This window comes from Trachypithecus francoisi, unplaced genomic scaffold (assembly GCF_009764315.1).
Source record: "Trachypithecus francoisi isolate TF-2019V2 unplaced genomic scaffold, Tfra_2.0 Lachesis_group18, whole genome shotgun sequence".
Taxonomy (NCBI): Eukaryota; Metazoa; Chordata; class Mammalia; order Primates; family Cercopithecidae; genus Trachypithecus; species Trachypithecus francoisi.
Genome location: NW_022681463.1, coordinates 71,602,620 through 71,719,560, shown reverse-complemented (window position 1 = coordinate 71,719,560; position 116,941 = coordinate 71,602,620). Strand labels below are relative to the sequence as shown.

The 116,941-nt window shown below is 43.9% G+C and overlaps 1 protein-coding gene across 1 annotated transcript; it reads right to left on the bottom strand.

Moving 5' to 3' along the window:
- Window positions 1-6,642: 6,642 nt before the first annotated feature.
- Window positions 6,643-77,775, bottom strand: ERICH6B (glutamate rich 6B). Its single transcript, XM_033176966.1, has 15 exons — window positions 77,721-77,775; window positions 69,655-69,706; window positions 58,239-58,864; window positions 52,742-52,787; window positions 49,205-49,374; window positions 43,987-44,049; window positions 43,317-43,358; window positions 38,329-38,417; window positions 32,099-32,235; window positions 27,554-27,615; window positions 25,208-25,365; window positions 15,981-16,066; window positions 15,648-15,800; window positions 10,447-10,672; window positions 6,643-7,033 (listed from the first exon to the last, which is right to left on the bottom strand). The coding sequence occupies exons 3-15, from the start codon at window positions 58,804-58,806 to the stop codon at window positions 6,815-6,817; spliced, it is 2,019 nt and encodes a 672-aa protein (XP_033032857.1). The 5' UTR covers window positions 58,807-58,864; window positions 69,655-69,706; window positions 77,721-77,775; the 3' UTR covers window positions 6,643-6,814.
- Between the last annotated feature and the right edge of the window lie 39,166 nt (window positions 77,776-116,941).

Here is a 116,941-nt window from a genome sequence, read left to right as displayed (position 1 = left end):
AAAACAAAACTAAAAATCCGAGTATGACCTGCAGCAGTGGCAAGCCCTGCCCCTGCCCCTAGCCCCGGATATATGGCAGTATCTGAAGACGTTTTGGTTGTGACTGGTGTGTGTGTGTTAGGGGTGGGGTATTACTGGCTTCTAGTGCATAGAGACCAGGGATGCTGCTGAACATCTTGCAATGCACTGGATAGTCCCTACCACAAAGAATCATCTGGATCTAAATGTCAGTGAAGCAGAGGTGGCGAAATCCTGCTATGTAGAATAGCGAGTCCCAGTCCCCAGCACTTGCTGTTCCCCTCACCTGCGTTAGTTGTCTTTGTACCTGATGCATGATGTATTTTGCTTGTTTGTTTTTTGTCTTCCCTACCAACCCAGATCACAAACTCCTTGGGAAAGGAATTTTGTTCATATGCAGCTCCTAGAACAGTGTCTGCAGAAGATGCTCAATAAGTGTTGCGTGACTTTGTTGTCCAAGTCATGCAGCCTTCCCCACATCATCCCGTTACCACCAAGTCCTGTGCATTTTCTATCCCAGTCAGCTCTTTAATTTTTTCCCTCTGTTTTTCCAATACCATTGCCCTGGGTCAAGGCCCTCATTTTCAATTCCTCCTTGGAATATTGAAATATCTTTATTGCAAGAGCCCAGTCTTATTAACAGCTCCGTGCCCCCTTACTCCTGGAATATAAAGCTCTGAACTCCTGAGGGCACAGTGGGTCTCAGGGGAGCCCCTGCCTGTGCTCCAGCCTCATCTCCTTACTGCTCCTCCTCTGTATCTATTGTGGTCCTTGAAAACAAGCAATGGAAGATAATCACTGTCTAATTTGAGCAGTAAAGGACTTTACTGGGAGGATATGGGGGGACAGACTGGAGGCTGGAGAACCAGAGGAATAAGAACAGGAAGCACCATGTGGCCCCCTTTTTTTTGTCCGAAGCAGGAAGCGTTGGTTCAGACTGTCTCCACTGCTGTGGCCGAGCCTGGACTTGGAGTCACTGCAATTGCTTTCATCTTGGCCAGGCTAACTCCACATGGGGCATGTGTGTGTGTCTGTGCATGTGTATCTGGTTTTCCATGCTTTGAGTGCTGGAATAGAGGAGGAGGATTTCAATGTATTGCCTCTCAGCTACAAATCCACCCTTGTTGTCCTACCTTGAGATTCTGGAGCTGGACCCTGCAAACGTTTTTCCTTTACCAGCTGGTGCAGTGCTAGGCTTTGTAGAGTGCTGGAGGTATGCTGTGAGGCCTAAGGGAAGGGATCCCTTTCTGTTTCTCGTGTGTATGTTTTTCCTTCCTCATTGTGGCTGTTAGCAGAGTGGCATTCACTCTTCAGTGAGTTTTCTTGGCCTCCTAGCAGGAAGCTTCTTGTGAACCAGCTTCTGCGCCCTGGCAGCCACTTCCTATGCACTAGCACCTTTCTGAGAGAGGGACAGAGAGAAGGGAGAGAGCTGCACTCTGCACTTGCTAGTCTTTAATTGTTTGAATTAAATTTAAATTGAGTTTTACAATTCTTTTCTACCCTTTTTAGAATTAACTTCTTAATAGTTGACATTTCACTGTCCCTGTATGAATCGTTGATGTGGTTTCTGACAGGACCCTGACTGATGCAACTTTTTTTAGTTTCTGTGGTTGGAGGCAGGATTTCTGCCTCTTGTTACTAAAAGCTCACGAGGGCGATTCCCTCCCATAAAGGAGGACGGGGTTGGACACCCAAAAGAGGAGACCTGCCTATCACATCTGCATGTGCCATAACCTTGTGTCTGTCCTTGATGGCGGCTTCTCTGAGTCTCTGCACATGCCGTTGCCTCTCCCAGGGGCTCCCAGCAGGCACCGGACCCCCAAATCCTCTTCATTCTGCAGCCCAGCTCAAAAACAGCTTCTCGTGGCCCCTCCCCTCGCCCCTGAGCCTCCGTCCTTTGCTTCCACGGCGCTTCTGCCGTAAAACAACATCCCTGCCTTGCTGTGCTTGCTTCTCTGATCCCCGAGTGCAGACAGCCTGTTCCCCCTTGTCTCCTGAGCACATGGTGGGTGCTCAGTGTATATTTGTTTTGTTTTGCTTTTATTTATTATTTTAAATAGAGACAAGGTCGCACCATGTTGCCTAGGCTGGTTTCGAACTCCTGAGCTCAAGCAATCCCTCGGCCTCGGCCTCCCAAGGTGCTGGGATTACAAATGTGAACCACCACATCCAGCCAGTGTATGTTTGTTGTATGGCCTAATCGAGTGCACTGGAAGAGGCTTCATTTCCCTTGGAGCATTCACTGATTAATTACCCATCAGAAAATTCTTACGTGTAACCTACTGGGTTAGTATTGTTGATGAACAGCCTAACTTAGTTCATTTTCATTTTTAGGAGAAGACCCTTTTTCTACCAAGTCATTGAAGACAACATGATATTGTGTCAGAGATTTGTTCCCTCAGCAGTGTGGGGTCCTGGTCAAGGGTGTGGGGCAGAGAGGGGGTTACAGGTTGAATTGTGAGCAGACACCTTAACCCCTGGTGTCTCAGAATGTGACATTGTTTGGAAACAGGGTCGTTGCCAATGTCATTAGTTAAGATGATATACTGGAGAAGAGTGGGCCCCTAATCCATTTGACACAGACATGCATACCAGGAGAACACCATGTGAAGGCAACCACCAAGCAGAATACCAGCAGCTGGACAGGGCTGGCACAAATCTTTTCCCAGCACCCTCAGAGGGAGCGCAGCCTGCCGACACCTTGATCGTGGACTTCTAGCTTCCAGAACTTGAGACAGGAAGTTTTGTTGGTGAAGCCACTCAGTGTGTGTGGTATTTTGTTATAACAGCCTCAGCAAACTAATAGGCTGGGACCTGGATTTTCCAGTTCCTGGCCAGCTGGCTACTTTCATTACTTCCTGCACAATCTATGAGGTGCTGTTACTCACTTTTCCTTATGAAAATAGCCTGAGTGGCCGGGCGTGGTGGCTCAAGCCTGTAATCCCAGCACTTTGGGAGGCTGAGACAGGTGGATCACAAGGTCAGGAGTTGGAGACTAGCCTGGCCAAGATGGTGAAACCCCATCTCTACTGAAAATACAAAAATTAGCCGGGTGCGGTGGCGGGCACCTGTAATCCCAGCTACTCAGGAGGCTGAGGCAGGAGAATCACTTGAACCCAGGAGGTAGAGGTTGCAGTTAGCCAAGATCGCGTCACTGCACACTCTACCTGTGTGACAGAGCAAGACTCTGTCTCAAAAACGAAAAAAAAAAAAAAGAAAATAGCCTGAGTACTCAGTCTGTCCAGTCTTTGATAATAGCCCGCACAGGGCAGCAGTTACAACAGAAGATGGAAATCCTATTTCTGTGTGAAATCCCCTGGTTTTTAAATGTTGGCAACAGACTATTTTAAAACAGGTGCTGACCAAAGAAAACGTCCCTGTGAGGCCGCCTGTTTACAACCTCTGCATTCGTGGAATCATGTTGTGAGAAGTTGTGTGAAGTGAGGAGGATCAGGGAGAGGAATTGACCAATAGATAACAAGATAATAACAAGCCACTGATAATAACAGTGCTTTGACTCATAATACTAAGCACTGTTCTGAGTGCCTTATCTATGTTATCTCGTTTAATCCTTATTATAATCCTTATTATATCCTGTGAGGTGTGTTCTGTGATTGTCCTCATAATACAGAGGAGGAAACTGAGTCACAGAGGGCTCATTTCCTTGCCCAAGGCCACACAGCTAAGTGTTCGTACCAAGACCCAAACCCAGGGCTGATTCCAGGGCACATGCACCTCCTTCCAGTTCCATGTGGAGAGGGCATGGGGCTATGGGTGGGGAAGCCTCGGGGCTGGGGCTAAGAGACAGTAGCAGGCTAGGGATGACTTGTGTGTTGCTGAGATCCACTTGGGAGTTTCTATCTTTGATGTGTGGTAAGGACGGGGGTTTCTGTGCACCCTGAGCATAGGTGTGGAACTAACCAGGCACTCGAACTTTGTGCCTATATAAAGGGATGCTACCACAGTAGTCGTTTATGGCTCATTACCTTGCAACAAAGGAACTATTGTGTGTTAGCCAATGACAACATTCACCAGCAAGGTGTGATTGTCAGGCCAAGGAAGTGACATGTAGTGCCATGCCTGGGACAGCCTGACTGTCCTAGTCCCAGCTCAGCTGCACAGGTGACGGTTTGGGGGTGAGGACAAAGTATTAAGTGGAGGTTGGTGGCAGACAGTGGGAGAGCCTCAGGGAGAAGGGCCATGAAGGCAGCACTTGGGTGTCACTGTTCACAGTAGAGAATGGCTAATTACTAGAGGAAGGGTCCCCTCCCCTCTCCTCCCAATCCCTCTCCTTCCCTCTTCTCCCCTCTCCTCTCTTTTCAGACAGGGTCTCACTCTGTAGCCTGGGCCAGAGTGCAGTGGTGTGAACACAGCTCTCCCCAGCCTTGACCTCCTGGGCTCAGGTGATCCTCCCACCTCAGCCTCCCAGGTAGCTGGGACTACAGGTGTACACCACCATGCTAATTTTTTGTAGAGATGGAATTTCGCTATGTGGGCCAGTCTGGTCTCCAACTCCTGACCTCAAGTAATCTGCCTGCCTCAGCCTCCCAAAGTGCTGGGATTCTGGGTATGAGCTACTGTACCTGGCCTGGGTTTTTTTTTTTTTTTTTTTTGTGAGACAGGGTCTCACTCTGTCACCCAGGCTGGAGTGCAGTGGTACAATCTTGGCTCACTGCAACCTCCCTGCCTCTTAGGCTCAAGCCATTCTCATGCCTCAGCTTCCCAAGTAGCTGGGATTACAGGCGTACACCACTACACCAGCTAATTTTTGTATTTTCAGTAGAGGTGGGGTTTTGTCATGTTGCCCAGATTGGTCTCTAAGTCCTGGCCTCAAGTGATCTTCCCACCTTGGCCCCACAGATTGCTGGGATTATAGGCGTGAGCCACTGCGCCTGGCCAGGTCTGGGGTTTTCTATACCGTCTTGGTTGAGGCTGGAGCTCAGGTCATTCTGGGAAGTTTGCAGGTGTCCTGAGATTGTATAAAATCATCCCCTGAGGGGCTGCCCAGCTCAAGTTGCCTATTTCTAGAAACAGCTGCCCCTACTTATGCTCTGGGATCAGCTGGGAGCCATTTACAAGATGTAATCCCACCTGCTCTTACTGCACTGGATTGGACCAAGGGTGAGCTCCTGATTTAATCAAGACCAACTGCAGAGACCACGAGGGTGTTTTTGAGAGTGATTGGGAAAAGCCATGTGACCTGAGCGTAGAAAACGTCTCCAGGACAAGATGAGTGTCGAAGACTGAGAGGCAGAAAGTCGGGGTCTGCAGCCTCTCCAATCATTTCTGAGATCCATCGCATCTTCAGTTCAGGTCAGTGTTCTTATCTCCAGATGACACATTTTTCCCTTTTGTTTTAGCTATTCAAGTTGGTAACTGTTACCAGTGACCCCAAGTGTCCCACCCAGTTTCTGGGGGGAGCTGGCATGGGGGTCCTTTCGGGCTCTCCGTCACCTACTGGTTTGGGGGACTGGGTTTGGGCCGGTATGGGTTTGCCATCTGGGTTTCCCTCTGGCTTGGCAGGGGTGGATAAGGTGTGATGAATTCAGGGTTGGAGAGAGCCTCTGGGGCTGTGCAGAAAGTGTGGGGGATCCGGGCACTGGGCCACATGTAGCCTCCCCTCTCTCAGCCTCAGGAGGATGCGCTGTGTTCTAGGGTGGTGCCCAGAGGCTCCAACACCAGGAGGAGCGGCTGGACCCCCTCAAAGCTGATGCATGATTTGTGCCAAGTCAGCAGCAGCTGGGTGGCTGGGACTGGCCTCCAGAGCTCGCTGGAGTGGGGTGGGGGTGGGTAGGCGCCGTGCAACAAGGTAGGATAAGGCCAGTAGCACCTGGAGTGGCCTTGAGTCTTTGAGATGCCCTGGAGTGGTGGTGGGGGCGGTCATAAACATACTTATATTATCACCACAGTGATGTCACTTTGCAGTCGAGTAGGCTGGAATGCCAGTCTTTACCATCACGTACTGGTGCATGATCCTGGGCGAGTCCTTTAACCTCTCTGCATCCCCGTGTCCTTGAGAAAATACTGCCCGCATCCTGGAGCCACAGGAGCTAGAGCTTGCACAGTGCTTACACTGGGGCCCGCCTGGTTTGTGCGCAGGCTCAGTAACAACACGGAGCGTCATGAGGAGAAAGGCCTGAGGAAGCTGAAGCGGCTGTGCCTTTGCAGCCCAAGGAAGTGCAGACACTCAGCCTTCCTGATCGTCTCACAGACCCTTCCCAGGAGCTGCCCAGACGTGAAGGAAGGCCCAAGCTGACAGTAATTGGAGTGACACTTACTGAGTGGCTCCTAAGGTTCAGACCCTGTTCTAGGGACTATATGTGCATTAACTAATTTAATACTCCCAACTCTGTGCTGATAGTTGCTATTTTTAGGCCCATTTTACAGATGAGGAAACCGAGGTATAAAAGCTACTTGCCCAAGACCACACAGCCAACAAAAGACAGAGCTTGGCTGTGAGCATGGTTGTTGTCCTAAGTCAAGGCCAGTACTGAAAGTCACAAAAGGACAGAGTGAGTGACCGTAGAAGCAGGCAGGACAGGCATTGATATGTCACTGAAATGACAACTTGATTCCGTGCTGTCGGATCAGGGCTATCAAGCGTTTTCTGTGCTCAGCCCCAGACTCTGTCAGCCCTCCTGCCGAAAACGTGTATTTCAAACCAAGAGCTACGACAGGTCCCAAATTACAAACCAACTCTCATAGAACGTCAACAGGTCTTTGGGGTTTTTTTCCCTGGAGCTTCCAAGGTCTCCACCTTCCCAAGACATTTGGTGGATGCCAGAAAAGCCCAGCCCTAAAACCAGAGTTGAGAGAACATCTTCCTCAGGTACTTGTTGTCCATCAGTGACGTACTGACCGCCTCTGTGAAGTTTTCCAGATCAGGGATGGTCACGTAATTCAGGAGCCTGTTCATTTTCCCCAGAAGGACCCGGATCTTGCAGGCTGTTGGGCCGGGCTCTGCCTCCAGGATGGTTTTCTTCTTCATTTCCCTCAGCACCTCCGGGATCACAAACTGCGGGGATGCACAGAGGACTGGGTGAGAATGCACGCTGCCTGAGCGCCGTGCCCCAGACCCAGGCCAGGCCTCCTGTGGCCAGGACCAAGTGTTCCCTGAGCCTTCATCTGAGAAAGCAGATCTGTGTTCTCAGCCCCGCCACCTGCCACCTTCCTGCTGCTTCCAAATACACTCACTTGGCTGGTGTTGTGGTCATGTGGACCATGGTGATGTGGGCTGAGGCCACACCCATGCCTGGCCCTAGACCTGAGGGAAAGCAGCTCTGGTGCCCTGGTGCGGCCTGCTCTCCAAAGGCCATGCTCTCCTGGGGCTGCCGGGCTTCTCCCCATGGGGTCCCGACCATGGGGGCTCTGCAAGGGCTGGGATGCCTCACAGTGGCTGCCTGTGAGCCCCGCCTCCACTTTAGGCTCCTTGGGAGTGTATCTGGGTTTTGTTTAGATGAAGGCCTGGCCCAGGGAGGCCGCCTCTATGCCAAGTTCTGCCTGGGTCTGCAGCCTGCAGAAGACAGAGGACAGAGTCTCCTGGAGGGGATAAGATAGGACGATACCCGTGTGCTCCATTCCTATGCGGATGAAATGTCTTCACACAATATTGTTATTGTTTTAGCCACACAATCACCTATGTCCATCTTATAGAAGACTATGGGCTCAGACCACAGGCTAGCATCACCCAGGAGGTAGAGCGGCTGGGCATGGAGGGGTCTGTTCTTCCCCGGGCACACTACTGCCCGCCTGGGCTGACCCTGTGCTAGGCTCTGTCTCCTTTCTTTAGCTCTGATTAGTTACACTGGTGCTGATTTGCTTCATTTGGGACACGCCTTGCACAGGCACAGCTGCTCCTCCCCGGGACTCTAGCTCTCCAAGGCGTCAGGCCCCCGGTCTCTCTGCCCACAGCAGCCCTTCCTGCAACCTTGCTGGGTACTGCCTTCCTGTCCTTGCCCTCCTCCCTTCACCATTCAAAGGCCAGTGCCCCAGGCCCTCATGCTGTCCAGGCCCAGCTGGTCCTGGCCGTGGCCGGAGTGCAAATGGCCACTTGGGCTTGGTAGTGCTGGCCTGCTCTTCACTGGATTGGTTGCTCTGAGAAATCCAGGATAGGCAAGGATGCTGGGATGTCGTTATTCACCTGCAAAATAGGAGGCCTTGCCAGGTGAGGGAACCTGGGGGGGTCTAGCAGGCCAGGCCTGTTTGGAACTTTCCCAGTTTTAGCACTCAAAGTCCCATGTCCCAGGAAACTCCTCAGTCCTGAGCAAACTGGCGTGTCTCATCGCCCGAAACCTAGCACACTCCCTCCTCTCTTCTCGGATACTCTGCACACAGCTGCATCTATTATGCTGGAGTCTGCTGTTATCAGCCCACTTCTCCATCTGCCTCATTCCCAGGGGACATGTCCCTCCATCTGTCTGCCAAGGCAGTCCTGTTCCCAGGGGCCCTGGGCACCTCTCTGGGTGGGGGAGGTCTGTAAAGTGGAGCCTTCCATGTGGAATAGCCTGGGGGAGCTGAGCAGGAAGAGAACCTTGCTTAGGCCTCACCGGGAGAGCCAAGGACACCCTCATTCCTTTCCTTGACTCTGGTCCTCAGGAAGGGTCTCAGGAGCCCGCCTTCTTCCCCCATTACAGTTGGAGATCCAGGGGTCCAGCCTCACCATTTGGAGTAGGTGGAACTGTGTCCCCCAAAAGTGATGTCCAAGTACTAACCCCAGTGCTGGGGAACGTGAGCTTATTTGGAAACAGGGTCTCTGTGGATGTGATTAAGTTAAGGCTCTCAGGATGAGCTCCTTCTGGATTTAGAGTAGGCCCTAGATCCAACTACTGGTGTCCTTTTAAGAAAAAGGAGAAGGAGGTTTGACACAGACACACGGAGGAAAAGGCTGTGTGAAGGTGGAGGCAGACACTGGAGTGATGCTGCCACAAGCCAAGAACGCCAGAAGCCATCAGAAGCTGGGAGAGCAAGGAAGGGTCTCCCTTGGAGCCTCTGGAGGATGGTGGCCCCACAGACACCTTGACCTCAGACTTGGCCCAGAACTGTGAGAGAACAAACTTCTGTTGTTTCAGGCCTCCTAGTTCATGCTGATTTTTTCCAGCAGCCCTAGGAAACAAATGCAGCATTGGTCCTCTCCTGCCTGCCTGAGCGGTGTGCTTCGAACTTCCAGGAGATCATCTGTCTAGAGAAGAGTAGGTTTGGGGAGGAGGGAAGAGGACACAGCAGCAGGCCTGGGGACACAGATTCCCCCTTGTTTCTGGCCCTGACTTCTGACACGGCCGCTGCGAGTGTCAAGTGAGATAATGCAGCGTGACATTTGTGTTTTATTCTCAGGATCATATCCTGAGCTCGAGTGACCCTCCTGCCTCAGCATCCCAAGTAGCTGGGGCTACAGGTGTGAGAGCCACCATGCCCAGTTAATTGTATTCATTTATTTACTTATTTATTTTCTGAGACAGGGTCTGGCTCCGTCGCCCAGGCTGGAGTGCAGTGGTGTGATCTCGGCTCCCTGCAACTCTGCCTCCTGGGTTCAGACAATTCTCCTACCTCAGTTTCCTGAGTAGCTGGGATTAAAGGCGTTAAGTCACTGGGATCAGCTAATTTTTTTGTATTTTTAGTAGAGATGGGGTTTCACCAGGCTGGCCAGTCTGGTCTCGAACTCCTGGCCTTAAGTGATCCACCCGCCTCGGTCCTCCAAAGTGCTGGGATTACAGGCGTAAGCCACCGCACCTGGCCCATGCCCAGTTAATTTAAAAACACTTTTTTTTTTTTGAGACGGAGTCTCGCTCTGTTGCCCATGCTGGAGTGCAGTGGCCGGATATCGACTCACTGCAAGCTCCGCCTCCCGAATTCACGTCATTCTCCTGCCTCAGCCTCCCGAGTAGCTGGGACTACAGGTGCCCGCCACCTCGCCCAGCTAATTTTTTTGTATTTTTTAGTAGAGATGGGGGTCTCACCAGGTTAGCCAGGATGGTCTCAATCTCCTGACCTCGTGATCGGCCCATCTTGGCCTCCCAAAGTGCTGGGATTATAGGCTTGAACCACCGTGCCCAGCCTAATTTTAAAATTTTTTTGTGGAGAAGGGGTCTTGCTATGTTGCCCAAGCTGGTTTCAAGCTCCTAGGCTCAAGGGATCCACCTGTCTCGGCTTCCCAAAGTCCTGGGGCAACAGGTGCAAGTCATTCTTACCAGGCTAGCCTGAGCATTTTGATGTGAATTTCCTCAGAGCTTAAGCTCACAGTGCTGGGAAGTTGCATGAATGCATTTGTGTGTACTTAAACATCAGGTAAAGCAAAGTGGCCTTGTTTTTATACGGGTTGGCATATGGAGAACAAGCCTGGAGGCCTGCGGCATGGGCCAGTCTAAGCCAGCAGTGGCCTTTGTACAGGTGGGCACCCCACCTGGTGGAGGGTGTGGGGAGTCGTGACCTTACCTTGTACCTGGTGCCCAGGTTTAAACAAATCCGCTTCTGTTCATAGGTGAAGCAGAAGATGATCTTATCCTGGCTTCTTATTTGTACCTGGATGTACTCATTGATTTTCAAGGAGATGGGCTGGACAGGGGGTGCATGGACATGGATGTTCAGATTCCACCAGTTCCAGGCCTTCTGACGTTTGTCTTTGGGGAAGTAGTAGCCCAGGTTGGAGCTCAGGTTCAACCTGCACCAAGAGAAAGCATGTCAGGCAGCCAGGGCACTCAGCGCTGGGCCTCTGCTCCTCCTCCTCTCCTTCCCTTTCTTTTTCCCCACTTGGCCACAAAAGCCTGACAGGTACTTGATGGGTAGGAGAAGCTCCAACATGGACAACTAACCCAACACCAGGGGCTGTCCTCTGCGCTGGCCTCACCGTACGGCCCTGTCCCACCCTCCTTCCCTCTCCTTTAGTTCCTGGCGGGTGCAGGCTCTTCCTGCTCACAGCTTTGCCATGCTCTGCCCTCTGCCTGCAAAGGTCCCTTGCCCCACGTGGCATGGCTGGCGTCTGCTTATCCTGCAGGTCTCAGCTTAGACATCACCTCCTCAGCCTGAGCAGGCCCCCGGTTCCCTGCTGGACTCTGTTGCCATGCCTTGTTAATTTCCTTCATATAATTTACAAATAGATACAAGTTCTCATTGTTCACTGTATTATGTTCTAGAAAGCCAGTGATTTAGTGAATAACAACCCATAGCTCCTAGGGGAAATATGCACACAGACACATCTCACATAGGTTATCATCTTAAATCCTAAAAGCAGCCCATCTTGCTAGATGCTGTTTTTTTTTTTGTTTTGTTTTTAATTTTTATTTTACAAAAAAGAATAGGAGGCTCAGAAGTGTCATGTGACTTGCCCGAGGCTGTCCCAGTAACACGTGCTGGAGCTGGGATTCAAACCCTGTCCTACCAGCCCCGGAGCTGTAGCTTCTTGCACTACACTGCCCTGTGTAAGGACACCTGTGTCCTCTGGTTGCCTCTGCAGGAGAGCTGAGCAGAAAGGCAGAGCGTGGCCTTGTTCAGTCTCAGCCAGCAATGTGCACACTGGGAAATCAAATTTCCCGCTGCTCTGGGCACGTCCCTGGCTCCACGTGAGTCACATATTATATATGTGTGTATTTCCCCTAGGAGCAAGGGGTTCAGTATTGGCCAATGCAGTGTTCTCAATGACTTTATAGACTATAACTACCATGAATCATGAGAATTGACTGTATTTGTCCATCATCTGTTCTCTCTCACTAAAGCACCAACTCCTGAGGGCAGGGACTTTGCCTGTCTGCTGCGCTGCTGAATTCCTATTGCCCAGCCTTGTGCAGGGCACCCATATCGATAGGTACAAGGGAATGAAGGGTGGATGCATTTCTCTCTCATTCATTCCAGACCCTACTCTCTGGGGCTTGCCTGCCCTCTGAGCCATCCTCTCTTGACATTTCAAACCCATCGTGTCCCTCTGGCCCTGGCTTCTGCTTTTCAAATCCCAAAGGGCAGTTCCTGGAATCAGTGCCCTTGGGGCAGCAACATCTGTGGGGAATCACATGAAGGAAGGAAGCGAAGTGAGACCTGGGTTCGTCTGGAGAAGGAGGGCTTGGGGAGCTCAGGTTACTCAGCCTGCCAGGTCTCGTCTGAGCTGTCCAGGGGGTGGCGATGTACTACATTTTATCTAGAAATATCTATGCACGGTACACTTCGCCTTTTTTTGAAAACAACCCATGATGTTGTTGCATACATGACAGGCTTTGACACCCATAGCTGCCTACACATTCCTTCCAGGGCACGTGTAGTTTTTCCCCCAAGACGTAGGCCCCAGATCTGCGAGGTTTTGCTGCAGAGATCTACCTGTCCCGCATCCATCCTAGACTGCACTTCTGTCTGTAAGTTCCCCTAGTGAATCACCTCATACAGACAAACCGGATTTGTCTGCCTTGTTCTTTGGTTTCTCAGCTCCCTCTGCATTTGGGGGTCACTTTGTATATACGAACCTTTCACAGAACACAGGGACCTCATCAGAGTGAGAAGCTGGCTCGGAGGCCTGCTGTGGGAAGCCTTGCTCACCTCCATTGGGGAGGACTTCCAGCCACTGAATCCCAAATCCTCCTGTTGCTTCCCACTTTCCATTGAACAAAAACAAACTTCTAAGTTCCTTTGTCTTGGGACCCCAGCCTGTCCAACCTCATTCCTCCTTCTCTAAATAAGAGGCTGTATACATAGTAGTGAATTAAAAACCTGGGCTCTTTGGTACCAAAATTATAAAAACAACAAATGAACAAACAAAAACCTGGGCTCTGGAGTCAGATTCTCAGTTCCAAGTCCGGCTGTGCCACTTGCAAACTGTGTAACCTTGGGCTAGTCACTTAACCTCTCTGTGCCTCCATTTCCTCAACTGTAAAAAGGAGATAATACTACTACTTTGTTCAGAGGGCTGTGTAAGGATTAAATGTCTATACACAACAATAACTGAGAAAACATTAAAATTTCCTTGTTATCATTGATGGAGAGGAGAGCAAAGAGGAGGATCTTCTTACTTCACCCTGTGGGGGGCAGATCCTGCTAGCTTTTAACCTTTTAAATGGCTCCCATCAGAGTTCTCACACTGAGATGGGCAGGCTGGTTGGTTCCCAATTTTAAGGTGGTCTGGAGGAAAAGAATAAAAGCCCCTCACTTAAGCTCTAGCTTAGCTAGCCCTTAACCAATCAGTAACAAAAGACCCAAGAAGCTCCTATTTCAGGTGGCTACGGACTTCCCTGGAGCCCTATATGTGCAGTTAGACTTAAACTCCAACTTATAGTTAGCCCTTTCCTTATTTTAATGCTAAAAGCCACACCCAGAGGTGGAGATTTAAAGTGCGAATGTTACAGAAGATGTTCGAAGAGGCATGTTGAGCCACTGTGCAAGCACTAGGAAAACTGCTCCTATACATGCCCTGTCATAAACATAACCCTTCCCTACAGGAAGACCCTATAAAACCAACCCACACATTGCACTCAGGGAGTAGCCCATTCTTTTTCTTTTCTCAGTGTTGGTTCCCTTGTGCACAAGCTGAAATAAACTTTCCTTTGCTGCTATGTTTAGTGATCTCTCTTGATTTCTATCCCGGGAGATCCAGAGAACCTCGGATTCTAGGAGCAATGCTAGGCCATCCCTGACTCCCTAGGGTTAGAGATCTGCTTCTGCCTGAGGGTTCCCAGCTCTGGGCTAAGTCTCCCTTAGGAAGATGGGATCTGGAACATCTAGAAATGGTCAGAATTGGGAAGTTCCTGCTCGGGGGGTGAAAAGATCCTGAACTGTTGAATGAGTAGAACCCACGCACCAGGGACCCTGAGTTTGGGCAGGTCTTAACACTGTGTGGGACCCTGAATCCAGGTAGGAAGCCTGTCCTGAGACCCCTTGGGCTGAGAGTCGAGGCCTGTGCTGGATTTTAGCTTCCACACACCTGGCAAAGGACAGCCACGCCTTCCATCTTCCCAGAGGAAATGGAAATCAAAAATGACCTAAGACGTATTCAGCTCTTGAAATAGCTTGGCTCTAAGTCCCTCCTGGTGCCCGAGGCACCATGGAGAAGTCCTGTTGGTGCGGAGGAAATTCTAGCAGTTAGGGTCGGGCCCTGACCAAGTGGCTTTGTATTCACAAATCACTCTGGGAGGCTTTTCCATAAAGTCTTCTCCTAGCATCAATGAGACTGCAGTTTTGCTGATGAATTTCCTCAGAGACTAAGCCCTTCCTCTGTGGGTAACATTTTTCCTCTGGAGCAGCTGCCCCTGGGGGAAGGAATGAGTTTGGGGGTAGGGCAGCCCGTTCATGAGAGAGGGAGAGGGGCTGGCCCTGTGGTTTGACTTCTGCGGGGGGTGAGGGGTGCCGTGAAGGGATACCCAGGGACTGTCTGTCTCTCATCCAGATGCTCAGGTGCAGAGGGACTGGGACATGCTGATAGGACTGAGATAGGGGCTCTTCCCTCCCTGGGTTACTTGATGATCTGTCACCAGATCCTCTCTGAGGTAATTAACTGAATTTCTTGCCCCACTCCTTTGTGCTTTCTGTACCCAAAACCTTGGTCCACTTCTTGGACAGCATTTTCTATACACAAGGCCTACAGGGAGGGCAGATACCTCCAGAATAAAGAAGACAATCAGGAAATGGTGTCTAAAAAGACTCACAGCAGAGAAAATAATGTTAAAAACCAAAGTCTGCAGAATGAAAATCCTTTTTTGGAATTATGTTTGGCTTTGACCAGCAAGAAGAAAGTATAAAGTTGATCCAAGATAATATAAGTTCCCTTGGCCGGGCGTGGTGGCTCACACCTGTAATCCCAGCCCTTTGGTAGGCCGAGGTAGGTGGATCACCTGAGGTCAGGAGTTCGAGACCAACCTGGCCAACATGGTGAAACCCCATCTCTACTAAAAATACAAAAATTAACTGAGCTTGGCAGCGCATGCCTGTAATCTCAGCTACTCAAGAGGCTAAGGCAGGAGAATCGCTTGAACCTGGGAGGTGGAGGTTGCAGTAAGCCGAGATCACACCTTTGCATTCCAGCTTGGGCAGCAGAGCAGACTCTGTCTCAAAACAAAACAAAATATATATATATCTCCCTACACCACGACCACTTAGAAGAGGAAGGGAAGGAGAAAATCCTGAAAAGAGAGTCCTTTACCTCAAAGAGATGGAGAAACATTTTGAAGTGACTGAGTGGTCTTGAATTGGTAAGATGGTTTTCCACCATTACCAGAAATGGGAACTTAGAACTAAGTTCAGTAATAGTGAAATATTTAGAAATTGCCTTTTGGACCATGGACTCTGTATGAATATGTCTCCAAACCCTCACCAAACTCTTCTCTCTGAGGCACCCAGAACAGGGAGGCACTGGGTCTTCCTAAGGAAATTCTCACAAAGGTGACTCTCAAGAGGTGTTCAGGAGATGAAACCAATAGAATGTGGTGGTTGTGGAGCCTTGACGGCTATTTCACCCATGGAGGAGCAATGGTGCAGTAAGAACATTGTGCCTTCTCTGCAGTCAGGGACCTCATGGACTGGTCCATCATGGTGCTCATTCTCTCATTTCCAACATGTGTAACTCTTACACAGGGAAGGACGAAGTTCACGCAGTCTGTGAGTCACGCTTTGTCCAGCTGCTTCTCCATGGGCAGGAGTGTTAGGGACTCATGACCCAAGCTTACCAGATGTCACTATTTTCATCATAGAAGGTAGCATTGCCTGAGTTGTTGATAAGCGCCCGGATCCACCCTTCTAGACTGTCTTCCAGAATGATGTATGTGAACTTTTTCATTTTCACATATAAGATGAGCATAGCCAGGTTTCCTGATGGATAACTGGGAGAAGGTTAAGGCACAAGAAGTCAGTCCTTGGGGTCCCCTGGAAGAGGTAGGGCCCTACAGATGATGTAGGCCTCAGTCAAACCCCACACCTCACTCAAACCTCACACCCTGAATCATAGACATTTTAGGTGCCAATATATGTCAATACGAGCATCTCTGTGCTTCTGTGGATACTGTATCTGGCCTGTCCCATCAGGAAAGAGAATTTGATAGACATTCTTGTTGGGGTAGAGAATTAATTTTCCATCACCTTGATGCACCTGGGAAGAAAAGACAAGTCTATGAAAAGTGTGAAAAGTGCATGGGTACCAACTGTCCTACTGCAGAGCATGGTGTTGATCCCATCTGCTTGCTCTCTGATGTCACATGCTACCTCCCCAACTTGCTGGGGAGCTGCGGGGCTTCAGTTTACTTGTCTATACAATGAGGAGGCTGAACTGGATCTGTGTGTGCATGTGTGTGTGTGTGTAGATTTTAAACCGTCATTTCAATCACCCCAATGGTTATTGATTGTATTAGTTTCCCAGGGATGCTGGAACAAAGTCTCATAAACTGGGTAGCTTAAAATGACAGAAATTTAATCTCACTGTTGTGGCGGCTGGAAGTCTGAAATCAAAGGGTCCCCAGGGTTGGTTCCTTCTAGAGGCTTTGAGGAAGAATCTCTTCCATGCTTTTCTCTTGGCTTTTGATGCTAGACAGAGATCCTTGACGTTCCCTGGCTTGTGATGCATAACCAATCTCCACCTCTATTTTCATGTGGTGCTCTCTGTATCTTCACATGGCCGTCCTCTTAAGAGGACGCCATATTGGATTAGGGGCACACCCTACTTCAAGAAGACCTCATCTTCACTAATTACATCTGCAAAGACTATTTCCAGATAAGGTCACATTCTGAAGCACTGGGGGTTAGAACTCTGACATGGCTCTTTTGAGGGAACACAGTTCAACCCATGACATTGGTATACTCAAGTTTTTAATTTCTTCTTCAATCCATTTTTGCAAACTGCTTTTCTAGAAAATTGTTCATTTTACATAAACATTCAAATTTATTGTCATAAAAATTTTAAGTTTATACTGTTCTAAAGAAATCTCTGCTGTCTCTGTAGTTATGTCCCTGTTTTCATTCTCTCTATTATTTATACCTTCTGAATCAATCTTGTCAGAAAGTTTGCCTATTTTAATCTTTTCAAAGGACAAAGTTTTGGTTTGTTTATTCTATTATTTCTTTGTTTTCTATTTTATCGATTTCTGCTCATATCATTATCATTTATATCCTCTACTTTCTGTGGGGTTTCTATGTTATTCTATTTTATTTTTCTAATTCCTGGAATTGAATGCCAAACTCTTCTGTTTTTGTCTTTCTTCTTCTTCAAGATCTTTCTCTTACTCCTCCTGCACATCCTCCTCCTCCTCCTTTATAAGAGAAAGCATTTAAAAGAAAGCCCCTGACACCTAGTATTCCCAGGTAGTCTTCCATCCAAGTAGTAACCAGGCTCAACTCTGCTTAACTTCTGAGATTAGACAAGATTGAAACCATTCAGGGGAATATGGCTGTAGATTTTAAAAATATGTGTTTAAAGCTGTTATGGTTTGAATGTGTCCCCCCAAAAACATGTGTTGGAGATTGAACCCCCAGTGCAATAGTGGTGGGAGATGCGGTCTAATGGGAGGTATTTAGGTCATGGGGGCTCTAACCTCATCAGTAGATTAATATCAGTTATAAAAGGGCTTGAGGCTACGAGTTTGATCTCTTGCTCTCATTCTCTCTCTTGCCCTCATTTTGCCTTTCCCCCATGGGATGATGAAACAAGAACCCCCTTGCTACATGTGACCCCTCCATCTTGGACTTTCCAGCCTTCAGAACCAATAAAATTTTGTTCGTTGTAAACTACCCAGTCTGTGGTTCCCTGTTATAGCAGCACAAAACAGACTTAGAAAAAAGCTGTAACATTCCCCTCAATTTACTGTTTAGCTGTTTCTCATGAATGTAGTTATTTACCTTTCATTTTACTCTATTCTAAATATTTTCAGATTTGACACACAAGTTATTTACAAGGGTGTTCTTAAATTTGCCAATGTATAAAGGACTTTTGGTTGTGTTATTACTATTCTTGATTAAAATGCACTGGGGCAAGAGAACATAGCCTATACAGTATCCATTCTTTTGTGTTTGCTGAGATTTGTTTTGTGACCTAGCATGTGATCAATTATAAGAGATGTTTTGCTTGTGCTTGGAAAGGGTGTGTGTCCTCTAATTGTCCCCTGTCCCCATGCTGGTGGATTGTCAAGACCCATTGTTCCCCTGCTTCCTCAGCACACACCCCTGGCTCACATACTCTTCTGGTTTTGTAGTTTTCTCTGTATTTCTGGTATTGGCTATTTCCTTACTTTCTTACATTCTCTGTTCTGCATTGAAAAGGAAGCTTCTTCTGTTTTATTTCAATTCCCAGGTGTTTGCAGCAGGAAGGCTTTGCAGATCATCTAGTACCCCACATTAACCTAACTAGAAGTCAGATCAGTGATTTTTCAAGCCATTTTTAAGTTTTTTCGAAGAAACAATAGTTAATTTTTCTAATCAAGTGACACAGCTACTGAATCTTAAGGCCTCAACAAATGTTGCCTCTTATTGTCATTGAACAACAAGGCCTTCTATTTTGATATTCCAGGGAAATAGAGATTTCGTTTCTCCAGTAGTTTCCATTTGCCAAACAGTCATGAGTGATGGTTTAACATGGTGGCCACTGTTTTCAGGAGATTCCATCAGATGAGTCCTCATTTCTTGTGCAATAGCTATTGGAAATTTTTTATTAAAAGTTCATCCATCAGGACTTCTCCATTGCAGTTGGCCGCAGAGTCCTGTCTGGCTGCTGAATGATATTCCTGAAATCTCATGGGTATTCTTTGCATTATTTAAAAATATTTCTGTAAGCAATCCTCTGAGCAGGTAGTCTCTTCGGGTTTTAGTTCTCTTGTGAAGTCTTTAACTTAGTTAAAAAAGCAGTTTTCTGGAAATTTCTTGTAGTTGCAAGACATTCCTTAAACTGTTTTATCTGATCAGATTCTGGTATTTGTGCAACCATATTCTTTTAGTATGTTTATTAGTCACCGTTTTTGACACATGAGTTTCCTTTCTGTTCTGGAAAAGCAGTTGTCCAATCTTGGCTTGAATGTTTCCAGTGAGACCTGATTTGTTAGGTAAGTGCTGACTCTCCTTTCTGACATCGGTATGAAGCTGGGGACCACATTGCCAGTTAAATCTAGGGGTGGAGAATTGGGGTCATGATGGGCGCTGTGGTCACTGGATGGGCCCAAATTATTATTGTAAAAGTTGAATAATTCTTTGTCCAAAGAAAGCTTTAAGCAGAATGCAAAATTTAAGGTGATAAGAGACAGATGCAGTTCTGTTTGAGAGAAAGCTGTCTGTTAGTTTTCACCTAGACATCGGGTAGGAAGCACTCCTCAAGGTGACAATGATCATATAGCCAGCATACAGTGGCTGTTTCCTTATGCAGAGCACTGCACTAAATACCTTAATTCCACAGTATACTGACCTCACAAAATATGCACTATCATTTATTCCTGTTTAAGAGAGGCTAAATGACTTACACAAAGTTATCTAGCGAGAAGAGAGCCAGGCTCCAGCAATCTGACCCCCAAGATTCAGATTTATCCCTGATGCTGCTTCTAACCATTAAGCTCCCAGTCACCTGGGACATTTAGTCCACAAAGCACTGCTTTTTTCTTTAAACCTAAAAAAAAACCCTTAAAAATTTTTTTCTTTCTTTGATAATAAAAATTGTATATATTTATGTTGTACAATATGATGCTTTGACATATGCATTACCTCACATATGTTTTGTTATGGTGAGAAAACTTAAAATCTACTCTCTTAGCAATGTTCAGGTATGCAATATATTGATATATATTATATATAATATCAATATATCAATATATAATATCAATAATATCTATATAATATATCAATATATAATATATGATATGTAATCTATATATAATCTATATAATCTCTATATCATATAATATATATAATATATAATAATCAATATATAATATTAGCTTTAGTCCCCATGATGTACAATAGACCTCTTAAACTTATTCCTCCTGTCTAGTGGAAATTTTGTATCCTTTGATCAACACTTCCCTATTTCCCTACTCCTCAGCTCCTGGTCACTCTGTTTCTATGAGTTTGATGTTTTTAGGTTCCACACATAAGTGAGTCATAAAGTACTTGACTTTCTGTGCCTGGCTTATTTCTCTTAGCATAATCCCTTCCAGGTTCATCCATGTTTTCACAAATGACAGGATTTTCCTCTTTTTAAAGGCTGAATAGTATTCCATTGGGTATATAGACCACATTTTCCTTTTTCATCCATCCGTTGATGGAGACTTGGTTTAAAAAGTGCTTTGTATTATACCCACAGTTGGTTTGCCTGGTGACCTGTTGGAAATGTCCAGATACTTTTCATGGGTAGCGGGTATTTGTCACTTAGGTCTTATTTTCAAAAGCCACCCAAAAGCCAGAATTTCTTGAGATGCTTTCTGTTTGTCAAATTCACTTGTCATGTAATGAAATTTTTCTGATGATAAGAATCCCATGGACAAAGCAAAATCTCTTACACAGAGCTAGAGTTGGCACACGTTCTCTCACTGGGAAATATATAACAAACGGCATGTCTAAGCATCTGAAGCTCATCAGCATTTGCTTGAAGACAATAGGATGCAAAAGCTTAAAGTGCAGAGTGAGGAGACTATGTCTCTGGCCTTGCCTGCAGTCCTGCAGGCGGGACCCCGAGCTGTGCCAGAGCTGTTCAGCGAGCTCGCCATAGTTGCTGCGAGGCCCTGGGTCCTGGACTGGAGTGGTTGGATTTGGCCTGCACACCAGCACACACAGAAGGTGCTGCACTCAGTAAACAGCTTGGGATTTATTGCCTGTTTGTAAAACAAACAAACAAAACCAAATGTGCCACTCCCTGCCATGGGTGCTTGGTGCAGCCTACCATGAATGGTAGGTGAGAAAGGATCCTCTGCTTAGAGATCTTGGTGAGAATCTTCCTCTTGGCTGCAGGGAGGACATTTTAGATGTTAGTGGGGAGGGGGTGCCATGGAGGGTAGATGGTGCCAGAACTGGCAAAGATCTGAGGCAGGGTAGGGCCTGGAGTGTGGAAGAACATGGAGTTATATAGCCTAATTGGAACAATAAGCCAAGTAAGGGTTTTTTTTTTTTTTTTTTTTTTTTTTGAGACGGAGTCTCGCTCTGTCGCCCAGGCTGGAGTGCAGTGGCCGGATCTCAGCTCACTGCAAGCTCCGCCTCCCGGGTTCTCGCCATTCTCCTGCCTCAGCCTCCAGAGTAGCTGGGACTACAGGCGCCCACCACCGCACCTGGCTAGTTTTTTGTATTTTTTTTTAGTAGAGGCGGGGTTTCACCGTATTAGCCAGGATGGTCTCGATCTCCTGACCTCGTGATCCGCCCGTCTCGGCCTCCCAAAGTGCTGGGATTACAGGCTTGAGCCACCGCGCCCGGCCGGGTTCTTTTATTTATTAGAAGACGTGAGGCCAGGGATAGGAGAAAGCTGAAGCCTTTATATGAGGGCTTCCAACACCCTTACCATTGTCTGCTACAACCTAGAGAGTCCCCTTCTCCTGTCCATAGGAGTTCTGACTGGTCCCACAGACTTCCCTTCTCAGTGCAGGCCCAAGAGTTGAAGGAATACCAAACTTCTCATTCCTTGTCTGAAGGCCAGAAAGGTCCATACCTTGGTTAACCGTATTGGTTTCCTACTCTCTTCCACTTTTGCCACAGTTGGGGCCACACTCACGATGTAAAGCTGTCCTATTGCTTTTCCTCTTAGTGCAAGCTGTTCCATTTCCCAGCTCTCTTGCAGCTAGCTGGGGTCATGGGACCCATTCTGGTCAATGGAATTTAAAGATTTTTTTTCTAGTTCTGTGAAGAATGATGGTGGTATTTTGATGGGAATTGCATTGAATTTGTAGATTGCTTTTGGCAGTACGGTCATTTTCACAATATTGATTTTACCCATCTCTGAGCATGGAATGTGTTTCTAGTTGTTTGTGTTGTCTATGATTTCTTTCTGCAGCGTTTTGTAGTTTTCCTTGTAGAGATCTTTTACCTCCTTGGTCAGGTATATTCCTATGTATTTTTATTTTATTTTTTGCAGCTATTGTAAAAAGAGTTGAGATCTTGATTTGATTTTCAGCTTGGTCACTGTTGGTGTAGAGGAGAGCTACTGATTTGTGTACATTAGTTTCGTATCTGGAAACTTTGCTGAATGATTTGATCAGTTCTAGGAGCTTTCTGGAGGAGTCTTTAGGGTTTTCTAGGCATACAATCGTATCATCAGCAAACAGTGACAGTTTGACTTCCTCTTTACCAGTTTGGGTGCCCTTTCTTTCTCTTGCCTGATTGCTTTGGCTAGGCCTTCCAGTACTATGTTGAAGAGAAGTGGTGAGAGTGGGCATCCTTGTCTTGTTCCAGTTCTCAGAGGGAATGCTTTCAACTTTTCCCCATTCAGTATTATGTTGGCTGTGGGTTTGTCATAGATGGCTTTTATCATATTGAGGTATGTCCCTGGTATGCCGATTTTGCTGAGAGTTTTAATTGTAAAGGGATTCTGGATTTTGTTGAGTGCTTTTTCTGTGTCTATTGAGATGATCATGTGATTTTTGTTTTTAATTCATTTATATTGTGAATCACATTTATTGATGTGGGTATGGTAAACCATTCCTGCATGCCTGGTATGAAACCCACTTGATCATGGTGGATTATCTTTTTGATACGTTGTTGGATTTGGTTAGTTAGTATTTTGTTAAGGATTTTTACATCTATATTCACCAGGGATATTGGTCTGTGGTTTTCTTTTTTTGGTATGTCCTTTCCTGGTTTTGGTATTAGGGTGACACTGGCTTCACAGAATGATTAAGGGAGGATTCCCTCTTTTTCTCCCTGTGGAATAGTGTCAGTAGGATTGGTACCAATTCTTCTTTGAATGTCTGGTAGAATTTTTTTTTGTTGGTAATTTTTAAAATTATCATTTCAATCTCACTGCTCATTATTGGTCTCTTCAGGGTATCTAATTCTTCTTGATTTAAGCTAGGAGGATTGTGTATTTCCAGGAATTTGTCTGTCTCCTCTAGGTCTTCTAGTTTATGCATGTAAAGGTGTTCATAGTAGCCTTGAATGATCTGTATTTCTGTGGTGTCAGTTGCAATATCTCCCCTTTTGTTTCTAATTGAATTTATTTGGATTTTCTCTCTTCTTTTCTTGGTTAATCTTGCTGATGGTCTATCAATTTTATTTATCTTTTCAAAGAACCAACTTTTTGTTTCATTTTTCTTTTTTCTTTCTTTTTTTTTTGTTTGTTTCAATTTCATTTAGTTCTGCTCTGATCTTGGTTATTTCTTTTCTTCTGCTTGGTTTGAGTTTGGTTTGTTCTTGCTTCTCCAGTTCCTTGAGGTGTGACTTTAGATTGTCTGTGCTCTTTCAGACTTTTTGATGTAGGCATTTAGGGCTACTAACTTTCCTCTTAGCCGCCTTTGCTGTATCCCAGAGGTTTTGATAGGTTGTGTCACTATTGTCATTCAGTTCTAAAAATTTTTAAATTTCCATCATGATTTCATTGTTGACCCAATAATCATTCAGGAGCAGGTTATTTAATTTCCATGTATTTGCATGGTTTTGAGTATTCCTTTTGGAGTTGATTTCCAGTTTTATTCCACTGTGGTCTGAGAGAGTGCTTATATAATTTCAATTTTCTTAAATTTATTGAGACTTGTTTTGTGGCCTATCACATGGTCTATCTTGGAGAAAGTTCCATGCACTGATGAATAGAAAGTATATTCCACAGTTGTTGGGTAGAATGTTCTGTAAATATCTGTTAAGTCCATTTGTTCCAAGGTATAGTTTAAATCCATTGTTTCTTTGTTGGCTTTTTGTCTTGATGACCTGTCTAGTGCTGTCAGTGGAGTATTGAAGCCCCCACTATTATTGTGTTGGTGTCTATCTCATTTCTTAGGTCCAGTAGTAATTGTTTGATACATTTGGGAGCTCCAATGTTAGCTGCATATATATTTAGGATTGTGATATTTTCCTGTTGGACAAGGCCTTTTATCATTATATAATCTCCCTCTTTGTCTTTCTAAACAGCTATTGCTTTAAAGTTTGTTTTGTCTGATATAAGAATAGCTACTCCTGCTCGCTTTTGGTGTTCATTTGCATGGAAGGAATGACTCTAATATTTTGAGACTAGTTTTCACTCAGATCTTTGTATAATAGTATCAGTCTTTATAAATACTACCATGTAATAAATTTTTTTATAGGCTTCATTTTTTAGAGCAGGTCCTGGAAAAATTGAGTGGAAAGTACAGCTTCCCATATATGCACAGCCTCCCCAACCATCAACACCACCTCCACCAGAGAGTGGTACATTTGTTATAATTGGTGAACCTACACTGACACACCATTATCACCCACAGCCCAGAGTTTACACTAGGGTTCTCTCTTGATGTTGCACATTCTGTGGATTTGGACAAATGTACAATGACATGTATCCAACATTGTGGAATCATACAGAAGGGTTTAACTGCCCTAAAACTCCCGAGTTTCACCTTTTCATCCTTTCTTGCCCCCATCCCCTAGCAACCGCTGATCTTTTTACTGTCTCCATAGCTTTGTCTTTTCCAGCATGTCATATAGTAGGTATCATAATATGTAACCTTTTCAGATTGGTTTCTTTCACTTGGTAAAATGTGTTTAAGTTTCCTCCATGTCTTTTCATGGCTTAATAGCTCATTTCTTTTTAGTGCTGAATAATATTTAATTGTATGAATGTACCACAGCTGATTTATCCATTCACTGTGTGACTGATTTTTGATATGGATTCTAATTTGTTAGGGGGATGAATCTATATATATCTTTTTCTTTTTAGAGGCAGGGTCTTGCTATGTTGCCTAGGCTACTAGGGTACAGTGGCTATTTACAGGTGTGATCATAGCACACTGCAGCCTCAAACTCCTGGGCTCAAGGGATCCCCCTTCTCACCCTCCTAAGCAGCTGGGACTACAGATGTATGCCACAGTGTCTGGCTGGGGCCTATATAATATACATTTCCTTTATTCTACCCTCAAATCCATTCAATTGCCTAATACAGACCCTGCAGGCAGAAGACTCTCAATAAATCCTAGTAAAAATCCTAGTCAGTCTGCCAACAACCCACATACTCAGGTGTACTTCTGATATCTTGGATGCATTTTTGTGTTTACATTGTGTGTTGTTCCTTACAACTCTCTGATGGTGTGTGCACACCTCACCGGAGCCAAAAAAATCCTGTGCAAAGTGAAAAACAGCAATGTACTGCCCCTCTTACCACTGTCTTCTTCTGTATCCATTCCTTATCTCGTTCTAATTTCTTCCTACGACGAACAACACGTTGAGGCTTTTGGACTTCTTTTGTCTCATGCTTCTCAGGTGTTGGTTCGGTCATTAAATGAAATGTGAAAGTGGTCATCTCTGTTACTTTTTGAGCTGCCATTCAATTCAATGATTGCATCGAATAAGATTTTGGTGGGAAAGAGAAAGGAAACTTAGATCTGTCTTTCTCAAGGTGCCAAAGGGAGTTGGAGGGTTTGGGAGACCTGCCATTTTTCCCCAGTAAGGAAGGCTGTCGGGTAGTGGGAAGATTAAGGACTTTGAAGAGAGAAATGTTGGGGCTGACATTCCAGCTCACTCTGTTTGGTCACACATTCATTTAACATGTACTTATCAAGTGCCTAGTGCATGTCAGCCCAGTGCTGGATGCCTGATATGGCAGTGACAGTCAACCTGTACAGATGTGGGGGTATGAGTGGGTGACGCAGTCATATGCCAACTACATCGTAATTAGAGGAGCACTTACCCAGCGAATGGTGTGGCTGCTAATTGAAAAAACAGGTGAAAGTCAGGGAGTCATCAACAAAAGGTAAAACAGAAGTGTATATTAACATGTCATTTCAAAGGTAAGACAAAGTACAGGTTTGATGAATGGGCTCTGGGATCATTTTTGCTCAAATCACACCAATAATTGAGTGACTGATTGACTGAGACAGAATGTTGCTCTGTTGCCCAGGCTGGAGTGCAGTGGCAAGATCTTGGCTCACTGCAACCTCTGCCTCCTGGGTTCAAGCAATTCTTGTGCCTCAGCTGGGATTACAGGTGTGTGCCACCACACCTGGCTAATGTAGAGACAAGGTTTTGCCATGTTGGCCAGGCTGGTCTCAAACTCCTGGCCTCAAAGGATTATCCTGTCTCAGCTGCCCAAAGTGTTGGGATTACGGGCATGAGGCACCGCACCTGGCTGAGTTTTGTTTTTTAAAGCATTCAACTTAGTTTTCATTTCTTAGCAACAAGTTTCTTTTTATATTCATTTTGTCCATTTTTATGACAATTGAATTTTGGAACTAGTAAAAATAACTGAAAAACAAACCTAGTGTCTTCTGATAAGTGCTTAACACAACAGTGGGAGCTGAGTGGTTGGAGCTGTGGTGAGGGGTTTCTAGCTGTGTTATCAGCCAACATGTTCTTGGCGGGAGTGAGGAGCCCCAGCTTACTACTTAACGGGGAGGTCAGTTAGGAGAGTGCCGTGTGTCCCACCATTGAGGTCAACACAGGCTTCCATGAGAGCTCATGGGAGGGATCTTAACCGGGCTTTGAAGCTGAGAAGATTTCTACCTCCAGTGGAAGGTAAATCTATAGCCTGCAAAAGAGGAATCCCAGCATAAGCACTGTCTGGTTGGAAGCTGGAGTGGCGATGGGTTAGTGGTGACACAGGATTCAGGAGAGGCAGGCAGGGCCCGCAGCAGCTATTCCTTAAGAGTTAGGTCAGGGGCATACATTGGTACTGGGGGTAAAAGGACTCTATTGAGAGGGAATCAGGCTGAGACAAGGCTCAGCAAGAAAAAGTACCATGATTAGCTATGTCTCCTATGAATATGGCTGTCATTTTCATGTTAATTGGGTCCAGTCACCTGGAAGATATACCATGTTGTAGTTTTGAATGAAGATAGCTTAGTCTCTTCACTGAAGCCTTCCATGATTAGATCCATGAAGCTGATAACTTCCATGATTTGCAAATCTTAATAACTGGACACCAAATGCCTTTAGTCTCTTGGTAAAGGAGCTATTCGTTTTCCAATTTTTGCACTAATATTCCTTTCCTGGAGTACCCCACTCCCCCAAATATGTGTTAGATCCCTTACTGTGTGGTCCCACAGTGTCCCCTTCCCATCATAGGGCCTAACCATTCTATATGGTAATTCCCTACTTTCTTGTCTATCCTTTCAAGAATAGACCAATGAAGCCTGAGAAGCTCACTCTTTCTGGAGCATTCTCTTTCAAAGGAGCTCTGATCTGAGAACCAGAGAACACAGCTGCCCTGGAGAGCATCCTTTTTGGGAAGTAAGACAGTCCACACCACTGAAATGCCAAGGTGACTCGCTCTGTGTTCAGATGCCCCCATCTGCCCCTGCCACCAAGAGAGAAACTCACTGGGGCCCTAGACTCTGTCTGTCATGCTCAGTATTTCATCCTTGGCAGCCAGGACCACATTAGCCCTGTGGGCACTGAAGTGAGTGGATGAGCCCTATCCACCTTCTTTACAGTACAGCAGAAGGGGAGAGGTGGTGGGATGCAGACAGGAGAGCCAGCACCTGGTGGAAAATGGTGGAGTGGTGCCTACCTTCACGTCTCCTCTTAATCCATAAGATTGTTTCCTTGAACTTTTCGTAATTTTTCTTCAACCTAAAAGTAAAGTGCATCATCTTTAAAAGCCAAGACTAAATTCACACATACATGCCATCACACACAGTGCAAACAGTACTGAAGTCTGTAGAGTCTCTTGCACAGGTGGAAATGGGGCCAATGGCTTTGCTTTCTAAGCCAGTTTTCTTCGAGTCAATGCCCAGGAGCAAAGGGATGGTGCCTGATATCCATTTAGTGCTTCCCTTGTGGTCTGACCCACACCCAGAGCATGCAGCTGAACCCTGAACCCTTCGAAAAAAATTCAACGAGGGGAACCTTGGGGGCCGCTGACAGGGCAGGGAGGTCCAAATGCAAGTGTGGCCCTATGAGTTAACTCACACAGCTGGATTCGATTTTCTGCAGCTTGTCTATATTCCAGTGAAACCCAGAACCACCTGAAACCCCTTTGCATTCAGTAGGACACTTTCAAATAGCCTTACTCAAAAGGACTTATCATGAAAGCCACACAAGTCACAGCTCTTCAATGTGATCAAGCCCTTTTCTCCCTCTCATGTCAACACACAGAGTGAGTCATCCTGGCATTTCAGTGGCGTGGACTGTTTTCCTTCCAAATAAGGATGCTCTCCAGGGTAGCTGTGTTGTCTAGTTCTTAGATCAGAGTCCCTTTGAAAGGGAATGTGCCAGAAGGACTGAGCTTCCCAGGCTTAATTGGATCTGAAAAGGAGGCCTTTGCCATTGCAGATTTTAAATCCTTAGATCAGTTTCCTTGAAGAGGGCATACTAATTTAGCCCAGAGTAACTCCAGGAAGCAAACATCCTTTGCTGGAAAGGGCTGCACTGTTACTTAGCACAGAGCAATGGTTCCCTTATTCATACCCTAGAAGCAATAGGGAAATTTGAGAATGAGTCCATGGCCCATTTGTACCAAATGTTATTCATTTATCATGCAAGGACTTTTAATGGAATTGAAGCAGTTACCTAGCCTATTGGCATCTGTGAAAAAATAAGGACCAAGAAATGGGTGGAGTGGGGGTCTATCCTTTAGGCTCAGAACAAGATTCCAAACACAGATAAGAGTTAAACTCCAGTGAGGGGATCTAGCCAGAGGCACCCAAAGCCCTTTTGGGAAGACTGGCTGTTCCTCTCTTGTTTTTTTATCCACCTTTCCAAACGAGTGGAATCCCCATCAGCTGGCTCTTTAATACCAGAGACTGGGGTATACTCTACTGTATCCCTAGGGCCTAGATTAGCACATAGTAGGTGCACATGAAATATCTGTTGAATGCAATCAGGTTAGAATCAGCCTTTGATACAGGTGTAAATGGGAAGAGAGGGAGGAAATGGCACAGAGGCAGTGGGATAATGTGTAGGATATTATTTCGTGTTTGGTTTTGCTGATCCAAAAGCTTGGGAGTTCTTTGTGTTTTTGCCTTCCCATTTCCCAGAGAAGCCTTGGGGATCTCTTGCCCCATGCCTCTACTGAGTCCACAGTGGAAGCTGCTGGCAGTCAATCTCTTCCTGACTTTTGTGAACACCTGAACTTGCCCACGTGATTAGGTAGGGCACCTTGTTTCACACAGCCTGTCCCTGGTGCCACTGCTGAGCAGTCTGCAACAGACCCATGGGGGCACAAACACATACCTGGCTCTCCAGGTTTCTGACAGTGGATAAAGGAAAGAGCAGGCTTCCATGCTGAGAGCATGCCTGCACCACAGGCTGGGTGTATGTATGATATAGTTTGGCTGTGTCCCCACCCAAATCTTATCTTGAATTCCCATGTGTGGTGAAAGGAACCCAGTGGGAGGTAACTGAACCATGGGGGCATCTTTTCTATGCTGTTCTTGTGATAGTGAAAAAGTCTTATGAGATCTGACTGTTATTGAATTTCCCTGTACAAGCTCTCTTGTCTGCCACCATGTGAGATGTGCTTTTCACCTTCCACCATGATTCTGAGCCCTCCCCAGCCATGTGGAACTGTAAGTCCATGAAATCTCTTTCTTTTGTAAATTACCCAGTCTTGGGCATGTCTTTATCAGCAGTGTGAAAACAGATTAATACAGTAAATTGGTACCAGTAGAGTGGGGTGCTGCTAAAAGATACTTGAAAATGTGGATGTGACTTTGGAACTAGGTAACAGGCAGGAGTTGGAACAGTTTGGAGGCCTCAGAAGAAGACAGGAAAATGTGGGAAAGTTTGGAACTTCCTAGAGACTTGTCGAATGACTTTGCCCAAAATGCTGACAAAAAAGTCCAGGCTGAGGTGGTCTCAGATGGAAATGAGGAACTTGTTGGGAACTGGAGCAAAGGTGACCCTTTTATGTTTTAGCAAAGAGACTGGCAGCCGTTTTGCCCGTGCCCTAGAGATCTGTGAAACTTTGAACTTGAGGGGGATGATTTAGGGTAGCTGGTGGAAGAAATTTCTAAGAGGCAAAGCATTCAAGAGGTGACTTGGGTGCTGTTAAAGGCATTCAGTTTACTAAGGGAAGCAGAGCATAAATGTTCAGAAAATTTGCAGCCTGACAATGCAATAGAAAAGAAACTTCTATTTTCTGAGAAGAAATTCAAGCCAGCTGCAGAAATTTGCATAAGTAATGAGGAGCTGAATGTTAATCCCCAAGACAATGGGGAAAATGTCTCCAGGGTGTCAGAGGTCTTCACAGCAGCCCCTCCTATCACAGGCCTGAAGGTCTAGGGGGAAAAAATGGTTTCATGGGCCAGGCCCAGGGTCCCCGTGTTGTGTGCAGCCTAGGGACTTGGTGCCTTGCATAGCAGCTGCTCCAGCCATGGCTGAAAGGGGTCAACACAGAGCTTGGGCCATGGCTTCAGAGGGTGCAAACCCCAAGCCTGGGCACCTACCACATGGTGTTGAGCCTGTGAGTGCACAGAAGTCAAGAATTGGGGTTTGGGAACCTCTGCCTAGATTTTGGAGGATGTATGGAAACGTCTGGATGCCTAGGCAAAAGTTTGCTGTAGGGGTGGGGTCCTTATGGAGAACCTCTGCTAGTGCAGTATGGATGGGAAATGTGGGGTCAGATCCTCCACACAGAGTGTGGGGCACCACCTAGTGGAGCACCACTGACAGCTTGCACTGTGCATTTGGAAAAGCCTCCGACACTCAATGCCAGCCCATAAAAGCAGCTGGGAGGGAGGCTATACTCTGCAAAGTCACAGGGGCAGAGCTGCCCAAGACCATGGGAACCCACCTCTTGCATTAGTGTGACCTGGATGTAAGACACAGAGCTAAAGGAGATTATTTTGGAACTTTAACGTTTAATGACTGCCCTATTGGATTTTGGACTTGCATGGGGCCTGTAGCCCCTTCATTTTGGCCAGTTTCTCCCAGTTGGAACAGCTGTATTTATCCAATGTCTGTACCCCCATTGTATCTAGGAAGTAACTAACTTGCTTTCGATTTTATAGGCTCATAGGCAGAAGGGACTTGCCTTGTCTCAGATGAGACTTTGGACTGTAAACTTTTGAGTTAATGCTGAAAGGAGTTAAGACTTTGGGGGACAGTTGGGAATGCATGATTGGTTTTTGAAATGTGAGGATATGAGATTGAGAGGGGCTGGTGGTGGGATGATATGGTTTGGCTGTGTTCCCACCCAAATCTCATCTTGAATTCCCACGAGTTGTGAGAGGGACCCAGTGGAAGGTAATTGAATCATGGGGACGGGCCTTTCCCATTCTGTTCTCGTAATAGTGAGTAAGTCTCATGAGATCTGATGGTTATCATAAGGGGCAGTTTTCCTGAAAAAGCTGTCTTCACTTGTCTGCCACTGTGTAAGATGTGCCTTTCACCTTCTGCCATGATTGTGAGGCCTCCTCAGTCACATGAAACTGTAAGTCCATTAAATATCTTTCTTTTGTAAATTGCCCAATCTTGGGTCTTTATCAGCAGCATGAAAATGAACTAATACAGTGTACAAATGGCTGGAACATTTTGTGACCTGGGGCCTTGCCAGCTAGAAAGACCTGGTGCCAGTGACACAGGTCTACAATAACCTTACAGGGGCCCTGGTCGTAACCCCAGGTTAGTGAAGCTCAAGGCTCTCCCTCCTTCAAGATGCATGGAAAAGCATTAGCTCACCTAGTGTGAAGCCAGGGAATTTGGTGGGCAGTTGCCCCAGGTCTTGACTCCCCAATGTCTTCTCCTTAAGTGCCAGGGGTCTACACTTTGCTCCCTAGACTTTTGTACAAGTTCATGGTCCCTGCAAGCCTTTTCTTGCCCTGAATTTCCAGCCTCTGTCACCATCTGCCTTGATCTTATCCTGTACCTCCCATGCTTGCAATGTCCTTGCTCTTGAGTTTGATTTTGGTCTAGCAGCTGGATCATTCTGCACATCTGACCCCTGGATCTTACCCTTTCCCTGTGGTTGACCTGTTCCTGATCCTTGACTCAGGGAACCTGTCTGGTCCTGACTTTGCTCTTTTTGTTGATGGCTCAATTTACACTTTCCCTGCTGCCACCTCTGGCATACCCAAATCCACTGACCAATCATTTGGCCTTACCAGTTACTTACATAATTAACAGCTTCCATCTGTTTTCACTTTCCAGTAGCCTAGTTAGGGGAATGTCAAAATCCTCTTCCAGTTCATTGCGAGCAGCCATTTCTTTGATTATTGTTTTAAATACTGTCTGATAGGAGCTGTTCAAAAACTACAAAAGGATCAAAGAATGAAATATTCAGAAAATGGAAATTAATGATTTATTAGTTAATCACCTTTCTGACTCCCAAAGGTACTGTGTGACACTTCAACATATTATTCTAAAAACACAAAAATGGGAACCAGGGGAAGAGAGAGGGAGAGCAACGGAAAGGATAGCTAATGGCTGCTGAGCTTAATATCTAGGTGATGGGCTGATCTGTGCAGCAAACCACCATGGCACACGTTTACCTATGTAACAAACTTGCACATCCTGCACCCTGAATTTAAAAGTTGAAGATAACAAAAGGAAAAAGAAAACGGGACCCATAGGATGGTTAGCAAGAATTCTTTTAAAGAGTATTTCCATTATCATCATACCCTCTTCTCGTTCCTCAATTTCCTTAAAAAAGTTTTAAACATCAGTATGCCAAAAAATCTTTGGAGAACATAAAATTATCTTCTTTTTCCAAATGTGGAGATGGCTATGGAATGTAAAAATGCTTCCATGCTTTAAGAGCATAACAGGTTTTCTGCATTCTACAAATGGCCAAGCTCCCATTGGTGATTCATTTATTCAATGTGAAGGATGAGTCTTCAGAAAAGTAGCATAGCACCTTGTGCATCATTGCATTAGGCAGTTCTGCTTTTAAAGATTCTTCCAAAGTAATGACATTACAATCTGCCCCCCCCCCTTTTTTTTTTAAAAGATGGAGTTTCAGTCTGTCTCCCAGGCTGGAGTGCAGTGGCACAATCTAGGCTCACTGCAACCTCTGCCTCCTGGGTTCAAGTGATTCTCATGCCTCAGCCTCCTGAGTAGCTGGGATCACAGGCATGTGCCACCATGCCCAGCTAATTTTTGTATCTTTAGTAGAGATGGGATTTCACCATGTTGGCCAGGCTAGTCTTGAACTCCTGGCCTCAAGTGATCTGCCTGCCTCAGTCTCCCAAAGTGCTGGGACTACAGGTGTGTGCCACAGCACTTGTCCACAAGCTGCCTTTTTATTTGGCCAGTTTGATCATTCTTTCCCATGTCTGTGCTGCTGACCAGGATTGACCCATAGGTGGGTCCTCACCAGAGTTTCTGTTTTGGATCTCTTTTGATGGAAAGTGAAGCAGGCGTCTTAGAGAGGACAGCCAGGAATTGGTCATGTTGCCTATTCTTTGCTCATCAACAGGCTGAGATTGCTGTTGTTCAATGTGTGATCATGGAGAATATACCATTAACTCACTAGCTTCCTACAGCAAGTGAAAGACCAACATATCCGAAGTTGCACATGATCTGGGACAGATACAAGGATATGGCTTATGGCTGGCCAGTGTTTCTAGGCTGGGGGAAAGCTGGGGTGCTTTAGGTCCGGCTTGCCTGATTCTTAGCCTCTGAGCCCTGTCTCTATTTCTTGAGTCAGTGCTTCAGGACAGGTTGGGGTGAAGACCTTTGCTGCCCATATTTCTGCCTCTAAATTCCTCATTGTTGACAATCCCTCCTTTGGGATGAAGTGACTTTCTGTTCACCTAGGCCAGTGATCTATCCCCATTCGGTTTGCATTTTATGTTCTGTTCTTCAGAAAATAGAGTGTCTGTTGTGGTCCGCTGGATGGCCAACCACCTGGGTGGGTTGTACTCTAGACTGTGCCACGCCACTCTATGAAGCCAGCATCTGTGACATCTTATGGGGTTTACTCCATTTGCTTGCGTAGCCTACAGAGTGGAACCATCCCCATCATCGTGTATTTGGCATTAGGTGTATTTGGCACCTCAGTGATGAGGACTCCCAAGCCCAGAGACTTCTCCTGGGTTAATATCTGGTTCTTGGAGTCAAAATAATTTTCGCTGCAAGGTTTGTGATGCATAAGTATGTCACTGAAATAAAAAATGAAGGCTGGGCATGGTGGCTCACACCTGTAATCCCAGCACTTTGGGAGGCTGAGGCGAGTGGATCACTTGAGCCCAGGAATTCGAGACCAGCCTGGGCAACATAGTGAGACCCTGCCTCTATAAGAAAAAAAACAAATCAAGCATGTGATAGTAAATTAAAAATAGCAAATGAATCAAGTTGTCAGAATAACTGAACTATAGGTTGATAGACCCCCTCCAAATAGGAGGGCTTTAGCTTCCTCTCCCCAGTTTTTACCCCTCTGGTTTCTGGTAGTCTCTCAAAATGTGCCTCAGAAGTTTACTTAAACAAGTCTTGCAGCTGCAGATTTTGTGTGGCATTCGCCCCACTGCAGCCACAGGTTCCGCGTGGCATTCGCCCCATTGCAGCTGCAGGTTCCATGTGGCATTCACTCCATTCTTCTCCTCCTGCTCTGACCCACTTGTCTGTATCTATCACCTACCATGTTGCTTGCAGATGTGCTGCTTTGCCAAGCTGCATCACTGCCTATCCTGGGAATGCAGTGTCTGTGCCACACGTGCTGCCACAGCACCCTAAGCATTCAATCCTTGGGGAAGAGAGTGGCACAGAGACCGGGGGAAAGGACTCCTCAGCCCTGGGACATATTTTTTCACTGGGACTCTGGAGTAGCACTGCTGTGTCTAGAGTTTCACAATGTGTACCATGACTAGTTTTCGTAAGTGACTTTACATGTTAGTCTTTACACCCTAATCGTAGGGGTCCTCTTTCCATCTATGGCATTTGGATAAGAAGATATGGTATCATTCCCTCCAACCATTTTTTTTGGGGGGTTCCTCCTTGCTTACCAAAAACTATTCTCCACACTAACTGCAAACCAAGAAAGCTCCTAGGCTCATGTGTAAACACCAGCTAATGCTGGAATGCTTTTACGAGTTGGGGGACGGGGGTTTTGTCTACCTGCAGTAGTCAGACAAAAAAATGCCTTGTGATCCTCTCCCCATCTAAGGCTTCAGCTGTATGCTAAGGATTCTATTATGGTTGAATTGTGTTTCTCCACTTCCCTGCCACCCAAATTCGTATGTTGAAGTTCAATACCTTAGAATATGATCGTTTGGAGATAGGTTCTTCACAGAGGTACTCAAGTTGAAATGAGGTCCTTAGGGTGGGCTCTAATCCAGTATGACTGGTGTCTTTACAGCAAGGGGAAATGTGGACATACAGACATGCATGGAGGCAGAATGGGGTGAACAGATGTAGGAGAAGATGGCCATCTACAAGTCACGGACAGAGACCTGGGCCAGATCCTTCCCTCACAGCCCTCACAAGGAACGAACTCTGCTGACATCTTGATTTCAGATTTCGAGTCTCCAGAACTATGAGATAGTAAATTTTGTTGTTCAAGTCACTCAAAGGTGGCACTTTGTTAACAATAGGCCTTAGCAAATGAATACAGATTCCAAATGAAAATCTTTAGCCAAGACCTTTCTCCCAGGACCTAGATTGTGTATTTCTGGTTTTCAATTGAACTTTATCTGGATATCTTATAGGAACTTAACACTCAGTGTGTACCAAATAGAATTTTCTATCTTACCCTACAAATGTACCCTTCTTCTCCTCTTCAGCTTTCCAGCCTATAGTGTAGAAATCCGTACCATGTCATGGCAGCTGTGCTGGGCACTGCCCTGAGCTGCCAGGCTTTCCCATGTGTTCATCTGTACTGCTACATATTACTAATCTTCCTGCCCTCAGCCTCTCCCCTCCAATTCATCATCCACAAAGCTACCAGAGTGACCTTTAAAAAAGGAAATTTGACCCTGTCCGTGGAGAAAGGACTCAGTATTGTTGGGGTCTTTGGCTAGATCTCCTATGCCATATTGTTTCCCCCAAATAAATTCCACATAGTTTTAAAGAGATCCCTTAGATAGCTAGAGGAACACATAAATTAATTATAAAAATTATTTTGAGGGGTGAAAAGACCTCTCTACACATGAAACAATACTTAGTAATCAGAAAAGAAAATACTGATACATGCGACTACCTGCACATAAAAAATGACCCTGTCATGGACAATACCAAGAAGAAGGTTGGAAAACAATACAAACTGGAAACAAATTTCCATGTATGTCAGAAAAATAATTAAGTTCTTTCATATATTAAAAGCCCTCACAAATCAGAAAGAAAGAGAAATAAGCAACTTGGTAGAAGAGAAGACAACACCAACTGGCCACTCACAGAGAGACACGAATGTCCAATAATTGTGAAAATGCCCATCACCTTTCTTAACGGAGGAGATGCAAAAACCAACAATGAGATGCTATTTTCACCCTATCAGATGGGCCAGAATTCTGTCCCTTGGTGGTCGAGGATATGATGAAGGAGGCCTTCTCATGCCCTCTAGGTGGGAATAGGAAAATGGTACAACTTACCGGTGGGGAAATTCGTCAATGCTTCTTGAGTTAAAGATGCAGATAGTTCTGGTTCCAGCATCAACTGCTAGAAATTTATTCTTTACATACACTTGCATTTGTATGTAATAATATATGTACAATTCATTGCATTGAATATATATATATTTATATGTACACACAGATACACACACACACGCACACAAGACTGGAAACAAGTTAGACATCCATTGACAGGGCGCTAGTGAAATTATGGTACAAGATGTAATGGAATACCAAAGCTTTCCGAAATATGTTATTAAGGGAAAAGTAAGTTATAGAACAGAATGTACATCATGATTCCATTTGTGGATATGCATGTGTTTGAAAAGACATCTATGTGTATATACGCGTTAAAATTTCCAGGATAGGTAAATAGCAGTATACAGCAGTTATTTTATTAAAGTAAGGAAGTAGAGGCTTGAAATATTTATTTCATAGCCTTCTTTACTACTTCAATATTTTCAAATGGTGTGCACCTGGTAGCTTCTCAATGTAAAAGCTAGATAGTTTAGGGAGTTTGAATCAAAATACTTAAAGAAATTAAAAACAAGTCTGATTGTGTCACATTCTTGCCTAAAATCCTTTAGTAGCAAAGTCCTAGAATGTCACGGTGCTTGTGATGAGAGCTCCCCTGCTCAGCCCACCTGTCCCAAGGAAAACTCTGGAATGCTCCCAGATCTGCCATGTCCTTCCAGAACACACACGGAGATGTGTCTGTCACCTGAGAATGCAGTGCTACCTGATATAGCTAAACATCAATGGGCAGGAGCCTTGAAGTTTTCTGAATAACTTGTGTCTAATTAAAACAATTCCTTCAGGTTTCAACTCTAGTTGAAAAATCTTTCCAAAATGCCTGAGTTTACTTTCCTGCCTTTGTAAATCCAAAGCAGTAAATCTAAATTTATGTCATTTTTTTCTCCCTTCATTGTAGTATTTCAGTAAATCTTAGTAATATGGTGCTTTATAGAGGCAAGTATAGAATTTAGGGCTAAATATAAACTGAGACCAGAAAATTTCTCAATTAAAAACATTTTAACAATGAAATATTTAGTTTTTTGCCTTTTCTTTTATAAATTTAGGAAAACATATCTGCTTAACTTTGGGTTCCGGAGACACAGATTTCATTTTTAGGATTGTAGTCAGCACCTACAATCTGAGAGGTCTTAGCAGTCGAGGACAGGATGCATAATAATGCTTCCCTCAGAATCAGCATGGAGTGCAAGCCCTAGAGGAAGCTGATGCAGGAAATTGGAGCCACTAGGCTGCCCCCCATAGGCAAAACATTCATGTGGCATGTTTACAAAATTATAACAAAAATTTGGTCTTAAAGACAAGAAAGCATCCAGTGGATGTAAGGCTTACTGAAACCATGATGACTCCCCCATGTCCCCTCTGGTGATTGGGAACAGCTGGGGAGAGCACCCTGTTGAATTTCCAGGGCTGGTTCTGTGTCTCTCTGCAGGGTGGTCATGGTCACAGACCTGCAAAGATGGGAGAGACACACCACTGCTATTTGCTGTGGTGCCTGCCTGGAGTAGAGAGGTTAGCATCTGGAGTTTTCTGTCTTGCCAGGTTGCCCCATCTACATAGAGGGAGTAGGCTTTCCTTGGGGTTTTTCTGTCTATGCATGTTGGAGTTTCTGGGTTGCTGTCTTTAACACCCAGTCTGGGGTATATGAGACAAAAAGAAAACTCAGGTCCTCAGATCCCAAGACCTCAGCCAGCTTGCCTGGGCTGGGCTTGGGCCACCCTGTTCTAACATTTGGAGCGGGGGCTGGGTCTCAAGTTTTTATCCAACTTACATGTTCATCTAAGTCCTCCACTTCCAGCTTGTCCATGGACTCATCTGTTATACCATCCCAAAAGTTCTCTTTAGAAGCAAACTCCATGACTTTCAATTTTGGAAGGAGCATCAAAAGGAAGGGCATGTGGAAAGAAAACCAAAAACATAAAAAATTTAAAAAGAATAGAAATAGATTGATGGTATTTACCTTTGCCCTTCCAAAAAATGCATACATCATCAATGAGATATTAAATAGTTAATCACATGACCTAAAATTCAACTTGGGGGTACTAATAAAATTGGAATAAGAGGGTCAGTTTCAGTGGCCGACTTAAGAAAGCAAGTGTGTGTTCCTAGTGGCTGGTGACGGTCAGTCTGACAAAGTGGTCTTTGAATGAGTCCTGAGTGAAGTAAGGAATGCACAGGCAGAAGGCCACAATCCAGCAGAGGACTAGGAGGTGCAAAAGCCCTGAGGTGAGTGTGGGAGGGGCGTGTTTGACACATGGCCGGGGGGACCCTCTGTTATGCCCGCAGTAGAGTAGACATGAAGTTGCACATCCTGAGGGGAGGTCAGAGAGGAGTCAGGGGCGGGTGAGGGAGGGAGGAGTAGGTGGGCAGGTGGTGGGCTGGGGCCAGCTTTCAAAGGACCTTGTAGGCTATGGGAAGGACTTTAGATTTTGTTCTGAAGGAGACTTATTCCGAGTGTGATTTTCACTTGGAAATTTCAAGAAATATATCTGTCTTCCACCAGGCTTGTCAAAATTTGCCAATTTCTAGAATTGCATATGATTCATAATTACTAATCAGAGCATAAGAGATGAATCCCTGAGCCAGTGAGCTGGATGGAGAATATCTTCCAGAGACAGTGAATGCCCTTATTCCTACAAAGGTCAGCGGCAGCCTGGTGACTCTCCAGGCCGGAAGAGTAGCTTAAAGCCTCCAGGGAGCTGGGGAGCAAGCTGAATTGTGGAACTGATCAGTACAACTTGGGCCTCTCTTCCATACTCCTGGGAAGGTGATTCTGAGAGAAGAACTCAGAGGAAGTGGCTCTGGCATGATAATTGGGTCCCCAGGAAAATGATGGTGGCCGATTGTCTCAGCTTCTGATGACACCAGCCTTTTCCAGCTAGCCCCTCCGGAGAGCCTGGGAACCCTGCCAGGTTGGCCCTAGACTGATTTTGTGTCCTTCTTACGCCTTTGGGGACAGAGATGGGATGTTCTTTGTGATCTCTACACATTACTTTTGTTCTTCTTCCCAATTTTGGCTCTGTGGCAAAAACTCTGACTCCTTCGGGCTCCTCCTGGGATGGAGAATTTTACCGAGCTGGGGCTGCCTTTACCCACACAGGCCTGGGGCCTCTATACTTGCAAACCTTCTTCTGCAGCCTTGGCTTGTGCCTGACAGACTTGCCGCATATGAGGTGGGCCCCATGCTTCCAGAATTCCCTGGCAATTCGTCCATCACTTCCCACAGGTGTACACAATGCCACCCCACTGGGGTACCCACAACAGGGCAAAGGCAAGGGCATGCTCAGCTTGATTCTAAAAACACTGTGTGTTCCTGAACTGTCTGCCATGGAAACGACCAAGGAAGTTTTAAAAAAAAAAAAACCATGGAGGAAAACCCAGCAAGAATCCTTGGGAATTCAAGCAAGCACTGGGGAAGCTCCTTGTGGGTGGCAGTAGAGAGGAGAAATGAATGAACTGGTAGAAAAGGGGCCTGAGAGACCAAGGAGCAGGCTGTTTTGGAAGATGCTCCAAGCCTGCCTCAGATGTGCCTGCCCAAGATGGAGACGAGTACAGCTGTGGCCCTGGTAACTCAGTAACTTCCCGTCATTTGCAAATGCCATATCTTAGTAGTTTTTTTAAATTTTTGAATAATGCATATTGAATAACAATGTGAGGTGGTACAAAAGGAGGTGTTTATCACGGGAAGAAGGTGAACTTGGCAGCGCTGAATACTCAACAGTGGTGCTCAGGAGCATTCGATTCAAAGTAATAAGTAAGCTTATTAACATGGCTGGGCACTGTCAATATGTCAAGTGTAAATAAGCAGTATCATAGCTGTCGCTGGGGCTGAATGAGAAGAAAAAGTCTTATTTCTAATTAACTTTCCCTTTGGGGACATCTGTCAACCTCTACCTCTCTTCTAGTGATATCATTATCTCCTCCTGAAGTCACTCTACAGGAGGATGGGAAGGGCCGGGGGGAGTGTCAGGCCAAGTTCGAGTGGTGGTTCTGTCGTCCAGAACCTGGGCCACTTCCGGCATGTCACTGTTGTGTGTCCCCCTTGCACCCAGCTCCGTATCTGTGCAATGGGACAATAAGACTCATCTTGAGGGTGGCTCAGAGGACTAGTGCTAATGTAGGTCAATGCTAGCACACACTGTTCCCCAGGTGGAGCATGTCTTCCCCCGGTCTGATTAAAAACAGATCTCTTTTTTTTTTTTTGAGACGGCCTGTTGCCAGGCTGGAGTGCGGTAGCATGATCTTGGCTCGCTGCAACCTCTGCCTCCTGGGTTCAACCAATTCTCCTGCCTCAGCTTCCTGAGTAGCTGGGATTACTAGCCATCATGTCCATCTAATTTTTGTATTTTTAGTAGAGACGGGGTTCTCCCATGTTGGCCAGGATGGTCTCTACCTCTTGAGCTCGTGATCCACTGGCCTCAGCCTCCCAAAGTACTGGGATTAAGAACAAATCTTAACTCTTCCTTATTCAAGTGCCTCTCCTCTATCATTTTTCTTTTTTATGTAAGAAAATTTTTAGGGACAGGGTCTCTCTCTGTAGCTCAGGGTGAATTGCAGTGTTGTGATCATGGCTAACTGTGACAATACTCCCACCTCAGTCTCCTGAGTAGCTGGGACTACAGGCACACACCACAATGCCTGATTAATTTTTAAATTTTTTGTAGAGATGAGGTCTTGCTATGTTGCCCAGGCTAGTCTCAAACTCTTGGTCTCAAGTGATCCTTCCTTCTCGGCCTCCTAAAGTGCTCAGATTACAGGCATGAGCCACTGCACCCAACCTCTTAACATTTTTCTTGACTGAACTATCATTCTTGAATTTGGGATAAATGAGCTGTGTGTATTGCCCTGAGGGGTAAATATAATTCCCACATTATGTGACAAAGATTCTTTGCTTGACCAAACTTTAGTTGGGCTCCCCAATCTTTTCCTAGGCCCATCTGTGCACTTCCTTATAAAATCCAGTTTTAGCAAGAACCCCTACCCTCAATATCTGATCTCCCTCAATATCTAATGAGGTTCTTCATCCCCCACCATCATCTGGTTAATATCTGATCACCTGACCCATCTTCAGCCAGAATCCTATTAGGTTGGTTTATTCAGAATTCCCCATGCTTTCCTCTTAGTGATTTTCCATCCACTGACCTCTACCCTGCTCCTTGGGTATAATTTCTCACTTGCCCATGCTCTATTTGGACTTGAGCCCAAGCTCTTTCCCCTCCTGCAAAATCTCATTGCTGTGGTCTCTAAACTTACCACAGTGGTTCTGAATAAAGTCTACTTACTGGGCTTTAACAAGTATCAATGAATAATTTTTTCTTTAACAGTAGATAAGGAAAGGTTGGGGAGAAGCAGTAAGTGACTAGCTCAGGGCTATATCTGAGAAATGGGCAACCCAGTGTCACTGATTGACAAGCACACAGATGAAACTCGATTCTGTTTTCATCTTCTCCATGTTTCACAGTGAATTCCCTACTATCCTAGGCAGATGGCTAAAGGGTCAGGTTAGGCTGGTGGCTGCTGTGGGTACAAATCTATAAACTGTTCTAAAATCTAGCTACTCAAAGTGTGGTCCGTGGATAAGGAAGCTTGTTAGAAAGACCAAATCTGGCCAGGCATGGTGGCTCATGCCTAGCATCCCAGCACTTTGGGAAGCTGAGGAGGGAGGATTGCTTGAGCCCAGAAGCTGAGATGAGCCTGGGCAACATAGTGAGACCTAGTCTCTTTAATAATAAAAAATTAGCCAGGTGTGGTGGCATGTGCCGGTGGTCCCAGCTACTCAGGAGGCTGAGGTGGGAGAATCACTTGAACCTGGGAGGTGGAGGATGTTGTGAGCTGTTCTCACACCACTGGGCAACAGAGGGAGACCTTGTCTAAAGAAAAAAGAAAGGTCAGATCTCAAATCTCAGATCTGCTGAATGAGAATCTGCTTTTAAACAAGATTCCCAGGTAGTTGTCCTGCATATTAAAGTTTGAATATCGTAGCTGTAAAATGCCCATGGAAATGGGATAAGATGGAGAAAACTGTTTATCAGTTCCCTTCTGGCAATGTGATAGGTTGGGTGGGATGCATACTCTAGAGTTTACAAGAGTTTATTTGATAAGCCATGGGGTGGGGATGGGGGTATAAGCAGCTGTTGTGTGTATGTAAGACCTGATCCCTCTCCCACTACCCCTATGTTCAAGTAAAACAGATCTTAGTCCCTAAATTGTGTTCTAATGAGGATGGGTCTGGTTAATTGCAGGCTTTTGTTTTGGGGAGTAGTGCTCACAAGTTGGGATTCTGCTGCCCTAAGGATTCTCCCCTGTTCTTCCCCCTTGTAGGATTCAGCCAACCCCCTCTTAATAAGCATTTAATAAACCTTTAAGACACCATTTGGGGCTCCAATTTATTCATTACCAAGATGCCATAGGACCCTGAGTCTATCTAGGGAGGTGCAGGTATCCCAGTCAAGCCTGCTTCCCAGGCCCCAGGGAATCCAGCAACCCCCTGGATGCTCTTAAATGTGGGAGTCCCTATCCCAAGCTTTTGAGTAGGAAGATGGACTTTCAGTCCTGTCCCTTCAGAGACCCTCTCTCTGTTTCTCGTTTTAGCCTCCGTCTTGAGGAGGTTCGGGGGCCATGTGCCCAGGATGCCCCTCAGTCCCCTCTGGGCCCAGGGGCATGCTGGATCACAGAGGGAGCCACCTGCCAGGGGCACCTTCCCCACCCAGGGCACTGCAGAAAGCAGGGATCTTTGGATATATTATGTCAGACACTCACCATTTTCTTCCTCTTTTTGCTGTACTTTAGTGTTAACACACTCTAAAAAAGAATAGGAAAAATTATTAACAGGATACAGAATGGTGAACTAGTTCAGACCTTTTAATCCCTTATAGAAAAAATTTAAAAATCACTTCCTAGATAGCTGGGAAGCCTCAGGGTGGAGTGCACGTGTTTTAGGATAAGAGGCTTCCTTGATCTCCAGCAGTTGGAGGCCTGCAGCACATGTTCATTGAATATTGATTCCCCTCCCTTTATTCTTATTGTATCTTGCCCACTAGAGTTCAGGTTCTGAGAGGGTGAGATGGGTTTTGTTTACTTTATATCCTGCCTCATATACAGTAGGGATATAGTAAATGTCATTGCATGAACTAAGTATGGATAACACCATTATCTTCCCTCCTAATTGCAGTGATAAATATTGTTTCCTCTCCTTTCAAAATGCCAGAGCACTTAACTCTCTGGCTCAATGTCTTACCTGAGCCTGGAGCCTTGACATTAAATTCCAGAAATAATGCCTTGGCCATTGGCCTCCATTAAGCCTGCTCTGTTTTAAAATGGCCAACAGCATGCTCTCCTTGGTTGGGGGCAGGCTGATTTTGTGCTTCTTACCTTCTCCAGGATGGATGACTAACTTCTATAGATCATTTAAAATCACCATAAACTTTACCTTTCGGAGCAGGCTTCGTGGTGGTTTCTTGTTCTGTTTCTGATTTCGATTTTAAAGATTTTACTGTTAAAAGGCAGAAGAGGGTGGCTATTAATGATTTAAACTTTACATTTTCCAGTGGATTCATACTGGGTATTTGGGGTCTCAGGTTCTTTCTTGGCACCCAAGGCTAGTCAATAGTTTGGGGGAGCTGGCATATATAGATGCCCCACTGCACCCCAACCCCTTTGGCTTTGGTAAATCACTCTAGGATTGCAATAAATGAGTGGTCAGAAAATGTAACCCTGTTGTGGCCTTCTCCTCTGGTTACCGTGAGGCTAGTTTCGGTCATCAGGATAGCTGGAAGGGCTGAGGCAGGGTAAGAGGAAGACTTTAGAGGTATCCCTCCTGCTGTAGGAACCATAGAACCAAGTGGCTCCAAGGCCATGTAGACACACAATGCGGTGTGCCTGTCACTGTACGAAGTAGCGTGTCTGCTCTGTGACCACGGGGTATGTAATGGGGACTGGATGGGAAACATAGGGATTGCCTAGGATAGATCTGCTAAGATTTGCAATGGGAAGCTACTGTATATATACATTAGGACTTTTGTAAGTTCTTGATTATGCTTGTTTTGTCTTCTGGAACTTTATGATCCCTGTTCCTTTTTCCTCTTTCCCTCGTATTTGTCTTCCTACTCCTAAATGCTAAATACATGTGTGTGTACACACACTCACAGACAGACACACACATACACACCCTACATTCCATTCTTTTTTTTTTTGAGACAGAGTCTCACTCTGTTGCCCAGGTTGGAGTGTAGTGGTGCGATCTCTGCTCACTGTAACCTCCACCTCCCAGGTTCGAGTCATTCTCCTGCCTCAGCCTCCTGAGTAGCTGGGATTACAGGTGTGTCTCACCACACCTGGCTACTTTTTGTATTTTTAGTAGAGGCGGGGTTTTGCCATGTTGACCAGGATGGTCTCGAACTCCTGACCTCAGGTGATCCACCTGCCTCAGCCTCCCAAAGTGCTGGGATTACAGGCATGAGCCATCGCGCCCGGCCCATTCCATTCTTAATAGCGGGGACTAGTAGGGCCATGATGAAAAAGCCAAGTAAACTGCTCCACCAGCTTATGGGAGGGTCCTAAATTCAAGATGGACAGGGTATAAAACAAAAACAAAACCTTGTGTGGTGGCCTGTGGCATTAAGAGGACTTTGAACGCTTGCCGTATTAGTTCTTCAGCAAGAGGCCGGCACTTCTACAGACAAGGAGCTCTCCAATTTCAAGAAAACTCACTGTGCCATGGCACAGTTCTGTTAGGTATAATTTCTTTTCTTAAAATATTTCTGTAGGATTGCATTAGTGTCCTATTCTAGCCCTTCAGTCTGGAGTGTAAGACTCAGGTCTTGGTTTTGTGTGGCAGATTGTCAAATATTTAAAGTCAGTTTTTACATCTCAGAGTCATGTGTCTTCCAGACTTAGCATCCTCCTTTGCTTCAGCAGTTCTTTGTGTGATATAGTCTGCAGTTTACTGTCCAGGACACCAGCCTTTCTGTTGAGCCCTCATCAAGCTGCTTCTAGTTCTCAGAGAGTGTGGTATCCCCCAAACTGCACGTGCCATTCCAGGGATGGCACTCCAATGTGGGGCAGAGCAGGATGAAATCCTCTTTACATAACCTTTCAGTTGTATCTGGTTGTGTTAACTTTTCTGGCAGTGACATCAATTATACTATTGAGCTTGTGGTTGAAGAAAGCATCTAACAACAAACAGGGCTTCCTCACTCTGCACTTCTCCAGCCTGCTGTTTTTGGGGGCCTGATAGCAGGATCTAATATCCATGATCAATATCTTTTATCTAGCTAATTCTGGTCCGATGTTTCTGCCTGCCAAAATCTTTTAGAATCTGATTATGTTATCCTCAACATTCAACAGCTTCAGGGCATCTATAAGTATAAATATTCCTTCTAAATCTGCATCCGAGCCTATTATAAAAATTTTGTACTGGACAGAGCCCCACGGCTCTCTGCTGGAAACCGGGTCGACTCTGATCTATGAAACAGTATCGTGGAGTGCTGTTCAATAAGTTATTATTAGTGATGACATCATCTTACAGTAGCACCCACCTAATATATCTCTATCTTGTCCAGGAACATCAGGAAGCCTTTGGAAATGAAATGTCTCGTGGAATTTCGCCCTATGGGGTTTCCACAGTTCCCTAATCTGATAACCTTGTCAAAAAGTGACCTCAAAGCCAGTATTATGTGATTGGCTTCTATTGATCTTAGGCTGGTTTCTTGTGGTCATTTTGCTCTCAGTATTTGTCCCAGATTGGTCACAGACTCATTTCACCAACTTCCCACAATTCCTCAAAAACCAGAAGCAAGATTAAGCTATTCTCTCACTATGTACACATTCTGGAGTATATTTTATCCAGATCAGGAGACAGCAGTTACCATTCTCTTTTGATTTCTTTTCACCAATCTTTAGTTCCTGCTATTTCTCATCTAATTTTGTTGCACTCTTTTCAGTTTGAGGATAATTTTTTTTACAGCAAAGTCAAAATTAAATAGCAATTGAACAACTTGATTTTTCCCTGAATCATTCATCAACACTACACTAAACAGTATTAGCCTGTCTGTCTTGATTTTTTTTTTGGCTCAATTCTGTTTTAAATGGGCCTCTGTCTTTTGTTGCTGCCTGTATGATCACTATCATTATTATTATGTTTTGGTAAGAATGTTTATCCTGGGATTGATTCAGCTTTCCTGACACTATTCTTAAAGTTCACAGCCATTTTCCTGTATTTATTGTTGAGAGCATCCTCATCTTTTTAACCTCTGTATGTGATATTTCAAAATCTGAGTCCACTGAAGGAAACACACCAGCTTGCACTTTTGAGAGCTTTCAGTCCTCTTCCCCATCTGATATGGTTTGGCTGTGTCCCTACCCAAATCTCATCTTGAATTGTAGCTCTTGTAATTCCCATTTATTGTGGGAGGGACCTGCTGGGAGATTACTGAATTATGGAGGCAGTTTCCCCCATACTGTTCTTGTAGTGATGAACAAGTCTCATGAGACTTGATTGTTTTATAAGGGGAAACTTCTTTCCTTTGGTTCTCATTTCTCTCTCTTGGCTGCTGCCATGTAAGACGTGCCTTTCCCTTCTGCCATGATTGTGAGGCCTCCCCAGCCACGTGGAACTTTTTCTTTATAAATTACCCAGTCTCAGGTATGTCTTTATCAGCAGCGTGGAAACAGACTAATACACCATCTGACCTCTGCTTACATCTCTGCATATTCTCAGCCACATTTCTATACACATAATGTCTCTATGTGTACATATTTCTATCTACAGAGCTCCTTTCCTATGAAGACTAATTTTTTTGTAGTAGTATATACCCTTTTATCACCATGATCTGACCTTGAATCAGATGAGGGCTCAACAACAATTTCACAAGTATTTATTAAATATTCATGCTTACTGTGTGCCAAGCACTAAGTCTGGAGGATTTCTGTGAGCATGGATGTAATGCTCTGTGTTAGAATTTCTGGCTGACTTGGTTTATAATCCTGCTCTGTGCCTGGATAGATACATGAGGCCATAACTAGTGTTTCCAGTCCTCCAGAGCATCTCCTCATATGGATTACAAAGCATTTCCTGTGCCTGTTGCAGCCTTTCCGTGTCAGACGTGCCACCCTCTGGAGTCATAGGTCCTGAGGATTTACCTGGGTGTGTTTTCTTCCATATTTGGCCAAAGTCCTATTTGTCGAGAAAGACTGAGCCATGTGGAACACCATTTTTGACTCATTGTGGTTGAACAATCCCATAATAAAATCATGCTTTGGAAGAGGGAGCCTTGAAACCAATTCATCTTAAACTAGAGGTCCTCCAGTTCCTCATCGTTCATGTCCCTGAGCAGCTTCTGGGGATCTGGTTAAGAATGCAGATTCCAGGATGTTTCAGGCAGGGGTTTTGATAACCGCTAGAAAGCTACATTTTCAGTTTTGTGCTTCCTGGTTCCTCTTTGTCGCCCTCTTCAGGCATGTGGCCAGCCTGTGGTGTGGACAGGCTCGAGTCCCCTCTGTTGCATACCCCAGCCTTTTCCCATTACCTTTCTCCTCTCCCACATCCTTTCAAGCTTAGCATTGGCACTTGACTGGCAATTACTCAGTAAATGACTTTCAGAATCCTTCTTATGAATATTTAGATAAATGCTCAGATTTTCTCGGTGGTCATGCTTACTGACTTTGAGATAGTTCCAGTTCTTGAGGCTCTGTGGGAGCACACAGAACTGAAAAAGGTCCCCAGTGAACCGATGTAGCCTGTGGAACACTCCTCGGCACATGCCGGCAGTGTGTGCCTGTCCTCTGCCTCTCCATTCTCTCTTATAGGGTTTCTGCCTCCTAATTTCATTTAACCACATTGGAGCTACAAAATTTATCAGCCATGGATAGGGGCAGGGAGGGGAGGTGACGGGGGGATCTAATTTACTGCTGCCATGACTACAGATGTGAAATAAATCTGTGAATCAGTGATGGATTGATCCCACTAACGCTGGATTTAAATCATTAATAATGGCAAGAAATGCTATTTGGTCTTCCACCCCCAGGGTCCCAGAGTGAGGATTTCGGGGCTTAATTGGCTAGAGCATGAAGACTCTTAATGCAATTTTGCCAGACCCTCTCCTGTGTGTCTGAGCTGTAGCCACGAAGGTTCGCTACATGGATAGTTTTGGTGGGTTCTGAATCAGGGCTGGCTTCGACCTCATGCTGAGACTGTCAGAGGTGGGCCCATGTTCCATTTTCCGTTTTCCACATGATTATCTGGATATGGCCTGTCACCCCAGGGAGCCAGTGTATAATCTGGGAAGAAAATGGCCTGTGTCCCTGAGGGAAATTGTGCCTGTGTTCATGTAGAACAAGAATAGGAAGATGAATGAAAAACAGGGGAGGAGATGGAAAGATGGAAGAAGCTATCTGTTTCAGCACTTTGCTGATGCTCTTTCTCTGAGGGGGGTCGGGGATGGGAGGAAACGGGAAGCAAGGCTAGGAGAGGAGTTAACAACTTACCCAAAATGAGACCTCAGAGGGCAACGGAAACAGTAGGATATCATTAGCGTGAGAGGTAATACTCAAGCCACAATATTTCACACGCACAAAATGCTGCAAGACCATTACTCCCCCAGCCCACAGAGCCTGGCCGGGCCTCGCTGACAGAGCTCAGCTTTCCTCACCGGCAGTTCCGCCATAGTGCCAGTCCGTTTGACTGGCCTGGCTCCTCCTGTACAATATTGGAAGCGACTCAGAAGACTCTGTGGCAGATTCAGAGATGGGAGAAGGGGTCATGGAAGTCAACGGGACAGTCAAGAAGTTAGTCACTTGAGAGGGGCCAGCATCTGGGCTCCTGCCAGAGGGGAGAACAGGAAGGTCAACTTCCAGACAGGGGCCAGGTTAGGAACCCCTCCTAAGGCACGCTAGGGGTTGAAGGGGTGCTCTTGACATCCAGACCCAGGTGATGGACGTCTTGAGGTTTGAAGAGACGAGCTGTGAATCATGAAAAATAGGCCAGTGTATCACTCTGGGCAGCAGAGCCACGCATTGCCACTACTGCTTTGCTAAACCATGAGAGGATCTGTGGCTGCCTTCAAAGGCCACTGGGCCAGGTGGTCATAACTGACAGATGTTCCAGAACATTCTTCTTCTTTCCTGGCTCACAACCCTGCTTATTCTGGTGCCTCTCCCTGCCTCACAGTTGTTTTGGGCAGAGTGGAAAAGATACTGAATAGATGCTGCAGCAGTTTAAAATTAAGCACTGAGGTCTGTCCCTGCAATCGGCTCACCACAAACACCACTAAGAAGGCTTTCCAAAGGGCCTCAGGGCAGGGCACTGGGTGTGAGGTGCAGGCTCCACTACCTGGCAGCTTAGGATCAAGATGGATGACCCTGACACACCAACCCACACTGTGTTCTTTCTCAGGAGTCTCTGGCTTTTAACTAGGGGCAAGAAATTAATTCAAATGAATGAGAGGGGTCTTTGGGGTGTTTTGGTCCTGGAGTTATTTCATGTCAACTTACTCAGTTGGCAGAGATGGGCACAAGAAAAAAATCCCCAACATATAAATAGGTGGTGACTATGGTTGGTAGAAAAGGCATAGACTTTGGTGTCAGCTCTTGACACTTGAGCTTAAATGTTGGCTCTTGCAACATAGTGGAGGCACTTGGGGTAAGTTACTTGTTTGCTGTTACTCTTGCAGAGGAAGTAAGTTAGGCCGGTCGCCATCTGCACCAGGGAACTCAGTGTAGGGGCAGCTGGAGTCTGGGTAAGGGCTTAGGCAAAGAGGTGGAGAGAGAGAGCAGAGGCTGTTTGTTCTAGCAGGTGGGTGCCCTGGGAAGGCTCCCTTCAGGGTCTATAGGAGTTATAGGCAGATCTTGCAGGTGCCTCTGAGGGACAAGTAGGGGAGCTTGGGTCTGTGCCAGCCCTGCAGGCTGGGGCTGAGCAGCTATGTTCTTAGGACACACCATCAAGAAGGGGCCCCTGGGTAAGTGGCCAGATGTTTGGGTCCTAGGTCAGGTGACCGCAGGGATTAAGAACAGGTGGATGCAGGTGAGTTCCTTAGGTCCATGGCAACTCTTGTCCTGCTCCAGGCGCCAAGGTCAGGTGAGTAGACTCTCCAGGGCCTCAGTTTCTTTATCCTTCTAGCGAGATGATAACTGTCATACCTCACTCACCTGGTGCCCACTGGGACCACAGAGATGATGCCAGTTCTCATGAAAGGACTTAGAAAAGTCAAATCTGCCAAACAAACTTAGAGAGTTATCTCATAATATTGGCTTCTCTGGTCATTTCCACTATCGAGTACATTTCCCCCCATACACTCTCTGTTGTGCCTGCTCCAGGCTGGATCATCGCAGGGCCTTCTGGGGTTCCTGCCAGGGCTCACCTCCCAGGAAGCAGAACCGGGTTCCAGTCGCCTGGGCTGAACACTAGCCCCATGTTCCATTGTGATGGAGAGGACACAGGGTGGAGACATTGGATCCTGGATTCTGGGGAGTTGGACTGCTCGAGGCCTGCTTCTGTGGTGCTTTAGCGAGGGGAGGGCCTGGCATGTGCCTGGAGGACCTTCAGTAAATGGGGAAGTGAGAGAGGGAGCCGCTCCAGGCCTGGGGTGGCTGATAGCCTTTCTGTTTATAAGGGACACATGACATGCTTGATCTGTACCTGCTATCCTTCCCCAACCCTTGTCTCTCACACATGTGCACATGTGAATGTAACACTTACTGCCTAAAGGAGTCTGTGGAAGGTTTGGGTTCTCAGCTTTCTCATGTGAAGAATATCCTGGGCCTCTCTGAGAACATGGAAGTCCAGATCTGGCCCCTGGGGACCCAAGCCTGATGTGGACACCAGGAAGGCCCCCCAGGGCCTCTCTGATCCTCACAGCTCTCCATGGGAACCCACTGGAAATCCCCTCAGCTGAAATATGAACAAAGGGTTGGCTGGGTGTGTGTGTTTGGAATAAAGCTGACCAGGAATCCTGACTCTTGTTCAGGGCATGCTAAGTTTTCTACCTGGTGGTTCATGGGGTGCAGAATGGAGGATGACACGGATCTGTGGCACTTACTGAGAGGGTGCTGTCTGCTGGCCACTGTTCAGCCTCCTGCTCAGTAAATATACATTTCATCCTCATCAAAACCCCGTGAGGCTGGAACTCTACCTCTCCCCATTTTACAGATGAAGAAACTGAGGTACAAGGAGATTAAGTGGCTGCCTGGGTGGAGGAGCTGAGTTTCAAACCCAGGCAGTCTGGCTCCAAAACCCCAGTTCTCAATATCTTTAAGGTGGTCACATCACTGTCGGGCCCCTTCACTGTGTCTGGCCACATTGCTTCACTTGCTTTGACTGTCAGCGATTGGGTGAACAGGGGCTTTTGGAAAGCCACTCCCTCGTTTGTGCATCACCTGCAGTGGAGTTACCTGTCAGAGGCCTTGCAGTGTCCCTGGAGGTGTGCAGAGGGGAATAGAGCTGGAGTGGGGCTGCCTCGCCGGGTCAAGGGACAGCCCTGCGTGGGAGCCCTGTGCCCTCAAGTTGTAACGTATGGGTCCCCTATTTGGCAAAACTGGGCTTTCATTCCTGCTTCTCGCCGTAACTAAACTGGCCCTGTGCTTTTCTTAGATCTAGTGGAGATAAATTATCCTTTGGGGAGAAAGTGTAGGGGACAAGACAAAGAGCCAAGGACAAGGCTTGTGGACCCTGCAGCTGGGCACGTAGCAGGCCCAGCGTATTCCACAGAGGCACACTTATTCCACAGATACTTCATTGACCGAATAATGTGTGCCAAGTCCTGTCACAGGATTTTAATGAGTATTCACTGAATGAGAATTCAGGCCTTGGAAATATGCCTAAACCTATTCTCTTCCTGGACAGACTGCACCTTCCCTTGGGGGCATTCATTCATCTGCTTCCCTGACAGCACTGCTTGCGAGCCCTTTGCAATCTCTCCTGGTTGAGACCTTCTCCCCAGGCTCAGACAACCTCTGCCCCTTTCATCTCTAGTGGTTCTGAGCACCCAGGACTCTGATCTTGGGACCCGCCCCTCCCCTGTGAGTGACTGTGTGGCAGAGGCAAGCAGGGTTGTAACTTCTGGGAGCCCCAGTAAACTTCTCCTTCCTCCCTTACTCCATGCCATGCCCCGTCTTGGGTTCTCCAAGGGCTGCTGAAGCGTTGTCCCTAAGCAGGAGTTTCCACCTGATTTATCCCAAAAGAAAAGTGTTACCTTGCATCACGAAGCATAGTTTGTGATGAATAACTTGCCTTGGGTTCTATTGGAAAAAAGAATAAAAAACAATATTGGCACAAAAGCATCTTTCTATTTAAAAACGTGTTGTTAAGTACGTGGAGAGGGCCCTCGTTAGAGAAATTTTCTATTTTTGCTTTTCTTTAGTAGTGTCTCTTAATGGTTTCCTTTAAAAATTAGTAGGTTGAAATTTTATAAAATTAGTGAGAACTCAAGGAGATACTTTTCAGGCAATCATGGATTTTGGAAATTCGAGTTTGCTTTGCTTATCTCTATGGTTATCCCAGAAGCCTCCCTCTGTCTTGGGATGAAGGACGTCTGTCCAGCAGAGGTGACTGAGGTACAGGGCATATATGTATTTTAAGAATTAATTTTAATTTTAGAGGACCTGCTTGTGTCCCCGTAATCACCTGATTGTTTGCCTTGAGTGATATGGCATCAAGAATTTCTTGTGCACTTGGGATAAAGATAAAATATGCCACCAATTCTGATAATACAAAATGGCAACAGGGGAAGCAATAGAGAAACAAGAACCAGAACATTTGCATTGGAAAAGGAAATGTGAACACTTCCACTTATCCATAGCTTACCCATGCAACAAAATAGTATTGAGGAATATCCCTTGGTTATTAAAATGATGTCTCTAACAATTAAGCAACATGGGCAAATGGTGAAGTTATAATACTAAGTTACAAAAGTAAAATACTACCTTGCATAGACAGCATGTTTAAAACAGTAAAAACCAAACCACACAACAAGGACCATCACTATCACAAATGCAAACAATGGCGGCAAAGAGACAGAATTCAAATCACTTGAGTGTGAATTAGCTTTATTTATATTTGAATGTTCACAGGTTGGGGGATGTCTTTCTACTCTTTACTTTTCAAATTTTTCATTTTTTAAAGAAAGGAACAAGAAGGTTTTTTTTGATGTCCCTTTTCTAAAATTAAAATAGGTACACAACTTATTAAAAAGCAGAAACAAAGCATGAAAGGAGGAAGGAAGGGAGGAAAGGAGGAGAAGCGACTAGAAGAGGAGAGAAAGTTTGGGAGCCTGTCCTGGCTGTTCTAATGATTTTCTGGGACCTTGGGGTAGTCACATACCCTCTTTCTAGCTCCAAGTTGCTCATCTGTGAAATGGCAGGAAGAGAAAATGGTTGGGACAATTAAAGGAGATAGAGATTGTGAAATAGACAATATGCACCCTACGCCATCAGACTATGTTCCCTAACTTTCACTGGGACAACACACATACAGAAAATAATTCTGTTCTTTTGGGAGCACAATGGAGGCATCGGCAACTGGCTGTGGGCCTCAGCATCCCCCCGCCCCCCAGTGGTTGACTCAAGGTCACAGAGGTGAACGTCCTTGCATGAAAAGTTGGCTGGCTTTCTCATCTCTGCCTTGTTAGTGTCTCTTGCACCTTTCTTCTGAAATTTCCAGAATTGCTAGGTTCCCTGTTGGAAATGGTAGTTGGGACACCAGCTCTCAACTGGAAATGGCAACTGAATTACAGCATTTAGGCCAGACAGCATTTGGAGCTGCTGAGGAAGAGCTAGCAGGGTAAAGAAAATAAAATTCGATGCATTATGTATATCAAAAGATGAGGCAAAAACATGATGAATCAAAATCAATGTACTGTGACATCTCTATAGCATTATTTGCCACAAGGCAGAATTTATCATTAGGAATGTCTTGGGTACTAAAAAGACCAAAAAGGGTCTCATTGTGGGGTGGTTTCACTCTACAGTATGTTCTATGGCAGCAGGAGAGCAATGTAGCCTGGAGGCTCATCTAGCATCTCTCTTCTTGTAAGATTAGAAGAGTATTTTATACTTACAATTGCATGGTACAGGGGAGTTTCAAAGCAGTTTCAGATATGTTACTTCATTTACTTATTGCAACCCACTGTGAGAAAGGTGTTTTTGCACATGGGGAAACTGAAACCTAGAGATGATAAGTGACATGCCCAAGGTCTAGGCCCCACTGTGTGCTGGATTTTCCGATTTGGACACCACAGCACTCACACCCATGTTGTGCATCCAAAATCTGAACTCCCCCAGCAGGCCAATCAGATGCAATTAACCAATTATTCACTGGCAGTTGATGCTACATTTATATTCAAGTTGCTCACCTAATTTTACTGGATTTCCCCAAAAACTTTGGGAGGAATCAACCCTTTAAGGAAGAGAGGTGGCTGGAGGTTTAGTCTGATGTAACCTGATTTGTCCAGGGCTGTGGGAGTCTCCAAAGTTGACCGGCCTTTAGGGTGGATGAGTGGAGGGTGTCGATCCCTCCCACAGCCTGGTTCATTGTGTCTCATCTTTTGGTTATGTCCATTTCACAAAGCAGGTAATGTGGCTAGGGGTGTGTGGCCAGTCACAAGTCAATGGCAAGGGAATAATAATAATACATCATGTAATATAATAATACTTACAATGGCCAACACTTTCTTAGGCCTAAAATGCTATGTGCCTGGCATATCTCTTAATGATTTACCTAATTAAATCGCTTTAATCCTCCCACACATCCTATGAGGTAGGGGTAATGCTGTTCCTGTTTACAATGTAGACAACCAAGGCATGGAGAGGTTAAGTCACTTGCCCAAGCTCATGCAACTAGTGAGAGGGAGAGAGCTGGCTTTCAAACCTAGGCAGTCAAGCTCCTGAGAGAAAGGAAAATGTGCTCTTCATGACAGACTCCTATCTGCTATTAAGTAGATAAATAAATGGCACTCAGGCACCCCCTTCACTGTCTGCTCCTGTGGCAGACATCACTAGTTGATCACAGCACTCTTTGCTGCTGAGCCCAGACAAGGCCTCAGAATTCTTCTCAATGTCGTTTTCCACTAACCTCTAGTAGATAATGCATCAGCATGAGAGATAAACCCATTTGTCATATCTAGGGCTCATTTTATAGATGCCAATTAATTGATAAGGTTTAAAAGAATTTGTGTGCACCCATGTATATGTGCATGTGACTGGCTCTAGGAAGTGAATATGATCACTTGATTCAATTTACATGTACTGAGCATCTGCTATAGGTGAGGAAGGCACTCTTGTTAGTCACTGAGGTTTAACACAAGGGTAAACGAAGTTATATCTTAAGGGTATTAGGAGAATATTCTACATACAAATATTGATACATATTTTTTGAAAAGTTAACAAATTCCTTGTAAATTTTTTCTTAACCTGTTTTGTACAATCTGTCTTGAAACCCTAGAATTTCATAAACCAAGACATTCTTTCATGAGCCTTGAAAGGCATTTCAGCATCTCCCTAGTGTTTCTTCAGTGCCTCTCCAATTTTTGTAAGCAGGACATTTATTTTCAAAGTGTTTGCTTTATACACAGTTCCATTCGCTTGACAGCATTGTGTTTGTCCTACTCTAGTGGGTAATATATTTACTAAGATCCAGCACACAGAGGGGACATGTTAAGAATGCTTGATTCATACCGTGCAAGAGAAAAAGCCCTGAATGCTATTTTTCAGTATTAGAATTACATTTGATACTTGAACAGCAGGGATATTAGGATTCCAAGAGAGAACTTAATGGTAGAGGCACACAGAAAAGAGAGTTTCCCAGCAATAGCGGAATTACCTCTCTAATGCAACAACTAAATTTCCAGGAGGGGAGTAGGGATCAAGGATGGTACATCTGATTTGATGGAGAGGGATATAACAGTAAAATGCCTGTGTGGCTGCTGATAACACCCAGCTTTTAGGATGTAGGTTGAGTGTAATCAGATTTTTAGGAATTTAAAAATTCAGGTTGCCTAGGATGCTTGCAGTTGGTAGCAGAACCAGAAAATAGAAAAATAGTTTAGTTCTACTTATAGGCCAGAAAAATAGTTTAGTTCTACTTATAGGCCAGAAAAATAGTTTAGTTCTACTTATAGGCTGGCATGAAGATGATGTAGGTGACCTGAACCTTTACATTTCTGTACCTAGTTGAATATGGCCATGCAGTCACAACATCAAGAGAAGACACTGCAGGGACGTATGAGCAAAAGCACATTAATCACTGCCAGCAAACAGCACAAGGAGGCTGCTGCCAAATAATAAAACCCAACATGAGGAAATGCTGCCAGTTGCTGAAACAGTGTTGAAAAAACTTGAGCCCTTGGATGAGAAAAATCACTCTAAAGTCAAATACTTACCCCCAGACTAAAATGATTCCTTTAAGGGGGATGAGTGGGTATCCTGAGAAGCATACCAGTGTCTGTTGACCTAGCAACTGAGTGTAGGAATGTATTCCAGGAAATAGAGATCTCTGATAAAACAGTTCAGCAAAATGCCATTTTAAAAAAGGAACAAAACATTGGAAGCAATAAATGGTCAATAATAGAAGATTGATTAAACATATTATAGCTTATCAACACAATACAATGCGATGCAGTCATTAAAATGATTAGAAAGCTTAATATATTTATATAATATTAAATGTATTCATATATGCATAGTGTTTATAATATTTATATAAATATATAAATAAGTGTATCTTTAAAAGCAGGTTACAAACACAATATAAAGCTTGATCCTTTTACAAAAGGGGTGTGTATATGTGTATATAAATACATGTATGTGTGTGTGTACATATATAGAATACGTCTGGGGAAGATATAATCACAAGTGCGGAAAGTGATGATCAAATCTGATAGTCAAGTGGTGGTGATTTTTGCTTTCTTCTTTCTGCTTATATATAGTTTCCTTCTTTCTTCTCTCTTTTTTTTTTTTTTTTTTAAGAGATGAGCATTCTGTCACCCAGGCTGCTCAAAATCCTGAGCTCAAGTGATCCTCCCATCTCAGCCTCCTGAGTAGCTGGGATCAGCTACTGATCTCCTTCTGCAGCAGCCAACGTCACTTTATGTGTGTGCATAAAAGTGACGTGTGTGTGTGCCACCACACCTGACTAAATTTTAAAATTTTTTTGTAGAGATGAGGTGTTGCTATGTTGCCCAGGCTGGTCTCAAACTTCTGGCTTCACACAATCCTCTCGCCTTGGCCTCCCAAACTGCTGGGATTGCAGGTGTGAGCCACTGCTCCTCGCCTGCTTATATATAGTTTCTAAAGCATCTGCAATGAATATGTATTACTCGTGTAATATGAAAAAGGAAAGATACAAATAACAATTATTATTATAAACAGATGGTTTATGTTATGAAGTCTTCCTGCCTGCTTTGTTGGTGCAGTGCTTTGGGACAAGGCTATTATATTATAGTTGTGAGCAGAACTTGGTCAGTAAATGAGTCTTCCTACCTGTCAGCACCATGGATATGGTTGACAATTTGTGCTCTGGCTCTATCTCAGGTTTGTGCTTTTTTCCTGGGCATCCTGGTAAACTAGAGCTACCATCCTTTGGGAGGCCCTCCTCCAGATACTCATCCCCTTCCAGATACTCTTATTCATCCAGACCTTCTTTCCCTTTCAGATACTTTTCCTGCCATAGATGCTCTCCCTCCTCCAGATACTCACCTTCTTTCAGATACTTTTTATACACATTTTCTTTTCCATCCAGATTCTCTTCCTCCTCCAGAGCTTCTTCCTCCTCCAGAATCTCTTCCTTTTCCAGAGCCTTTTCCTCTTCTAGATACCATTCCTTCCCCAGATACTCTTCCTCCTCCAGATACCCTTTCTTCCCCAGATAATCTTCCTCCTCAATATACTCTTCCTTTTCCAGATACCCTTCCTTCCCCAGATACTCTTCCTCCTCAATATACTCTTCCCCCTCCAGATACTCTTCCTTCCCCAGATACTCTTCCTCCTCCAGATGCTCTTCCTTCCCCAGATGCTCTTCCTCCTTCAAGTATTCTTCCTTCACCAGATTCTCTTCCTCTTCCGGGTCCTCTTCCTCCTCCAGATACTCTTCGTCCTCCTGAGACTCTCCCTCTGAAGAAAATGGAGATTCATCCTGTAGGCTTTCCTCATCTAGTTCTACTTCAGTATCCTCTTTCTCTGAAGGTAAGGTCTGTGTGGAACATTGGGGAGTTGTGGGAGGGTGAGGAGGTGATGCTCCTGATAACTGATTATTTTCAGCAGACATGCTGGGGAGGTCGTAGGTGGTGAACTCCTTCTGCAGCAGCCAACGTCACTTTATCATCCTGTATCCAAGAAAGGAATAAAATCCTATTAACCAGTAATAGCAACTGCATATTGATTTAAACCCATTTTTGTTCACTTATTTCATTCGGTAGTGTTTGGAGGGTTCTTTAAGTATGCAGATCAGTACCTAGTGGCCAGTGAAAAAGGCACAAGAAGAGGGAATGGAGGCTTACCCTCAATGAGCTGGGTGGGGAGACCACACCTGAAGGCCAGGCCTTTGAAATTGCTGCACAATATGAAGTCAACGGGGAGGGCTGGAAAGCAATCATTGTTTAGTGGTGCTATTGCTAGAGAAGATTTTTATTTTTCATTAAGTATTTATTGCCACAATAATTAAGACCGAGACTGTCTTCCAGGAGCTTGAAATCTGGGGAGAAAGGAGTCACAAAAAACAGATTTCTAAACACAAGTGACCAACACTATGGAAGGGTTCCCACAGCGTGGGATGGACACAGTGGCTGGGGTTTCTGGTCAGTTAAGACCCCTGTGGTCAGAAGTCTGTGGGGTATGTCCTCATGGCTACCACATGCACTGTCAGCCCTGCCCGCAGCACCATCTGCCCTCAGCTCACCAGGCAAATGCTACATATGTTTTAACACTGAGCATCTTGACTCCTCCATGAAGACTTCCAGACTCCCTCTTCTGCTCCATCCATGCCTTCTTTTTTTTTTTTTTAATTAAAGTAACTATTTTGCTATATGAAATTGTTAGCACATTTGTCCTTCCAACAGTATAAGCTCCTTAAAGGTGGGTGGGGTCAATGTCATTCTTTTTTGAAAATAGATTTTGAATTCTTCCACTCCCCCTCCTCTCCACTGTGGCCCACTGTGATTCCCCATGGTGAAGACGCCATCTCTAGACTGAATTACTGGTTTTCCTGAGACCCCTGCCACTGCTCTGCTAGTCACTTGCTGCAAAGAGTGTTCTTGTAAAAATATAAATCAAATCAGGATTTCCTTTGCTTAAAATCTCCCAGTGGCTTTCTGTTGTGCTTAGAATATGATGCCAACTTCGTTCCATGCCTGCCTGTCTTTCTGGCCTTATCTATCCCCATCCTTCCTCCCCTGCCCCCACCCTGTTACTCTCTTTTACAGCACTTATCACTGTGTCTAATTATGTGTCCATTTCTCTGTGTTCTTGTTCAATTTTTCTCTTCCACTAGGTATAAATGTCTCAATGATAGTGACCTTCTATAACCCATTCCCCACTGTATCTCTGATGGTTAGCTTGGAGCCTGGTGCATAATAGATGTCCAATAAACATATGGCCAGTGACTGAATGAAGGGCCAAGAAGGGGTGGCTCTATAGTAGTGCACCCTGAAGGTTTAAAAATGACATTTATTCTGCGCAACAGGACAGACTGAAGAGGCAACTGGTCCAGAATCCTTCTGCTTGCTCTAGGGACTTAAGAGATACATATCTTGGCATGCCTGTTTCAGGTTGTCTGAGTGGGAAATTGTTCTAGGGAACCAGCCAGATGAGACCACCAGGATCAATTTTAGCAAATGCAGCATGATGTCCAAGATGGGGGGTGTGAGGGACAAGGCCATTTATCATGGGCAAATGGCACATTTACCTACCCACATCACTGTTGGAGCCCTTGGATTGCTGGATTCTGATAGGGTTAGCCTGGGGCAGGGAACACAGAAGTGCACTGTCCAGATCCCCTTTTCAAAGAAGGACTTGCTGCCCAGCGGTGAGAAGTGTGGTCAACAGGTGGCCCCAGCTGCCAGCTCCTTCAGGATGTGCCTCAGCTGCAGATTCCCTTTCTGGTAGTGATGCCCTTCTTGGGACAGCCTGTATCTGAGCACCAGGCAAGGTGGAGGAAGAAAGGCTACCAGGCAGAGCACCTCTGAGAGGCCACATTCACCCCAGAGCTCTCCGGCAGGCTGACCAAGGCTCACCAAGCCAGTTCCACAAGTGCCATCTCCATCTGGGCCAGGCCTACTTCCTCTCCCTTTTTCCTCCAGGGGTTGACCCCAAGAAACGTTTTGTATCTCAACAGTTTGCATTTTACAGTCTATTTCCAGAGAACCTACCTTGTGATAGCTTCACAAAATGTAACTCTGGGAAATAACTGACTGAAAGAGTTGGTGGAGAGAAAAATAAGGCCTCACTGGGAGCCTGATCGCTTAAAAGGTCAGTGGTTGAGGGTAGGGAGTAACTGGATCTGCCTGGGGCAGGGAAAGCTGGTCGTGCTGAGAGGTGACAAAGATGGTAGCAGTAAAGGGGAAGCCCGTGCATGGAGAGTTTTAAAACCCATCATGAAGCATTTTGTGTTGGGTGGCATCAAAAGAGAAAATTGCAACAAATTTAGTTATTAATTGAATTGGCTTTTATTCATGATTCATGAATAGAACCATTCTACAAACAGAATAAGAGCTCCCACCAGGCAGTAGCAAAACAGCGGACTCTGCGAGGTGGGAACACAGAAACAGAGCAATAAAAAAAAAGTGGATTGGCTAACATCGGGTTACTTCAGATTACTTTTTTTGGTAAGGGTTAAAACAGAGAGAGGACTTGCTTATTATTCTCACTCAGGTAGACTGGAATCTCCTGTTTTCAGGAAAATTGTGCTGTTTTGGGATCTATCTGTTTCCTTACAGTTTCACTTTGATTATATGTCACTTAGCATGAGTGACTCCATTCTGGTTTTTGGTCTTGTCTACTGGGACCTAGTGCAGGGGCCTAGTCCAAATTGATAGCTTCCCATAAGTTTTGCTTCACAGTGGTGATGGCGAAAGTGTTGGGATTAAAGCAACTCTGGAGCAAGAGGATTCCCGTGGCCATTTGCTAGACAGTTAAGAAGCAGCAGGGAATGGAAGCTGTGCCTGCAGTTGACTTGCCCTTTTATTCTTCATTTTATGGCTCTGTGGTATATGAATACGTTTTCAGGTAGGCTGCCTCCAATGCTTTTTGGAGGAGGCAAGGTATAAATAATACATGAGCTGATGGTGGAGGACACTGTCTTTGGCACAAAGGGTGAGCTCCGGAAAGCTTTGGGACCCACCCACAGTGATGTCTGCAGAAGCCTCTTCCATTGTAAAGGAGGCCCCTTCAGCTTTATTCACCTAAAACCTCAACACACACCTATTATTGCCGTCCACTTCTAATTCCCATTGGCTCCTGCTGCCTTGCCCTAAGACAGAGCTGGGATGGCGAGAGCAATTGAAGGGTGGTGACAAGGATTCTTTGCTTGACCAAACTCCAGTCAGGCTCCTAAACCTTCTCCCAGACCCATCTGAGCACTTCCTTGTAAAATCCAGTTTCATTTTATTTATTTCTTCTTTATTTTGTAAAAATTTAGGGGGTACCAGTGTAATTTTGTTACATTCATAGGTTGTGTGGTAAAGTCAGGGTTTTAGGGTCTCCAACACCCAAATAACGTACATTGTACTTGTTAAGTAATTTCTTGCTGTAATAATTTCTCACCATCCTCTCCTCTCCTACTCCCTCACTCTTTTGAGTCTCCATCGTCTATTTTTTTTTTTTTTCTTTTTGAGATAGAGTCTTGCTCTGTCGCCCAGGCTGGGGTGCAGTGGCGTGGTCTCAGCTCACTGCAAGCTCCGCCTCCTGGGTTCACACCATTCTCCTGCCTCAGCCTCCTGAGTAGCTGGGACTACAGGCACCCGCCACCATATCCAGCTACTTTTTTGTATTTTTAGTAGAGATGGGGTTTCACTGTGTTAGCCAGGATGGTCTCAAACTCCTGACCTTGTGATCCACCTGCCTCGGCTCCCAAAGGGCTTGGATTACAGGTGTGAGCCACTGCGCCCAGCTGAGTCTCCATTGTGTATTATTCCACACTCTATGCCTCCTCAGAAGTGAGAGCATGTGGTGTTTGTCTTTCTGTGACTGACTTATTTCACTTAAGATAATGACCTCCAGTTCCATCCATGTAGTTGTGGAAGACATGATTTCATTCTTTTATGACTGCACAGTCTTCTATTTTGTATATACGCTACATTTTCTTTGATCATCTGTTGGTGGACATTAGGTTGATTCCATATCTTTGCTATTGTGAATAGTGCTATGATAAACATACAGGTGCAGGTATCTTTTTGATGTAATGATTTCTTTTCCTCTGGGTTGATACCCAGGAGTGGAATTGCTGGATTAAATTGTAGTTCTATAAAGTCCAGTTTTAGCAAGAAACCTGCTAAGTCAGTTTAGCAAGAACCCCTTCCCATCCTCCATATCTGACCATCCTTGTTACCTGATCAAATTTCTCATCCTCCCCATGCCCCAGGCCTGCCTTCCTCAAGAATCCTGTTAGGCTGGCTTAGCCTGAATCTCCCTTATCCCGTTTCTTGTTAGTTTCCCGTCTACCTTGATGATGTCTTGATGTTTCCTCTGAGTTAATTTCCTATCCATTGATTCCCCACTCTGCTCCTTGGCTGTAAATTTCCATTTGCCCATGCTGTATTCAGAATTGAGTCCAGTTCTATACTGGGATCTCTTTTCTCCTATTGCAATAGTTCCTGAGTAAAATATATTTTTACTGTGGGGCATGGTGGTGCACACTGGTAGTACCAGCTACTTGGGAGGCTGAAGCGGGAAGGATCACTTGAACCCAGGAGTTCAAGACCAGCCTTGGTCACGTAGTGACAGCCTATCTTTAAGCAATTTTAAAATGTATATATTTTACGACTTTGATGGCTGTCCAGCTTTAGTTTTCTTTGACAGCCAGTCTGTCCAGCCCTCCCCTGGGAGAGGTGAGGAGCACACATAGGCACTGGCCACTCCATCAAAGGCTTACATTTCAGGGCTCCCTACCTCTCAGATTTTTGTAGCTGCTTAACAGATCAAAATCAGCCAGTCCCCTGGATAGCCCAGGGAGCATTTATCAATGGCATGCCATCATTCAGGGTGACGGGTCTTTTCTTCCTAGTTTCTCATCAGGCCTTGTAAAAAGGGTCCAGGCAGCTGCTTTCTCATTTCAAAGATCAGAAAGAGAAACTGCATTCTATACACTCTCCCTTTAATTCTCTTAGAAATTTGTAAGACAAGCCTACAGGTGGAATAAACAGTAACGGCAACTTGATACCCAGTGTCTGGGGCAAACATCCTGGCTCCAACTTGTGATTCAGACTCTGACCCATTGGAGAACAACAGGACCTATCTCCTGGAAGGATGCAATGAGGCAGTGTGCACAGGCATAAGGAGGGCCAGGCACTGTTGTTATTGCACACTGATTCCTAACCAGCTCTGAAGTGTGTGTGTGTAAACCTCTATGTGTGAATGGGTGCTGTGGGTCCTTCTGAGGCCTTCATCAGTTCATGCCATGGGGAGAGAAAAAAGAGATTTGCTTTCCAACCACCCTGCTCCAGGGGCTGTCTGCAGCCCAGCTGAGAGGTTTAGAGATTGGGGTCTGTCTGTCCTTCAGTCTGGGTCCTGGTGGCTGGGTCCCAGGAGAAATGATGGTTCTGGGGGAGTGCCGGAGTCGAGCTCCCTTTTCCGCAGGAGGCTGGTACCTCTCCCTGGGAAAACGACCTGACTTGAGGGATTTTCTTGGTGACGCTTTGTTTGCCGAGAGAGAACCGCCCTCACAATGGGTCAGCACATTTTCTGACTCTCCGCCATGCTTTCAGGAAGTTGTTATCTATAAAGTAAGGTAGCCTGTGCTTTATAAAGCTCATCATTCCATTTCCAGACAGCTGCAGTCCAGAAGTCCTCAGACTGAATCAGTCTTCTTGTTTTGACTTCCACTCATCACTGGCCCTTTTCAGTCCTGGGGGAGCCAGTCTGAAGACTTCTACATGACAGCCTTTTAAGGGTTTGAAGGTAGCAATTAGACTTTCCTCCAGGACTCCAGGCTCAGCTCCAACAGCTTTCTTGGCATCTCTGCTGGGATGTCTAACAGACGTCTCAAACTCACTATGCCTAAACTGGGATCCTAGTCTTCCTCCCCAGACCTCTCAGCCCTTGGACTAAAACTCTTCTCTTTCATTCTCACCCTACCTCATATCCACCAGGAGAGCAGTCTGGCTCCTTCTTCAAAGGATCTCACCTTTTCTCATCCCTCCATTTTCCCACGCTGCTCTGAGCCACGAACACATCTTGCCTGCATTATTGCAATAAACTTCTGTATCAGTCAAGGTTCTCCAGAGAAACAGAACCAGTGGGATATATATAGATATATAAGTGGGGATTTATTATGGGAATTGGCTCACACAATTATGGAGGCCGAGAAGCCCCACCATCTGCCGTCTGCAAGCTGGAGAACCAGGAAAGCTGGTGGTGTAATTCAGTCCAAGGCTGGAGGCTTGAGACATGGAGGAGGGGGGCCCCTAGTGTAAGTCCTGGAGTCTGAAGGCCTGCGAACCAGGACCTCCAAGGTCCTAAGGCAGGAGAAGATGGATGTCCCAGACCAAAAAGAATGAGAAAAAAATGGTCCCTTCCTCCAAGTTTTTCTTCTAGCTGGGCCCTCAGTGGCTTGGACAATGCCCATGCACATTGGTGAAGATGATCTTCTTTACCTGCTCCACCAGTTCCAGTGCTAGTCTGTTCCAGAAACACCCTCACAGCCATACCCAGAAATAATGAGCCTCCCTTAGCGCAGTCAAATGAGTACATACAGTTAATGATCACACCCCTCACAGGTCTATTCTTCACAGAGTTGCTGCCTTTGAAGATGCGGGGCAGACCCCTCACTTCCCTGTGATAGCTCCCCTCTCCCAGATGAAGCCAAAGCCCTTTCAGTGCCTGCGATGTTCCTCTGACTCTTCTCCCCCTGCCTCCCTCGGCTCCTGCCCTGCTGGTCCTGGACCTGCGGGTCCTTCCTAACATGCCAGGTGCTGGTCAGGGCGTTATTTCTGGTTAAGGCCCTTACTCTCCCTGTGTCTGGGGCCTGTCCCCAGATCTCTGCCACAGTCCTGCTCCCTCTGTCACCCCCTTCCCCGGTGCCTCAGTGAGGCATGCCCCACCACCCTGGGTCTTCCCCTGCTTGTTCCTAGCACTTACCATCTCCCTTAACCTGCTGTCCTTTCCCCTTTGTCCCCAGAGCACCTCTCACCATCTAAGGTACCAAGTACCTTATTCATTTGTGGTGTGCGCTGCCTTGCTCGTCTCATTACACAGTAAGTTCCCTGGGAGCAGGGATCTTGGTTTGATTTACTGGTGTAGCCCAAGGACCTAGGGCCCTGGCCAGCACACAGCGGGTACAATGTGTGTTGAGTCAATGTGTGAATATTGACCCCCTCCTTCCACCTCTCTGTGGATGGTGAGGTTTCTAGGGTCTTGTCTCCAGATGCACTGTTGTGGTCCAAGGGCTGTCTACACAAGTGGCCCAGAACAGAAGCCGAGCCCAGGTCCAGACATGTGGAGACAGGGGCACACTTGTGATGGCCCCTCACAGTGTGGTGTGGTGTTTCTGAGAAGAGGGAACTCTGCCGACTCTGTGAGCATGTTTGGAGCACCTACTCCAAAAGAGGAAGGGGGCTCCTGCCCCTCATACCAGGACGTTACATTTTCTTTGGCTCATCCAAATAATCTTGCATTGACTGCCAGCCATTTCCTGTTCCTCCCAGCTTAGTCTTATCTGTATCCTCATCCAAACCACTGACACAAATGTCCAACCAGAAAGCCCTGGGGATGCTACGGCAGAAGCCCCTCATGCTGCCCATCTCCACCCATCAGTCAGGGGAGGCTGTGGGGAGGGGAGCTAAGGTTGTGTGTGGCCAAAGCTCTGGCCCCTCCACACTCACAGCGAGCTCTGATGTAGGCATCATCACCCTTGCTTCACAGGTAAGGAAAATCAGCTTTCACGGGAAACAGAAGAGTTTACAGTCTTCATTTACAAGTGTGAAAAAAAAACAGTTGTTTGAAAGAAAAAATTGTTTTCTACCTGAGCATCAAAATAGACTAAAGGTGGGAGAAAGAAAATCTTACTACAAACATTTTTGGCTGAAAAAAAAACAAAAAACAAAAAACAAAGAAACACCAAGAAGAAGACTGGCTACCACAGTAAGACCCTATCTCTAAAAAAACCTAAAAAATTAGCTGGGAATGGTGTTGTGCACCTGTGATCCTAGCTTACGTTGGAGGCTGAGATGGGAGGACCGCTTGAACCCCAGGAGGTTGAAGCTGCAGTGAGCTGAGATCAGCCACGGTGCTCCAGCCTGGGAGACAGAGCACCCTGTCTCAAAAGGACAAAACAAAACAAACCAGACCCAAGAAGGTTTGGATGAAAGCAGCTCTTTCCACAGGCTGCTGGCTGGGCCAAGCTTTTGAGGCCCTTCAGTCTCCACTCTCTAAACCCTTCCCTGAGACCTGGCCCCTGGAATCCCTGAGGCCACTCCTACTTTGCTCCAGAGGCCCCTCCTCCTCAACTTCCTGAAGCCCTTCCTCTTTGGTTCCCTGACTCCCAGCCCACTCAAGGTGTCCTCCCATCTCTAAGGGTGGTCAGAAAGGTGCAGTGCCCCCTGCCTCGCCAGGCTCCCCTTACCCTGTCCCAAGTGAAATGTTCTAGAATTCTGCCCAGCATCAATCTCACATGGACTGGGCTGTCATTTGCCACGTCTGCCTTTTCTTCTTCTTTTATGTAAATTAGGAAAAGGGTCTTCTGTTTCCAGACTGGAGTATGGCCCTGCTTCTTCTCTATGCTTTAACTATTTCTATAGTGCCTTGAGCTGCAAAGTGCTTTCATGGGCCCTATTTAATGGGTTCATCATTGCAGCCTTATGCGGTAAACACTATCATCTCCATCTTATAGATGACAGCACTAAGGTTCAGAGAAATCAAATAACTCCACCAAGGTCAGGCAAGTCCTAAGTGGGAAGACTAAGATTTGGACCCAGGTCTGCTCTTGCGGAGGGCAATGCTCTTTCCCCAGTGCCAACTGTCATGTGTGTTTTGGAGGCGAGCCCTTCTCAGGGAACCTTCTTAGGGGTCTCCCCTGGTGCACTGGCTTTAGCTCTCTCACAGCCCCTTCCACAGGCTCTGGTTAAACAATAATTCTCCTTGGTAAAGAAAGTAAAGAGGGGGAGAAGAGGAGGAAGGAGAAGTTGGGTTTCTGTCATTTGCTGAACACTTACTATGTGCCTAGAACAGAAAAAGTTATTTTGCTTTTCTTTTTTCTTTTCCTTTAAAGATTGATCACAATCTGGCAAAGTATAGTTATCCTATTAACTAACTAAGAACCAGGGCAATGAGCCGGTCTGAGGCCACAGCTACTTAGTGCCATATTTGAGACTCAATGTCTGTCTCATTCCAATGTCTAACTACTGCAAAAGAGGAAATAAGCAACATATGTCTTCTTTCCAATCTTTATAACTCAAGTTCTTAGGGATTCCTTCAAATATTTAAAAGCTTTCATGAAAATTATTTAAAAGAACAAAGAAGTAATATTTAGAGTTCCTACTTGCTAAAATGAAATTCACTGAGATGAAAAGACATCCGTGGTTACAAGTTGACTGCACTAATTTTTGAGTCATATAAAGAACCTTTCAATTAACCTCTCTTAAATAGTCACAATTATCAGCAACGAAGCAGAATTATTGATAATTGTTACAACAGATGCCATATTTAATTTCAGATCTCAGAAGATGGGTATTTTTGGGGTGTGTGAAAAATACCTGTCTACCCACTAACTGTGCTGAGATGCCAGGGTTTCAGTAATTATGAGTACATGTTTAGGCTGCCTCGTGAGGCAGTGGGCAGCTGGTGGCAGGAGAAATCGCACTGTCTTCTTGGTTGAGATCCCAAAAGTATATATATATATATTATATATATATATGTATATATATAATAATGTATATATATATACACTGCAAAAAATATATATATATATATTTTTTGAGACGGAGTCTTACTCTGTCACCCAGGCTGGAGTGCAGTGGTGTAATCTCAGCTCACTGCAACCTCCGACTCCCAGGTTCAAGTGATTCTCCTGCCTTAGCCTCCCAAGTAGCTGGGACTACAGGCACCCACCACCACGCCTGTCTAATTTTTGTATTTTTAGTAGAGACGAGGTTTCACCATGTTGGTCAGCCTGGTCTCGAACTCCTGACCTCAGGTGATCCATCCGCCTCAGCCTCCAAAAGTGCTGGGATTACAGGCATGAGCCACTGCAACTCGCCTGAGAAGTATACGATTCTGAACATGTTTGCTGCTTCTGCCACATATCTCCAGGCAATTAATAGATTGACCTAGAAGATCTGTAGGTTCCTTTCTACCCTGTGTTTCTGAGACTAACTATCCCTTGTTCAAAATCCTTGCAGCCAGTTGTGCCTTGGAATTTAGAGATAACAATTACATTGTAGATACAAAACAACCCCAGAGGACTCTGGGGAAGCATGCTGTGGTGAGTCTTAGTATTTCTGCAGCAAACGTGTAAACTTTTACAATAAGTAGGATAAAGAAAAGCTTGTAGTCCCACTTCCGTTTAGGTTGGATCTTGCTCCCCATGGAGTTTGGAAGGTCAGGTTTTGTGGAAAAATGAGTGTCCCACAAACTTAACAGGAAGACTCAGTTCTCAGAACTTTTTGTATTTCAGAGCTTGCAGATAAGAGACTTTAACACTGCAAGAACATTTCTTTGGAAGCCCTACTGGTGGTAACATCTAGAGTTTATTGAATGCCCTGTTCATAATGAGAAATGCAATGCATTTAAAATGCTGTTTCTGTAGGAAAATAAAATCCACTTGACGGAGATCTATTTTGAGATGGCTGTTTCTAGGATCACAGAGTGGCTAACAGGGAGGACAATAAAAATTATTTGAAATCATGACTGTGTAGTCTTCAAGACATGGGACAATGGAGCCCAGTCAGGCTCCTGGCTGAGTACTTACAATGTCAGCGGGTAAACTGAGTCCAAGCCAAGAGAGTTTTCAACAATAACAGCTGAAAGAAAAACGTTTTCTGGTTAGTTACCAAGGAAGTTGGGCAGAGGAAAACATATTTCTTAACAATGCTGGAAAATAGTTTTTTTCTATACTAACATTGGATAGAATTTAGTTTTGTGGTATGTTTCTTCCTTAAAGTTCCTTGGCCAGTATCTTTCATTGAATGTCCAACAGCAAATCAAACCAAAGCAGCCCTCACTTACAGTGTGCCTCTTCTGCCACCTCCACCCCCACCCCTAAATGGCATCACCAATCTGTACACCAAGGCTCCCTGGACACTGCAGAGAACTCACAGGGATGCCACAGTATAGTTTAAATTTTTGAGGGAAACAGTGATACTTTACATCTGTTGGACATCGACTAACTTTAGATTACGCTACATTCCTTTCAATTATGGCATATTTTGCAAAGGTGGGCATTTGGTAGTTATTGAGATAAAAATCAAGCACCACCCCAAAATCAGTATGGAACAGGAAATGAGGGTGGCCACGTCCAGTTGATTCCAAGATTTGGGAAGTTGTGCAATGCCCAATGGGTACACAGGATTCATTAGCAAGTCGTTGCGGGGAAGGAAATCCAAATATTTTCCTCCAAAATGTTGAGAATTGTTAAGTTAAAGACACTGAAAATGCAGGGGAACACTTGGTCTCAGCCTCTGTTTGCTTGACGGCAGCACAAAAATCCTTCCTTATTGGAGATGGCATTTACTTATCGGCCCAGAGAAGACAACAGCAGACACCAGAGGAATCTGGGAACAGATTTTACTCTCTTCCCACACACTTTCCTGCTTTTTGATAGACTGGAATTGCTCTTTTCTTTGTCTTGTCACTACATGGTATTTATGGCTCTTTGTTAAAATACTATTTAAGCAAGGTCCCTAAGCCACTGCCTTGAGAGAGAAATACTTTGGAACGGAGGCCTCTCCTGTGTGATGGGTGTAGCAAGCATTCATGCATTTTTGCATCTGTTTTGTTAATCTGACTTTTGTTTTCAGGAGAGTGTCTCCACTAAGAACCTAGCAAGGGAAAGAAACTAAATCATGCTTTCTCCCCTGCAGCGGCTACTTAAGAAGGAAATAAAAGCATTATTTTTTCCTTCAATTTCTGTGTGTTAAATTGTGACATAAATACGTGACACAAGGATGAGACACAAATATTCATTAAGTTATTTGGATGTAACGATTCAATACATGAAACCTTTAGGGATTCCTTTTGGTCTGTGGGCATCGTGAAAAATTCACTGAGACATTGAGGGTGCCCTGAACAGAGAAAGTTTGCGAACCTCGGGTCTAATTCCCTGAGTGCTCAGATGAAGAAGCTTGGAGTCACCCTTGATTCCTCTTTTTCATCCTCCCAAACCCACGAATCAATCCTTAAGTCCTCTTGCACCACCTCCCACAAAATGTCCTGAATCTGTTCTTCCTTTTACCACCACTGCCATCACCATCGTCAAATCCAGCGTTTTCTATGGCAATCTTTCTGCTTTGGCTCTTGCTTTCCAATAATTCATTCTTCAGAGGTGGCTTTTAAAAACATAAAATAGACCACATTGCTCCACTGCTTCTGTGTTGCTCCCAGTCATCCTCCAGTGGCTTCCACTTCCCTTTGACAGCCTTCCTGGGCTGACCATGTTGGCCCCACATCCTCTCCTGCCCTTCTGGAACCTCTCCTTCCCTTGCTGCAGCCTGTTCTCACCTCAGGATGCTTCCACTTGCCCTTCCCACTCTCTGCAAAGTTCTTCATCCATTTGAAGATCTTCCGACGCTTAGCTCATTCTCAAGTTTCTGCTCCAATGTCACCTCCCCAGCAAGGCTTTCTAAAACTGCCACCCCCGACCCTCATCTCCAATGACTACGTGTATTATCATGTTGTTTTATTTTCCTCATAGTATTTGTTACTCCCAAACATACCATGTTTTTTGGTCTGTAGATTTGAGAGCAGGAACTTTGCTTTCTTGTTCACCACTGTATTCCCATCAGCTAGAATGGTGCCGGGCATTTGATAGGAGCTCAACAAATAATTGATAAAATTAGTAACTGAGTGATTATCTCATATGGTTGTGTGTTTGGATTGTTCACTGATAGCTCCTGAGAAGATCCAGAAGTGAATTGGGAGAAAGGGAGCTGGTGACTTCATGTTGACTGACATATTCATATAATCATACATCACTTGATGATGGGGACATGCTCTGAGAAAGTGCATTATCAGGCAATTTTGCCAGTGTGTTGAAACTACCTTTGCAAAAATTATAACAGTGAGAAAATCATGGGAGTGAAGGCCATCTGATCTGGCCAACCCTTATCTTGCCTTTGGCCTTCAAGATGCTCATAAAAATTCCTAGGCTTAGGCCAGCTAACTTTAGGAGACATTTAGTTTATAGTTGAAATGATAATAGCCCTTCCCCAAACTCAACCACCTTTGTAAAGCTAATGAGAGACCACCAGGCCAGGAGGAGAGAGGAGCCTGAATTCTGCTAAGGTGTAGACATAAACGATTGCCAGCCATTATTCCAGAGGTCACAAGATATGCAGCTTTAATCACTCCTGCAGATAGCATCGCTATTGTAGAACCTAAGATTGGCCTTTTGAGATGTCTTTTTCAGGTTTTTTCATGTCTGACACCTTTGGCTCCACCTGGATCCTCCAACTACTCCTGTGGCCCACTCAAAAGAAGTAACGCAGCAAGCAGGAGAACCATTTCTTATAACCCTATGATTGCACCCCCGAAAAATCAGCAGCAAAAACCCTTTGCCTAGCCACCCCCAACCCTTTTCCCCAAACAATCTTTGAAAATCCCTAACTTCCCAATGCTCAGGGAGATTGATTTGAGTAATGACTCCATCTCCTGTGTGGTGTGGCCAGCCTCACGTCAATTAAACTCTTTCTTTACTGCAGTGTCATGGTCTCTGTGAATTGATTCTGCTTGTGCAGCAGGCAGGAAGAACCTGTCATGTGGTTACAGTGTGAACATCATAGCGTGTGCTCACACAAACCTACATGGTGCAGCCTATTGCTATTATGGTGTAGCCTATTGCTTCTATGCTACAAGCTGGACAGCATGTTACTGTGCTGAATGCTGTAGGCAATTGTAACACAATGGTAAGAATTTGTGCATCTAAACATATCTAAACATAGAAAAGGAAGAGTAAAAATATGGTATTATAATCTTATGGAACTACTGTTGTATACATGGTCTGTCAAGTGAAATGTTATGTGGCAGGACTGTTTGTGTGTATATATATATGTAATATACATTTATATGCAAAAGATATTCACAGACTAGGTCCAATCAAGGACAGGGGCTTCCTATATGCTTGGGAAGAGACAACAAATAGTTACTTTATATTAACTCCATTTTTTTAGCAATACTGATGGTTTACCATAAGTAATCATATTGAGTTGGATAGTTAATGAAGCAATTTCATTATATCATTTGTTATTCTTCACAACAAGCAAGCGTCCCCTATCCCTTACTTTTCTTTCCTTTTCTTTAACTAAAAGAAATTGAGTTAATACTTATAAAGGAACTTTACTATAGCTATAGCATCCAACCAAATGCTAGAATCCCATTGTCCAGCCCGATCAAACCAATGCGTTTTCCTTAACAATAAATCCGGGAAGAGTGCACAGTAAAGCGGCAGCAGGAACAGGTGTCGAATTATTTGACATCTCTGGCAAATAGCAGTGGGGATTAAACAGAGCTTTCTTTAATAAGATTAATTCTCAAATACTAAGAGTGGTCTGGCATATCCCCAAAGATACAAGGCATTTGTATCTATATAAGATTCAAGAAGCTTTCACACAAAGCAATTTTGTTTTTCAACATCAAAGAAATGCTTCAGTGGTGTTGCATGAGGGAGGCATGCTGCAACTAATGCAAAGAGTACAAAACCTTTATAGAAAAGACAGTTTCCTCAGTCAGGAATTGCATCTAGAGATTTCACTGCCCAGGGCATACAGGGCATTGTTCTTAGAGTCATAGGATTAGGGAAAAGGGGAGGCCAGGGGTTAGGAATCAGCTTTACAAATACCCCACACAGGTGTGGTGTCCCCAGACACAGGTGGTGCCCCAGTGATGCCCTTGGCTTTCCAAGGATGGGAGCTCAGTGCCTCCTGAGACCAACTGTTGGACAGAGCTAATGAATAATAAATAATGACCATGACACTGTAATAATAAGGATAACAAAAAGCACAGCCACCATTTCCATGTGCCAGGCACTATACTTAGCATGAATCAAATGGCACACACTTCTGCTGCTAAATCTTCTTCCCTTGGGTTTCCAGCCAGCCTTCTGAGGTCTGCTCCCTGAAGCTACATAGTCCAGACTTGCTTCACAGTGAGCTGCAAATATTTGCAGGTAGCTTTATGTTCTTTATCTGTTTTTTCTTCTGTGCTAAACTTCTACTTATTTTTTGAACCTGATACTGGTATTTACATGGATTGATGTTACATTTCATCTTGCAGGTTTTGCCTCCCCCCTCTAGGCTGCCCAAATATTGGTGAGTCCTCATACTATCATTTAGTGTATTCACCAGACCTTATCCAATGTGCTTCTGAAAATGATAAGCTTCCAACTTTCTCTCCTCTCCTTTTTCTCTTTCTTCTTTACCTCTTTCCTTCCACAAACATTTATTGAGGACTTTTTAATGTCCCAGACACTGTGTCAGGCACTGGGGCCACAAGGTTTCAAAAGGCACACTTATAGATAGTTTTCAAGAAAGCTACTTGCTTAAGAAGAAAGACAGGAAAATAAACTAAAATACAACAGAGTATGATTATGTTGTCATGAACGAAAAAAGAGGAGAGTTGTAACAGGAGTTGGAAGAGAAATCATCTGTAAGGGGAGATGATGGGGAGTTAGCAGATGCCAGCACTACCTCTGGCCTCTGGGGTATGGGGCCCATGAGAGAACTGGGCAGTCCTCACTGAATTAAAAGCTAGCCAGAGGATGTTCCAGGGGAGCTTGTTTATGGAAGGGGCCTATGCCCTTAATGCCCGTGTGACAGCCTTTTCTCCTCCCTCCTACCTACCTGGCCAGTTGGGCTCTTCCTCCCACTGCTGACCTCCCTAAAGAATCAAGGGCAGCTGCCTTGGCTAGGGGGTCTATGTTTTCACATGACAGACTACAGAAACAGCAAGCATTCTGGATTTCAACGGGGTATCAGGGAGGTATAGAACCAGAGAGGAAGGGCATCTTTTATGACCTGAAATTGCCCCACTTAGTGGTTGGGAAAGATGGTAAGACCAGGAGCCAAGGGGCTTTCTGGTTTTGACTGCTCATGGATTTCTTCCATAGGTCACATCGAGGCCATTCTCAATGTGAAGACTGGACTCTTCAGGCGTCCAGGCAAAAGATCTCATTTGCACTTTCCACAGAGTCCAGGATGGTGTCGGGAGTTTGCAAGTTTCTAGGAGTTAGGAATTTTGCAGGCTAGAGAATGGTTTACCTTGGTAGACACGTTATCTATCCTATATTGGACCTAGGTCCTTGTTCAAAGAGGGGACCCTTGTAGCAGTGAGCCCTTCCTAATGAAAAAAATATTCACAGCCAAAAGGCTACAGAGTTCTGGGAATTGGTGGGTTCTGGACCAGATTCCTAATAGTACCTGGGAACTGTACCTGAATCTCTCCTTGGTGCCTCCAATAACCTCTGAGACCTTGTAGAAAGCTGGTTGTACAGACTAATTTGATTAGGGCTGCAAGCTCCAGCTTTTGTCAGGGGTTCAGAAAATTAGGCCTGGGCGAGGAGTATTGACAGTGTTTATTTTGTTAATGTGTCCATGAGCATGATCAGGTGTAGCTCCCTGGGCACTCAGCGCATGGTCACGGCTAAGTGCAGACCACACACATATAGCCATCCAAAAGCACTGCTTGAAGCTGTGAACCAACGTAAAGGTGAAGTTTATCACTACCACCAGTCAAAACTGGACTGGGGATCTTCTATGGATTATAGAGCTGAGAGGCAGGCTTGGGACTTGGGGTGTGCTGCCTAAGCACCCCTTTCTCCTAGAAAGCATCAGTCTGAGAGGGCACAGATGCCTGGTTCCACATTTGGAGTTTGGAGGGATTAAATATGAAACACAGAATAAACTCTTATTAAACTCACACTTTCTAATTTTAGTGGGATAGGAAGAACATAGGCAAATGTTTCTACGCAGAGATTTTTTGAGTTACACAACACAGAAGTGAAGAGGCCGGTAAACCACTAAGGTCTAGGAGGAGACGAGTCGATGCTGGGCTGAGGGACTCATGGGTACAGATTCTTGGCTGAGGTCTGGCAGGGCTGAGGAATTTGCTGCCAGGGTCTATCTCAGCAGGATACATCAGCCCCATCTCCAACAGGAGAAACGGGAGGACAGGGCTTCACCCTGTCTCCTGGTACAAGAGAAGCCTTGAGCTTTGGTAGACAGTTGTATGTGTCCCTTCCAACCAGAGACCTCAACATATTAATGGGTCTTCTTTTTTTTTCTGCAGCATCCAGTACATATTTCTGACAGCTCCTCCAGAGTGGGATTTTATCTGGAGTCCCACCCTTTCTTTTGACTTTCCTATCACTTTATAGCAAGTCCATTCACTCATTAAAACCCAACCCAAAGTCACCTCGTCTGGGAAGACACACGGGCTCTTCCAGAAAGAGTCTGTCTTTTCCCGACTACTCTCTCACTGCCTTTCTCCTATTGCACTTCTCCTTGGTTTGTGTGTCTGCCTCACCCATGAGACTGTAGCCTGGCACCATGTCAGGCACGTAGCAGGATTTCAACAGAAGGACATGGACCGAATGGATGATCCAAAGGAAGGAGAGGCAAACAGGAGGCTGACCACAAATGAAATTTCTGGTTCGGACTTTTCAGCCCCCGTCACTTCACTTTCCCTCTTGCTATGGGGAAAACTCAAGAGATGAGTTATGGGTGGGCTAAGACAGCAAGCTGGGAGGTGGTGAAGAAGATGGAGTGGGCGACCCTTGGTTGTCACTGGGCTTCTGTCAGCCGATGCTTGGAAACCCTAGACGGATCAAGGTGAGAAGCCTCATTTCTGTAAAGGACTCCAAGGATTCCATGGTGCTCTGCAAATGCAATGTGTTCTTGTTGCTGTTGTTATCGTCTACCGTAGCTGTTTATAACCTCGTTCATTAACTTGCAGGATTCTTGGCTGAAGTCTGCTGCTTTCCCCCATGAGGGGAACAACTGATGACCTACTTCTGTGAATTCCATGGTGCCAGGCCTGGGCTGATCTGGATCCACATTAAAACATGCCAGGGGGCAAACATGAAGTCAAAATGTTCTGGCAACCCCCTTAGACCAATCAGTGCAGTTTTTAGCAGTATAGACACCCAGTGCACTCATGACAACATAATTTCCTACAGCCTTTTTTATAAATAGAATTTCAAGTATACTCAGGTTTGAACTTTCAAGGAGGGTGACTTTGAGCCGTCACTCGGCACAGAACACTTGTAAAACACTGACCTTGGTCATTGCTCACCATCTCCCTGGAAGGCCAGTTAGGACTGCTGTTTACCCCCCACGTTAGAGAGGTAGGGGAAGGAAACGGGAAGCAGAGTGACTTGCATTTGGGCCACAGGAGTCGCTTTGTGGGCAAGGCTGGAGTTTTCCATCTGGGGAATTTGTTCCTGGTTGGGGGACTGGTCTATATGCAGGCTGTCAAGGGAGAAGTCATACTGTCCACACTCACACTTATCCCCAGAGCTAGGGGCTTTCTGGAGAGAAAGTGACCCTTTCTCCTTTATTTGTAGAAATTTCATGACCCAACAACGGACTTCACAATGGGGAGAAGCTGGGTCGAAGCAGAGGTCAGAAAGGCCAAGGGAATGGAGAGGCCGAGAAAAGGCGAGAGAAACAAAGAAGTCTATGTACTTGGCGCTTCTTTGTTGCCCAGACCCTCCACTCTGCTTTCTCCCTCGGAAGAGGAGGGGGAAGAGGAGGGGGATGGGGGGTGGTGAGGGACAGGGAGGAAAAAGAGAAGGAGGAGCGCATTGCTAATGTGCGCAGCCCTTACCCAAGCCAGGCACCTGCGCGCATCCTCTGCGATCTCAGGCCCCGGCGTCTGTGGCAGCTCTCGGTTACCATGGGAACCGCGCTCCGCAGCCTCCCCGGGCCCCATCTAATCTGCGTGTGTGCGTGGTGGGGAATTCTAAGCCTCTGCATCTGCCTTCGCCTTCCTTTTCCCAGTCTCTCTCTCGGCGGGGAACTGTTTGGACCAAGCGTCAGCAGTGGCCGGAAAGTTTTCCTGCTGTCTGCGCAAAGGTCGCCTGTGTCAGGGGGAGGTTGCAGCCGTGGGGACTGTGTTTCCCTGAATGGAGACGGTACACGTTAGACCTCCAGGCTGGGACTTTCTAGAATCCTGGGGTCCAGCGCTAAGCTGGTGGTGGCTGCGTAGATGAAGAGATGGGACACGTGGCTCTCAGACCCCTGAATGGGCTCACTGGAGCTGGTCCCCAGGACGAGGCCCTCAGCAGCCTGGATGATAGCCCCTCAGCCCAGGGGGAAATGAACTGCCCTGAAGGGGATAGGGAGTCCCACAAGGGGTTGATCTGGGGCCAAGGGTTGGAGAAAGCTATGTTCCCATGCCCTGGCCACTGTGAGTGGACTTGCAGGAGTTGCAGAGTGGTCAGGTGGAGTGGGAGGCCGGGTTGCAAACTACTTCTATGTAGGCATTCCTGGTCAGTTGTCACAGAGCTTTCAGAAGGACCTCAGTCTTTGAAGTGCTTGCAATTTGCGCTTCCTTTTCTTTTTCTTTTTATTATACTTTAAGTTCTGGGATACATGTGCGGAACGTGCAGGTTTGTTACATAGGTATACACGTGCCATGGTGGTTTGCTGCACCCCTGATCAGCCCATCATCTACATTACGTATTTCTCCTAATACTATCTCTCCCCTTGCCCCCCCACCCCCGATAGGCCCCAGTGTGTGATGTTCCCCTCCCTGTGCCCATATGATGTCATTGTTCAACTCCCACTTATAAATGAGAACATGCGGTGTTTGGTTCTCTGTTCCTGTGTTAGTCTGCTGAGAATGATGGTTTCCAGCTTCATCCATGTTCCTGCAAAGGACATGAACTCATTCTTTTTTATGGCTGCATAGTATTCTGTGGTGCATATGTGCCACATTTTCTTTATCCAGTCTGTCATTGATGGGCATTTGGGTTGGTTCCAAGTCTTTGCTATTGTGAATAGTGCTGCAATAAACATACGTGTGCATGTATCTTTATGGTAGAATGATTTATAATCCTTTGGGTATATACCCAGCAAAGGGATTGCTGGGTCAAATCGTATTTCTAGTTCTAGATCCTTGAGGAATTGCCACAGTGTCTTCCACAATGGTTGAACTAATTTACGCTCCCATCAACAGTGTAAAAGTGTTCCTATTGCTCCACATCCTCTCCGACATCTATTGATTCCTGACTTTTTAATGATTGCCATTCTAACTGGCATGAGATGGTATCTCATTGTGGTTTTGATTTGCATTTCTCTAAAGAGCAGTGATGATGAGCTTTTTTTCATGTGTTTGTTGGCTGCATAAATGTCTTCTTTTGAAAAGTGTCTGTTCATATCCTTCACCCACTTTTTGATGGGGTTGTTTGTTTATTTCTTGTAAAGTTATTTAAGTTCCTTGTAGATTCTGGATATTAGCTCTTTGTCGGCTGGAGAGATTGCAAAAATTTTCTCCCATTCTGTAGGTTGCCTGTTCACTCTGATGATAGTTTCCTTTGCGATGCAGAAGCGCTGTAGTTGAATTAGATCCCATTTGTCAATTTTCGTTTTTGTTGCCATTGCTTTTGGTGTTTTAGTCATGAAGTCTTTGCCCAAACCTATGTCCTGAATGGTACTACCTAGGTTTTCTTCTAGGGTTTTTATGGTTTTAGGTCTTACCTTTAAATCTCTAATCCATCTTGAGTTAATTTTTGTATAAGGTGTAGGGAAGGGGTCCAGTTTCAGTTTTCTGCATATGGCTAGCCAGTTTTCCCAACACCATTTATTAAACAGGGAATGCTTTCCCCGTTGCTTGTTTTTGTCAGGTTTGTCAAAGATCAGATGGTTGTAGATATGTGCTGTTATTTCTGAGGCCTCTGCTCTGTTGCATTGGTCTATGTATTTGTTTTGGTGCCAGTACCATCGTATTTTGGTTAGTGTAATCTTGTAGTATAGTTTGAAGTCAGGTGGCCTCCAGCTTTGTTCTTTTTGCTTAGGATTGTCTTGGCTATATGGACTCTTTTTTGGTTTCATATGAAAGTTAAAGTTTTTTTTTCTAATTCTATGAAGAAAATTAATGGTAGCTTGATGGGAATAGCATTGAATCTATAAATTACTTTGGTCAGTATGGCCATTTTCATGATATTGATTCTTCCTATCCATGAGCATGGAATGTTTTTCCATTTGTTTGTGTCCTCTCTTATTTCCTCTCTTATTTCCTGAGTAGTGGTTTGTAGTTCTCCTTGAAGAGGTCCTTCACGTCCCTTGTAAGTTGTATTCCTAGGTATTTTATTCTCTCTGTAGCAATTGTGAGTGAGAGTTCTCTCATGATTTGGCTCTCTGTTTGTCTATTATTGGTGTATAGGAATGCCTGTGATTTTTGCACGTTGATTTTGTATCCTGAGACTTTGCTGAAGTCGCCTATGAACTTACGGAGTTTTTGGACTGAGACAATGGGGTTTTCTAAAAATACAATCATGTCATCTGCAAACAGAGATAATTTGACTTCCTCTCTTCCTATTTGAATACGCTTTATTTCTTTCTCTTGCCTGATTGCCCTGGCCAGAACTTCCAATACTGTGTTGAATAGGAGTGGTGAGAGAGGACATACTTGTCTTATGCCGGTTTTGAAAGGGAATGCTTCCAGCTTTTGCCCATTCAGTATGATATTGGCTGTGGATTTGTCATAAATAGCTCTTATTATTTTGAGATACGTTCCATCAATACTTAGTTTATTTAGTGTTTTTAGCATGAAGGGTGTTGAATTTTATCGAAGGTCTTTTCTGCATCTATTGAGATAATCATGTGTTTTTTTCATTGGTTCTGTTTACGTGATGGATTACATTTATTGACTTGCATAGGGAAGCTGACTTGATCGTGGTGGATAAGCTTTTTAATGTACTGCTGGATTTGGTTTGCCAGTATTTTATTGAGGATTTTCACATCGATGCTCATCAGGGATATTGGGCTGAAATTGTCTTTTTTTTTTGTATCTCTGGCAGGTTTTGGTATCAGGAAGATGCTGGCCTCATAAAATGAGTTAGGGAGGAGTCTCTTTTTTTCTGTTGTTTGGAATAGTTTCAGAAGGAATGGTACCAGCTCTTCTTTATACCTTTGGTAGAATTCGGCTGTTAATTCATGTGGTCCTGTGCTTTTTTGGGTTGGTAGGCTATTAATTACTGCCTCAATTTCAGAACTTGTTGTTGGTTTATTCAGGCATTCGAATTCTTCCTGGTTTAGTCTTGGGAGGGTATATGTGTCCAGGAATTTACCTATTTCTTCTAGATTTTCTAGTTTATTTGCATAGAGGTGTTTATAGTTTTCTCTGATGGTAGTTTGTATTTCTGTGAGATCAGTGGTGATCTCCCATTTATTGTGTCTATTTGATTCTTCTCTGTTTTCTTCTTTATTAGTCTGGCTAGTGATCTATCTATTTTGTTAACCTTTTCAAAAAATCAGCTCCTGGATTCATTGATTTTTTTGAAGGGTTTTTCGTGTCTCTGTCTCCTTCAGTTCTGCTCTGATCTTAGTTATTTCTTGTCTTCTGACAGCTTTTGAATTTGTTTGCTCTTGCTTCTCTAGTTCCTTTAATTTTGATGTTACGATGTTGATTTTAGATCTTTCCTGCTTTCTCCTGTGGGCATTTTAGTGCTATAAATTTCCCTCTAAACACTGCTTTAGCTGTGTCCCAGAGATTCTGGTACATTGTGTCTTTGTTCTCATTGGTTTCAAAGAACTTATTTATTTTTGCCCTTATTTTGTCATTTATCCAGTAGTTATTCAGGAGCAGGTTGTTCACTTTCCACGTAGTTGTGCAGGTTTGAGTGAGTTTCTTAATCCTGAGTTCTAGTTTGATTGCACTGTGGTCTGACAGACTGTTTGTCATGATTTTTGTTCTTTTGCATTTGCTGAGGGGTGTTTTACTTCCAATTATGTAGTTGATTTTGGAATAAGTGCGATGTGGTGCTGAGAGGAATGTCTATTCTGTTGAGTTAGGGTGGAGAGTTCTGTAGATGTCTGTTAGGTCTGCTTGGTCCAGACTTGAGTTTAAGTCCTACATGTCCTTGTTAATTTTCTGTCTCAATCTGTCTAATGTTGACAGTGTGGTGTTAAAGTCTCCCACTATTATTGTGTGGGAGTCTAAGTCTCTTTGTAGGCCTCTAAGAACTTGCTTTATGAATCTGGGTGCTTCTGTATTGGGTGCATATATATTTAGGATAGTTAGCTCTTCTTGTTGCATTGATCCCTTTACCATTATGTAATGCCCTTCTTTGTCTTTTTAGATCTTTGTTGGTTTAAAATCGGTTTTATAACCGACTAGGATTCCAACGCTTGCTTTTTTTTTTTGCTTTCCATTTGCTTGTAAATCTTCCTCCATCCCTTTATTTTGAGCCTATGTGTGTTCTTTGAATGTGAGATGGGTCTCCTGAATACAGCACACCAATGGGTCTTGACTTTTCATCCGATTTGCCAGTCTGTGCCTTTAAATTGGAGCATTTAGCCAATTTACATTTAAGGTTAATATTGTTATGTGTGAATCTGATCCTGTCATTATGATGCTAGCTGGTTATACTGCCCATTTTTTTAATGCAGTTTCTTCATAGTGTCGATAGTCTTTACTGTTAGGCAGGAATCTAGACCCAACATGGCAGTATCACCTGGCATGGCAGGCCCTTTTTTAGGACTTCCCACCCTTCACTTCCTGCTAAGACTCTCAGCGTGAAAAAAGCCCGCGCCCGCCAAAAAACCCCTGCTCTGCGCAAGCTCCTGGACACATCATTCCTCAGAAACTGAAACCTACAAACCCCGCCTACCTCACCCTATAAAAGGCCCCCGATACCCGCCCCGAGCGTGACTTCCTCAGCCTTCCTCCTAGGGGACTGGTGAACTTCTCCCATGAGCCCAGTAAAGGCTACCTCTGTTCTTACCTGCCTCAGGTCTTCTTGCTTGGCTCCCCATTACATTACATTTACATTTTGGTATGTTTGTGCAATGACTGGTACCAGTTTTTCTTTTCCATATTTAGTGCTTCCTTCAGAAGCTCTTGTAAGGCAGGCCTGGTGGTGACACAATCCCTCAGTATTTACTTGTCTGTAAAGGATCTTATTTCTTCTTCACTTATGAAGCTTAGTTTGGCTGGATGTGAAAATCTGTGTTGAAAATTCTTTTCTTTAAGAGTGTTGAATGTTGGCCCCCACTCTCTTCTGGCTTACAGGGTTTCTGCAGAGCGATCTGCTGTTAGTCTGATGGGCCTCCCTTTGTGGGTAATCTGACCTTTTTCTCTGGCTGCTCTTAATATTTTTTCCTTCATTTCAACCTTGGTGAATCTGACAATTAGGTGTCTTGGGGTTGCTCTTTTTGAGGAGTATCTTTGTGGTGTTCTCTGCATTTCCTGAATTTGAATGTTGGCCTGTCTTTCTAGGTTGGGGAAGTTCTCCTGGATAATATCCTGAGGTGTGTTTTCCAACTTGGTTCCATTCTCCTCATCGTTTTCAGGGACACCAATCAAATGTAGGTTTTGACTTTTCACATAATCCCATATTTCTTGGAGACGTTGTTTGTTCCTTTTCATTATTTTTTCTCTAATCTTATCTTCATGCTTTATTTCATTAAGTTGATCTTCAATCTCTGATATTGTTTCTTCTGCTTGATTGATTTGGCTATTGATACTTGTATATGCTTCATGAAGTTCTCGTGCTGTGTTTTTCAGCTCCATCAGGTCATTTATGTTCTTCTCTAAACTGGTTATTCTAGTTATCCATTTCTCTAACCTTTTATCAAGGTTCTTAGCTTCCTTGTATTGGGTTAGAACATGCTTTGTTAGCTTGGAGGAGTTTATTATTACCCACCTTCTGAAGCCTACTTCTGTCCATTTGTCAAATTTATTCTCTGTACAGTTTTGTTCCCTTGCTGGCAAGGAGTTGTGATTCTTGGATTCCAACTTGGATGAGAAGATGCATTCTAATTTCTGGAATTTTCAGCATTTTTGCCCTGGTTTTTCCTCATCTTTGTGGATTTATCTACCTTTGGTCTTCTCTGTTGGTGACTTTCGGATTGAGTTTTTGCTTGGGTGTCCTTTTTGTTGATGCTCATGCTATTGCTTTCTGTTTGTTAGTTTTCCTTCTAACAGTCAGGCCCCTCTTCTGCAGGTCTGCTGGAATTTCTGGAGGTCCAGTCCAGGCCCTGTTTGCCTGGGTATTATCAGTGGAGGCTGCAGAACAGCAAAGGTTGCTGCTTGCTCCTATCTCTGGAAGCTTCATCCCAGAGAGGCACCTGCCAGATGGCAGCTGGAGCTCTCCTGTATGAGGTATCTGTCAACCTCTGCTGGGAGGTGTCTCCCTGTTGGGAGGCACGGGGGTCAGGGACCCACTTGAGGAGGGAGTCTGTCCCTTAGCAGAGCTCAAGTGCTGTGCTGCAAGATCCGCTGCTCTCTTCAGAGCCGGCAGGCAGGAACGTTTAAGTCTGCTGAAGCTGTGCCACAGCTGCCCCTTCCCCCAGGTGTTCTCTCCCAGAAAGATGAGAGTTTTACCTATAAGCCCCTGACTGGAGCTGCTGCCTTTCTTTCAGAGATGCCCTGCCCAGAGAGGAGGATTCTAGAGAGGCAGTTTGGCTACAGCAGGTTTGGGGTGCTGTGGTGGGCTCCGCCCAGTCCGAACTTCAAGGTGGCTTTGTTTACATTGTGAGGAGAAAGCCGCCTACTCAAGCCTCAGTAATGGTGGATGCCCCTCCCCCGACCAAGCTCCAGCATCCCAGGTTGACTTCAGACTGCTGTGCTGGCAGCGAGAATTTTAAGCCAGTGGATCTTAGCTTGCTGAGCTCGATGGTGGTGGGATCCTCTGAGCTAGACCACTTGGCTCCCTGGCTTCAGCCCCCTTTCCAGGGGAGTGAATGGTTCTGTCTTGCTGGTGTTTCAGGTGCCACTGGGCTATGAAAAAGACCTCCTGCAACTAGCTCAGTGTCTTCCCAAATGGCAGCCTAGTTTTGTGCTTGAAACCCAGGGCCCTGGTGGTGTAGGCATCTGAGGGAATCTTCTGGTCTACGGATTGTGAAGACCGTGGGAAAAGCATAGTATCTGGGCCAGAATGCACCGTTCCTCAGACACAGCCCCTGAGGGCTTCCCTTGGCTAGGAGAGGGAGTTCCCAGACCCCTGTGCTTCCCAGGTGAGGTGATGCCACACCCTGCTTCAGCTTGCCCTCCATGGGCTGTACCCGCTGTCTAACCAATGAGATGAACCAGGTACCTCAGTTGGAAATGCAGAATTCACCTGCCTTCTGCACTGGTCTCGCTGGGAGCTGCAGACCAGAGCTGTTCCTATTCGGCCTACTTGCTCGGGAATCCCTGCACTTTCCTTTCCCATTCTAAATAAATATTCACTTTTGCACCTAAATTCATACTTATAATTATATATTCTTTTTCTTGAAGAGGGTCCATCAAATTGTATAAGCTTCAGGTGTTCACAAAACCTGAAGAATCATGAGTACCCTGCACATAACAGGTGTATGTTAGTGGGTTTTTAAACGTTGTCTCTTGTTGACCTGTGCCAGCTTCTTGGGAGGAGGGTGGGAATGTGTCCAAAAAGGAAGTTCAATGGAAGAGATGTGGGGCACAGAGAACCCAAGGCTGTTCTGCTTGGTGATCCTGTAGGAGCTAAGCAAGTGGAAGGTGATCAGATGACTATCTCTGACTCTCCCCCTCCTCCTCCTGATGTGGAGAAAGTTGGAGAAAACAGAAGAGAGGCCAAGTCCATACCAGTATCAGAAGGTATGGGGAGTAGTGTAGGAGGAACAGGAAGACAGAGGTCCTATGAAGTGTCCAAAGAACTCTTTAGACCACACCCCAAGGATCTCTTGAGCACAATGGAAGAATTTGAGATTGGGTTATGACAACAAGCTTTGCTGGTGATGGGGATGAGAAACTTGTCAAAGACTACTTTTGAAAGCTACACCTCTCAATTATACTCAGGGGCAATGCCAAGGGCTGGCTTGGGGAAACTTCTGTAGCCCCCTATAATCTTTATCGACCTCACCTGAATCTAAGTAAAAAGTGTATTTGTTGTGCAAACACAGGTTCAGGACAAGTTTCCTAGCCCACCACTTCCAACAGTCCATTTCACCTAAATCCCTGTCACATAGACATTTCTGTGTCCACTCCTGGTGACTGCAGTCTTGGTTGTTGTCATGATAAGGCTTTCCACAAGATGGTGCTCATAAGTTTTGTTCTTTAATTTTTTTTGTTGATAGATTCATTACTTTGTTGCTGTTTTATTGAACACCTACTTTGTGGTAGCATTGTTCTAGCAGGTGTTATAGATACAAACTAAGCAAAACAGACTAAATATCTGTTTTCAAAAAATTTTAAAAAGTTGTGATTTTTATACTCTGAAGGTGAAACTGAACAGTGATGTAAGTGTCTCCATTTATGTTGCTGATATTATGCTACATTTCTGACAGTTGCACATTTTTCTTTCTCTAGACTGATGTGGCTTGGAGGAACTATAGATTATTTTATTATTTGACTGGGGAAAAAATTACCTTTTATGTGTCTGTGTAAGCCGCTTTCTGAGATCCTTCCTTTCACCAGGGAAACACCAAATCTTAATTTGGATAATTCCAAATTGTTGCTAAACACCAGCTGATCATTCTCGGGTCTCAGCTTTGGGTTTGCCTGACATCTGAGTAAATTCACGGCTCCTTTTAAAGAAAAATTCTGATAGGTCTTTCAGGTATCCCAGCGACCTGCCTTCAAGTAAGGGTGAGACGGACTTTGATCTGGGTGAGAATTTATCAGACTCTTGCTTTCATTAAAAAAAAAAGTTGGCCCTGCTATTTGACCATCTATCCCAGAGAACACATACAAAGAGCTCATCCTTGCCAAAGGCAAATTTGAAATCACAATTGCAAGAGACAGGCCTGAGGTCCATGTGAATTGCCCATTCCCCCAGGTTCAGTAAGCTTTATGCTTGTTCCAAGTTAGATTCCCAAAGGCAACATCTTTCAGGACATTTACTACACTAGCTTGGCAGCTTCCGGAAATGCCTTCACTTAGCTATGATTGAAGAGTAAGTACGCCCTTGATTTTTATTGCAGGCTAATATAAAAATGGTCATAAAACAAATGTTTCTGTACTTTTGGCAAAAAGATCTGTTAAAGGCATCCGCCTTACAATTTCCATGTTTTTAGTGTAAGGATTCACAAGATCCTCAGATTCGTACCTAACCACCTGCTCGACTTGGCATTTCTGCTTGGATGTCCTGTAAGTGTATCACATCTAATGGGGCCCAAACTGAACTCCTCTTCTTCCCCCAGTGATCTGCTCCTCCCTCAGTCTTTGTCATTCAGTAAACAGCAGCTCCACTGCTCAGACCAAGCAACCCACAACCATCTTGAGTCCTCTTTCTCTCTCTCGGTATGTGCGACCTGTTATCAAGCCCTGTTGCCTCAAGTACAGTCTAGAAGTGAATGGTTTCTTATTAGCTTCTCTGGACTGGGACACGTCACAAGTTTCCTAACTGACCCCTCTTTTTCTGCCCTTTGTTCCCCTACATCCGTCCTTAACATAGCAGCCAGAACCATCCTTTAAAATGCATCTGGTCCTAACACTTCTCCACTCAAAATCTTCCCGTGACTTTCCATCTTCTTGGGAGGAAAATCCCCCAAGGTCTCCATTTCCCCGTCCTTCCCTGCCCCACCCCTGACTTGATGTCCTCCTCATCTGTTCCTGATTCATGTTGCCAGAGCCACACTGGTCTCCTGTGCCCCCATCCCTGGGCCTGGGCACTTGCTTTTCCTTCTGTCGGGAAGACTGTTCCCTAGATATCCACACAACTGCTGCCTCTTCCCCTCTGCGACTCTCCTCAAATGTCACCTTCTCAGTGGGGGGGGTTTCCTAACCCTGCATGTATTAAAACTGTATATAGGGGGCTGTGTGAAAACTACAGCCCCTTTCTGAGCTCTCTCTTTTCTCCCATCCAGCTTCACTTTTTTTCTACAGCACTTATCACTGTCTGACCCACGGTGTATTCTATTTATTGTTTGTCTTGTCCGACTGGAACGTGAGCTCCCTGAGGGTAGGGATTTTTATCTGTTCTGTTTTGTTCGCTTCTGTATTCCAAAACTTACCTAGAACAGTGCCTGAGACATAGTAGGTTCTCAATACGTATTTATCAAATGTATAATTAAATTATCTTGGAATTTAGTGTAAGGAGAAAAAAGATATTTCATGTTAAAGCTGTGTGTCCTCAGGAAATATAATTGATGTGATACATTTTGTAATTTACTTTTTGGTTTTACTACTAGGAAGCTCAAAGTCAAATATAGGAGGAATTAGCATTATGGTTTTGTCCATGGTCTCTAGTTTAGTCATCTTCCTCCTCTATATGGTTGGGGTTGGGTGGGTTTTTTTTTTTTTTTTTTTTTTGGAGATGGAGTCTCACTGTGTCATCCATGCTGGAGTGCAGTGGCTATTCACAGGTGCGATCATAGTGCACCACAGCCCTGAATTGCTGGGCTCAAGTGATCCTCCAGTCTCAGCCTCCCAAGTAGCTGGGACTACAGGTACATGCCACTGTGCCCAGCTCTCTACGGTTTTTATTACCCTCCCTTACCCTTTAACTTTCATTTGAACAGCTTCGTGCATAGGTATATCCTCAGGTAGTATTCATGGACCTTTTAGGCTTCCTGTAAATATTTGTCAAGGAATATTTGACAAGCCAAATTGCTTGTCATTCCCAAAGCCAGGCTTTCTCTCCTCTTCAGCCGCTGGCCTCGAAATGACTCATTCAAAGCCCAATTCCTTAGGTTGCTGGTAGTAATAAGAGAACCCATTGCAAGCCATTTTAATTTCTTTCACAAATAAGTGGGATATATATATTTATATGGATACATATATATATATGTAATACATTATTAATGATCTATGGTATACCTTAAAAAAAAAAAACCAATGGGCTAGAAAGGAGTAGAAGGTTATTAGGGGAGGGGAGGTTGGTGGGAAAGAAGTTTTCCTTGTGATTTACGGCTGGGGTGAGTGTGGGATTTGTCATCCAGCCTGGGACCCTTATGGCAGTGAAAGGGAAGATGTGAATCATTTTTCTCGGACAATAGGCATGAACTGGGACCATTCCCAGTGGGAATGTGATAACTAGGCAAACATCTATCAAACTAGGACAAATGGCCAAGGTTTCCAATAGGAGTTTAATAACCTTTTAGCAAAGGTTATGATTTACCAATAATAGTACCAATGTATTCTCACTTTTTGATCATAGCCAAGAGTTTATTTAACCTTTCTCATTACCAAACCTTACTCAAGACTCATTAACAACTCAGAATGGAATTTTTAAAACCTTCATTAGTTAGGCTCAAGTTCAGAAAAGTTAGACTAAGTAAAATGGATTTCATTGTCAGGATGAAGCAAAAGCCACCATGAGGTGCCACCAGCACTGAATAGAGACATGTCCCTCTACATTAGAAAAGAGTTTCAAAAGCAGATTAACTGTTGTTGTCGTTCCTTTTCTCAGCATTGGCTTTGGCAGAGCATTTTTAAAACCTGGAAAAGAGCAAGCAGTGAAAAGTAATCGAGTCAAAGGGGATGAACAGAAGGATACCAAATAGAGGTACTCCCTGGAGCGCAGAGAAATTCTGCTGATTTTCACAAGCAGCACCCCACCCTAAATTCCTGGGTGCACTTTGAGCTAGGTCTGGTGTCTGCCTATCCCTGAATCAAGAGGGAGGCGAGCTGACCTCACTTCTCTTTCTGCCTTCTGTTGCTCCTTCATTCCCAAAGCCAGGCTTTCTCTCCTCTTCAGCCACTGGCCTCGAAATGACTCATTCAAAGCCCAATTCCTTAGGTTGCTGGTAGTAATAAGAGAACCCAGAGTCTAACTGAAGTTTCCAGAGATAGCATCTATTGCCTTCTAGCATCTGCCTGTTACACTGTGGAGCCAAATGAGGTTAGGCTGATAGCAATTTGTTTTTCACAAAACCAAGCTGATGGCTTCTCTTTACCTCATATTGTTCCAATGACTGCAAATAGACTTGGGGAAAATCCATTTTAACATCTGTCTAGGTATTACAGTTTGGCAGAAGACTCTAAAATTGCCAGGGGCAACTCTTTTCTTTACAAAGCAGGGTACTACCTTTATCTTCTTTTAGAGCCCAGGCAGGGGGATGGGGCAGGGGGCTTGCTTTAACCCTTGTCAGGGTCTTATCTTACTAGGCTCTGTGTATCACGTACTGCTTTGTGGTAAGGCTTCTCAATGCTTAGTCTCATTTGGATTTCCATCTTCTCATTTTAAGAGTGAATGGCTCTGACAATTGAAACTCAGATAACATTTTTTCTAAAGACCAACAGGGGCAAAATAGTTTTTGAAAATCCTGCCTTTTCATATATTGATAGTCAGTGTTTCCTCCCCTAGGGCAGTGCTTCCTTTGGTCCTTCTGTAATTGAAGAATGAAAGAGTCCTTCCAGGATGAATAGTTCCCTTATGTGTCTTCAAGCTCTTTGCCTCATTCAACCATAAGATATTGTACCCCAGGGTAACGGAGGCTAGGGATTACAGGCCCAGAAATATAAGAACAAACAAATCAGCACATTGCTATCTTGATTTACTACACAGAGCCCTTAACCACACTTGAGAGTGTCGTAAGAAAAAAAAATAATCCCTGAAGAGTTAAAAAGAAAAAAAAAAAAAAGAAATCAAACATCATGCGGATCTCTGTCTTTGGTCGTACAGCAGATCTAATTCTGCTGTATGTGGTGGCTCATATAGAAGTTTTTTTTTTTCCTTCTTATGTTATATCCTGCCTAAGAAATTTAAATCTCTTAATAAGCTAAAGGGTAAACAGGTGTGCTTCAAGTTCCTTTACCTTGTTTTTAGAGGGTGGTCAGCTTGCATTTGTGACACGCAGGGTGGTCAGCTTGCATTTGTGACACTCACAAGCTGTATGTGCCTTTGTAGGGAGCCAAGCACAGTATGTTCCTTGTGGATTTGGGGGACTGAGCTTCAGTCAAGCACCCTACTGTGGGGGTCACTGACTGAGTCCCTTGAACAAGGCAGATAAATGCCAACTACAAGAACACTGCTTCTCTGGAAGCAGACTCGTGGGATGTCTGGTCTGAAGCAAGCTCAGCTGTTGTGCCAGCCCAAGAGCCCTCTGCTACCACCCTGGACGGACCAAGCCCCTTCTTAGACACAGATGACTCCATAGCTGCCAAGGAAAGTCCCAAGTGGCCCCAGTGCTGGTGGCAATCGGTAGCAAGCCTTCTTTACAGTTCTTCCTGGATCCCATTGGAAAATCTCCCTGGAAACTGGTTGAAGGAATCTCCTATGGTGCACTTGTTTGCTACAGGGTTTCTTGTTCTCTACTCGTATAGTGATTTGGGGTAGAGGTAAACTTTGTATCATCAACATTTAAGGATGATCAGATTTAACTGCATCCTGGGATTGAGAGAATTTTTTCGAAGCTTTTCTGCCCTGGCCACACTGAGCAAAGAGAACATTGTCTTTTTCTTTTAAATCAAGAAACGTTTTGCATCTCAAGGCAAAGCTTTGCTGTAATAAAAAGACGATATGAGCTACTGGTTAGCTCAGGCTGCTTTTGGCTATAAGGTCTGTGAGGCATAAGCAAAGCACTGCTAAATTGAGGACAGGTTCATTGCAGGGTGTGAGCATGGATCTGAGGGCAGTGTTCTCAAGGCAGGGATAAACGAAAGGCTCTGTGAAATCTGGCTGCTTCGTTTGTCTGCACTCTCGCTTGGTTCAGCCGGGCAGATGATGAACCACAGTGTAAAATAAAGAGCCTTTGAATTATTATCTCAAAATGTGAACAATTTTTGTAACCTATTCTAGGGGATGATGAACTCATCAAGGGAAGAAAGTTGCCTGGCTCCAAGAGAGCAGAGCTATGATTGGATGCCTGTGTTCCAGTGATTATAGTTCCTTTTAATGCAGTTGGGATTGGGAGCCAAGGTCAGAGTGGGTATTTTAGTAGATGTATGAGAGTGGATTTTGGATATAAATTATGTAACACTGGCAGTTCAACACAGATGCAAATTGAGCAGCTCCTTCATGGTGTTTGGGGAATTATGACTGATTTGTGGTCTGCTTATGAATGGGAATAGGTCGCTTTTCAGTTATGAAAGTATTTTTCACATTAAGACAGTCATAATTAATTAGGGGTTCATGTGGTGGGGTCATGAATGGAAATGCTTCGTGTTTTGACCCCCTAAATCTGTGTTCCTGCCAACAAAGCCTCAGTGATAGATTTCTTTGATAGTTCACAAAGGAATTATTAGATCTTGTCTCCGAGTACCACAGGAAGCACTTTTATGGCTCCATTAAAGTCAGAGCTTGTTCAGGTTATGGTCGGGAAGCTGATATTTCCTAAGACAAATCATACAGTATATTTTGTTTTAATCCAAGATTTAACTTTGAGACTCCTGGATAATGCTTTTGTTTTCTAAACATTTGGGATATAATTGATTTAATTTTTCCAAAAGGAGTTTAACTAAACAACTCAGCCTCTACCTGGCTGAGCTAATTAAACGAAGGGAAACTAGAAGGTGCGTACCAGCCAGGAATTATTTATCACTTGGTTTATTAACCTGTGTCCCTTTCACATGACAGCCTGGTGCCTGAAGCTGTGACTTGAGTTCTTTCTGAAGCAGCAGAAGCCCCAGGAGGCAAGGTCTTTACTTTTGCATGAGGTATTTAATGCTAAACATAAATAGTGAGAAGGCTGGTTTCTTGGGCAAGTCAAGACTTTATTTTGAGCCCCAGAGGGTGGCTCCCCACATCTCATTGGAAAGATGACAACTTAAGTCAGTGAAAGACTGGTTGAAGCCACTGCAGAGGACTATCTATGAAGACTTGTTTTCTGTTCCAAGCCTGTTAGGATTCGATGTAATCTCATCTTAGAGAACTTTTATTTCTAGGACTCTGAGTGGCAATGTCCACTGGTTATGTTCATTTGTTCCTGAAACAGTGTGAGAATTTTGTACTTAAGTGTCCCAGAGTGCACACCAAGACACAACTACCCAGCAATATGGGAGACTTTTGGAGTCTGCTATTACGGTTTGCAGGTTCAGTATGCAAAATTCTATCTTCCATGCCATTATCCACATTGTTTGCCATCCTGCAGGGGTTTTGTTTTTCTCCTCTGCATCAGAGAGGGAAATTTCTCTAATTCTTCTTTGTAGCACACCCCTCACTTTGCTCATTTCATTTCTTGTCCCTTTGCTCTCATTCACTAGCTTCATGATTCTTTGAACAGCTTATCTTCCCTGTTTTACACAGTAGAAACAGGCAAAGTGGCGGATGGGTGGAAGGAGGATGCAAAGAGAATAACAGGTCCATTGACTAGGTACTTTTAGGTGTGTGGCCCTGTTCTTAGTACTTTACATGTGTTTTGTCACTCAAATTTGAAGAGCAGAAGCAGCCACCAGCCTTGGATTCAACAAGGAACTTTGAAGCATTTGAGGGCAACACACTGGACAACGAATTGGTTCAAGCCCAGCCAAGAACTGTGTTAGCATCCTCTGGTGTGTCAGCCCAGCCAGATCATGCCACAGTAGCCTCTAGGGCAAGCAAGAATATTATGAGAATTAGGAAAGGAATGCAGATTTACTGAGGGCCTCCTCTGTGCCTGGCCCTGAGTGGTTTCTCTTATGTGATCTTATTTAATCTTCACAGCACATTCAATAGGTAATATCTTTTTAGTGTGACTGATGAGAAATCAGAAGCAAAGGTTAAGTAAATTGCCTATGGCTAAGCTGTGACCATATTTGAATGGAGGGCTCTGAGGCCATCATCTAAGCCATGCCGACCAGTCCTCATTCTGGATTAATTCCCTGAAACGTTGAAATGCTCTTTTTGCTGGTCTTATGTGAATTTCTACTCTGTGTTGGAGGGGAGGGGCATGGAGTGTGTTTGTACCAAAATCGTTCCGAAGTTTGAGCTAATTCTCTTGTGTCACATCTTCTGTTCCTATCCCGCATCAGTTCCCATAGGCAGATACCCGTTCTTTTTTTTTTGAGGCGGAGTCTCGCTCTGTCTCCCAGGCTGGAGTGCAGTGGTCAGATCTCAGCTCACTGCAAGCTCCGCCTCCTGGGTTCACACCATTCTCCTGCCTCAGCCCCGGGTAGCTGGGACTACAGGTGCCGCCACCTCACCCGGCTAGTTTTTTTTGTAGTTTTTAGTAGAGACGGGGTTTCACCGTGTTAGCCAGGATGTTCTCGGTCTCCTGACCTCGTGATCCGCCTGTCTCGGCCTCCCAAAGTGCTGGGATTACAGGCTTGAGCCACCGCGCCCGGCCAGATACCCATTCTTATGGTGTGAACTGCTGAGCTGCTTCTCATGGTGTGAGATAATGGTTCCAATGATGGGAAGAAATGGAATGGTACGTGTGCCCTGACCATTTCTTTGTCTTATATTTAGATATGTTTCATCTTTTATAATCAACATACAAGAACAAAGCTGAGGCCTTTCTGGGAAGGTGGTGGCTGGAATGTATCCCACCTTCCTTCCATTTCCAACTCCGGCTCCTCTACTCCTTCTAATGGGGCAGATCTGACACTGCGTGGGAGTGAGACCTCAGCTGGGGATTGTGGAGCTTCCCAGTCCACTTCTGGCTGGGGCAGTGGCTTGAAACAAACCATTAAATGACCAGAAATGAATATGAGTCCTAGGACTGGCTGTTGTATGAATCTGTTGAAATATTCTGAACAGATTTTTGAAAAAATCTTGGCATCAAAATCTGAAGAATGGATGTTAGTAGCTTGGATGAAAATCCCGGAAAGAATAATGGAGCATTCTTTCAGGAACTCTCTTGATGGTAGAGAAGATGATATTTTGTGGGCAAACAAACTGTCACAACTGAGTTAATGAGCAGTTTAGGATTCTATAGGAAGACGCTTTAGGAGTGCCTTACCCAATTTATTGGGTCACATTCTTGTTTTTATTAATGCACGAGAGTAAAATATGATAAAAATATAATCTAAGCCTGAAAGAGCTCCTTCAATAACTATAAAATAAATCTTCAAGTTATAAGAAATCATTATGTTCTAATTGAATCAAAAGTGTTTTTTCTTTCTTAGTGGTACATAAAATAATGGTTCATCTTACAATAGATGAAATCTTGGATCCAAAGAAATATGCTCCATACTTCAGGTGGAAGAAAATATATTTGTAAGTATGTAAGTACGCAATGATTTAAGGACTATATAATCCACATCTGAAGAGAATATTTGGAAAAAAACGAAAAAGAAACATAAATAAAAGAATAGCAAGATGGAAGATGATGAAGAAAGAAAAAACTGGCTAGCAGTGAAGCTTCCGGTATGTAGTTAAGGAGCATTACCCATGGAGACAGACAGATCAGCACCGGATGCTCAAGGCTTATCACAATGGAGGCTTTCTTCTCACTCGTGTGAGGACGTTGTGGAGGTTGGGGGGAGGCCCTCCACTCCTATCAGGGCCACAGCTGTGAAGGCTTTGCTGTGTTCAATTCATCCCTCCCAAGCTTGTCCATGGTGTCTAGCCAGGAGAGAGAGAGAGACAGAGACAGAGAGAGAGAGAGAGAATGAGAATCCAGAAATTGGAGACTGCAAAGTTGCAAAGGTCTTCTTCTTCTAGACTTTTTGATAAATCTGAGAAATATTGTTAACAACTAGTGCCCATTAAGATTAAAATTTAGGTTGGGCATGGTGGCTCACGCGTGTAATCCCAGCACTTTGGGAGGCTGAGGTGGGCTGATCACCTGAGATCAGGAGTTTGAGACCAGCCTGGTCAACATGGTGAAACCCCATCTCTACTAAAAATTCAAAAGTTAGCTGGGTGTGGTGACAGGTGCCTGTAATCCCAGCTATTCAGGAGGCTGAGGTAGGAGAATCGCTTGAACCTGGGAGATGGAGATTGCAGTGAGCCGAGATCATGCCATTGCACTCCAGCCTGGGCAACAAGAGTGAAACTCAGTCTCAAAATAAAAATAAAAATAAAAATTAAATTAAATTACAATTTAGTGCCGTGGAAAATATCATATTAATGGGATGACATTTTCACCAACTATTTCAAGGAAGTTGAGAGAGACATGGAGGCCAAGGGCCACGGACAATAAGAACAAGTTGTCCATCCAGAGAATAAAATCATGACCTCAGCGAGCAACTTCCTCAACCTTTGGCTGGGCCTTCGTTGTTCCTGCCAAGCAGGCCTTCACAACCTTTGTGGACTAATAACTACTGTGACTCTTCTAATTCTTTCTGTTTCCGAAAGGGAGTTTTTACGGGGGGTTATTCTGTCTCTGCTTGGGACATTCCAGATTGGCTCTGTGTGGTGTACACATGTGGTGGGTGGTAAACTTGTCTTTGTATTTCTTAGGTCACTGCTGCTCTGGGCTACAGCTTCTCCTGGTGGAGAAGACTTTACATTACTGGAAAGTTTTTTATTTTGAGCTGGATGCGGTGACTAGTTGACTTTGGGGTGCATTTATTTTCTTTTCCTTTTTGAGTTGAGGAGGTCTTGCTTTGTTGCCCAGGCTGGAGTGCAGTGGTGCAGTCATAGCTCACTGCAGCCTTGACTTCAGGGCTCAAGGGATTCTCTCACCTTAGCCTCCTGAGTAGCTGGGACTACAGGCGTGCACCACCACACCCAGCTAAATTAATTTTTTTGGAGAGATGGGGTCTTACTGTGTTGCCCAGGCTGGTCTCAAACTCCTGGCCTCAAGTGTTCCTCCCACCTCACCCTCCCAAAGTGCTGGAATTACAGGCATAAGTCATTGTGCCTGGACTGGGTTGCATTTCTTGAGTGAGGTTGAGTAGTTCTTCATTGACTGGATATTTAATTACTAGAATTTATGTGCCAAATATATTCCCACTTCATCCTGGGGGCATAGCAAAGCTACACTTCTCCAACTTCTTTGCAGTTTGGTGTGGCCGTGGGACTGAGATCTGGCTGCTGGAATGCAAGTGGATGGGTTGTAAGCTTCTCTGAGGCTGGCCTGTGCTGTCTTTTTCTCTCTCTGCCAGTCAGATACTGACCCTCAGGGTGAAGCCAGGAGTTGGGAAGGGAAAGCCTTCCAACCTAGGTTTCTGAGTGACTGCACAGAGCAGGGTTTCCTCTCTCAGATTTGACTTTACAGAAATGTGAAAGAAACTGACATTGTCTCAGGCCTCTTTGATTTCAAGATTTATCTGTTACAGCAGTTGGTGTTACCTTAGCTATTGCTATGGTGAAACATTACTGGAGAGCTGGGCACAGTGACTCACACCTGTAATTTCAGTGCTTTGGAAGGCAGAAGTGGAAGGAGCTCTTAAGCCCAGGAGTTTGAGGCTGCTATGACTGCACCACTGCACTCCAGCCTAGGTGGCAGAGTGAGACTTTGTCTCTAAAAATAAATAAAGTTACTGGAAAATGTCAGATTGGAAGTGTGTAATATAAATATTAAATGAGTAGTCTTGAAATACAGGAGACAAAGAAAGTTTTAATAAGATTCTGGAAAATAAAGTGCTAGACTATCCTGGGTAAACATAGAAATTGAGATGGGGAGAAAGAAGGGATAGTAAAGGCATTCCAAAATGCCTACATAGAACACTCAGTCCTATGACATTGATAATAAACATACGTTGGTTGATAAAAGTCAAACATAAAATAATAGGCAAAGAAAGAAAGAAATGGCAACACTAGGCAAAGTAGAATTTAAGGTTAAAGCATTCAACAGGATAAACAGAAACATTTTGCAATGATTGAAGTTTCAGTTTATGAAGAATATATGCTAAACATAACCTTATGCATAAATATAGTAGCAACATAGTACAATCTACTAGAAATTCATGAAAAGCAATTAGAGCAGGAAAGTTTTTTACATTCCTTTTAAAACAAGAGGAAGGACATAGAGGAATTAAATAATATAATCAATATTAATTGTTTTAATAGATTTAATTGATTTAATAGATTTGTCTAGAACAGTATATCCTTTAAGAAGCAAATACACTTTTTGTTTGTTAAAAAAAAAAAAAGAATTGATAATGTATTTGGTTATAAGGAATCCCCCACAAATTGAAGAAAATAGAAATTTAATTTTTATTTCTTATAATACTTTAAGTTCTGGGGTATGTGTGCAGAACGTGCAGGTTTGTTACATAGGTATACATATGCCATGGTGGTTTGCTGCACCCATCAACCCATCATCTACACTAGGTATTTCTCCTAATGTTATCCCTCCCCTTTTACCTCATCCCCGACAGGTCCTGGTGTGTGATATTCCCCTCCCTGTGCCCATATGATTTCATTGTTCAACTCCCACTTACGAGTGAGAGCATGGCAGTGTTTTGTTCTCTGTTCCAGTGTTAGTTTGCTGAGAATGATGGTTTCCAGCTTCATCCATGTCCCTGCAAAGAACAGGAACTCATTCTTTTTTATGGCTGCATAGTATTCCATGGTGTATATGTGCCACATTTTCTTAATCCAGTCTATCATTGATGGGCATTTGGGTTGGTTTCAAGTCTTTGTTATTATGAACAGTGCTGCAATAAACATTCATATGCATGTGTCTTTATAGCAGAATGATTTATAATCCTTTGGGTATATACCTAGTAATAGGATTGCTGAGTCAAATGGTATTTCTGGTTCTAGATCCTTGAGGAATTGCCACAGTGTCTTCCACAATGGTTGAACCAATTTACACTCCCACCAACAGTGTAAAAGTGTTCCTATTTCTCCACATCCTCTCCAGCATCTGTTGTTTCCCAACTTTTTAGTAATTGCCATTCTAACTGGTGTAAGATGGTACCTCATTGTGGTTTTGATTTGCATTTCTCTAAAGAGCCGTGATGATGAGCTTTTTTTCATATGTTCGTTGGCCGCATAAATGTCTTCTTTTGAGAAGTGTCTGTTCATATCCTTTGCCCACTTTTTGATGGGGTTGTTTGTTTTTTTCTTGTAAATTTATTTAAGTTCCTTGTAAATTCTGGATATTAGCCCTTTGTCAGATGGTAGGTTGCAAAAATTTTCTCCCATTCTGTAGGTTGCCTGTTCACTCTGATGATAGTTTCTTTTGCTGTGCGGAAGTGCTTTAGTTTAACTAGATCCCATTTTTCAATTTTCGCTTTTGTTGCTATTGCTTTTGGTGTTTTAGTCATGAAGTCTTTGCCCATGCCTATGTCCCGAATGGTATTGCCTAGGTTTTCTTCTAGGGTTTTTATGGTTTTCGGTCTTACATTTAGGTCTTTAATCCATCTTGAGTTAATTTTTGTATAAGGTGTAAGGAAGGGGTCCAGTTTCATTTTTCTGCGTATGGCTAGCCAGTTTTCCCAACACCATTTGTTAAATAGGGAATCCTTTCCCCATTGCTTGTTTTTGTCAGGGTTGTCAAAGATTAGATGGTTGTAGATGCGTGGTGTTATTTCTGAGACCTCTGTTCTGTTCCATTGATCTATATATCTGTTTTGATACCAGTACTGTGGTGTTTTGGTTAGTGTAGCCTTGTAGTATAGTTTGAAGTCAGGTAGGATGATGCCTCCAGCTTCGTTCTTTTTTGCTTAGGATCATCTTGGCTATACAGGCTCTTTTTTGGTTTCATATGAAATTCAAAGTAATTTTTTCTAATTCTGTGAAGAAAGTCAATGGTAGCTTGATGAGAATAGCATTGAATGTATAAATTACTTTGGGCAGTATTTTGGCCATTTTCATGATACTGATTCTTCCTATCCATGAACATGGAATGTTTTTGCGTTTGTTTGTCTTCTCTCTTATTTTCTTGAGCAGTGGTTTGCAGTTCTCCTTGAAGAGGTCCTTCATATCCCTTGTAAGTTGTATTCCTGGTTATTTTATTCTCTTTGTAGCAATTGTGAGTAAGAGTTCTCTCAAGATTTGACTCTCTGTTTGTCTATTATTGATGTATAGGAATGCCTTTGATTTTTGCACATTAATTTTGTATCCTGAGACTTTGCTGAAATTGCTTATCAGCTTAAGGAGCTTTGGGCTGAGACAATGGGGTTTTCTAAAAATACAATCATGTCATCTGCAAACAGAGATAATTTGACTTCCTCTCTTCCTATTTGAATAGCTGTTATTTCTTTCTCTTGCCTGATTGTCCTGGCCAGAACTTCCAATACTATGTTGAATGGAGTGGTGAGAGAGGGCATCCTTGTCTTGTGCCAGTTTTGAAAGGGAATGCTTCCAGCTTTTGCCCATTCAGTATGATATTGGCTGTGGGTTTATCAGAAATACCTCTTATTATTTTGAGATATGTTCCATCAATACCTAGTTTACTGAGTGTTTTTAGCATGAAGGGCTGTTGAATTTTGTCGAAGGTCTTTTCTGCATCTATTGAGATAATCATGTGTTTTTAGTCATTGGTTCTGTTTATGTGATGGATTGTTTTTATTGACTTGTATATGTCGAACCAGCCTTGCATCCCAGGGATGAAGCCAACTTGATTATGGTGGATAAGCTTTTTAATGTGCTGCTGGATTCAGTTTGCCAGTATTTTGTTGAGGGTTTTCGCATCGATGTTCATCAGGGATATTGGCCTTACATTTTCTTTCTTTGTTGTGTCTCTGCCAGATTTTGGAATCAGGATGATGCTGATCTCATAAAATGAGTAAGAGAGGAGTTCCTCTTTTTCTATTATTCAGAATAGTTTCAGAAGGGATGGTACCAGCTCCTTTTTATACCTCTGGTAGAATTTGGCTGTGAATCTGTCTGATCCTGGGCTTTTTTTGGTTGGTAGGCTATTAATTATTGCCTCAATTTCAGAACTTGTTATTGGTCTATTCAGGGATTTGACTTCTTCCTGGTTTTGTCTTGGGAGGGTGTATGTGTCCAGGAATTTATCCATTTCTTCTGGATTTTCTAGTTTATTTGCGCAGAGGTGTTTATAGTATTCTCTGATGGTAGTTTGTATTTCTGTGGGATCAGTGGTGATCTCCCCTTTATCAATTTTTATTGTGTCTATTTGATTCTTCTCTCTTTTCTTCTTTATTAGTCTGGCTAGTGGTCTATCTATTTAATTTTTATAAAAAAACAGCTCCTGGATTCATTGATTTTTTTGAAGGTTTTTCGTGTCTCTGTCTCCTTCATTTCTGCTCTGATTTTAGCTATTTCTTGTCTTCTGCAAGCTTTTGAATTCGTTTGCTCTAAGTTCTCTAATTCTTTTAATTGTGATGTTAGGGTGTCAATTTTAGATCTTTCCTACTTTCTCCTATGGGCATTTAGTGCTGTAAATTTCCCTCTAAACACTGCTTTAGCTGTGTCCAAGAGATTCTGGTTCAAAGAACTTATTTATTTCTGCCTTAATTTTGTTATTTACCCAGTAGTCATTCAGGGGCAGGTTGTTGAATTTCCATGTAGTTGTGCGGTTTTGAGTGAGTTTCTTAATCCTTCATTTAATTTGATTGCACTGTGGTCTGGGAGACTGTTATGATTTCTGTTCTTTTGCATTTGCTGAGGAGTGTTTTACTTCCAATTATGTGGTTAATTTTAGAATAAGTGCTATATAGTGCTTCGAAGAATGTATATTCTGTTGATTTGGGGGAGAGAGTTCTGTAGATGTCTATTAGGTCTGCTTGGTCTAGAGCTGAGTTCAAGTCCTGAATATCCTCTTTAATTTTCTGTCTTGTTCATCTGTCTAACATTGACAGTTATGTGCTAATGTCTCCCACTATTATTGTGTGGGAATCTAAGTCTTTTTGTGGGTCTCTAAGAACTTGCTTTATAAATCTGGGTGCTCCTGTATTGGGTGCATATATATTTAGAAGAGTTAGCTCTTCTTGTTGATCCCTTTACCATTATGTAATGCCCTTCTTTGTCCTTTTTGATCTTTTTTGGTTTAAAGTCTGTTTCGTTAAAGACTAGGATTGCAGGATTGCAACCCCTGCCTTTTTTTTTTTTTTTTCTTTCCATTTGCTTGGTAAATCTTCCTCCATCCCTTTATTTTGAGGCTACATGCATATTTATTTTGAGGCTACATGCATCTTTGAATGTGAGATGGGTTTCCTGAATACAGCACACCAATGGGTCTTGACTCTATCCAATTTGCCAGCCTGTGTCTTTTAATTAGGGCATTTAGCCCATTTACATTTAAAGTTAATATTGTTATGTGTGAATTCGATCCTGTCATTATGATGCTAGCTGGTTATTTTGCCCATTAGTTGATGGATTTTCTTCATATATTGGTAGTCTTTACATTTTGTTATGTTTTTGCAGTGGCTGGTACCGGTGTTTCTTTTCCATATTTAGTGCTTCCTTCAGGAGCTCTTGTAACGGAGGCCTGATGGTGACAAAATCCCTCAGCATTTGCTTGTCTGTAAAGGGTTTTATTTCTCCCTCAGTTGTGAGGCTTAATTTGGCTGCATATGAAATTCTGTGTTGAAAATTATTTTCTTTAAGAATGTTGAATATTGGCCTCCACTCTCTTCTTCTGCAGAGAGGTCTGCCATTAGTCTGATGGGCTTGCCTTTGTGGGTAACTTGACCTTTCTCTCTGGCTGCCCTTAACATTTTTTCCTTCATTTCAACTTTCATGAATCTGATGATTATGTGGCTTGGGGTTGCTCTTCTTGAGGAGTATCTTTGTGGTGTTCTCTGTATTTCCTGAAGTTGAATGTTGGCCTGTCTTGCTAGATGGGAGAAGTTTTCCTGGATAATATCCTGAAGCGTGCTTTTCAGCTTGATTCCATTCTCCCCATCAATTTCAGGGACACCAAATGTAGATTTGGTCTTTTCACATAGTCCCATATTTCTTGGAGGCTTTGTTCATTCATTTTCATTCTTTTTTCTCTAATCTTGTCTTCATGCTTTATTTCATTAAGTTGATCTTCAATCCCTGATATCCTGTCTTCTTCTTGTTTGATTCGGCTATTGATACTTGTGTATGCTTCATGAAGTTCTCATGCTGTGTTTTTCTGCTCCATCAGGTCATTTATATTCTTCCCTAAAGTGGATATCCTAGTTAGCAGTTCCTGTAACCTTTTATCAAGCTTCTTACCTTCCTTGCATTGGGTTAGAACATGCTGCTTTAGCTCAGAGGAGTTTGTTATTACCCACCTTCTGAAGCCTACTTCTGTCAATTCGTTAAATTTATTCTCTGTCCAGTTTTGTTACCTTGCTGGCGAGGAGTTGTGATCCTTTGGAGAAGAGGCATTCTAATTTTTTGAATTTTCAGCCTTTGTGTGCTGTTTTTTCCTCATCTTCATGGATTTATCTACCTTTGGTCTTTGTTGTTGGTGACCTAAGGATGGAGTTTTTGCGTGGGTATACTTTTTGTTGATGTTGATGCTATTGCTTTCTGTTTGTTAGTTTTCCTTCTAATAGTCAAGCCCTTCTTCTGCAGGTCTGCTGGAGTTTGTTGGAGTTCCACTCCAGACCCTGTTTATCTGGGTATCACCAGTGGAGGCTGCAGAACAGCAAATATTGCTGCCTACTCCTTCCTCTGGAAGCTTTGTCCCAGAAGGGCACCTGCCAGATGCCAGCCAGATTTCTCCTGTGTGAGGTGTCTTCAGACTTCTGTGCTGGCAGTACAAATTTCAAGCCCGTGGATCTTAGCTTTTTGGGCTCCATGGGGGTGGGATTTGTTGAACAAGACCACTTGGCTCCCTGGCTTCAGCCCCCTTTCCAGGGCAGTGAACAGTTCTCTCACTGGCATTCCAGGCACCAATGGGGTATGAAAAAAACCTCCTGCAGCTAGCTTGGTGTCTGCCCAAATGGCCGTCCGGTTTTGTGCTTAAAACCCAGGGTCCTGGTTGTGTAGGCACCAGAGGGAATCTCCTGGTCTGTGGGTTGTGAATGTAGTGGGAAAGCATAGTATATGGGCTGGATAGCACCATCCCTAACGCCACAGTCCCTCATGTCTTCCCTTGGTTAGGAGAGGGAATTCCCTGACCACTTGTGCTTCCCAGGTGAGGTGATGCCTCACTTGCTTCTGCTTGTCCTCCATGGGCTGCACCCACTGTCTAACCATTCCCAATGAGATGAACTGGGTACCTCAGTTGGAAATGCAGCAATCACCCGTCTTCTGTTTTGGTCTTGCTGGGAACGGCACATCAGAGCTATTCCTATTTGGCCATCTTGGCCAGGAATTGAAAGTAGGGATTTCAAAGGTCACATTCTCTGGTAACAATCCAATAACAGTAAGATCATAAGAAAAAGATTCTTCTAACTGCTGCTCTCACCTTTCTCAAAAATTTAACTATTTGAAAATCAAGACTTGGCTATTCTGTCTATGGAGTAGCCATTCTTTTATTCATTTACTTTCCTAATAAATTTGCTTTCACATTACAGTCTCACCCTGAATTCTTTCTTGTGTGAGACTGAGAACCCTCTCTTGGGGTCTGGATCAGGACCCCTTTCCTGTAACATCTTTCTGGTGACAACTGAAGTGACTATAGTGTGGAAACCCCCAACCCAAAGACTAGCTTTTGGGTAAGTGGTGGGGTCCGGGAACGTCTTTCTGGTGAACCACAGAAGGGATGATACCGAGGAGACTCCAATTCAAAGGAAATAGACTGCAGCACTGATTGGGGCCAACTTTGTCGAGGTAAGACCTGCCACACGTGAAGTTAGATGCAGGAAAGAATCAAGAGACCTTATCTGCACCTCTGTCTGCTGTCCTAGGCTCTACACCTAGCACACAATTAAAATCCCAAACTTATTAAGGTTTTTGCCAAAAGTAAAAGTCACTAAGAGTCAACATTATAATATGAAATTGAGACTACTGAAGAAACAGTTTTATAAATGAGTCAAGAAAACTTTTCTTTTGAGCTATTTACAGCTTTTAACAATTGAGTAAAGTATACTCCCATGAAAAAAAAGTGGACCATATTTGTTTCTCTCTACCTAATTTTTCCAAAAATTGAAAACCATTTGTGAGTATTCTTAACATATGGCAACATAGTTATTTGCATAAATGCAATAAGAGTCTGTTTTCTTTTGTAACAGGACACAATTGGACAAACTGGTTATTTTACCAAGACTTTGACTGGAATGACATGCTTTCCTTTAAGGAATCAAACTTGACTTTTAAAGCCAATAAAAGCCCCTTGGGGAACTGGCCTCATACTTTACCTACGCAGTCCCTGTACAGGGTTTCTGACCTGTGATAAGTGAAGAATGCCACTTTCTGACAGACCTAGGAGCCCCAAGTTATCTTGGGACCCCAAAAGGAGAGGAATTTACTCAACTCATAGGTATTTGAGGGTACAAAGCCATGGCAGGGCTTGGCTTTAAAAAAAAAACTCTTATCTGAGATTTCTTCTATGGGACAGAGTTCCATCAAAGCCAATTTAAAAAGAACCTATGTGAAAAATAATTATTCTTGCTGCACTTTATACAAATAATCAGGCCAAGCATAATAATGCAAATCAGTCTTATGATTTGTCTTTAGTAAAAATGGGAAACGAGAGAAATATGTTTCAAGAACTATGGTACGCTTGTTATTAAATTCTAGTCTCGTAAGTTGTTTTTAAGTTTGTTTCTAAATTGCAGAAACAAACCTAACCCTACTTATTCCTGTGAACCAACCAGTGATCTCTTGACTGCTGCTTAGAAGAAACAAAAGGGATTGGGTAATGTAAAAATCTGGATCAATATTCTAATTTTGGGTACATTGGAATCAGCTAGTGACCCCATATCAGCTTGGTTCCAACAGTTTCCCAGTTCATAGAAAGCCTTCTTATTTAGTTTACTTGGAATAATTTTACTTATTGTGTTTTACTGTTGTGGAATAAATTGCTGTTGTGCTCTTTGTGTAGGAAGGCAGGATAAGTTTACTGAGTATTTTCTTAAATTGAACATGTATTAATCTTCCAGGCATCGCCTTTTGTTGGAACTCAAGAGTTATAAATGGCCCTTACCATACTGATGCTTTCTGACTGAGCTCCTCTCTACCCCAAATACAAGAGACCCTCACAGTTAGGCAGGAATATCATTACCCCTATTTAGCCTGAAGAAATTACAGAAGATGGATCTTTATCCCTCTGCAACTCTTAGGATTAAGGCAGTGGGGGAATGTCAGAGACGTTTGAACAAGAGCAATTCCATCTTGAATAGGAGCTGAGTAAAATAAGGCTGATACCTACTGGGCTATATTCCCAGATGGTTAAGGCATTCTAAATCACAGGGTGAGATAGGAGGTCAGTACAATAAACAGATCACAAAGACCTTGCTGATAAAACAGATTGCAGTAAAGAAGATGGCCAAAACCCACCAAAACCAAGATGGCAACAAGAGTGACCTCTGGTCGTCCTCACAGCTACATTCCCATCAGCACTGTGACAGTTTACAAATGCCATGGCAATGTCAGGAAGTTAACCTATATGGTCTAAAAAGGGGAGACATGAATAATCCACTCCTTGTTTAGCATATAATCAAGAAATAAACATAAAAATGGGAACCAGCAACCCTTGGTGTTGCTCTGTCTATGGAGTAGCTATTCTTTTTTTTTTTAGCTACACTTTAAGTTCTAGGGTACATGTGCACAACATGCAGGTTTGTTACATATGTATACATGTGCCATGTTAGTGTGCTGCACCTAACTCATCATTTACATTAGGTATATCTCCTAATGCTATCCCTCCCCTCTCCCCCCGCCCCATGACAAGCCCCAGTGCATGATGTTCCCCACCCTGTGTCCAAGTGTTCTCATTGTTCAATTCCCACCTATGAGTGAGAACATGCAGTGTTTGGTTTTCTGTCCTTGTGATAGTTTGCTCAGAATGATTGTTTCCAGCTTCATCCGTGTCCCTACAGAGGACATGAACTCATTCTTTTTTATGGCTTCATAGTATTCCATGGTGTATATGTGCCACATTTTCTTAATCCAGTCTCTCATTGATGGACATTTGGGTTGGTTCCAAGTCTTTGCTATTGTGAATAGTGCTACAATAAACATACGTGTACATGTGTCTTTATAGCAGCATGACTTATAATCCTTTGGGTATATGCCCAGTAATGGGATGGCTGGGTCAAATGGTATTTCTAGTTCTAGATCCTTGAGGAATTGCCACAGTGTCTTCCACAATGGTTGAACTAGTTTACAGTCCCACCAACAGTGTAAAAGTGTTCCTATTTCTCCACATCCTCTCCAGCACCTGTTATTTCCTGACTTTTTAATGATCGCCATTCTAACTGGTGTGAGATGGTATCTTATTGTGGTTTTTATTTGCATTTCTCTGATGGCCAGTGATGATGAGCATTTTTTCATGTGTCTGTTGGCTGCATAAATGTCTTCTTTTGAGAAGTGTCTGTTCATATCCTTTGCCCACTTTTTGATGGAGTCGTTTGATTTTTTCTTGTAAATTTGTTTAAGTTCTTTGTAGATTCTGGATATTATTAGCCCTTTGTCGGATGGGTAGATTGTAAAAATTTTCTCCCATTCTGTAGGTTGCCTGTTCACTCTGATGGTAGTTTATTTTGCTGTGCAGAAGTTCTTTAGTTTAACTAGATCCCATTTATCAATTTTCGCTTTTGTTGCCATTGCTTTTGGTGTTTTAGTTATGAAGTCCTTGCCCATGCCTATGGAGTAGTCATTCTTTTATACCTTTGTGTTCCTAATAAACTTGCTTTTGCTTAAAAAAAAAACAGAAAAAGAGAAATTCAAGACTTTTCTAGATAACTTTTGAATTGAAGAGGGAATTGAAATTACAAATGATCTAGAAGACAAAGAAAATTAAAACACATTGTACCTTTGTTATTAAAGAAGACAGATAAAACCAGAATTTTAGTTTCATCTTAAGAAATGAGAAAAACCGTAACAAAGCAATTTAAAATATAGAGAGCTGAAATTAATAAAATGGAACTCTCTCCAAATGTGGAAGTTAAATGAGAAGATTTCTTTAAAAAAATCAATAAAAATAAGAATAATTTCCTTGCAAGCAAGTCTGATTAATGTTGGGGGTGAGAAAAAGAGGATGAGAGAATGAGAGCAAGAGATAGAGAGAGAGAGAGAGAGAGACTGAGAATATATCTTAGATTATGAAACAAATGTGAAGGCACAACTACTGGCCCATAAGAAATCATAATTTAAGTTACTAAAATTGACTAAAAAAGTTGAAAACTTGACTAGAGCAATTAATTACCATGAAAGAAGTTGAAAAAGGTATGAGGACCAGATGAATTTACTGTTGAATTCTGTCTAATTCTTAGAGACCAGATAATTCCAATATTATATAAATGATACCAGATCAAAGGAAAAGAGGGAGGTATTCTCACTTTATTTTGCAAACTCAGTATAATTTTAACATTAAAAATTGATAACGATACAGTATAAATAGAGAAAACTATAGGCGAATTTTACTTATTATGTATGCAAAAATTCTAAAAAAATTAATAAATGTAATTAAAAACAGCAATTAAAAACAACTAATAACTATTACCAACTAGGGTTTAGTCAAAGTGTGCAAGCATAATAAAATATAAGGAATTATATTTTATTCCTGGGCATGGTGGCTCATACTTGTAATCCCAGTACTTTGGGAGGTTGAGGCAGGAGGATCACTTGAGGCCAGGAGTTTGAGACCAGCCCGGGCAACATAGAAAGACCCCACATCTAAAAAAACATTAAAAATTACCAAAAAAAATGAGAAAAATCTATCAACGTAATTCATCACATCAATGAAGAGAAAATTATCATATCAATGTTGAAACATCTTTTGATAGAATTAGCAGCCCATTCTAGATTTTGGTGAAGTATAATTCATTTAGAATGTCTGGCATATACTATGATTGGTTAACCATAACCCATTTCCAAGTTCTTTTTCCCTTGACTGCTTTAATTATTGAGGTTAAGTATGTTCAGTAACTGCTTTCTTAAAGTGAGAGTTTGCCATGTGACTCATGCTCTCTGAAATATGCTGAGGTTTTCCAATAAAACTTTTGCTAATCTGATAAAAAGAGATCAGTAGTTGGTGCCATCCCTTTCTCTCTTCTTTTTGCCTTGAATGTGACTGTGATGCCTGGAGCTGGTACAGTCATTCTGCAGCCATGAGGCAACAAGCATGAGCGATAGGCCAACCTACTCACAAATGTATTTCTGTCTTTGCTGAGCTGCTACATCAACACCAATAGTTGTCAATTTCTAAATTTCTTGTCTAAATTACAATCAGGTTTCCTATTACATTCAACCACTCTCCTGACTTAATCAGAAAGAAGCAACTTAAAACCAAATACTAAAACCCATAACAGTTACCAAAAACCGATAGCAAATATTATTCTAAGTAATAAAATACAGACACTATTTCAATTCAAATCAAGCAAGAGATACTCCAAGATGCTTTCTTCTGCCATTCTTGTTCAACAGTTTTCTTGAAGGCTCTAGGGAATAAAATAAGATCAATTGGAAACACACACACACACACACACCCCAGACACACCAAAGCAAAAGAAGACAAAACTAGTAAAACCCCACCATAATGCCATAAATGAATTTTCTAAAATTCAACTGTGAAGAATGTGGAGTTGTATTTTTGTGAGTTAATAAAATGATATCAGTTGTGCAGTTAGCTGGGAATTCTGGAGTTGGGGTGTATTGTCTAAATCAACTCTGGGACTACTGATAGAACATGCCTGCTCTAGTTCAAATATCAGTTGATTGGACTCTTCAGGACATTGGCAGTAAATCTGGGAATTTCCCACTTCTTTGTTTCCTGTTTGTTGGGGAGATTGGTCTAAGAAAATAATGGGGCTGTAGAAATTCATCATCTGCCTCCCCTATACATGTTTCCCACCCCTGCCCCCAGATAAAGAGTTATCTTGTTCTCATTTGAACTCAGTTGCTGATTGTTTTTAGAGTGGAATTTGCATTGTCATAGAACGCATTTTTTTAATCAATATAAGCGACGAGAAAAAGATAAAACCCTTTTTCGCTTACCATGTGACGGTTTTCTCAGAAAATTAAAGAGTCTTTGGTAAAAATCTACTAGAATTAATGCAGAATTTGCTAAAGTGTTCAGATACCAGCTAAATATAGAAAAGCAAGGTCTTTCACTATTTCATCAATACTGAAGTAAAGGTTAAAAATTTCATTAGCTGTAATTGTAAAAACTATAACATACCTATGAAAAAACTTAGCAGAATGTACAGCACCTGTAAGAAAATAAACCATTACTTGAACAAATGAAAAATCATACTATATTCATGGATGGGAAGATGTGATATCATAAAAATATTATTTCCCCCAATTAATATAAATTTAAAGCAATTTCAGTTAGCGCTCTGCATTAGGATTCTCCAGAGGGTAGGCAATATATATATCTACACATGTGTATATATACATTATATATATATATATATGAGTTTATTGGAAAGAATTGGCTCAAACAATTACAAGGCAAAGTCCCATAATAGGCCATCTGTAAGCTGGGAAGACAGAAGCTGGTAGTAGCTCAGTCCAAGTCTGAAAGCCTCAAACCAGGGAAACCAAAAGTGCAGCCTTCAGTCTGTGGCCAAAGGCCCAAGAGCTCCTGCCATGCCACTGGTGCAAGTCCCAGAATGCAAAGGCCGAAAAGCCTGAATTCTAAATGTCCAAGGGCAGGAGGAGTGGGAGGAAGCATCCAGCATGGGAGAAAGAAGGCAGCCCGAAGGCTCACCAAGCCAGCTTATCCCACCCTCTTCTGCCTGCTTTTGTTCTAGCCGAGGTGACAGCCAATTGCGTGGTGCCCACCCACCTTGAGGGTTGGTCTTCCTCTCCCAATCCACTGACTCAAATATCAGCCTCCTCTGACAACACCCTCATAGACACACCCAAAAACAGTACTTTACCAGACATCTAGACATCCTTCAGTCCAAACAAATTGACATCTAATATTAACCATCAAAACCCCAACAGTGTTGCATTTGTTTGTTTGCTGGTTTGAATTCAGTAATGTGATGTTAAAGATTATTTGAAAGGGTAACTTTATCTGAGATTGTTAAAAAATATTAAAAAGAATTGTGAGAGAGTCTTTACCATATTTCAGAATGTATTCTAAAGTCACTGTAATAAAACCAACCTGATATAAGCAGGATAAAAAGGAATATGGAGCAAGGTAGAGAATTAGAAATGGATTCCACTCAGTAGGAAGAGCTTGATTTATTTAATCGCAGATGTTGGCTCAACTGGTTCTCCATCTCGAGGAAAAATCAAATTAGTTCCTAATTTATATCATAGTCTAGAATGAAATTCAAATGGATAAACAAGTTAATACAAAAAGAGAACAATAAAAATTACAAAAGAAATGTGGAAAGCTGAAAATACTACCCAGGATTTGAGGACAATTTTCTTATTTAAGATGGAAATCCCAGAATGTATAAAAAGAAAGCTTAACTATACAATATAGAAAAAGTAGAAAAAGTACAGATTACAAATGCATTTGACAGGTGTATTAGGCTGTTTTTGCAATGCTATACAGAAATACTCAAGACTGGGAAATTTATAAAGAAAAAAGGTTTAACTGGTTCATTCTGCAAGTTGTAGGATCATGGCACCAACATTTGGTTGGCTTCTGGTGAGGGCCTTGGGAAACTTACAGTCATGGTGGAAAGCAAAGTGGGAGCAGACATATCACATGGCAAGGGCAGGAGCAAGAGAGAGAGGTTGGAGAGATCCCAGACTTTTGAACAACTGGATTGCACATGAACCAGCTGAGGGAGAACTCACTTATCACTAGGGGGATGGTGCTAAACCATTCACGAGGGATCTGCCCCCATGATCCATTCACTTCCCACCAGGCTCCACCTCCACGATTGGGAGTTGTATTTCAACATGAGATTGTAAGGGACAAACATTCAAACCATACCATTCTGCTCCTAGTTCCCCAAATCTCATGTTCCTGTCACATCTCAAAATACAATCATGCCTTCACAATAGTTCTCTAAAGTCTTAACTTGTTGCAGTAATAACTTTGTTATTACTGAGTTGAGTCTCAACTCAATAACTTTACTGATTAAAGTCCCAAGTCCCAATTCTCATCTGGAGATGAGTTCCTTCCTCCTATGAGCCTGTGAGATCAAAAACAGGTTATTTGCTCCCAAGATACAATGATGGTACAGGCATTGGGTATATATTCCCATTCCAAAAAGGAGAAATTGGCCAAAAGAAAGGGGCTACAGACCTCACACAAGTCTGAAACCCAGTAGGGCAGTCATTAAATCTTAAAGTTCCAAAATAATCTCCTTTGACTTCATGTTCTGTATCCAGGGCACGATGGTTCGAGGGGTGGGTTCCCAAGGTCTTGGGTGGCTCTGCTCCTGTGACTTTGCAGGGTTCAGCCCCCATGACTTCTCTCATGGGTTGGAGTTGTGTGCCTGCAGCTTTTCCAGGTTAAGGATGTGACCTGTCAGTGGATCTACTATTCTGGGACCTGGAGGGCAGCAGCCTCCTCCACACAGCTGCACTAAGCAGTCCTCTGGTGGAGACTGTGTGGGGCCTCCAATCTCACATTTTCCCTCTGCACTGCCCTTGCAGAGGTTCTCTGTGAAGGCTCTGTTCCTGTGGCAGGCTTCTGCCTGGGCCCCAGTCTTTCGCATACATCCTCTGAAATCTAGGTGGAGGATGCCAAGCCTCCTTCACTCTTACATTCAATGCACCTGCAGGCTTAATACCATGTGGAAGCTACCAAGGCTTATGGTGGCTTGTGCTCTCTAAAGTGGGGGCCTGAGCAGTATCTGGGGCCCTTTGGGCCAAGGCTGAAGCCGCAGCAGCTGGGATATGGGGAGCAGTGTCCTGAGACTGTAGTGGGGCCCTAGCTGTGGCCCACAACTAGGGCCTCCTAGGCCTCTGGACCTGTGGTGGTAGGATCTGCCTCAGAGATTTCTGAAATGCATTTGATGCCTTTTCCCCTTTGCCTTTGAGAGTAGCACTTGGCTCCCTTTTAGTCATACTAATCTCTCTAGCAAGTGACTGCTCCACAGCCAGCTTGTATTTCTCTCCTGAAAATGCCTTTTCCTTTTCTACCAAATGGCCAAGTTGTGAATTTTCCAATTTTTTTAATGCTCTGCTTCCCTTTTAAATTTAAGTTCCAACTTTAAGTCATTTATGTGCTCCCACATCTAATTGTAGGCTGTTTGAAGCAGACGGACACTTGAATGCTTTGCTGTTTAGAAGTTTCTTCCAACAGATACCCTGTCTTCACTCTTAAGTTCTAACTTCCACAGATCCCTAGGGCATGAACACAGTGTAGCCAAGTTCTTTGCTAAGGCATAACACAAATGACCTTCACTCCAGTTCCCAATAATTTCCTTATTTCCATCAGAGACTTGCTTAGCCTGACCTTCACTGTTCATATTTCTATGAGCATTGTGGTTACAACCATTTAACCAGTCTCTAAGAAGTTCCAAACTTTTCCTCATCTTCCTGTCTTCTTCTGAGCCCTCCAAACTCATCCAACCTCTACCCATTACCCAGTTCCAAAGCTGCTTCCACATTTTCAAGTATCCATATAACAATGCCCCACTCCTTGGTATCAATTTTCTGTATTAGGCTGTTTCTGTGTTGCTATAAGGAAATACTTGAGACTGGGTAACTTACAGAGAAAAGAGATTTAATTGTCTTACCATTCTACAGCTGCATAGGAAGCATGGGACCAACATCTGCTCGGCTTCTGCTGAGGGCCTCAGGAAGCTTACAATCATGGTGGAAGGCGAAGCGGAAGCAGTCACACCACATGGTTAGAGTGAAAGCAAGAGGACAGAGGGTGAGGGGAGATGTCTCAGACCTCTAAACAACCAGATCTCATGTGAACTAACTGAGTGAGAACTCACTTATCACCAAAGAAATGATGCTAAACCATGCCTGAGGGATCCATCCCCGTGATCCTATCACCTCACACCAGGCCCCACCTCCAATAATGGGAATTACATTTCAACATGAGATTTGAAGGGGACAAACATGTAAACTACATCAATAGACAATGTGTTAAAATCTCTACATACAATGATCTCTTACAAGTTTGACAAAAACATAAAAGGAAACATAAAAAAAGCCCCAAATGGGCAAAAAGATATGAGTAAGTACTACGGAACAGCAGATACTAGGGGCCAGAAACATAGAAAAATGTGGTCAGGTTTACTAATAGGGAAATGATTTGCTACTGCTTTAGATCCTGCATTAATATGACTTTAGATATGACTTTAGACTGACAAAAAGGAAAAACAATGGTAACACCTATTACTGACAGGTATGTAGGAAAATCTAAATTGCTACTAAAAATATGAATTGTTATTGCCATTTTGAAAAGTGTTTTTTATCTATCACAATTCATTATGATAAAAATACATTTACCTTTCAAACCAGCCTTCTTCAAAATGCAATCTCATAGGAATGTACTTTATAGAAATAAAAGGTTTAAGTCAAGGATGCTTATTAATGCATTGTTTATCATGCAAAAATTGGGAAACAAAATGAATGCACATCAGTAAAGGAATGGTTGAATTGTATCAGTGTATCAGTCAGGATTTAATGCAGGGAACAGAAAGTACTCCATGTGTTTTCTGCAGAAAGAGACGTAATACAAGGAATTATAGGGTTACTCAATCATTGGAAGGGCCGTGACTCCTAAAACATCACAGAACTGACCCATTGAGGAGGTCACCACTGAGCATGTATGATATATCTAGGTAAAATGGTGGTGTGTGTGTGATTTTATGAACATGGAGGAAAGTATGGAGTGCTTTATACTACGTAGTAGACACGTTATCTGTGTGTGTGTGTGTGTGTGTGTGTTGGGGCTGAAATGAGGGAGGAGAGCAAGGAGGAAGAGGCAAGCAGAGAGGCAAAAAATGCTGTCCTAAACTCAAGCATATATATGATCCCATTCATGTAAAATTATATTATTGTGCACATATATGACTATGATTGGAGAAATTAGAATAAAAACTAGGATTAGATCTACATCCAGTGATGATAGCTACATTCACTGACCTGGAGGGTGGAATAGTCTGTTATACTAATAGCCTCCAATGAAGCCATATGCTTGTGCAGTCTCCTCTTCCTCTGGCCCTGGCCATGTGACTTGCTCTGGCCAATGGGACAAACATGTTGTAAGCAGAAGCTTCTATCTGTGCACTGGGCACATTCCTCTCGGAATGCTAGCACCATGTGAAGACATCTGCTGGACACGTATTGCCAAGCTGATAGCACCAACTACCAACATGTGAGTGAAATCATTTGGACTATTCAGCTGCTAAATGACTGTCTTCACATGAATGACCCCAGGGGAGAACAGCAGAAGAACTGTCCAGCTAAGCCTTGCTCCAATTGCTAACCTTCAGAATCATAAGGAAGTAAATGACTGCTTTTTTAAGCTGGAGGTTAGCAAATTTTTTCTTCAAAGACCAGAGAATACATATTTTAGGCTTGTGGGCCATATGGTCATTATCACAACTGCTTACCTCTGTGTTGTAGGGCAAAGCCAGCCATAGACAATAAAAAAAAATGAGTGGTGTGTCTGTGCTCCAATAAAACTTTTATTTACAAAGACAGATGGCTGGTTCACAGCCTGTAGTTTGGCAACCTCCTATTAAATTAGTTATGCAGCAATCACTGATTGATAAAGAGAAATGTCCATCACATTGTCAAGTGGAGAAAAGTTGCAGAATGATGTATAGAGTGTGATTTTATATTGTCAAAAACCCCTAAAAATAACCCAGAAAACCTCTTGTATATGTGCATGTCTGCATGGATACATATGTATAAGTGAGGATAAAGTTCCAGAAGAATATATGCCAGCCTCTTGACTCTGGATGCAAAGTAGTGGAGAATTGGGTGTAGGCATGGTGGAGGTACACTGAAATGAATAGTTTTATGTTGTTTCATGTTTTACAATGAGCATAGTAATTCTGAACTTTGAAAAAAGTTAAATATAGAAAAATATACGTAAGTGCCTTGAAATTTATATTTGGTGTGATTGAAGATCACATAAAGCTAATGATGCTGTCCACGGAAGGCATAAAAAGTGTTCTCTAGCTCCATCTTCCATCATCACTAGAGGATGCAAGGCCTTTGCTGTGGGGCAGGAGTGGGCAGGCTGGTGGTGACAGGAAGGATGTACCTGCTGAGGATGAGCGGTAATTTTCTGTTTGAGTCTCTTTTCCTAGGCTTGGATTTTCTAAAGGTAGAACAGAGGTCTGAAAGTCATGGTCATTGCTTAATAGCCTGGCCATCGAATAATTCATGAGGGCCCTCCATCTTGCTTCCTCTGACTAGGTCTTTTTGGGTTGAGTCTCTGCTCTTGGCCAACTGCTGCCTTGCCACAAGAATAGCTCACTGAAACAGCAGGGCCTTCTGGCAAACTCTTGCCATCGTTACCGTGGGCTGTGGGAGCCTGTGTTATAATTCGTGAAAACGTGTCCTCACTGGAATGTGAAATTTCTTCTTTTCTCTGCAGAAAACCTCTCTTGATTGATCATTTCAGTTGTTGAGAAGGAAATCATTTATAAGAAGAATCATTGAATAGCATAGCAAGTTTTTAAAAAGCGCTTAATAGCCTCTGGCAGAAATTCCCTATTGAGTCAGTGAGTGTGGGCAAAGAATGTGAGATGAGCCCTACACAGTGGAATTTTACAGTGAATGCTTTGGACCTCTGACACTTAGCCATCCCCTCACAGAAAGGCCAGTTGAGTTAATCAGGAAGAATTGCTCTTAGGCCTGGATGACTGACAATTTAAACTTATTTGGAAACTATGACTAATACACATGGGTGGAGAAATTTTTTGAAGCGAGCTGTTTAAGAAAAACTATTTGAACTAATAGTACTTCACTTAAACACTTATATTAGGCATATGTATGCATATGTATCTCATATACACACATATGTGCATGTATCATATACATCTCTCTCTCTCACACACACCCCTTATCCTGCAAAATGTTTTAGCAGTTTGATATCTATTATTACATTTAAAGAAACATATAGATGTTTTTTGGAGACAGGGTCTCACTTTACTCCCCAGGCTGTAGAACACTGGCATAATCATGGCTCACTGCAGCCTTGACCTCCTGGGCTCAAGCAATCCTCCCACCTCAGCCTCTCAAATAGCTAAGACCACAGTCAGGCACCACAATGCCT

What these genes read in the sequence shown, in the direction of transcription:
- ERICH6B (XM_033176966.1), bottom strand. Translation starts at nt 58,806, where the DNA reads ATGTCTGCTGAAAATAATCAGTTATCAGGAGCATCACCTCCTCACCCT. An exon ending in GCACTATGGCGGAACTGCCG is followed by an intron (nt 44,050 to 49,204) that starts GTGAGGAAAGCT and finishes GCCTTTTAACAG; the next exon opens with TAAAATCTTTAAAATCGAAA. An exon ending in AGATGGAAGCTGTTAATTAT is followed by an intron (nt 27,616 to 32,098) that starts GTAAGTAACTGG and finishes CTTTACTTTTAG; the next exon opens with GTTGAAGAAAAATTACGAAA.